Below are 144179 nucleotides of genomic sequence, written 5' to 3' on the forward strand. Positions count from 1 at the left end.
CAAACACTTCAGGAATTAACTTTTTCAAAATGAAAAATGACTACTTTCGGACCTTTGATGGAAATAATTATTCACACATGTTGATAATTTAATTCATACACGATAAAACATCACAATAAATGTACTGAAAAATTATTTCATAGATAATAAAGCAAATGAAAGTAAAATTATGAGTTTGCATATCAAAAAAGTAAGTAGACCGGATGTAATAAAATGTTATCGATAGTAGACATTGATGGACAAATTTTATCTAATTTTTTTAACCATGCATTATTTCTTATAATTAGAATGACAATTTAAAATATGCATGATTAAAACTGAAACTTTAGAAACGAACAGAAAAAACGACCAAAGCAGCATTTAAAATCAATATGAGGTGAAAAGTTTTTTCTTAGCATACTTGAATATTTTAAAATTTAAGTCCTTAGAAAATTAAAGAATCTAACAAAAACAAAGAAAATGTAAAGAAACTGCCAAAACTATGTTTGACTACATTACAAGCAATCGTCGATTTTTTGTAACAAATTTAATTTGTTATAATAACATTTTTTTTTACAAAGAATTCTAAAATTTGTTTTAACGAATAAACTAGTTTTTTAATGGAACTCGAAAACTAGGACTTATAAAATATTCATGATTTGTATATGAAGAATTCTCGATTCCGTCGAAACGAATTTTATTCTTTATAACAAAACTAAGAATTATTCATAATGATTTATTCGTGAAAACATTTTTTTGAATTTGTTACATCGAATCAAATAGATATAAAAACATATTCAAAAATATTTTTGAAAGGTCTTAAACGGCCTTCTGTAGTTTTTCAGCGTATTTCATGGTCTAGGAAATTGCTGACAGTTAAATAAGGACATGAAAGCTGAACACGACTCCTAAATGGACTGTTGCGAGGATCGCTGACTTTTTACAACTGACGGCTTACTTTTACACGAGAACAATGTACGGAAGCTCTTTTACAACATAAATATTTAGCTCAACGTTTTATTCAACGAGAATAAGGGTTATTTTAAGCACTAATAAGTTGTCCTTGAATAGAACGACAACCACCCACCATCAACTCCCGGCCTTCACATGTAAGTTCCTCTAACACCATACCTATGATCACTAAAAAGGTTTTCTATATATATTATCAATCCTGCACCTCCGTACATGATAAAGGTTTAAATGCAAAAATAAACCGTCAACTGTAAAAGTCGTATGCCATTTTCGATATATCTAAGATATCAGCACAAAGGTATACTCTTCACATTCGTTTAGATCGCCCGCATGGCGCAGTGGTTAGAGCTTCTGTTGTAGAGTCACAAAGTAAGGAGTCAATCCTTACATCGCGGGTTCGAATCCCACTGTGGGACGTGGAGACCGGTCCTTCGGATGAGACCGTATAAACCGAGGTCCCGTGTCGCAGTAGGTGCTGGCACGAAAAAGATCCCTACCTGCTCAATGGCCCTAAGTGCCGAGTATAGGACAAAATTTGTAGCTCTCCACCGGCAAGTGTGGCGTCTCCATATGAGAGAAAAATTCTAGAGAGAGACGTTAAACAATATATAATCAATCAATCACATTTGTTTAACTACATTCGTTTGCATTCGCATTCGTTACACCTGACCAATACTGGAAAGTGGAAAAATTCACCCAACAGTGTGCAAAAAAATCTTGCACGTAAATAGCGCATTTTTTGCACTAGTGGTTGAAGACTAATAAATGTATATAAAACCATAACGCTTCAGTTCTGCTGCTATTCGTCTGTCTGTCTAGCTCTCTGTCCATAATCTTGTCCATAACGTTTGACTGGTTCGAGCTATGGTTGTCATTTTTTCACATATATATTTTTTGTGACATAATCTTTCTTTTGGTACCACCAAATTTGACTTCTTGACCTTGGAGTTTGACCCATTTTGGCAAAACTTACCAAACTTTTACTTTGGCCTTATGTTTGGAGCATTCGGGCCTAGAGTTTTCAAACTTCAAATTTGTGTTTATTGTGACACGACACTTTCTTGGTTTAAATATTTTAACAATAAGACCTTAACCTTAGAATTTGACCCACACTCAAAACTTTAATCTTTGCATAAATCTTAAATAAATAGAACTACAGCTTTTAGATTTTTCAGGTGTATACCCTCTGACAAGATCTTTCTTTGGATATCAACAATCTTTACCTTTTGACCTTGACCTTGGATTTCTTTACTTTTGAAAAACTTTATTATTGGCAAAACTTTTGAACAGTGCTAGAACTCATATACATGTATCTGATATGTGTTTTTTGTGACAAGAACTTCTTCTCCTCCTGTGTACCATTAATTCTGACGTGGAGTTGGTATCAGTGTTTCATAAACTCTTCTCGTTTTTGAAATGAAAACCTCCAGGAAAAAAGAAATTTGAAAGATTAAAATTATTTATCACGGTGTATTTATTTTAAACAAAATATTTTGATCATTTTATTTTATTGTGTAATAACATTTTATATAAATTAAAAGGACCTGCTCTATCTTTAATCCATCCAGGACTTTATTCAACGATAATAACACCTCAAAAGGGATGTTAGAATTGAGACAAAGCGAATCCACGGTCGATTATAACTTTGACCAAAATGCTCGTACTTTCGTCATAGATTATGTGTTGTCAGTAATATTACTTTCACCGAAAACAGTGTTACTTTCTTAAATAATAAAAGTGATAATTAGATTAAATGATTTTAATCAATTATCCTACAGATAAAATTTGTTACCAAATTAAGAAATATTGAAACAAAATTAAATTCAGTTTAACAAAAAGGTGGACAAGGTTTAAGCATGACTATTATTTCATGCCTTCAAAAGTTTTTTAAAATCCTTACATCTAAGTTGAAATTATAAAATAGAATAAGATGTTTCTTCGATTTTTTAAAGAAAATATCGAAAGTTCATGACGTCATAATTGGAAAATAGGAAGAAAATTTTTTTAAACTGCATGAACATTGGGCATTTCAGAAAAGCATCAGATCTAGTTTATTAAAATAAGGTCATTTAAAAAAGCCAAAATTTGTACTGAAACCAAACTACTATTATTTTACAATTCGTTAAATCGTTTTAAACGTTTTTTTTTTTAAATTCTAACTGGGCTCCCATAGTGATTTATCAATTTAATCAATTTTCATTTGGAATGATATATGAACAAACTACTTAGATTAATGACATAAACCCTTTTGAATTCGTTGTTTATCAGGCAATCCATCAATGTGTCTCAATTCTCGAAGATTTGTTATCAAACGTCGTTCAATATTCTTCGTTCTAAAACTAATTTGATGTATTATTTTTCTACAATGAACCAGATAAGAACCCTTTAAACATATTACATTTAGGCATACTTCAGAAATTTTGTCGCGTAACTCTTTAACTGATGTATGGCATTAATTGTTACGAGACCAAACTTTTCGATTTTTAACGCTTTTCCCTTGTGCAAGCGTTTACCATAATGAGACAGCGATATCGCTTGCGTTCGACCGAATTCCCCGATTGTGCATGCACGACCCTCGGGATTTGCTGACACTAAAGTGACTAAATTAAAAATGTTTTATATTCATATTGTCACTTTTCTTATTTATGACTACAGTACCACGATTTTAAGGCAAGAAAAATGATGCATACCAAAGGTTTGATGACAGTCTTTATTTAATCTGATCCTTTTCGGAAGCCCAAATAACATTTTATGAGAGAAACGTTATTTTAAAAAAGTAAACACAAGTTAACATTAATAAATGATTGAGGTATACTGTATAATTTTTTCCTTAAAATAGTATGCCAACCAAAAATATATTTCTCTTCAGTAAGTACGAAATTAATACATCTAATTTCGCTTTTTGAGCTTTTGCAATGCAACTTTATAAAACAATTCCCTGGGGCCTAGAGAAGATTTTTTTTTATTATTTTGAGGTCAAAAGTTCAAGGTCATAAGTTCATACAATGTGTGTTTGTGTGGAAAACTTTCATTTACGGGCGATATCTCAAGAAGCTTTTGAGTTTTTGCAATTAAATTTAATACCAAAGCTCCTTTTGCGCCCCCCCCCCTTTAGATCCGGGAATGCTCTACTATTTTCCCTATGCGGGAAAAAAAGATTCTCTGAATTAGCTTGTTTCAATATCATTTTTTTTATTGGGTTTTAAATACAAATTATAAAGCACAGAAGATAGTTTTCAGCAAATCCATAGTTTCAGAAATCTAGTAACGTCAGAAAGCTTTTTTGTAGTTTTCATTCCAATATCTGGAGCATAAATGCCCGCATTAGAAGAGTGAGAACTACCTTGGTTATATATCGACTCGAACTTCGATTGAAATATTGTTGTGAAAACTTACATACTGTCTATCTGCACGAGATAAGTGCATCTATCATATTTACTTTAAACATATTTATCAAATCAATAAAGTAAAGCTTGTACTTTTAAATCCTTAAACCCTGTCTACGAGGTGTGTGCATGATATGCACATCTACCTCTTTGCACGAGACAAAAAGTACTCTTCTGTAAATAAAAGTACAGTTATTGAAACAATATATTCTGATCGAAAAGTTGTAAATGTCATTTCAGGGTTCCATCAAGATGAATTCTTCAAAGACAAATCATGGATTTCTATAGACAATGCTGATTTTAATGCCAAAGCGATAGGTTCTACAAAATTAATTGCACATTAGGAAACACCTTTTCGATCTTGTTCAAACACGATTTAATAATTTTACAATATATTAGTCTACAATTCATGGGAAAAACATTAATTTGACAAAAGTATATATTACCAATTATTACCAATTATTATGGCATACTTTTAATTTCTGCTTTCAAATTGATTTGTCTTGATATATTAATATCAGCAACGTGCGTCAATCAGGAAGCATGCTAGGATTTAAAATCTACTACTTTATCATTACTAGCTTTATTCCAGGAACATTAAACTCCGTTTATATGAAAATATAATCTATTTTCCTAGGTGAATATCAAAGTTCCTAAGTATGTGGGCATTTCGGTGGTGTTTATTTAAATAAATACAATTCACTGAGCTAAAGTAAGATGCCAAGAACATTAAGTATCAACAACGTTTCTTCTTTTACTTGAAAATCTTTCTTAAAAAATATTGTAACAACCAAATTTGTGGGTCTTCCTCATTTTTTCGGGAAATTTATACTGTTTCGTAAAACTTGACCTATATTTATTCGCAGAACTTTTTTTCCTTTTTTAATTTATTAAATTAAAAGACCATGTATACGCAAAGAAAAGTGATTATCACAATTCAGATTGTAATTACGACTCTTTTATTTTAATTACGAATTTAGGTTAATGAAATTTTAAATATATATTTCAAAATAAAAATATTTTTGAAATGTAATTATCTTTTTTAAAACCTCAAACATAAGATTCGGCCAATATTAAAGCAATTATAAAAAGTAAGCTTTGTTGACGCATTAAAATTTGTTCTTTTTATAAATTATTGTTTTTACTATAAATTTCTTACATAAGATTAAAGTACAAGAAGAAATGCTTTTTAAAGTATGATTTAGCAAAGAAAAGAACTCAGCGACATTAGATTAACGACATTATATGCAAATATGTGTCTATGCCAAAATAAGTTTATAATTTCTGGAAATGAAATTATATTGGAATGATAGGTAAAACAAGACAAAAGATAAGTTATATAAAATTAGGTTAAATTCCAAGCTGCAAAATTATTCATTTAAGAAAAATTTCTTTAAGGCAATTGAACAATTTATGTTAAAGACATATCTTCATGAAATAAGGCCGATAAATTTTACAGGTTAAATGACTTGTCAATAAAACAGGGAGATTACACGATGCAAATTATACGACATGAAAGCATGACTAACAGAGAATTAATATATAACTGGAGAAAAAAGAGACATGGTCATTTCAAAAGTTTAGTGTTTAACGCCGTTTTAGTGTTACTTGCCATATATGACTGGACCCTTCAGCTTCATTTCCTAAAAGATTTAATAACAAGTTAATCTATAATGTAATAATTTTTAATATTTATAATTTTTGTCTTTAAAAATAATAATTCTCACTCGATTTTACTTTGAATATCATCAATCAATTTTCATTCCATAGTACTTTAAGACAACATTTTTCCCCAAGTAGAATTATCAAGCAGAGGAAATATACAGACTAGTATTTAGACAAAAAAGCTGTTCAATGATAAAGAAAATAGAGAAATAATCTTAACGACTTCTTGATCCCACATTTTGATTAAAGTAATAGTTTAATTACAATGTAGTAATAAATGCCAATTAATACCAATAAAATAGCACAATTAATATTGCATGTAAAAAAAAGAAAGAAAAGGAATCCTGTCTCAAACTTTATTCTCAATTTAGAAATACCAATATTTATTGATGCCAGTTCGAAACTTTCTAAAGATTTTTAAAAAAGAATATTTTCTTTCTTTTAATAGATTTAGGTGAAGAACAGACACATCCCGATGATCTTTTGCAAGTATTAAAGCACATTGTATCCAATGCTACCTCTAAACCATTTATATCAAATACAACAACAAAGGTTGAGATATTTTTCAAGAGCCACTGAGTCAGACAAAAATGCGTCGAAATACAAAGAAATTAAATGCACTAGTACGAAACAACATACATTTTGCTGAAAATGCTTAGCGAAGATCTCCAGTTCTAAATGCTAAAAAAAGATTTTTTATAAAATCTATGAAACAAGAGACCAATGGGCTACATCGCTCACCTGAGCATGTGGCTAGGAAAAAAAGCGAAAATCCAGCATTGAAAAATTTAAATGCATACGTTGTCCGACCTTCTCCTAAAAGGAGGGTATGATTTGAATTAATATGAATCTACACTAAGAATGCTTACATATTTCTTCGACATCCGGTGGCTTTTTTCCCAATAACTTTGAGCTTTCATTTTGGCCCACCCTATCCCCGGGGGTCATAGGTTTTGAGAAGATTTAAAAGATTTATCATATATAAAGCTTTGTTAAAATTTCATCAATCACTGTGGCCCCACCTTACCCTCGGGGGTCATGGCTTGAACAAATTTGAATCTGCAATGCCTGAAGTTATTTCCATACAAATATTGCCAATAATAGCTGTGTTGTTCTCGAGAAGAAGATTTTTAAAGGATTTTTCCTATATATATATTCCTATGTAAAACGTTGATCACCAATTGTGGCCCCACCCTACCCTGGAGATCATGATTTTAACAAATTTGAATTTACACTACCTAGGGATGCTTTCTTATAAATAAGACCAATCATGCATCTGTTCTTGAGAAGAAGATTTTTAAAGATTTTCCCCCAAATATTCCTGTTTAAAACTTTAATCGTCTATTGTTGCCCCACCCTACTTTAAGGAGAAAAAGAATTTTTAAAACATCCCACCAAAGCTCTTTTCACTTTTTGAAAATTTATCTCCTCTTGAAAGTAAGTGAGACCTGCAGTTGAACAAACTTGAATCCCCTTTAAGCACAGATACACTGTAGCAAGTTTGATTAAAATTGGTCCAGTGGTTCTGATATAGAAGTCGAAAATGTTAAAAGTTTACAGACGGATGGACAGACGGACTACAGACAAATTGTGATCAGAAAAGCTCACTTGAGGTATCCATAACTATTGTACTGAAAGCTTCAGTTGATCATCACACAGCAGATTTCGAAATATGAAATTTTTTTTTAAAGATTACCGCATACTAGTTTATGACTTGTCTCCTTATATTTTCGAGACAAATCCCGATTTCCTCATATGTTATGTAAAATTGTGAACTCCATTTGATATGTACCTTTTTTTTCTAAAGAGGGACAATGATGTGAAGAAATTGGAATTAAAATTGCACAAAAAAAAAATTGGCAAAAATTAATTCGAAATATAATAGCTTTTTATTCCATGGGGAGATTTCTTTCATTAGAACATAATATCTGGAACCAGGTAGTAGACATATATAGATACATAATAAAAAAAAAACATACAAGGCTAAACATTAAATTTAGATATTTTCTCATGATAATAATTTGATGAAACATTTAACATAATATTGCAAATGCTAATTTATTTCGATATTCAGTGAACAAATACACAAAGTTATTCAGCAAATTTCAGATGTCATTGGGTTATGGCAAAAATATTACATTTAAAATTTGGAATAGGACAGAATATGACAGAAAATATCATTTCATTTTTATTTCATTATTTGTGAAGGGTAATATCTGTTTCTTTTTTTTCGCAAGAAATTTTCAGGGTAGATAACTGCAGAGAGCTAATTTAACTGCGTACCAAACACGTCTGAATTCTTTTGCTGAAATGTGACGAAGGTAAGGTAAGACAATCAAGTGTGCAGTCTGTATTTTGCTTTTCTTTTGTTTAAATGCTATAAATAATATTGTTCAATAATTCACACGCAAACACGAAGAAAAGGTGGTACATACCCTCTAACGTGATGGCACATTATTGTCTTTTAATGTATCTATATTTAGAAAACAGAGCAGTCCCAACGAGGTAATCCCCAGGTTTGACGTCACAAATTTCTATTATGAGAGGAACTCTGACGTCATATGTAATTAAATATAGATGGCAATCGATGCCTTTGGAAGTAAACGATGATCATTTTTTTATACTACAAGAAAAGTATGTCGTTTGCAAAATCGATTCCTCCGACGTAAATCTGCATTGATTTTTCTCTTTGCTGTTGGCTACACGAACGTAACCTTCTGCGTCAATGCACAGAATGCGTTAGCAATCTAAGATACTATGAAATCAAACTTCAACATGTATATATAAGGAGATTTTCTTAGCGGCCGCGAACAATTAAATATTAATGGAAGATTTTGATGCAAAATGTTTCTTTAAATTTTTATTATCAACATTTAAAATTGGATTGTATTCGCTGGGGAATATCATAAACAGGTTTGTATACATATATATTTCACTTTTTATGTCTCTTCTATTCATACAGCAACTCTTTTATTAATAAATATTTATATATGATATTTATCGTAACTTATTATTATAATCTCAATTAGAAGTTTTAATTACCCCATTGTTCATTAGAAACAAATTCAAACGTTGAAGCTTGTAATTTGTTGCAATAAAGTTATTTAGATTCATAATAATTTTTAAGTTCGAAAGTTTTTGACTATATAGAAAATAATTAAAATATATAATTGAACAAATATCTACAAATACTTTTCGAGTGTGATGGCGGGAAATTCAAAATCTTTTTTACTGTAAATTGTAAAGAATCCTTTAACTTTCACATGAATGGATAAAGCTACATGAGAAGTCATATATACACATGTGTGTCACCGATATGATTATGGGAAGCTTGAAGCTGATATAAACACACCATAATAAACATACAAAGGAATGATACAGCTGAGAAATGACAACATATTAAAACAGCCATTACCCGACTTTAGAAGAAGAAAAACCCCATTGTATTTGTATATGTTTCATGAAAATGAACGTTTTAAATAACGCGTGTACTGATATAAGCGTTGAGTTTACATATACTATAAACGTTGATGTAAAGTATCTGATGACGTCATGACTTAGGGTTTGCTTTCCCTTCTCTTTACAGGTAAGCCAACTTCTAAAACAAAGCCGAGATGAAAGAGTCTTTTTGGATTTCCTACATCGGGACGTTCTATCTCTTCTTATAAATGTCACAGAACACCCTCGTCCAATATAGTAATTAGGGATTTGTTAGCATTTGGATGCAACCTTTTGCTGACATTAAACAAAATGTCAAAATTACAAGTTAAGCATACCAGACTCCGATCATTGCACAATATATAACGGGTACTGTTGCAGAGGATTCTATTCTTTTATGTTTGAAATTGAATGCACAATGTGTGATATGTGATATATATTCAGATGAATATATTTTAACGCCAATAAAAATATGGATCCCTATTGTTCTGTTATTTTTGGTCATAAAAAGGAATATATTTTGAAAACTATTTGTGGGTGCACTTCGATGAGTATTCCTACAGGAGTTTGATTATTCTTTGTGCACCTTTTAGTGGAATGTTTTAACTTGTGTACAACAGAATTCTAATATATAATGTGGAGTAAGATTATGTGTTTTGATGATTCTTCAGTTTAAGAATAACAAAACTGGGATTTATGTCTACCGGTAGAAAATGGCTTTATGCATGGAAAATATCTGCATTTCAAGGGTTATCAAACAGAAAAAAACAAGGATCATTTTTTGGTGAAGAAAAGTGCTTATTGAATGCATTTTTCAAGGCAGATGAATTAAAACAAAGTTCATTTGATTTGGACCGCCAAAAAGGCTTAATTTTTAATTTGAGGGCACCATGTTGGTTCCCAGGCATGACCAGAACGTCTATTTAGCGTTAAATCTGGATACAAAGATGCAGTTCTACAATTCAGAATGCAAATTATTCTTTTCATTATGTTTTACTAGATATAGTTCATTCCTTATTAAAATTACAGCTATAAAAGTTTGATTTAATTTACTATTATTTCGGGCACCAAGACAAAAACTGAGAACAGACTTGGGTAAAAATTTCAAATCAGTATAACTCGAAAAATAATTTGATTATAAAAATTATGTCTATCACGTGTATGAATTCATACATTTAAAAACATTGCAACGCGTTAAACATGTTTACTAAACATACAAAAAAAGATTGAGTACCTAAATTTTGACTTAACTTTGCTCTCAGTTTTTGGTCATAAGACTTGGCCCAAGGATCATGAAACAGACTTAGACCCAAGTCAATATTTCAACTTCCTGTAAAATATATATTAATTATCGGATCATGAATCAGACTTAGACCTCTGTCGATTTTTCAATTGCCTGTGAAATATATATTAATTATCGAAATTTTCTCTAAATTTGCAGGCAACAAAACTGTTATAAAGCAATGCTAAAAAGGACACACGCTAATAACCTTACCTACTGATAATTTTTCAAGATATTCTAAATTTAAATTTATAGTACCATTACATGTTCTTAGACAAAAATGCAGCATGCGTTACCTGGGGTTTTGAGCAGATATCAAATTATGAAAATTATCGCATTAATCAAAGAAAAATATACAAAAATTACGAAACATAAATTCCAGATTTTCTCTATCAAAATTTGTATTAGAGGAGGTGTACAAACACATATATAGACATTACAAGTATTGCACACAGGTCCTACGTTTACTGGGACGCTTCAACTCCAGGGAAGAGCCCAACAGAGTTCAAAATACGTTGCGTATGACCTTAAGCTTAAAATGTTTCATGACCCCGGGGCCAGAATATCAAGAATTAATCTATGTAGCTTAATTTCAAATAGAAAAAAAAATCTTCCATCCAAAAAAACCTTTGGTTGGCTTTTGATATACTTAAATAGCTAATATTGTAAATCGTTGTCTATTTAAAATAACTGTATGTTCGCTAATTATGCAAGACGGCCCACTTGTGTGCCCACGTATATTTTATTATTATAGATGACATACAAGAATACCCATTATTCGTGATATTTTTGTCTCGCATATAAATATCAAAAATACATATATCAATATATCACTAAAATTAAGCATCTTAAACTTGATAATTTTGTGATCTATAATTTTCTTCTCCCTAGTGATTTATCATATTCAAAGAATGGCTGTCTGTGGCAAAAATAAAATCTTGAAAAATATCTCTTATTGCAACAGATATGCATAATATATATGTATTTGCATGGGGAAATTCGCGGTATCTAGTCGAGAAACATTTAAAAAATCATTAAAAAAAATTTAAAGGCTCTACTCTAAACTTTCACTTCTCTGAACTACAATTGCAAAGCAAAGATGTTTAAATATAGAACCTCTGGGCAATTTAGGCAACAAGAGAAATTATAAGGGACAAGTAATTCTCCTAAGATATTTTTTTTAGGTTTGTGGTGTACATTCTATGTCGGAAAATGTCACTTTTGTCACGAAACCAATTCTCTTCTTTCATTCTTTGGAAGTTTGATCCAATGTTTTAGTAATATTACTGGCATGTATAAGTCGAGCGTTTTAATTGAAATAAAATAATGAAATAAACAACAAAATAGACTGTTTTGAAAGATTACATCTCAACTTGTCCTTTTCTAACATATATGGCATTAAGGACAGGTGAAACATGTATAAACAAACTTTTATTTAAAAAATCATTAAAACATCAAATAAAGTATGTTTTCATAAGTAAAATAAATGAGTTTTACGACGTAGATTTTTAAGTTTCAATGACTAAAATTGACAAAAATTTGAATGGTTTAATAAGGATGACTTCAGAGAGGTAAACTTTCATAATAAAAAGATCTCAGTTTCTTTGTATTTTAGAAATTTTCAACCAAAATCTACACACCAATCAATGCATCCATATTTTTGTTAGTATAACCTGTCATAAGAGCACATGTATACATATTTCAAATATAAGACTTCTGTTTTATTCCAAGGTCTATGATGTAACATTTATACACATATAAATATAGTTTAAAAGAGTATATTATATACTATAGTAGTTATAATATCTTACTTCAATATATAGTTATAATATCTGACTTCAATGATAACGTACCTCTATGATTCTTCAATTTTTTTTCCGATGGACTGGCATTGCACTCAACTTGATTTCACATGATGTGTTTAATTAACTATTTAGATTTAAACAATGTAACTCATGAGCGTAAATAACCAATAATGTCATAATTTATCCAATCAGATACAATTGTTAGGATAAGGGCAGAAAAGTTTGATTCAAAAATAATATTTCCAATGTGAAAGACAAATGTTCTTTTGTTAAACAAAAGACAAAGTTGTAAAGTAGCATGACAGGCATTAAACATTCACATAAATACACTATTGTTTAATATTGAAAACAAGGTCAACGCTATCCACTAACAAAAAGTTCTTGAGTAACAATAACGATATGCAATGAAATTATATTTAGCATTTTGAAAAGAAACATATTTCACCTTAAGTCCTTGAAACAAGGAAACAAAATGGATACTACTGTAGGCGTTTGTACTTGTTACTCTTGGAGTTGTGGGCCCTATTGTCTTTTAGATATTAAGGATTCAATTTGTCATCCAAAGGTGATCTTCGTAAACGTACTTATATCATTCTTCAATATGGTGAGTGTCAATTTTATATAATATTATATACCTTGAATTGAATCACGTACATAGGAAAAGAGTTTTTCTTTCTTAACGTTTTTTTATAACTAAGGTTTTACTTCAGTCGTACTTCAAAAATACATAAGACCAACTAGTATTGTATTCAACAATACAATATTTCTATAATCAAGTTTCAATTTCTGCATGTAAAATATATATATATATATATATATATATATATATATATATATATATATATATATATATATATATTTGCATATGCATGAGATCTACGTCAATTTTAAATTAAAATTATATAAAAATTAACATACAATTATGCTTTTGTATTCTGGAAATCTATGATTTTTCATGTTTTTCATTCATTCAGAATTTGGAAAGTACTTTTTTGGAAGGGTGGAGGGATAAATGATTGAAATGTTAAAATCTATGAATTTTTATATTTAAGGTCGGGGTATCGGATGAAAATATTTCTAACTGTAATGCAATACGTTTTGCAATATTTTCCATGACAGTTAGGGTCATCTTGCCTTATTTTTAAAATCTCTTTTTATTAGCAAAATGTATATAATTGAGATAAATTTATTGTTTTTACCTGTAATTTATTGGTCAGGTATGTGCATGTACAAGGCAATATTTATTAACAGAATGGGACAGTGGAACAATTCTTATTGGTCTCATGTTCTAAAGAAAGAAAAATTTTCTCATCTTCATTTTAAAAGAAAAAGTACAATGTACAACCTAAGTTCATCTTTAAAATTTTGTTTTGTTGCTTTCTTTTGACTGACTAGATAAAATGGCCTGCCTCAAACTTTTTGCCTGCAGGAAACAATTATTATTTTAGGCATTCCGCAAAATAAATTTTGAAATATCAACATTGATTTGATAAATTTTCTGTGAATTTTTTTCCCACCTAACCAACGGCCCAAACTTCACTGTGTTTGTACAAAAACTTTACTTTTATTCAAGATAAACTATCCAACTTCATATTTCAGTTGGTAATGCTAGATTTATCTATATATGTTGTTATCAACTGTTGCCTCTTTTCAATATTAAATGTAGTACTATAAATATTCAAAAATTTATATAAGGTTTCCATAGTTACATGTAGATACTAATATAAAAAGTTATTTGCCAATTTATTTTTAAGTCCATTTTTTTCAAGAGAGCTGGGAATATTCCATCTATAGGCACGTAGCAGCGGGGTGTGGGGGGGGGGGGGTTACGCCACATTTTTTCAGGCATGTTTTTCGATAGGAAAGTGAAAATGCATCTTTCGCAATAAACTTTGCACATCTCCACGTGATGAATGTTGCCTGGTCTCCTGGAGCAATCACATCAGCTGTCATGCTATTTGTAAAATAAACTTACTACTGAATCTATCATAATGTCCATGTAAGAGATTTCATGGTTTCTTACAAATCACTTCTTCAAAATTCCTTTTCGTAGTTTGCAAGTAAATATCACATTTCGTATTTCATATCAAACGTTACTGGTCCATTGAGAACCATGAATTTTTCTGCTTAAGATGCAATTTATATTTGCACATATATATTGAGTTATATATTTCAAAATAGAAATTAAAAAGTCACTTGATTTTTTAATTTTGAAAATATTTTTAAATAAAATCTATAAATTCATTTGGTTTTAAATTGTAGGTTACTTATCACATGCACATTAAGTTGTATATACAGGTATGCACTTAGAAAAGAATAGGCTGAAAAAGTACTGAAACGTTGGCAAAAATCAACAGAACTTCAAATCTATATTTGTTGTAAAATAATGCAAACAGGCATTATTAGATGGAATACTTTAATGAACTAAAAAGAGCGACGGAATGAATTCGCATCACGTTTGATCTCCTTTGATACCACAGTCCCTAACGAGTACATTACATGGTCTGTATATATCTCCTGACAGATCATAAGTTTATAGTTGGATAGCTTATTTATAAATAATTTGGTGCCATGGGCAATTCTTAGTTTTACCTGAATTCAGGCGAGTCTGCTTTGAATTTTTGTATTGCCGCAGTCTGCATCTTGTAAATAGCTTCTAATGTACGCAAATAAAAATGTAAATAAACTGTTCATTTCCGATTGGATCTTTTATCAACGATATCAGAATGACGAAACAATTATGGAAGACAGCAAACACGTTTACACTTCGTTTATTTACCTGCAGAGAAAAGCCCTAGTCGATCAATTTTCATGAATGAGTAGCAAAGCTCTATAATCGGTGGGCGTTTTACGTAAAGGTAGCAGATAAATTCTGCATATTTTATTTAAATCTCCATTGAATATTTTTATAGCGATCTGGGGTCTGTTTTCAGTCTTACATAATTTCCTGGTGTTATACAAATTTACTCAATTAATTTGACAAATTATTAAGCGTCTTCAGTTCCTCTTCCTTGAAGTTTAAGAAAATCAGTAATTGTTTTCAAATGTTGCGAAATTCTCAAACAATTCTTCTATTCATTTCATTAATTTTTCTTCTTCAGAAATATTAGTAATTAGACCCAGGAATTTAATTTTTTAAAATTTGTCTACAAAATTGTACTTATTAGTAAAAATATAATACATAACATTGATTATTTAAAAATAAAAAGGTTCGTCATTTTCATGAAGAACTACAAATTCTAGCAATTAGTGGTAAATGACAAAGCAAATTTGAAAAAAAAAATTCAATTGTTTAATTTGTATGTGTCTATAAGTAAGACCATTGTTTCTCTATATGTGCCAAAAATGATTACATGGATCAGTTTATATTTTTTACCTTTTTCATTATAAATGTTATAGAATAATAATTTCTAAAATATTACAAAATTCTAAACTTTCTATGATGCTCAAAATTGTACCCTTCTGATTATTAATAATTTTTGATAAAAAAAATTGTTTGTATTAATTGTCCTTAAATCTTAGAATATTTCCTTATTTTCGATGTTTATAAATACATGTATCCTTGAAAAGTGTTTTATTTCCAGGTGAGATAATTTTCAATATTGAAATTTTTGTGCTTCGTTCCATTGAATTCTCTGACATTTCCTTGCTATTTGTTAATAGGAAGATGAAGTACTTACTTGAACAAGTGGATTTTTCATATATATTCTTTTTGTTTGCGATACAGGAAATCCACTTTATACTTACGGCGTTTATCCATGTTCAGTTTCTTCGTAGTGACATACTGTAAGAGAATTTCATCTTCGTTATCATTTCACGAAATTTACAATTACTGCTGACCCCCTCCAGTTATTATGGCTATTCTGCACCTACCTTAATGAACATGTTATCTTTTCGTATCAGAATCTTTTCTTATCAGAAATCGTCACGGTAGTTAGGGCTCTCGCTCCGTGATCGGAAGGTCGTTTGTTCGAATCACGGCCGCGACTGACCAAAGTCGATTTTAAAAAAATATGTAGTAATTTTTCCTTCGCCAAGCGCCAGGGTCTTTTAAATGAAAGACTCGGGTCATTCGAAATTTGGATGAAACTTTAAAAACTGTAAAAACCGAGGTCCTGGTTCATGGTTGGCGTTGGCATGATAAAGATCTCTCACTGCTCAATGTCCCTGAGTGCCGAGTAGAGGTCTTTATTTGAAGCCCTTCACTGGAATAGATAGATGTCTCTATATCAGTAAAAAATTGGACGTAAAACCACATGCAATCAGTCAATCCTTTTGAGAAAATGCAACCAGAGTTGTAGTTGCATTTTTCTTTAAAGTAGCATGATAAGGATTATTTTATCTTTTTGTTTTGTGTACTGTGACTGTTAAAAAAAATTGTTTTCATTGCAAAATTGGTTATGTTTATAGCTAAATTAAAATCTTTTCATGGAAACGTAGCACAACAAAACACAATGTTTAAATGAAGATGTGATGCAAGCTTCCCTTGAAGTGCGTCTTTTAGCTTATATTATGCATATTTCAAGTAGGTTTATAAAATGCTTGGTATTAGATTAAAAGTTGCAAGTCTGTTGTTAAAATTAAATTACTCATTTTGCTGTCTTATATTCTTTTGTTCTTCAAGTAATAAATAGGAAAACCCTATAAACAAATACCAAAATCTCTTTAAAATCACATATCAATAAAAAATGAAGTGGTTTTGCAGGCATTCATTAAATATGTCCTCAGTACTAAAATTGAAGCATTGGTTAAAACTGTTTTTCGTTGTTCTGGTGAAAACGTATAATTATATAATTTCTAGATATTGAATACAAATGCAATATTTTCTATATTTACTTCTATTCTGAAAAGAAAAATATTAATAAAAATGAACAATATGCTATCATAAATATCAATATAGATCAGAAAAAGTTCATTGTAAGTAATGTATTCATCAATTTACATGTCATTAATTATTCTTTTCTCAAGGTTAGGCAAAAAGACAGCATTTTGTCCAATCAAATAAATTGTAACAAAAAGTATTCGTTGATTTTGTTTTTCGAAAGGTTGACAATTAATTAAGTGCATTTGAAGACACACACTTTCCCTTGATTTATCATTAAATTAAGCGAAAATCAGGGAAATTACCTTTTAACTCAAATAAGGCAATTTTTCCCAAATATCTCTTTATTCAATCATTTTGAGCTAAACTTTCCCTGTAAAAATATTTGATTAAATACAATTAAAAACAATGTAGTGCAACGCATTAACATAAAAAGTGAAGTAAATTACTTCCAATCCTGAACGGATGCATGTAAACAAAAAAAAGAGTCTAACAATATGTATCTTTTCTTAAATCAGAACTTATTCCCTCTTCATCAGATATTGAGCAACGCTTAGGTTAACTCATCAGATTTCAAAAACTATTGGACCAGACAGAGGTTAGATAGGAAACAAAGTCATTATGCAAAAATTAGAAATGTTCCACGGGTTTAAAATGTTATGCTAATTTGAATCTAGATATCTTAATCGAATTCACTTAAAGCAATAACTTTGTGCATCCCGGCTAAATAGAATCGGTTTATCAATCTTGACATCTTATTTTCTTCTAAGGGTCTTTTTCTTTGCATATATTACATTTGACTTGAATATTTTGGGATATAAATTTAGTTTTATTTAATTCTCTTCTCTCTGTATCACATGATTTTTAAATCAGTATGTAAACATTCCTTACTTTTCTCTTATTTCATGACGCGAATATTAAATTGCAAACAAGAATATTTAATGTGTTGCGTAAAAGATGCATTTTAAAAAATCCGGATCCTGAACGAACAGGAATTATTAAATGAATAGGATCTTACTATCCGTATCTTTTATTATCAATATATTGATTTGCCTCTTTTATTCCAGTGACGCACTGTATATATACCCTAATATTGATTTTTTTCCCCCACTTACGCAATTGAATAGGTACTTTTATTCATACAAAAATGTTTAGATTTTTCTAAAAGTTAAAGTTCATCATAGTAAAAATGAAAAGAAAAATAAACAACTTTTATTCAAGCCATAAGATTTTTTTTTAAATTGCACAACGAAGCTTATTAGATTCGCCATTATATTTTAAATCTTCAAGCGTGTCAAGCTATATTGAGATTCGTGTTTTATGGATCATTCATTTTCTTAAAAAATATTCGTTTTACTCGAGATTTCTTTGTCTTCAAAATTTTAAAAGGTATCCTTTTTACTTTATATAATCATATAGTGTAGTGAAAGAATAATGAAATTCTCACAAATCAAGAGCCTACCATTAAACATTCTTGTTTCTCTATACAACAGTTTGGTTGTATTGTCATGCTTAGAACTATACGGAAATAAATGCATCTCAAATCTGGATTGTGTTTAAGTATAAACAAAACATCTGCTGATAATAAGAATGGATAAGAATAAATATACAGAAAACACATTTCGATGGCTAACGTGAGAGCATTCCAAGACTGTTTAGAAAACAATGTTCCAACTTGAGCTCTAATTTCTTTTTATTTTTTCAATGTTCCGTCTCACCCCTATATTAATTATTCAATTAGAGCGATATTGTGGATAGCATTTCCCGGTGGAGTACCATTCTACGAATTGTCCTAAACTGCTGTGCTATTATCTGGAAATTTAATGCCACAACTGTCGAGTCATTTTCTGTCATTTTCCTATTAATGTAATGAGTTACATCCTCTACTGATCCGAAATTTGCTTATGTGCGTGAATTCACGAAATTTGTGATATGTGTCGTACACCTACAAAATAAATTTTAATAGTTTTTATCCAGGTAGGTCTTGGTGATGTAAAACCACTGACCCACATTCAAAGCAATGCTGAGATAACGTATGTACAATCGGCCCTCGTATTTACCACAATCTGGCCATATATGGTGTATTTATGTCACGAAGAGAGAAAAATCAATGCCATAATACTGTAGAAAAAAAAACATTCAGTCTAAAATTATCTTAAATCTATTATTAGTTTCCTAATCCAAAATTTGATGCCGTGTTTGCCATAACTAGCGTAATGCAGTTTATTGATTTTTTTGCCCTTGTAGAAACCCCCAACATGGTCAGATCGAGGTTTCGTCGATGTTTTATATATGTTTTGATCTATTTTTACTCTGCTTTGAGAATATCTGCGTCAGCCGCAATATTGACGTTTAGATTTAGTAGTGCAGCTTAGATTGACGACACGACCATGAATTCAGCCATGCGGGTTTCACTTAATCCACCAATGAAAAAGGCTGTTACAGCTAGAACAATTACTAGGAATGTACATTCAAATAGGGTGACGTAAGCCGTGATGCTGTGTGACGTCACACGTATTCTCATAGACATATTACGATGATAGTGAAATATATACACGTGATGGCAGACTATTACTCGATGTTGAAGTCTAATCGAGATGGTGTAACATGCATGGAATATAGCAGCCAATTTGTATTTGAGCTTGGATATTTTAATGCAATCTGGCGTTTAATTTTGATTTTCATGATTCTACAAAACTACCATCTTTGCAGCATCAGGATTTGGAATTAAACAAATTAGAAGGTAAGAACATTTCTTTAAATTTATATTTCCCTATTAGCACATAGCATAGTATATATTATTTGCAACTGCCTCATGTTGGTGCAATTATACAAAATATATAGATGCAGAAAATTAATCTGAATGTTTTACTTCATTTCAGTGATTGTATCATAATATAAATCAAATTGTTAGTCTTTTCTAATATTTCTTATAATAGAAAAGCTTTCAACATCCACAAAAAATAACTTTGATATCCATTTTTTGCACTTCTTAGCTATCCGCTGCAATATGCTTAAATGCAAAAAATGAAAGTTTACTGTGTTTTTCTTAATATATTTAAAAGACATAAAATTAAACCTGATTACTTAAAGTGCCATTAAATAAATCTACAAACAAATCTTGATATTCTTTGCAATAAATGTATGCGCACTTACCTTTCTCATAATCAAATATTAATCATATTTCCATTTAAAATATTTGCAATGTACCTTTTGTTAAACAGGTACATGTGTTAAGAAAAATGCGCAACAAAATTAAAATAGGGGAAAATTTAAAGTTATTTTGGGGGTGTACTTTATCTTTTGCATTGAATTTAATGCTGTCCTTACATCCTTGTTGAAAGCTTATGTTTTAAACAAGACGTCTGATAGTAAGAGAGTGGTCTGGATTTTAGATGCAGTTACAATATTCCATTATTTTTTTAAAATCCCAAGCAAATACAAAATCTCATAATTCTGAAAGATCCACCGTTACTTGTAGAAAGTATTTCAAGAAAGATTAAGTAAGCCACGAATTTTGTTTCCAATAATATAAGTTTGTGTCTTAGTATTCCATGGCTCATATTGTATCTAAAAGATTTAACCACAGTTTAATACGGTCGAAATTTTGTCCTCTTTTATCAATTGTAATTTGTGACAGCTAAAATAATTTTACATATATTCATGCATATTTTTAAAAATCCAGAACATGCGAGAATGTTATTATGCGATTTTCTTGCACCTTTTACGAAAACGGTTCTCTTTGAGTAATTATTTACTATAGTTCTAATGAAAGGGAAATAACGCCTACTTTGTTTTACGTGGAGGTACTTCATTTTCATATTGCTATAAAACTTCAGACTCGAAATGAAAAATGGCATTGCCTTCGAGTTAAGGTCGTGGTGAGGTTATGTAAGTATAACACATATCTTATACTTTGTTAACATGCCCCAACACCGGATCTTGTCATTTAGATTTGAGAACAAGGAATGCGGTTAAGCAATTGATTTGGCTTGTCATGGTCTGATATTTTCTTGACTGATGATGGAAAATTAAAATAAAATGAAAGCAAGTGCACAAAATTTTCTATAAGAACTTGCACAAGACTTAGAAAAACTTGCTTAATTATTATTTAAATTATATTTTCAAAAATTTTATTGCAAGTTGTTTGGGTTTTTTTTTTTAAATCAATTTATTTTTCTTTAAATAAATAATTCTATTATCAGAAATTGATTTTGATTTAAATTTAACTTTAATTTTTTTTAAATAAGAGAAATATACATTAATATTTTAAGGATGACCAAATAAAATTTTAATGATTAATAATGAAAGAATGGCTTCCTAAGTAATTCCAGCATTGGGGTTTTGAAAATACGCGTGCTCGATAATTCCCTATCAGCTGTGTTTGCAAATGGATGCTGTATCATGTCATCTTTATCAAAATTGGAGAAATTTTGGCCACTGTTTCTTGACGTCATTCTGATTATTACAAGAAATATCCTGTGTGTTCTTTATCAATTCATGACAAAATAGCAGTTCCTTCATTATTGTGTATTTTGTATCTAAAATGCGTGAAAGAAAAAAATCACTAGCGAAATAAATTATTCAATAATCATTTGTAACTTTTGCAAAAGCGTTTGTCAAAATTTATATTTTTTGTCCATGCACTTTCTTTTAAGATTTTTTTTCTTAATTTATGCCATAGAATTAGCTTAGGTTTGAAAAGTGACTGATGTTTCATTTCTGAAGCATATAAATAACAGCTCCAATTTGACCCAGACACAGAGATATTTCACCCTTCCCACATATAACATTGAATTGCCATGTGATTTAACAAATTGAATAAGATTAGTTGTTGACAGACATAAAATGGAAACAAAACTGTACCTAATGATATCGTTATTGTATACTTGTTTATGGATCGATTAGAACCTTAACTATTTCAGGGGGTACGATCTCATTTGGATGAAATGAAATATTACTGAATCAGGACTAATTTAATTGGATTTTGTGAAACACTTAAAATATTCAAACTATCTTAAGAAGGTAATGGTGTTTGAAGATTTTAGGAAAAAAATGGCCAACGAGGTTAATTGTTTAAGTTTAACCACTTTATAAAAATTATGTTACTACTTTAGACGTTAGAAACCAATAAAATATATAAATTAGCGAGAACGAACGCGACAATTGGAAAACAGAACATGGATTTCAATAATTAAGATAGACGTTTTCATTGAAACGTATATAAATTGTGTGTCACGTTGTATAGTTTTTGCATTTCGATTTGTCATGAACACATGCGGACTGAAAACAGGTATATATAAATGCCACAAGCGAACTTGACTACAAACAGTATGAATGGTTCTAGACACCTACAACAACATTTTCTTTTTTAGCTTCTGCTATTCCATCGACCACTGTTGATCTTAGTCTCTCCTCGCAGAAACCTGAAGGTCAAAACACATCCCCAATGCTGCTTTTGCAATCACAGGTATTTAAAAAAAAGACAAAATTTTTAAAAAGTTGACAACAACGTGTCTATCATTAACAAAGATTATTCTAAATACCTTTCAATTTTTTCTATAGTCCTCTTACAACGCCGGAACAGGATTTCAGACGGATCCTAGTTGTATTTATCCTTCCTGTGGAACTCAGGCACCGGGTATGTTTCATTCCCCTAATGTCGGTGGCAACATTCCAGACTTTGGTGACAACTTTTTCCAAAACGACGATGTAACTCCTATTACAATGCCAAGTCAGTTTAACATTGGCTCTTGTGAATTCCAACAAAGTTCTCATGGGATGTTTGAAGGACCATATTCTTATGACAGTTCTGTCATGGATAAACAACCGATGAAACCTCCTGTCTCTTTTGGTGATAATACAAGAAGTGGTAATATCCCACATCAAAAAGTTGATGAACCGGTGTTTGCCTATGAAGGCACTTTCCAGAGTTTTCCTGCAATGGATACTCATTATCAACAACAATTACTGAATCAAAACACAAAGCCATTTGTACGTTCCGGTTTGTTTTCACCACATCAGAATGTATTTCCAGAAAGCCATACGGATTATACAAATTTAGACAAAAAAATGGCCACTTATTCTCCTATTCAGGCCTATAGTGGCAATTCAAATACATGTTCCCGAGGAGAAACCACATTCCAAAATTACGACCACCCCTTCCCAGGGAACACCTTACCTCAGTCAGACGTATGTTATCCCTGCCGTGACGTTCCTTTCCGTAACTCATACGGAATTGATCACAGTTCTCTACAAATCCAGAGGCAAATGTCTCATCATGGGCAACTAAATCTCACACTTCCACCACCAAGACCTAACGACGGGTAAGTACAAACCTACTAAAAAATATTTGAAATTTTGGAATGTTCTTCATAAAATATATTATGTAAAGGTATTTGCTTCAAATTTCAACATTTTTACTCTGCAGCCTGAAATATCATATGGGGTCACCCACTACATCTCCCACATCTCTCTCATCAAGATCTTCACCCAGCAGTGGACATGAAGGGCCACAACGAGAAGGCATGCTGTGTGCTGTTTGTGGTGACAATGCTGCTTGTCAACACTACGGGGTCAGAACCTGCGAGGGATGTAAAGGATTCTTCAAGGTAAAACATGGAATACAACAGACATATGCAATTTATTGTCTCAAAGTCAAAAGAAATGTGTTTACAAGAAATTTACTTACCTCATTGTATTCTGTTTTACAGAGAACTGTTCAGAAAAATGCAAAGTACGTCTGTTTGGCTGATAAAAATTGTCCCGTTGACAAACGAAGACGAAACCGGTGTCAATTCTGTCGATTTCAGAAGTGTTTATCAGTAGGAATGGTAAAAGAAGGTATACAATAAAATTCTATGCTTTTTCAAACAATATTTTAATAACATTACTTCCATATACATGCATACTATTTAGCACTGTATACTAGTATATCACACGTTTTACAATTTGTTTTGTTACTTTGTAGTTGTTCGAACCGACAGTCTTAAAGGGCGTAGAGGACGACTTCCCTCCAAGCCAAAGAGCCCTCAGGAGTCGTCCCCCTCCCCTCCAGTCAGTCTCATCACCCTGCTTGTGCGGGCACACCTCGACTCTAGCCCTGATAAGTCAAGCCACTGTTATTCAAAGGTAGGTGCATGCTGCATATTCTTATCAGCATCAATTAAGGTTATCGTGTAGATTTTGTATTCATCTCCTTCTAATAAAATTTATTCAAAATGAGACAACATGTGATAAGTTGATCATTCCTAACAGACAACACCCGAAAGATTTTGTTAGCGCATTCATTCTTCAAAATTCTAATCAGATTTAATGTAAAACTATGTCCCTACCTTAGACGAAATACTTCTACTCGATTTATGATTTTTTCTCACTTCCTTTTTTTCATAATTTTTTTCTTTTAAAGTATGAAGTGCCTTGCACGAAATCAGAGGGGTGCACTGAGAAGACAGCAAATATGTTCTACGACCTCATTACTTCTTCAGTGAACATCATTAAAGCATGGTCGACCAAAGTTCCCGGTTTTTCTGACATATGTCAAGAGGATCAAAACATGCTTTTCAAATCGGCATCTCTTGAGCTCTTCGTTTTACGGCTTTCCTACAGGTATTGAAAGAATTTTGCATTAGTTGAATATCTCAATATATGAATTTTAAGAAAGAGAGTTTGGAACATATAAAATAAGTTTAAAACATACAAATAAAAAAAGAATATCAATTACATAAACTTTTAATGAAATACAAGGTGCATGACCGTTAATTGTGACATTTATATTAAATAATTAACAGGATATGACATATATATTTTATAATTAACAGGATGCAAGGAAATACAGACAATGTTATCTTTGAAAATGGCACAGTGCTTCATCGAAAACAATGCGAAGAAATCTTTGGAGACTGGATAAATTCCATTGCTGACTTTAGCACATCTTTATACAGAATGTCTCTAGACATTTCAGCACTGGCATGCATGGAAGCCCTGACTCTTATAACATGTAAGTTACCTTAAAATCAAACAGCCTCAGGTGCAACTTTCATTGCATTGTTTTTCTCCTTAATTTCTTCCCAATATCATGCAGGAGAACACATTTTAACCAATATATCCCCAATTCAAATTTCAGTGAGACATGGATTAAAAAACCAAGCTAAAATGGAAGAAGTCCAAATGAAAATCATCGACAGTCTGAGAGACCACTGTGTATACAATAGCGAGGCCCAGAAAAAGCCTAACTACTTCTCCTCTATCTTAGGGAAAGTAGCGGAACTGAGAACTCTAAGTCGCCAGGGCATTCAACGAATGGAGCTTCTGAAAATGGACACAAGCGAAGTTTCTCCGGCTCCAACTATGATTGAAGACATTTTCTTGTCCAGTGAATTACCATTTTAGCTAATCAGTACGGCAGTTATTGTCATGTTTTTTGATATTTTGTGTGTCAGTGGTAGATTTTTTTTTTTATTTCACGTATAATTCTTTGAACGAGATGCTTTATCATATGTCATATCTATCTTTATATTTATTGATGTTGATCAGAAAGGTGTTTAGAATTATATGTCGTGCTATTTTTTAGTTCTTTCTTTAAAGATTGAAATTGTCTTTTTACGTTCTTGGTCATCAATATAAGCTTTTCGTGGTACTTTTTGTAGAAGTGCATACTTGTCTCAATACATTTCATTATTCAATAATTTATATGTGACCAAAAATCAACATTATTTTTCATTGAGTAGTTATAGTACACGTGATGCTTCAAGTGTGGTGTATGTCGTTTAACGTCCGATTAGTTTAACTTTTATCAATTTTACTATTTAAATATTGTATTATTTAATTTTCTTCATTTTGAAGATGTCAATAGCCTTGTGCATTATCATATTTGATGTATCTGGTTCATTTCTACAAAGTTTTTGTTTCTGTATTTACCCACTCTTCTGCATAATACCAAATACAAAGTAGTTATAGCTCACCTTTGATCTGCCAGTAATTTTGAGTAGTACTTGTTGTAATCAGTATTTTTATTGGTTTTACCATGTTATTTGTCGATATGCTCTAGTCAAGTGCTACTGTTAGGTAACCATTTTATTTTAAATCATTTTTTTTTCTTCCGAGGATGTGGGAGGAAGGGGGCTTCAAGAAAAAAAAATTATTATCTTGAATAAAAAGAAACAATATTTAAAAAAACTAAAACTATGTAATTATCATTGCTCATACAAAGATATTTTACATAAAAGATAAAATACTGAAAAATATTTTTCTGTACAACTCATTTTTCATCATTTTCGAAATTTATTATTTATCAAATATTTTTACTTACAAAAAAATAATTCAAAATATTGATATTGTCTTGATGGCATTGTTTATTATTTGCAAATTTTACAATGTAAAATTATTTCTAATAAATTTCTGTTTAGCAAATATTACACTGCATTCTTCAACTGTATACCTGCAATTTTGGGTAGGTTTGTTTTATCTAATAATCTTTGAGAAGGGATCATTCATGAAAAAAAAAATTAAATTAAAATATCGGGTGAATTTTGTATCCACTGCCATCCAGTGAATTCAAATTTACCTGACAGATTTAACGCGTCAAGTTTGTTAAAATAGATCTAACAGTTACGTTTGTTATAATGGTTCTAACCGTACTTTTAGTTTGTTATAATGGATCCAACAGTACTTTAAGCTTGTTACAATAGATCTAAGAGTACTTTTAAGTTTGTTACATTTTATGTGTTGTAATGAAGTGCCATAAGTAAGTACATTGTACGCCGCTTACATGAAGGTTCCCATTCCGAAATACATTCAAAGTGCAGATGTAATACCAAACATCTATATGAAATATGTGTGTTAAGGATTCGTATTGTTACTTTTAATTGAATAAATCTATGAAAAAAAAACAATGTCTTTTCCTTTTGTTAGATGTTAGAACTGTGATTTGAGGTCTCAGGTTTAGCGATCTTCACAATTTCAAGACCTAAATTGAATCTATAAAGTGTTAAAAAAACAATGAATTAGATATTATAATTCCTATATTCTTATTCTTAAATATTTACGTTCAAGTAGTTTTCTTTCTTAAACTCAAAAAGGTTGATGATAGAGAACGGAAAATTATTTGAAGAAAGGTCCAAGATTTGGAGAGAGACAATAATATCAACAAATTCAGAGAAACAGTAAAGGCTTTTGAAAATTCTTTAATGACCTTATAACATACAGATAGAATTTCAAAAATCTGCAAATCGGAGTGGATGAAATCTGTGAATGAAATGACCTATTTGTTAAAACAGTATTGATCCATCAGTCAGATTGATTGATTGATTGTAGAGAATCACCATTAAAATGACTTAGGTGTCAGTTTTTGTTTTTTTTTTTTTTTTTTTTTTTATTGGATCAAACTCCAAGGTTTATGTATGCAATGAAAAATCTGGTTCTGGGGCTTTCATATTCATTATTTTACAAAATCTATTCAATCTAAACTGATGAATTCCTTCTGACAAACCGTTCAAAAGTAATGGCCTAGGTTTTTTTTTCAAAAGTAGGTCAAACTTCAAGAACAAGGTCAAAATGTCAAAATTGCAATAAATAAATCTTGTCACTAGCAATATACATTTGAAATACTGAAATATGAATGCCCTGACAGTTATGTCTACAAGGTTAAATTTTGGTAGAATTAAGCAATTATTGGTAAAAACACCTAGGTCAAGATCAAGAGGTCAAGTATGTTGGTTTCGTCTGAAATTCACATTTGAAATGTGAAAGTCATATCTCCAATCAATCAAAAATTACGGGCAAGGTCAAATATTTTGCAGACAAAGAGACAATTGCATACAGAAAGACTGATATTTAGAGTAAAAACTATATATGCCCCAAATCCTTGATTACAGAGTATAAAAAGGTTAAATAAAAATTTCTTAGCTTTAGGCTCATGCAGTCCTCAATGCCTTCAAGTGCCTGAATCGGCATGGCTTCCTCATCCTGACGTCTGCTAATAATAATAATTTTGTGTCTGCCGATCCCAATGCTAAAAAAAAATCGAACTTCTGTAAAAAAAAAAAAAAAAAAAAATTCATTTGTACCTGAACCAGTAAAAATAAATACACACCTGTGCAAATTATTCGAATAGAGATACTACAAATTACGAATTATTGTTTGAATTTTTTTTTCATTCTGAATTACTTCGTTTTTGTTTCATCAACATCTTCGTGGGTCAAAATGAAAATGGTATATGTACTGTATATTTTTTCCCTATTATGTTTGCTCACCTTGTGCTTCCAGCATTAAAATTTCTTCTGTCATTCCTCGCAACAATTTCTCAGTGAAGTATATATGGACAAGCCAATGTTTATGACCGTGAAGATATACTTAATTTATCTACTTTTTATTTAAAATAAGAAAAAAAAAAAGAAAATGTTCAATGAAAATTAACCATTTTTACTGGCAGATGTAGAGGGGGCGGGCACCCTTTTAATAAATTTAATAAATAAATTAATAAATAAATCTTAATAAATTAAGCCCCCTACCCCAAACTCCCTCCCCCTCTTCTAGATTCCTGGATCCGCCACTGATTTTGTTACTCAGCTGAGGGGACTGCATGAAGTCATTTTTTCGGGGGGAGGGTTAAAAGTGGAGGGAAAATAGAGATGGTAGAGATGAGAGTTGAGATAAAATAGCAAATAGAATCAAAAAGGTTACCTTTGAAGAAAAATTATTACCGGGCGATAAATAATGCAGATTTTATGTTATTTGATAGCGATAAAACTATATATACTGGTATTTTATTAAGAAATTATTAATATATTTTAATGAAATACTTTTTGCGGACTAGACTTTAAAAAATATAATTAGCACAAAGCATTAAATATATATTGTCTAAATATTATCAGATTTTTGCAATTTGTGCCTGTATTTATGTACACAAAATCAAAATTGTAATAAATAAAACGGGCTTGAAGAAGTTATGCTTAATTTGGTTTGTGCTTTAGCGTATACATCATTTTAAAAGATGCCAAAACGTCACATTGCAGGCCCATCAGGTTTTTTTTTCTTCTTTTATTGAACCGCGACTGAAGGTTTTACTTTTCGGTAGCTAAATCAGATAATTTAGTTGAAAAAAAGTTTCATTATACATGTATGATTCTATGATTATAGGGTTCAAATGACCTTTTCGCGGAATTGCAAATTCGGATATTTTAGAGGACTCCTTCTATAGGTAAATTCAGCACTTTGAATAAAATTAGTTCACTTACTTCACAACTGCAAAAGACGGTGAAGATCATATCGTGGAACCTCGTGGAACTGTTCCATTAACTTCAATGTCGGAAAGCCCGGCTGATTCTGCTTCGTTCCTCGAGAAGAAGACGAAGAAATCCTGAACCTGTAATTTTGAGAGAATTTTCCCTATAAATGTGAGAAGATTTATTTTTTATTAAAATATTTAACTCAAGGAATCTTGGCGTTGGATACCTAGCTATAAATTGTTTTCAAATAGTAATCATATTTTTTTTAATTTAATAAACTTTTAATTTACAACTGAAAACAAATCTCTCTCTCTCTCTCTCTCTCTCTCTCTATCTCTCTCAGTTCCATGTCATTTTCATTGCCTACATTACCCAGTGTAAATTAAATGACAAACTCTAATAACCCTTTGTAAGTAATATAAATCTCTGAGGTCAACGTAAATCTTTTAAATTGTTCTTTAAAGGAAAATTTTTGTGTTGTATTTGTGGTCAAGCCTGACTTAATAGAATTTTATCTCCTTAGAATGGTTCCATTGAAATTTATGCTCCGTGTCTTTTAAATCATTATAAGGCAATTTACCAATATTTTTTGACAAAGATGGACAAACTTAGAAAACAAAGGTAAGGGTACCTCGTTTTTGACTGTAAAATTGATATAAATAGGTCAAATATTATTTACTAGACAGTCTTTTTTAATACATTAATTTTATATTGCGTCAATCAAAGTGATGCCATATGTAGGTATGTATGTATAAATACACATATAAACCGTGTCTCAAGCTTGAAAGCGAGTGAAACCGCATGTTTCCCTTTGGTAGATCTGTGTTTTTGAGTCATGATGTATATGTGATAATTATATGTAATTAACAGAGAGAGTTTAAGCAAATGCTTAAGCAGATAATTTCTACATGATAAATATAGAATACTGTTCCATATCTAAGCACTGCGTTGAGTCACATGACGTATTGTGTACAGTTTTCTTCTTCTTTGTACATGAATTTTTGCATGCAACCATTTTTTGTTGTTTAATGTAAAAGAGGACCCACACCTAACTTTGTTCATACATTCAAAAGATAGAAAATGTACTCACATACCATGCTTCTTATATTTTTTTTCTCTTTATACTTGATGGCCTAGAATTTAAAGCATTATTCCAAACAAAGTTTGTATAAAGTTACGCGCAAACAAAGAGATGAAAAACCAAACCTTTTCAAGCAATATCTTCAATACAATCTTGCCCATTCCACTCCTAAAAAACAGCATTGTCGTTTGATCCCCCCCCCTTTATTAAACAAAGCAATTCCAAAATAGATATGAAATATAACTTTGATTTGTAAAGTCTCTGTAAGGAAGAATTTGATAGTAAGTTTAAACTGAATTTTAATTATCAATAAAATCTTCAAGCAATAATAGGATTTTTCTATTCAATTTAAAAACATCTGTTATCATCACAGTTCAATAAGAAAAGGTGACATCAAGAAAACGTAATTGTTACAACGGCTACGAAAATTGTATAATTATATTTTATATACTTGAACAAAGGTGTTATTAAGATTGAATTTAACCCCCTTCCCCGCAGTCACGCATTTTAACGCATATAATATTTCCTATTTCTGACGCAAAATCACGCATTTACCGTTTCCCCGCAATCACGCATTTTCACGCACTTTAAAAAGTTCATTAAATCTTCAATTTAATGCCAAATTCCAACTATTTCATACTTGCTTAATCTCATAAAATAAGAAAAATTATTTTCTAATTAAAATATTACGTCATGATATTATTTACGCTAAACTTTAGAGAAACTTGTACCCCGCTAGAAAGTGCTTGCGGGGAAATGGTAACGTAATATTTCTATGACGTGAGGATTCAGTTTATTTTGCATAACAATTTTGTAAGTTGTAAAGTGTTAAACAACATAATTATGTTTGATTCTTGCCAATTGTTAAGTTGTTACGAATTGAAAGAAAACACAATCGCAAATTATTCACTTATAAAATTGGAAAATCACATGCTGAAATGAAATATCGATATTGACGAACTTCTTAAACATTTAAAATATCTGTCATGGGTGTCTTCTAGCTATTCCCACTTTTAAAAAATCTTATTTCCACCTATTCCCACTTGCAAATAACAATAGATGTTTTGATTAGTTAATTGGTTTTAACAGTAATTAGACTAATTACATCCCATCTTAGATTTACCTGTATTTTACCAGTATTTTGTACATTTTAAGACAGAAAATAAATATATTTAATATTATAAAAAAAATATATAAAATATACTTGAATTCACTGAAATATTTACTTTTGCATGTGTAAAATTATCATGAAAATTTTATAATTAAAAAAAAAAAATAGGTATTTAAAATCCAGATTTCGATGTAAAGATCAATAAAAGCCTTATGTAAAATTCATTGGTGATTGAAAATTTGCTCAATAATAAGATTAGGAATGATGAAAAAGTCTAACTTCTCATTGATATTAGGTAAAAAGTCAGATTAAAAAAAAATAATAATAATTTGTCTGCTATTTTTATTTGAAAAAGTCTAATTTCTCATTGAAAAAAAAAGTAAAAGGTCAGATTTTAAAAAAATAAATAATTTATATGCTATTTTTATTTGAAAAAGTCTAATTTCTCATTGAAATAGAAGTAAAAAGCCAGATTTTTAAATTTTAAATAGCAAATTAACTTGTCCTCTACTCCCAGTGGTTTAATAATTACTGTTTTCACAGTAATGACATGTTTATTCAGCTAATTATTTGTTTACACAAAAATTCCACCTACTCCCACGTGGAATTTCACCTTTTTCTACCTGATTTTCAAAAAGTGGGAATAGCTTGCATAAACCCTGTCATGTTGTAAATTTTGAATTTACCGGGTGGCAGTAAATACATAATTTACTCATGTTGTAAATTTTGTATTTACTGCCACCCGGTAAATTCAAAATTTACAACATGACATATCTTTCACAAGATGTCTGTCCAAATGGTTCAGAAATGGTAAAATAGAGTCAAGTTCAAAAAGAAAATATATACATGTAGTACACTGTACTAATATTTGATAATATTAAACACTTTTCAATAAACTGAGGGATTTCAGAGGTGCTACATTTAAAAAAATATATTTAAGAGGTTTGACAAGTGTAGGGAAATTTAAGATAAATAAATTCGTCCACATAGTATTAATTTTTAATTTAATATTTGACCTTCCAGAAAGTTAACGATATTCTTAAAGAAAAATGTTAAGTAGAATATAATCATAAAATGCTGTTTAGCGGTATAGAAACAAAACAAATTCACTACTTTGAAATTTTTAATCAGTCTATTTCAAAATTAGAAAGGATGAGCTTCAAAACTTAAAAAATGGGCTACTTATCGGGAAAAAAAACAGGAAAAAGTTTGTTTGTTTTTTAAGATTGCCACTTTCTCGTTCATTGCATATACAAAGATGCCACATACACATGTTTTTTTTTTCTCTACAGAGAAGACCTATATTAAAGGTGTCTAAAAGATGAAGAAATAAATTTGCATTTCAAATTCAATGGAGGTTGCTCATACACAACTGAAATTATTGATTGATCGAAAATTAGTCAGCACACATACACAGAGAGAGAGAGAGAGAGAGAGAGAGAGAGAGAGAGAGAGAGAGAGCCATTTCTATGATTGTATTTATACATTGTTCAGTTTTCTAAAAGAGATTAAATTTCTTTTCAACTAGTTGACAAATCATGATGCAAAATGAATGAGAAGTGATTACTATTAAAGACACTTCCTCAATAAGCAGATTTTATTTGTATGATCTTTTAAATGACATGCATGCACTTAAAAAAGACAAATGCACTGTTATCTCAGATATTTAATAAAACGCTTACAGATTTAGTTCGACAAGCTTAAACATTGAAAGACGTACTATCTATATAGTCAGGTCCACTTTTAATCCTATATAGATCCCTATTAACAACATTTTCTATACACCGAAGTCATCCAAAGATTTGTTCAGATGGTAACAACAGTTACACTAGAAGTCCTTTTGAATAGGAATTTTGTGAGACATCAATGCATTGCATTCCAGAGAGTGTTCAATTTTGATCAAATTTTGTGCATCCATTTTTATATTGTTCTCTAAAGACTGAGTCCCTCCAATGGCTGGATAGTTGAACATCGAGGATGATCGGAAAGTCGGTGCCAGTGTACGACGCCCGCTGCTGGCCAGTGGTAAGTCTTCTAATTTTACTCTCATAACACGTTTGGTTGTAAAATAAACGAACATTAATATTGCTCAACGTTTGTTCAGTCAGTGACACACCATTCTATTTATCTCACATACCACATTTCAATGGAAAGTATACAGACTGTGTTCTACGTTTGTTCGGCAATCCATTGGAAAGAAGGAACTCTTACACATAAACGCACAGTCCCTTGGTTAAGTTTTTCCCAAATTTTAAAACGGGTAAAATGATCTGGCTTATTTTGTTCAACATCTTTGTTGCTTCTATTTAGGGCTTTTCTTAAAAATGATAAAATTTGTTCCAAAGTTGCCAAATCAGATAACCAATCTCATACAGTTTTGTCTTATTATCCAAAAAGAAGACATCTCGCTTAACAATTAACTTGCTTTCATAAATGAGATTGTAAGTCTCAAAGTTATTCAACAATACACTCATTTTCTGATTTTTATTCAGTTAAAATTAATTCTAGAGGTCCTATGAGCACTAAGCTTACAAATTTACCCCCCCCCCCCCACCTCCCTTGTGATTATAATGGCAAAGTCCATATTTTGGCTATAGGAGACCCGAAATAAGTGCCAGATCTAAACGTAAAATAGGAGTTGCACAAAAGCACCATGTTGTATAGAAGGAGTTGCAGATAAGAAATAGATACCCTTCAAAATTATATAAAGAATAGCAGTGTCAATGTTTTGCTATAGGAAACCCAAAATACTAGTATGTGTCCGATCAAAAAGTAAAAATACACATGTAAGAGGTGCACAATGGCACTATGTACCAAAATAAAAATTATGTGAAAGTTTCATTTAATTTCATCTAGTGCTGTAAGAAGAGTTGTGGATAAGAGATGGGTACCCCAAAGCGTGCGGACATACAGACAGACGGACGGACAGACACCCCTATCACTATATACCCCCTGCGTTACAAGACTTCACTTTAGTTTGCTAATACCACAGTCTTGTCATAATTTCTGGTTTGAGACTTTCATCTGATACCCCCGGTATGATAGCTGTTTACTGTTTCTAGACCTGTTCCTTGATTTTTGATATGATACCCTGAGTGTTGTCAGCTTTTTTTTCTGCAATGATCTCTATGCCATATGTAGAGACAGTTGGCTCAAGATATTTTATCAAACAAGTCAGGTCGTCTTCATTCCCTTTAAGGTCATTTATGGCATTGATCAGCGAATCGCAGATTTGTAACGATTCTTCCTAGCTCCGGGGAGACTGTGCCAATGTGACCCTCGAGAGCATCTTCCTAAATCCTTTCAGTGGATATATTTTAAAAAGAGTATAGGAGAAAGCAGGTATCGCTTGCTTAGCGTACTCCTACTGTGCCGAACTAGTCGCCAATACTGTTGTAAAATTCAAAGAATTGCACTTGCGCTCTTGCTGTATAGCTCTTCGATCAAACGACGACCTCCACACAGTTGTCAAGAAGCGGAAATTAAAATAAAACGATCACACATACCACTCAAGAGAGCTTGCTCAGGCAGTTCTGCTAGAGACAGTTGAAAGATGGCGGAGACGATATATTGAACTGGCCAAGATTGAATCTAGCTGAAGCTCAGAGAGCTGTGGAAGACAAAGACAGTTCAGTGGATGACAGTGGTGGACACGTCTTCAAATGTGCCACCACAACATCCACAGAAGTCAAGGATGAGTGAAAAGTGACGGTGAAGGAGAAATTAATAACGCCGTTTATTTGACCAAAACATAGGGCCAACGGTGGATGACCGGTCGACAGGGGATGCTTACTCCCCGTAGGTACTGATCCAACTTGAGGAGTCAGTGTTTTGTGCAATTTCAACAGTTTGTAGGTTTTTCAGGAAATTGACAACAGTTCATTTTCTTCGCCTTTATCATGCAAAACTTGACCACTCGACTAGTGGACAGGCTATAGAATTGTTCTGCTGGTGTAAAATTTAAAGAATATTTCTACCTCTGTCTACAAGAACGCCCCTTTTTTAGTGTGGGTATAACAACAGTGTCTGAAAGCTGTTTTTCTATACATTGTAAATGACAATTATTTCTCTTACTTAAATGTTAACGTAAATTCTGGCATTTTCACAAATATGATCAAATTTAAATATTAAAGATTTGACAAAAGGCCTACGTTTTAATCTTGTATGGAATTGCGCGGAGGTGAGTCTGGAGCAGCTGATAAACGAACAAAGAAAGTGAATGTAGAGCAAACGGAGAGTGAATGTAGAGCAAACGGTAATCGCGCGGTCATCGAACGGTGAGCGAACTGTATTACATGTAAATGTACATGGGAGAACGCTTAAAAGGGAACGTTTCAGGTAAAAAGACACCCCTCACTGCTCAAAGACCCTGGGTGATGAGTAAAGGTCTGAATGTGAAGACCAACACCGGTACATTTCCCTCTATATAAGTGAAAAATTCTCAAAGGGGACGGAAAACAACATACAATCAATCAATCGACGGTTTTCTTAATTTTTTTTTTATCTGATGTGTGTTATTATAGATGAAAAAATTGGGTTGTTAAAATCACTATATTATACTTTCATGTAAATAAGTTGAATCTGATCTGGTCGAGAAACATTTGTTGAAAAACACTATTACCCGCTCAATAGTGAAGCCACGCCCTCCAGCGTAGCAACAGTCATCAGTGCTTGACGACGGGTGATATTCCAAAAAATAGCGACTGCGCAGATTTATGCGCGCACGGTTCACTGTTATATGTATTTGTTGTATAAAACATTCAGTATAATATAATAAATATTGCATGTAGTTGAGTGTAACATTTAAAATTTTCACCCCTCGAAAACCATTGTCAACCTCGGCTGCGTCTCGGTTGACAATGGTTTTCTTGGGGTGAAAATTTTCAATGTTACACTCAACTACATGCAATATTTATATAATAGTGCACGATACAAACGCCAATGTTACTTTTTACATTGCATTATTACATTTGTTTCATATTTGAATATTTCACAAGGAAAAAAACTTAATGGTACAATAAAACTAAATAATAATGTTGACTTTAACTTTTATATGGTCATTTTCTCTTATTTATGTAGAAGGTACGGTTTTGGCTTTATTGTGCCCTAAAAATTTAATGTTCTTAAAAAGATACGAAATTGGCTTTAACAAGAGTTGAGTAGATGAATATGATAAATCATTAAAGAATATGGCATGAAGGAGGACCATTCTGGAAATATGACGTCATTAATTTGGTACATTTCGAAGTTTAATGCAGAAAAGCCTCAGAATGACTCATTTCTTGCTTATTTTCCTCTAGAATATATTGTCTTCAACTGTCGCCCACTTCAATTTTTGGATATGTTATGTAAACTGCTTTGAAAAATCATATATCTCAAAATCTTTGTGGGCGACAGTGGCAGAGTATGTTTTCTGAAAGAAAATTCCACTGAAAATTGATGTCTTCTGCAACTTTTTAAGAAAGTACGGGAAAATGCACAAGTAAATGACGTCACAAATAGCATTTAGGAGGTCATATGAGAAAAACGATTTGTGTATTCTTACTGCATGGAATTCCTATAATTCAGGAAAAATGAATTTTAATTTCTTTATCATGTCACTTCCATATTTTAGAAAAATACATGGCTAAACTTGTGTTGAAACTGTTCCTTGTTCTTTACGAGTATATCGCCTAAAAACTAAGTTTGTGTATCCCCAGTTGCTTCAGATACAAGAGGTTGCGTATGAACTATTATTTTAATCAAACTAAGCTATTGACAAACAAGTTGATGAAACAAGATACCAAAAGTGTGGTTGAAACAATGATTTTGGCAGCAAATACAATCTTTCATTAAGTCGAAAGCTGACTGACGATGTTCATAGAAGTCGTAAGACCATTATTTTTTCCGTTTGCCAATTTTTTTAAGTATACGGCGGATGTGACCGGTCTTCAGGGGATACTTACTTCTTCACGCACTTGATCCCACCTCTGACGTTTTAAAGGTCTGCATTTGAAATTTTTTTTATTGTGTTTCCTTGTACGCGCTTTTGGATTATGGGACTTTTTGAACAATTTCATCCACTACATGTATACCTACCGAACTCCGTCATTGATCATTAAGGTTTTTCTCCAGTGTACAGCAATTTCTCCGGAAATCATTATATGCTGTCTCCACTTTATAGACGGATAGTTATGTTAAACTGTGTGTCCTTTTGTTTTCAAATTTAAAATCAATTTAACCCATTCCAAAAATGTTTTAACTAGAATAAAATGAAGGGTTGTAATGCGTTTACTTCATCCCTTTCTCCATGGGGGTAGCAACAGGGGGGGGGGGGGGGGGGCAAGGGGAGGGCTGCCCCCCCCCCACTTTTTTTCCCAACCTTACTTGTACTATAGGAAATGTTAATTGAAAGCCTGGTTTCCCCCCCCCCCCCCCACTTTTAGACTTTTAGTGATGTACCGAAAATGTAGTATTAGAATTGGTACTAAAAGTAGTTGACACTGAGAAAAAGTTTACCTAACCACCCCCCCCCCACGAAATAGGATTATCGACTTTGGGCAACTTTTTCCTTTTTGGGGGGGGGGGGGGGGCTTGTCAACTTTTACAGGTAAGCAAAACAAAAATTTTCTCTGGCTGCCCCCCCCCCCCCTTTCAAAAACGATGCTACGCCACTGTTCTCCACAATGTCCGTTGAAGTGAAGCTTTTTGCAAAGATCATAATGGCTTGTACAAGGGGTTCTCAACGTTTCAAAACTTCTCAAAGGTTTCCTTTTGCGCGCGTTTCTTGAGTATATAATTTCATTGCGTGAACGTCCAGTTTTGCTGAAGTTTCTCGCGTATGCCTATTCAAAGAATGATAACTCTAACATGCACATGCGCTTCAAATGACGTAAATCGAAAATGCAGGAGAGTAGTTTAGTGAAAGAGAAGCTCGTGGTTCTGTGGATGGTCTTTGTATTTAGGTAAACGCGTAAAGTTTATATAACTCGATCAGGCAAGGAAGCAATTTCAGTTATTTGTGATGGAGTGGGTGGGGTGCGGGTGGAGTAGTGTGCATAACCAGAGGGGGGGGGGGGGCACGACCGAAAAAAAGCTTTACTCTTTAGACGTATCAAAAAGGCCCTAGTATCAAAATGAAAACTGAAGCATGCAAAATGTGATCACAAATGAGAACAAAAAGAACTTAATTGCGTACTAGAAAATGGTGATTTTGTGGCGATTTCCTTCGGATGAGTTTATATAAAACGAAGGTCCCATGTTGCAGAAGGTGACCCTGAACAGACGCGGATCCAGGATTTTTTTTCCAGGTAAAAAGGGGGGGGGGTTTCCACCAAACCCAAAAAAATCCTGCCTAGAATTTTTTAAAAAGGTGAAGCAAATAAAAATTGCAATAAAAAACGACAACCGTAAACAATCCCAAATGTGAAATACCTATTCCGTATGTCTGTGTGAGTTCTTAAGAATGAAATATATGGAGATGAAGAACAGTATTCACGCTCAAAAGTCCTTAAAACAGTACAATATAGGAGCAGAGCAAACACATACCTCTGAAACTTCAGAGGTGGGATCAGGTGCCAAGGAGGAGTGAGCATCCCCTTCCAACCGGTCACACCCTCTGTGTGCTCCTTGTCATGATCAGGAAATAACAGAAAATCTTTCATCAATCAGTTTGTAAATAACGGACTAACAATTAGTGTGAAAAACGTCAGTCAGCATTTGACTCAATGATAAATTGTATTTGCTGACAAGGTCATCATCATACCAATGACTTTTCATACCAAGTACCAACTTATCACAGATCCACGTTTTCCAGAGGGGGGAAATCCAAGGTCACTTTTAGTTGAATTAATATATACATTTAATAATTCTGCAAATTCCAGGGGAGGGGGGGGGGGGCTGGACCCCCTGAAATCCCCCCCTTTAGATCTGTGCATGCTGGGCAAAGAGTATAGGTCAAAATTTGCAACTCGATCTACACAGCTGGCAAGTGGTTGCATCTTCAATTCTCAAGAGGGATCAAAATGAGTAGTAAAAAGATGTGAGATATGACAACCCTGTTCTACATGTACATGTAACACTAACTTAGCTAGTGTTAGGGTTTTCATATTTCACCTCTTTATTCCTAGATAAGAGACCCTTCTTTAATTATAGATGTAGATGTTTTCTTTTTATATATGCATATGATCTTCATTTAGGCCTCTTAAAGAGGTTATTTTCAATTAAAAGAGAGACAATTTAAGGGGACCACAAGATCCTGATACAAATTACGCCACTTCCGGTTTATACAGCTCTTTCTCACTCACACACAAATGATTGTGTTACTACATGCATTTTTATCAAACTTTGCTGTAAAGGAATAAATAAACATGCATGTACTTATAATATTATTATACATTAATTTTTTGTACCAGTAATATTCATTGTACTTGTACTTAAGTCCTGGATAAAAATGGTAAATACAAGCAATGGCAGTTTTAAAGTTAAAGCACTAGCTAGGGTCTGATCATCAAATTTTTCGTTACTTATAATCAGTCAGGGGCACAACTCAAACAAGTTATTAAAAAAATAACTTAAATAAGTTATTTTACACACGCGATTTTATTTTTAAAAATAACTTAAATAAGTTATTTTTATATCCTACTTGGACATTGATTTCTTGGAAATTTTGTGTTTCCTGCCAATATGCATTGCATTTTGGGATTCCATTATATAATACTAAATGGAGTTCACCGACTCCAATGGAGAATTGGTGAGGAGGTGGAGATAAACAGCATTTACACCTTATTTTGTGGTTTTATCCACATGGTGTATATGTCCAATTTTTATCATTAAATAAAAAAAATTCCCCACTTTTCCCAAGACTTTGGACACTTTTCCTGCATTGAGCAAGGTTTAAATTTAGTCAAACATTTGTTTTTGTCTTGGTGCACGAGCAAAATCCTTTGGTGCACGGGGTGTGAATTTAGGGAGGAATGACACAAAATAACTTAAACAAGTTATTATTTTATTGAGGCTATTTTGGAAAAATAACGTGTTTGAGTTACTAAGGTTAGGAGAAAGTAGGTCATAGCAAAGAGAAGTAACTCACTGAGACAAAAAAATAACTCATTTGAGTTATTTTTGAAAATAACTTATTTAAGTTATGCCCCTGACTGATAATGATGGGTTGTAAATAAAGAAGGATAACTCTTCATGCCTAACTAGCACTTTAGTACTTGGGTTACATATGAGTTATGCTGATTAATGATATTGATGGTACTAGCTTTCAGCAATTTCCTTGGGTTTCTTGTTCGTCCCACCATGAAAATGACAGAGGCCTAGCATACAGTATTTGTTATATGTGTATTCTCCCTCTGTCCTTCCATCTGTCTGTCACACTTTGCAATATATTCCAGTTTGAAAGAAAGTATTCAACATTTTTTTTATCAAACTTTAAATGCTGATACATATATTGATGAGAGCTATTCAACTACACCAACATTTTTTTTAAACCTTGACCTTTCTTTTGACCTTGACCTCACATATCTGAAATTTCATTTTTATTAATCTATTTTTCTTCATAAAAAGAAACATTCTTTAGCAAAATAAAGGTTTTAATTGGAATTGAAAGATTTCAACCTGAATAATTTATTTCAGGACTCTTGATTTTTATGCACCCCTTCGAAGAAGGGAGGGCATATTGCTTTGCTGCTGTCTGTCTGTTGGTCGGTCCACCATTAATTTCCGTTCATTTTCTTCGCAGAGGTTGCGCATATTGAAATTTATGGAATTTGGTATACTGATTTATCATAAGAATATCTTATTAACGATCAGGCCAGATTTTATGCCCCTTGGACTTAGAAAATTCCAATAATATGCAGCTTCCGTTCATTTTCTTTGCAGAGGTTGCACGTCTAGAAATGAAAATTGGTTTACAAATTTATCATAAGAATATCTAGGCCAAGTTTTATTTTGGATACAATCAATGCATTTTGGACAGAGTTATGCCCCTTTGACTTAGAAAAATCTAAATATTTTGGGGAGGGGGTGTCAAATATTTGGATATGGGTGTCAAAAACCAAGGTGCACATGGCCTCTATAAATTAACATAGAAAAAACTTTGAATGGCCTTAGGGGGAATAATGTCCCCCCAAAAAATGCTAAGGTTTTACAGTTACTGAATTAGTTCAACTTTTTTGTCCCTTCTTTCAGGTTCTTTTGGTTATCCAGTGCATATACATGTATATATCTCTTAATAGAAAAACATGTTTAATGCTAAATGCACAAGAAAATAAAACATATAATATGAAAGCATTTCTAGTGTCAGACTAGATATTTTCCATAGATTATAACCTTTGGTTTTTTAAAAGTGGTAAATGAAGTAAAGATCATATAAAAAGTCACAAAGACATAAAAACAGGCTGGAGTTTTATTGAAGACAAATAGAGGTGAGAACTTACACTGCAAACTGATTTTGTGTACCTGAATCCCCCTTTCCCCATCCCCAGCACCAAACAGGGATATATATTATCCATGTCAAAAAGTTTAAAAGATAAAAGAGGTCCATTTCTCAAGGCAATGTAAAGCCTGTGCTAACCAATCTTGCATGACTGGTTTAACGTCCCTCTCTAGAATTTTTCACTCACCACTTGCTGGTGGAGAGCTGCAAATTTTGTTTTATACTCGGCACTAACGGCAGTGAGGGATCTTTTTCATGCCAGCACCTACTGTGACATGGGACCTCGGTTTATACAGTCTCATCCGAAGTACCGGTCTCTACCTCCCACAGTGGGATTTGAACCCGCAACGTAAGGATCAACTCCTTACTTTGTGACTCTAGAACAGATGCTCTAACCACTGTGCCACGGGCGTGACCCAAACTTGCATAATTATGTCTTAATTATGATCTAAGGATACAATGATTCTTCCAGAATTGCCTTGATTGCTGCATCTTTAACTAAATTGAGATTTAAAGATTTTAAAGAACAGGTCCAGGTCCAAATTCACTATATGGTTATAAAGTCCTTTTTAATGAAACTTGCATGACTTATATTAGTCATAGTTATGGAGTGTGCAGTACATAATTTTTTTTTTTACCATTTATATTAATGACCTGGTGAAAATATTAGAAGGTGCAGACTTCCATTTCTAAACTTCTTAGAGGTTTAGGTTCAGAAGAGTTAATTGAACTTCTGTTTCATTTTGTCATTTCCTTGCTTTTAAGAATACATTCAAGTACCAGTACATTGTATATTTTGTTACTTTGACCAATATTGGATATGCCATGACCCTGATCAAAGGTCATTTTATCAAGGTTACAGTATGATACAGGATCAGAGAAACATTAAATTTTGAAGATATCAGAAAAGTGTGAGTTTTTAAACAATGCTAAAAGACAAAACTTTTTGTTGAAGGAAATGTATCAGAAAAACAAACTTGACGCAGAGGTGATTGTGATGAAGTTCATCCTGATTCCTAATTCTGATTCCCGATTCCATTGTCAGTATTGTTAGTCTAATATGCTCCCTACAGAGATGTAAAATGCTTTTTAGGCACCATGACATTTTGAACCTTTGACTTTGGATGGTTATTTTTCAATCTCATCTCAAACATAGCTCTTGACCAGAGGGTAACAACAATAACAACCTTCAAACAACTATTTCATTTCCCTGGGAAATTTGCAGTGTATAATTTTGAGCAAGGTTGCAGAGTTCTGTATTTAATAAGCAATATGAAATTTGGCATTTTTGAGTTGTCTTGTAGGACAAGTAGTCTTACTAGTACATTTCTAGCTTAATTCTTTTATATTGATAGCGAAATACGTCAGATGGTGATTTTGAGGTAAAATTAAGGTATAAATAACCTTTTGACAAACATTCAAGTTTTTTGTAAAATTTTCACTTCAGGGTTATTTAAATTTTTGTGATGATTTGAGGTCATCAAATTAAATATAAACCTATAGTGTGTATTAGGTTTTTACATTAAATTGAGATCTTTTGAATAAATTGAAGTAGATGAATGTTTGGGGAAATGACCTGCCAAGCTTACTTTTGATTGAAAAAATTTCAATGATGAATAAATACCTGAAAATTTTGTATGCAATATATATCATGTATTGTTATTCGATCCTAATATACTATAATGTGAAAGAGACTGAAATATGCTCTAGTTAAATATTAAAGTGGAATGCCATTGTAAGTATTTGAGAGTGACGTGACATGTAGGTTTTTTTTTCATTATTCTATAAAATGAGGGGATTTAAATTGCAATGTAAGCTCAAGAAATTAAGAGGGGAAAAAAATCTGACTGCCCTAGCTGTTAGAAGGGTTTAATTTGATACAAGGTAAGAAATACTTGGTTAGGTTACGTTCATTTAAATAAAATTAAATGAAATGTCACCTCAGATTTTTAAAACAGTGATAATTTGACAGCTGCAATATATTGACACATACTGTCAGTTAATATTTTTTTCTTTTAAAAAATGAAGGGGAATTCAAGTATTGCATGATCAATTTCACCAATATGGCCCTACAGTGGTGACAATGCTAGGGCCCTACCATTCATCTCTTGCTCTTTGCCGCCTTTAGCGGAGGTATAAACACCGCCAACCTTTGCGAGCTGGACTGACACAAAGGAAACATTCCGAGGATTTAAAGGTTGAAAGGTCACCTCTGGGCTTATCAGCACACAGGTAGTTGAATTGTTTGGGATTAATATTTGATCGAACTTAAAAGGAGTGATAAAATATCGTAATTGGGATTACAATAGTGCCCAGACAGTGTATTGAATAAGGTTTTTTTTTTGTTTGGTGGTCTCTATCTACTCTATGTGTACATGTTGTGGTGATTAATACAGAGGACATATATTGGTGTAAGTATTATGTATGTGTGTGTTTTGACTACATTTTGTCACAGGATTACGGTTGTTTGTCAGTATGTGTAAACTTGTGTCAGATGGGCTTTGACAGAGGTAAGAACAAAGATTACACCTGTCCCATGTATATAAGTTACTAAAGAATCACTTGGTGGTCAAGGTGTAATTTATTCGTTTGTACTCATTAATCCAGTTAATCTGGTCCCATTTGTCTTAACGAACACAGCTTGACCCTGTTGGTGATTTCTCACGATGTCATGTCATTTTATTTTTTTTTCCCGAAACTGTAGGAAATTTGGAGGTCATGCAGTCTTGATCGAAGTACAGTGTACCACTATTTTGGATCAAATTGATTTTGTACTTTTTTGTCTATTTAGATGAAATTGAGAATCGTCTTTATCTGTCTTTCCACTATAATTCTTTCTTCTAAAACAGTACATGTGTGATATCAAACAGAATTTGATACCTATAGCATCTGTCACTAAGGGCATAGAATTATACTTTTTAAAAATTTGGTCATTTATATGCCATGCATGTGTTCCATTTATTTCTAATGTCGGGAAAAGAAATAAGTTCCAGGGGCTTTACCACGTCGTTGTAAGTTTTATAAATTTTATTTGAAATCTCATTATACCAATGTATATAATCTGGACTTAAATTTATCAGTCTTAAACAGATTAGAAGTAAAGAAAGCAAGTAAACACAATGAACAAAGAGGGGTTTATCCTTCATCATTGATTTTCTTTGATTATTTACTTACACAAGCTCTGTATAAAGACCATAGCTGCAGTTTTATTGACTCTCAAAACCACAACTCTCTGAGGTGTATTGAATTTTATTTGTAGAGAGTTGCAAAACAAAATACTTCAAAAACATGTTAAATTTCTTGATTTTGGGAGAAAAGAGAAGTGGGGTGGGATGGGGAGTAGGGAAAATCAGAGGGGACAAAATACCAAGCGCATATGCGCTTAGGAACAATTGGCAGAATGCGGTATGTGTAGCAAAATTTTGTAGCATTTATAATTGCTATTATACCGGAATGTAAATTTCCTTCTAAAGGTGTTCTAAATTGTTTGGAAAATTGATAATTGCCAATAACCTGTTTTTGTTTCCATCCTTACTTCCATTATATGGATAAAATCAGCTACAAAAAAAAGGAAATTGATTAATTTGAGTGAGGACGTAATTTTTAATTACCTCAAAGATTTAGAAATATGGTTTTGGACCATGGGAAGAAACATTCTTGCATAGTTCATGATAGTCAGATATAATTGTCCTATAGTCAAATGTTACTAGCCAACGTGCTGCAGTCCTTCCAATATCCTTTCAATGTGACTTGGTGTACAAAAGTTTTCATCTTGAAAACTAGATATTGTATGGACAAAGACCTTTTGAAAAATGTGTCGGGCATGCTGAAAAGTTAATAAGCTGTGGCTGGTGACAGATTATTGGAAATCTGTCCAGTGTCATGACTTTGATTTTAACAATATCTCATAGTCCCTCCATTGGCTTTTGATCCTCCGTACAAACACTGATATCAGAGCCTACAATGTCTAGGCTAGGGAAGTTCTTGTCTGTATACACTTATTTCACCTTGGACTGATGCCCATGCCTCTCAGTGTTTAATACACAAATTCGTAAGATCCTGTCTATGACTTGCCTATGTCAGAAAATGGCAACCATTCAAGTCTTATTTTAAGGACTGTTGTCATGTTTTAATTAATGAAGGCTATTTAAGCCACTGGATTGCATATAAATACTACACACTCCAGTGCGAAAAACTTGCTCTTGAAATTCTAGAATTGTCAATTATGTTTAAGTCTTGCAGAAAATCATTTCAGAGGGGACGTAGACCCTCCCCCAACACACACACTTTATATAAGCATTCAAAACTTTTTAGTATTGTGTACTGTGATTACATATTAGTACTTCCAGAGGTTACTTGACAAATATGAATGTATTAATTCTTTTGCCATTTTGTGTGCAGATTGTCTCGAGATTTAAGTAACCATCATGCAGAAAAGGAATGGTATGTGACCCCGGGTTTAGAGGGTTAAATTAATGTCTTGCCCAACCCCTTTTCCCCAGGCCTAATATGTACATTAAAGATACCTCCAAAACCTGCATGTACCAGTACATATGTACTGTATATGCAAAGCAAGCAAATTTAAAGTCTCTTTCTATGGTTTTATTACTTATATCTCACCCTTTGCTGTTATAAGTGCCCAATTGCAAAACAAGTCAGGTCGCACCACTATAAAGGGGTCATAAAAATTCACAATATGGTGATAAGTAAATAGAAGGCAAAGAACACAATATTCTTATCTTGTTTGATGTGATGGACTTGTTTTTTTGAGAGGGTGTTAATTATAAAGGTCTTAGAAAACCTTGTTTAAATAAATGGAAAGAAACTAACCCATTACATTGACGATGCTGTCTAATAGAATCTTGGGTACACAACTTGGAACACTGGGAGAAAGAGACACTTGTTGGGAATAGCCTCATTAACTTCAAAAAGCCATTTACTTCCCTCGCACTCTGATCTCTGTAAATGGATTTAGCTTGGGACGTTTTCCAATAAAATTGCATTCTTTTATGGAGTTGTGAATGTTAAATTGTCTCCTGTGGTGATGAGAGAGGGCCCCAGTTCTTGTTCAGCGGATGACAAAGGTAATATTGGAATGTGGTTAACCTATCCGAAGGGAACTGTTGGGAATGGGGTAAAGTTCAATTATTGACATAAGTTATAATAAATGATATTCTGCTATGTTGAATACGTGTGCATGTTTGTTTGTGGTTGCATTATTATCTGCTATTTAGTTAAGCTAGATGTCTAACAAATGACTCTTAAATCCAGTTTTACAATCCTTATCATTAGAAAGGGAAATATTATTATCAGAATTAATTTGTATTTGTAAATGAAATCATTTAACAAATTGATCAAGAAATGTTTTAAAAAAGGGAGATTTTTCTTTATCCTCCAGAGTTTTTTTTTTCAGTTGGAACCCTGTCAAATTTACTTTGAAAGATTGGCTAATATTGATCTGCGTAATAATTATATGGTCTGTTTTCTTCCTGCATACTGTACTTGGGTATATATAGCTATTTTGAGTACCAGCTGGTAATGTTTATTAGTTTTATACTTTGAACTGCATGAATTTTAGATTTAAAGTGATTTGAATTGCTGTTGGTGTCTATACTTATTGGAATGTGCATCCGTGATGAAATGGTTATGATGAGCATGTTAGATCACTAGTTTTATCAAAGACAAACATGTGCACCTTAAAATCTCTAAGATAGGTATATCATTTACTTCAAAGACAACAAAACAAGGTTAAAAACCTTCGCTTTTAATTTCAGTGGTGGGTCGTGAATGGAATCGTATTTCTTACCATATCATGACATGGTACGTGTAATACGCTGTATTGAGAAAATGATGCTTAATTGCGGTGTCTTTGAAAGCAGGTTACTCATCCAGACCAACAATGGTCCCTGTAAAGTCTTGTATTTCAGTTAAATATCGATGGTATCCAGTGACTTCATTGAGTCACCATCTCTTTTCTTACATTTAGGCCTCGTTGCGGGTAGTATATGGGTGAATGATTTTTGTTTATGTTTTGCAACGGTACATATATATTGGTGATCTATTGAGTCTTGATGGCTTTATATCTCGATTAAGACATAAACATCATTTTAGTGCACTAAAGTTTGAAGAGAACATGTTACGCACACATTTTTATGCTTTACGGTAATTATATATAATTCACATGGATTAGAAGGTTTACAATGATTTACAAAGAAGAAAATTTTACAAGATGAATCTGATTCAGTTTTTTCTAGTAATTATTTATATTATAAATTGAATGAGTAAATTTTATTTTGGGTCCATTTGTGTGTATGTCTGTTGGTCTCTGCCCCAACTGGTAATGAGTGCTTGAAAAATCTTTGTTTTTTTATGACTGTAAGCAAGGTTAAATGATGAGGTCAAAGGCTATGTTCATAACAGTTTGCCACTGCAGGTGGGGGGGGGGGGTAATAATTGTTTGTTTTTCAGTTTAAAATAGGCACATAATAATGATAATACTTTGTAAAGTTTTTAAAAAATAAATACCTCACAGTTTTTGATGATTAAGGATGTTTAGGTTACTAAAATCCTTTTTTAAGGAAATGGCATTTAGGAGAAAGACAATGCAGAAAGGTTATTGACTTCACTTATCTTAATGTGTTTTGATTTTAAAAGTTGACTTGCAAATTTAAAAAATGATTGCACTTTACGTCTCTCTCCCATATCTGTGAAAAGATAATGCTGTCAGCATGTATGACATTACTGGTGTGCTGCATAAGATTACTAAGTATTCAGATGATAAAAAGGGATTTTGTAGAAGGTAAATTATGCTTAGAGTGATGTACTTCCAATTCTTGTCAACACTTGTGACCTTTTTAGCAGGCCATTTTATTTATTGCCTCAATCTTCTATCTATAGACAAGTTTATTCAATATCTGCATGAGTTATCACTGGTTTGTAAAAATAAAATTATTGAAATTATAAATACAGGAATAATGCTGCATCAATGTTGTAGATTTCTTAGTAAGAATTTTTCAAGTTTATTTACTTGAAGGGCCATTAAGCTTCTTTCAAGGGGAGGTAATACAAATAAGAGAATATTTAATGACATCTTTCAAAAAAAAAACAAAAAACTCAAAAACCACAGAGCCAATTCCAATTAAAACTTGCCACAAAGCTTTCTTCACAAAGGGGGTGGCGTTTAAGTTTATTCAAATGAAGGTCATACATTTGCCCTCTTTCAAGGGGAGATGATGAAGAATTGGCAAAAATTAAATAGCAATACACTGCATCAGTACCAAAGATCTTTTGTAAAAGAACCAGGGGGTCAAAAAATATAAAATGTTTGAAAGCTACATTGGCTTCGTTGGCTAGGCCGGGGTCAAAAATGGGAAATCAAAGTTTTACCAGGGAATATGTAGGGGGAAAAATCTTTGAAAATCTTAATTCTTTTCAAAAACAGCATGGGTATGAATTGAAGCATCCGTAAGTAGTGTTAATTTAGTTTTGTTCAAATCATGACCTCTGAGGGTAGGCTGAGGCCATAATAAGTTTTTCATTGGAACCTTTTTAAGCACACTCAATGTAATATGAGTTTTTCATTTTTTGGAAGCATTTGTTACAGTTGACAGTTTGGTAAGAATGTCAGCCATTTACAATTTGATTTTTTTTCTTCATATTTTAAAAGTGAAAGCACTTTGTCTTGTAATAAAATTATTGCATAATTTAAACTTAATATGCAGCATAAATTTCATCTAGAGTTGTCATTTAGATGACAACAGTTACCATTTCCTTATACAACAACTATTTTCTTGCAAGTGACTCATTGCAAAATGATTTAATATTTATGTCTCCCCTTCCGAAGGGGAGACATATTGTTTTTGTCGATTTTCTTATTCTTCTTATTCTTATTCTTCTTATTCTTATTCTTCTTATTAATATTCTTCTTCATCCAAATTTTGTCCAGGCCGTAACTCGAATACCCTTTGACCTGAAGTCTTCATACTTGGAACATAAATAGATGACCTCAAGACGGAGTGCACGCCTCCAAAATTTTTGACCTTGAACTATTTATAAGGTCAAGGTCAAACTTTTACATTAAAATAGAGTTTTGGAAATAGCTTGAGTACCCTTTGATATTAGGACTTCAAACTTGTAACATAAAAAGAAAACTTAAATGTAATGCACCAGAACTTTGATCTTGACCCCTTTCTTTCTTCAAGGTCAAATAGAAAAAAAAACACAATTTGCACATAACTATAGATACCTTTGATATTTAGACTTCAAACTTGGAATATGCATGGGACACATGAGGGAAGGTGTAAGTGATCAAAATAGTTGACCTTGATCCAAAATTATTGGGTCAAGGTCAAACTTTCACATCAAAATAGAGTTTAGACCATAGCTTGAATACCCTATGATATTAGGACTTTAAACTTGTAACATAGAAAGAAGACATTAAATATAAGATCTAGTGCACCAGGACTTTGACCTTGACCCCTTTCTTTCCTCAAGGTCAAATAGAGAATAAACATGTTTTGACCATATCTTGAGAACCCATTGACATTTAGACTTCAAACTTGGAACATGCAGAGGGCACATAGATGGAGAGTCTATGTGATCAATTTTTTTTACCATGATCTAATTATTATTGGGTCAAAGTCAAACGTTCATATGAAATATATCCTAAGTCATAACTTGAGACCTTTCTTGACATTAGGGTTTTAAACTTGGAACAAGTAAAGCCACATTAAGCCTAAATACACTACATCAAATTATTTGACCTTGACCACTTTCTTCTTTCAAGGTTAAATTAAGGAAAAATCAAGACCAGACCATATAACTTTAGACCACTTTTAAGACTTGAAAGATGCACTGCATTATTATTTTTGACCTTGATAGAAAAAACTGCTTTTGAAAATGTTGGTAAAGAAGGGGAGACATGTGTTTTTTGTTAAAAAAACAATACCCACTAGTTTAAAAATTAATATACAAATTTTAAATTTGTACCACAGCATTCACCTAATCGTCTAATGTTTATTGTATGAAAACTAATCAGTCAGATGAAGGAAAAGGGTCTGTTGTAATTTGGGAAACTCTTGTAAATGGTGCTCTACTGAATGGACTTTGGCATATATATACCATATATCATAATCTTAATAATCATGTACGTAGTAACTCGAAACATGTTAACCATTAATGTTCACAATAAGGTTATATGAGTGACTAATATTTATATTCAGTACATAAGTATGATTAATATATCTTCAGTACATCAAAGCAATTGCCCCAGATTAAGCTTGTATTCAGGGTTTAAACTTAACTGAAATTTCCACGAGCCATGTGGGCTCCTGACATTTCAAATTTAGGAGCCCACTGTTAAATTTGTTAGCCCACAGTCTCTGTGATTTTTTGTAAAAAGCATAGATACTGGGACAAAAAGTAGATACAAATGAAATACATATAGAAATTCATCTGTTTAAAATTGGAGTTCTTACTTTATAAAAAATCAGATGTCATATAAATATTTAATCAAAGGAAATAAAATTGCATCCAATAAATAATTTTACTATCTTTTTTTTTTTACTTGGTAATACATGTATATAAATACGTAGCCCTGGTACATGTCTTCAACTGATAAATTGACAATGACACAATAAGATTTTCTAGGTTAAATATTTTAACTACAACATATTTGAAATAGGTGAAAACACTTAGTATTCATATGACTGAGTAGTTGGGAGTTATTAAAATTGTATATCTCTCACGTATCAACCATTTACAGAGGGTTGGAGGAAATTCGGATTAGGAAAAAAAAGACGATCGTTTTAGGGAATTTCACAAATCGTTTAGTACTTTAAATGGAAAAGATGAAGAATATTTACGAACAATAGGACCATACTGCTGTGATTTATTTCATTTTTCTGTAGTTTTAAATCAAAAACCTGCATAAAATGTCTGTTTTTCAGTAAGGGGACTGGGAATGAATTCGGTCCCCTGCAGAATTTTTATTCGCCACGTGGGCGAACAACTTACAAATTTTATGAGCCCACACCAATTTTTACTCGCAATTTGCGAGTGGGCGAGCGTTAAGTTTAAACCCTGTGTATTGCTGTACAGATCCCAATATTAAAATTTTTCTCTCCTGACAGTCCTAGGTCTGATCAGCCTCCCAATCATGACAAGGAGCACACGGCAGGTGTGACCGGTGGGCATGGGATGCTCACTGCTCCATGGCACCTGATCCCACCTCTGATGTTTTGGAGGTCTGTGCTTCCTCAGCTCATGTTTTGAATTGTTTAATGGACCTTTTGAGCTTGAATACTGTTCATTATCTCAATATATTTCATTTTGCTTTTGAATTTTTCAAAATTTTCAATAATGTTTTTATCATTATTTGATAAATGAAATATAAGTAGAAGTACATGCATATACATGTACTTTGTACACATAAATAAATTACCATTAAAAAAAAAGAATCTTTGATGAGGGTTACTGATGGCTGTGTTGAAACTCAGATTCTACTTGATCTGAGTTGATCGATCATGTCAAAATTAAGATTTAAAAATTGCATGTTCATGCAGTTAAGAAAAGAGGCAACTGCATGAAGAATTAACTTTGCACAGAAAAAAACATGCAGCCATCTCTTGCTAATTGACCAACTTTGAACCCTGACCATTCAGAGACAATTTAATGGTCACCATCCATCCTGCTCACTTTCAGTATGTGAAATACTGTGTTTATAGGTGATCATTGATTTTAACAGGATTATGTACAGACTGCATGTTTATGGCAGCTCTACTTGCTGCATGCATTCACACCTGTTACCCTTCGGTGAGTTAAAACGTACAGTTATGTACCTAAAAAAATGCCCAAAACACAGTTGTTTGGGAGGGAGGGGACTATAAGATCTTATGTGTGACATATCTTTTAGTTGAAATTTGAAATTGAAATGATAAAAACAAAGTGTAATATGTTTTCCTCCAATGTGTATACAGATTTGAAGACAAATTGCAACAACTTGCTCAACTGTTATGCAGTATTTGTGCAATCTGGTCAACAAGATGTAAAATATTTGCCTAAATTTGGTGAATTTATAAATCTTTTCCTCATATTTCTTCTTTTATAAAAGGGGAGGGAGGAGGCAACACTGAATAGTTTGAATACCTGTTTTTGAAAAATATCTATACATGGGTTAGTGTAAATACACATTTTTATCTTTTCAAGTGCATGAATTTATAGATAAGAACAATTGCATTCATGTTCATAATACATGAACTTCAATAAACACTATATTGGCTGAAAAAAAAATCAGGAATTTGCAATCTGCATTTATCTGCTTCAAACTACATGTACATGAAGTGCTTGAATTTTTTGGTGGTCACCACTGATTTGTGGGATATTAAGAATTATAGAAACATTAGGTTTTTGATAGTGATGTAAAATAAGATGGTCCATATTAATGCAGAGAATCTATTTTAGTATCACTAGAATTAATAATAATCATATATGAACGTTTTATATGAAATTGTTCAGAATTTTGCCCGAGATCATGCATGACTCTCAAAAATCTGTTAATTGGCAAGTCTGCACAGTGTTCTTACTAAGTGTGTAAATCTGTATGGAAAGAAATTCATTGAAAACTTTGAGCACTGGGTTTGAATATGAATGTGATGAGAATATGAACAATAGACCCATTAACCCATGCATTCAGATATTTTTGTATGATTGAGGAGTTACATGATAATAAAATACTATAATGCCTGAAGTCTGTAAACTTAAGAAAAGAATGAAGTTCACAAAAATGATTGTATCTACAGATCTCTTTATCTGTTGTACATAATTACAAAAAAAATATAGATTTTAAATATCTAATCATTTGGAGAGTTCATGCAGGGAATAGCAAACAATGAAGGGTGTAACATTTATACTGGGTACAAAATAATGCGTAGAGTGCATTGTGTTTGAATCTCAGGCACAAATACCGTGATTCATAACGTTCTGTACGATTCATGATCAACTTTAAAATTTCAATTCGACAGTCTTTTTATAGGAGTATGGTGACAGATTTTGAAGGTACGGATAAAAATAAGGTATTGAAAACCAAAATTGGGTGCATTTTATTTATTGTTTAGATTTCGTGTTTTCACGCAAATTAAATCTGACTCTGTTATCTATGTATTAACTGTCTAAGGGGGCTGACTTTTCTGATAGCTGATCTAAGGTCCGGGTGACTTGTTTTGTGGTGCGGCGAATTACGATATTGTTATACAGAACTTGTTTGTGGGTGGTACGGTCTGATACAATAATTGATGCGAAAAAAAAATCGGAGTTTGTCTTAAGCATCTTAAACATGTTAACCAGAAGATCTGTTGAAGAAAGATACCGAAATTTGATGAAATTATCACAGAAATCGGCAAACCTGGGTTCATGCTTTCAGTCATTTGCAAGTCATTCATGTATGATTCATTGAAATTTACTTGCGTTTGAAAAAGTTTTCAATATTAAATTGTCGGTATGATTTTTTTATATGTAATTTAAAAACCATCTGTCTTCTCTTTTTAAAAGAGACGACACAAAATATTTAAACCGCAGAATTATAAATACATGATTAGTTTGTTTAGATAGAACATGATGGATTATTAACCCATACACAATTTGGCTATTCGTCAAACCCAATCATAAAAGGCTTTGAATTTGTGCTATTTCAGGGATTCATATGCTTATTGTGGGTAAATCACTCTTAATAATTTTAAAACAAGATTATAGTATTAAGCCATTCTCAACCAAAATTCTGTCCAGTATATTGAATAAAGTTTGTTTTGTGGTGTTTTTCATTGGGATAGACGTGGCAAAAAACTTGATGATTTAATAATTGGCACGCACGCTTTTCTTGTTTGTTTTTTCAAGAGAGATATTCCGAATACCATGCGTTGTCGTATGCCAGGTGTGAAGTAAGCATGTTTAAATTGTCACTGCAGACCATTTTCATAAAGATTGGATTAAAATTTTGTACTTTCTGAGAAGTTCAGTACATGAACTAGTATTTAGCAATCATGCATTTCTTGCTATATAAGAACCTTTTTATACCCCACGTACTGCTTGAAAAGCGAGAGTATATATAATAATCTGGATGTCCGTCTGTCTATGTTTGTACGTCTGATAAGTCTGTCTATCTGACCAGCCATCCGTCTGTTACGCATTACTCACAGTACCTCTAGTTTTTTAACATTATAATTTTAAAAAAATGAATTATTTTTACTTTTTTTCATTTCAAGTGTAGGAATTTAGATATTTTTTATTTTAAAGATTACATTTCAATCTATAATTAATGTGTACGTGAGTTAGGCATAATTAAATTATCACAACAGACTATTTTTGTATAGATATAATGCCAATCATATTTCTTAAAAGTTACATGTACTGACTATATTTACCATCTATATATTCATTGCTGATAATTGCTAAATATTTATTGCTGATAATGAAAAACCATTTAGATTAACTTCATTAAGAGTGTAGTCTAGCTGTTAATAGAAAAGTATTTGAAACAAATTAAGGAAGGTCTGGTTACATTATAGATTATTTGTCCTATGGTACTGAGGTTTTTTTTTCCAAAGGTAACTCTAAAATTGAAGCAATCGATGTTAAGGCAGATGAAAATATAGTTTTATAAAAACTGCATTTACCACAGATCAATTTAATCTTGAACATCTGATAGTGCATTCCTTGAAGGGATACAACCAAAGTCCATAAGCAGGACTGGGACCCCAAAAAATGGATAAAGAAGTGTGTTTAAAGACCTCCAAAAATTTTCACTCATAGAGAGATGCCACCTCTTGCTCATGGAGAGCTGCAAATTTTGACCTATAGCACCTTAGTGCTCAGCACTCAGGGCTATTGAGCAACGAGGGATCTTTTTCGTGCCAGCATCTACTGCGAAATGAGACCTCTGTTTTATATGGTCCCATCAAAAGTACCTTACAGACAGTTAAGGGCCATCCACTGGAATCTGATTTTTAACATTATTTGGTCACAGACTATATCTGTTACCATATGACTAAATAATTAATCTTTCATTGTTTGTGTAATAAAGTTTGGATGTTGGATATCGGTTTGGATAGCTCAGAAGATGTAGCCACACATTGAGCCACTGACCAGTAATGTAGGGGTTCCAAGTTTCATTCCTGGTCCAGCCATACATTTCCTTCTGTCCTGTTCCATCGCCGAGTGTGATTTACACCCCCTCCCCCTTTGGAGTTACAGGTGAAAGCCTGGCCAGGACATTAGTTGAGTCTTTGAGGGCAAAGACAATTCAAGGAGGGAGGATACAGTTTGGGCTAAGGATAATATTAGCCCTGAGTATCTCGCTTTAGCACCTGACTTGTGATGTAGGGGTTTAGGCATTCAATATTTCTTCTTTAAATTCCTCTACATTATCAACAGCTTTTGTTCATTCAACATCCTCCTCCTAAATAAGAACACAGCAAGGTCCTTTTTTCTGGAATTAAAGTTTGTTTATTCATGATTATGATATTGTTTTACCTTTTTAGAAATCTTTATCCCGACTAGAGGTTAATTTCAAAGACAGTTCTTCCAAATTAAATGTAAATTTTGTTGTATTTCTTGTCTAGCAACTATCTTGCTGTTTAACGTATTCACAACTGACAGCTTTGCAGAAGCCAGAATGGGAGACTATATTTGCATTTGCACCAAAAAGCATTGTATTTACATACATTGAGGCACAATATTAATATGCTTTGTGTTAATGCTATATCCTAAAGCGTGATCTTTGCAGCTCTGGACAAGGGAACCCATGAATTGTTAATGATGATCAACTAAATGCTAATACACTTTAAAAAGTAATTTGATGTCACAATAGGGTCTTCATATTTCTGCTGGAATTGACACAATGCGTGCCTACTGATTTTTCATACATTTACCAAATTACATTGTTTACATGTGTTGTGCATTTGTTGTTGCAGAAACGTTAAACATAAAAGATTTGTTGATTTTTGTTTGAATGTGAAACAAAATGTGTCTATGACACTTAATTATGGATTGTAATGAAAACCCGTGAAAGTGTTTGAGGGGATGATGCTCGATTTGATTGAATTGTCACCAAGAGAAGAAGAATGAAGAGTTTGCCCTGTGGAAATGGCCGTACACGACTCAATTGTTTTTATTGATCACTATCAATGTACATTAACACGTCTCTCTCTCTCTCTCTCTGTGAATGACTTGTTCATCAGAGCTGGACATTGTCTCCAAAAATTAATTAGGACTGACATAAGGCCATGGGAAAGTCGGGCTAACTTCCTAGGACAGTGTGTTCTTGACATTATGAGGAATCAAGGACTTAACAGCTAGTATATATGTAGATGATCTTTCCGCAAGGATTTTGCATAATTGATTTGTGTGTTGGAAAGAGGACACTAAAATATATGATTAATGGAAGACCTTACAAATCCATAATGTGATTAAAGGAAAACATTTTACTCAACAACAAAATGGATCGATCATTATTCAAGATGGATGCATGTACTTTCTTTTCATATATTTAATTTAAACTTAAAAACTGTTTCATGTGATAATACAAGAAGTGTGAACTATTTGAGACAGAATTTTCAATTGTTCCCATCGGAACTTGTAGGGTCGAGATATCGCAAGATTCCCACCTTTTATGCCATGTATTGTACCCTTTACTCTGTCAAAAATGGATTACCCAAGACTTACATAGTTGTAACAAATTGTATAGACAAACATTGGCATTTGTTTGTCTAAGGCATTGTGACAAACTGTGTGTACTCTATCTCTGTATATAACCAGCTAATGGTCTGGTTTGCATACACCGCCAATCCGACACAACGGACTGGCCTGGAAGAGGTAATATATTGTTGTTGTCAATTTCCTTACACCCTCAGAGTCATTTTAAAGTCGGTAATGGGTAGACCAACATCGTATTGAAATGTTGTTTACATACTGTGCTGGGGTTAAGTGTATGTTAATAGAATTACCTGGGTACGTTAGTTTTGGAACACTATGGTTTAATGGTTTAAATTTGAAAAAAGAAATTATGATGATCAGATTGATTTGATTTGATTTGCAATTAAGTTTCCAGGATTTATTTCACTGTAATTTAAAGTTTTAAATGTCAAGAAATCAACTTACCCACACACCCCTATAAAGCACAATTTACAATTTGGTCTCTAGGTATTGAAAATCCTAATAATTTAAATTTAAATTCTGAATTTTTTTAAACATAAGTGAAAAGGTGATTTAGAAATTTAATACATGCAGTCTGCATAATTGTTCTTCAACTTGTACAAGTCTGTTACCTTTTTACATAGTTTTGCCTAGCAGGCAAATGATAAAAATCTTGGATACAGTGTGTAAAATTCCATTTGCAACTCAGAAAATAATCAAGCAAAAAATGTATTGCACTTTTTTTGAACTTCAAATTTACATAATCAGCAATGTGGAACAAGTACCATAAATATGCCTTTGTTTATGTTTCATAACTTTAATCCCTGCCCCCCCCCCCCCCCCCCCCCCCCCAAAAAAAAATTAAAATGTCCAAAAAGATTGTTGAAATATTTGAAGGTATACACTTGCAGATGATCAGTTAAGTCATCTTCACATACACATGTACTATATTCCATACAAGATATGTGTATGTTAATTTAAAAATCTTAATTAATACACTGTACTGAACAATAAATTTTAGATCTTTGCAATCTGTCAAAAGTTTATATTTTTAATTAAATGTTGTCCTAGCTGGAGGTTTCAATATAAGTGGTTCTTTTTCACATTTATATATGTATGTTTAAATGTTTCTAATTTTAAAGATCACAGACTCAGCTTTTAATTAACAGTATATAATCAATTCACAATGTATAAATATTAATGACATACAGGAAAAATAATACCAGTAGCTATTTAATACAGATATAAAACACGCATGCATTCATATGCATTTCACTACGCCATTTGAGAATCGAAAGATACATTATACATGTTCTAGTACTGTACCAAAACTAAACACTGTGTGCATGCATGCAATTACATTAAAAGCTTATATTAGTTGGTAGTTGCCTTAAATTAAATTAGGTGGAGACATGCAGATACATTAATTTTAGTTCAGTGGAGGAAGTTAATTAACAAGTTCATTAAACTGTATGTTCCCTAGCTGGCTCCATCATTAGATCTATTAAGTCATGCAATCATTGGTTACCATTGAATAGGTAATAATCCATTGTCCAATGTGTTAATGCATTGATTTATAGGTATAATAATCAATATATCTTCAAATGGAGCCTTATTGATTCAACACCCCAATAAAAAGAGGGATAAATCAATTACTTTAAACTTTAAATTCTCAGCTTGCCTGCAGAGCAAGTCTCTTTGAAAGGGACTTAACTCCTCCAAGACAAGATGGCAATTTCATAGTGTTTCAACGCTTATTAAATTTCCTTGCCTCTAGCACATTGACCATCATGGACTTGGCTAAAATAGAGTTAATTATTCACTCCAGATTCCTATTATAAAATTGTCATGAAGCAGAGTATAGGGTTACAATGGGTGCCTGGGTAATTAATTTAATTTTTTCATGTTCTCATCATAAAATTGCCATGATACGGACTTAATGACCCCACTGTGTTTACAATTGGTCCCAGAGGGTCAGTGACAGTTACTGTATTCTAGTCCCTGTACCTAGAGGCATTATCCATGTATTATGCATGTACACAAACACTTGCCGATAACACCTGTTGATAGCAGTAGCCAAGACATTGTCTCGTAATCCTTCAGTATCTATGTATCTATATAGTGCGTAATTGTCTCACTGTGTCCTGGGAATTTATCTCAAAATTTGGGATTTTTTGGACAAATTTAAAGTTTGTATATATTTTTTTCTTTTTTGTAGAAAGAAATATAATTTGTGTTTTTAAGGAAGGCCATTTTTTTCATCATCGAGCTGTTTAAGTTTTTCAGATTTTATTTCTATTTTGATTTAATATTACCAGGTATTTAAGGTCCCCCAGCCAGATGTCAAAGTTAAAGATTATACTAATCAAGTTTTGGGATTTCCAAACCATTTTCAATATATGTCTTGAATTTAAAAGTAATGATTCACCAAAAATTATAATTCATGTAATAATTAACAATTCAAGGGATTCATGCAGTATATTATTATATATTAAGAAACATCATCCTGTGATGTCTTGCACAAATAAATACATGCATGCTTATTAAGGTACCTCAAGTTGACAAATTCTTTGGAAATTATGTCAAGGAACATGTCATATCTGATATTAAAATGCATACTGGTTGAAAATACATTTCTATATTTGATTAGAAAATGGATTGTTAACTTGATTCATTTGATATGGATATCTTTATAAGAAACTTTGGTACCCAGTATATTGCTTTATCCTGCAGATAAATTCAGATGTATATAAGAATTGATCTCCTATTTTAGGGTTTAAGATTAAATGCTTGTGCAACTAATCTTATATTAGATAGTATGGTTGGGATCCTTTTGAAGTTGATAAGTATTAGTGTATACAATGTACTGAAGTATACATGTAAGGAATCGGCCACATAAACTTATCTCTTAGAAATTCTCATCTGTACAGATTTCAGGTAATCTCTAAACAAAGGTTACACTGTAGGTTAAAAAAAAAACAATATATTTTATTTGCTTACTAATATGGTAATTTAACTGATTTTTAAGAAAGTCTGTATAGGTCTATACTTTAATTATTTAACTTCATCAGATTCTGTTAATTGTTACTTGTTTATGCCTGCTGTGTTGTGTAAATTATAATGATCGAGGCAACAGGTCCTAAGTGTTGTACTTACTATACATGTATGTACCAGTAATATTACTTACATCATAGGAATGAAAATCAAATGTTATATAAAAGAGTGCAAAAGTATTAAACCACACATTTGATCAAAATGTTAATCTCAATTAGCAGTCAATACATATGTTCACAGTTTATTTTCATACTAATAATTTAATTGTACATGTAGAAGTACACATGAACTTTTGGACATTTATCATTGTGTAGGTTTTAAAATTTTGGGGGGTGGTTTAAATAATGACTTATAAAGAGCTGGGAGACAACTTTTCATCAAGATCCCCCAAATAAGAATGTCAATCTATATTATATAAATCCGTGCTCTCTCCAGGAACTGGCTACACCAGCCAAATTGATCTCTTAATTCAACTGGAAAAAATGCTACTTTGACCCTACCTCCCCCCCCCCCCCAAAAAAAAAAATCAAAATTTTAATGGTGGTGAGGTCCACAGAGATTTAATTGTCATAAACTTCAGCCCAAAGGTAAAAGTTATCCCCTGGCAATTGAGTTCGAGGGGATTTAGTATTATGCAATTATATATGCTGTGGGTGAAGTCACTTTTTAATCTGCATAGGGATTCAGATGTAGAATGCTTTCTTTGATTTATAGATAATTTCTCTTTGTGAGAGGATGCTTTGCTTTGCAGTGCCCTTAATATGATATAATTTGTAACTCCTGAATAATAAAATCATTAAAGTGTCATACTAGATCAAAATTTCCTCTAATAAAATGGTTCACAAAAATAGGGATATAATCATTTTTAAAACTTAATTTTATGATCTTTCCCTCACACAGTTGGCTGTATGTACTCTTGCAAAAATAAAATGTCAATTTTTAGCTCTACGGGTCAGAGACCAGAAGAGCTTATGCGATAGTAATGCGTCCGTCGTCCATCCGTCTGTCTAGCTGTCTGTCTGTCCGTCTGTCTGTCTGTAAACAATTTTTCAAAATGCTACTCCTCCTACAGTTTTGGTCTGATTTCAATATAACTTGGCACACAAGTAGACTACACTAAGATACATAATTCTGTGTATCGGTTTTTGATTTCGATGAACGGTGTTGCCGTGGTTACTAAAAATAGAAATTTCTGTGAAATTCTTTCAAAATTCTACTCCTTTTACAGTTTTAGTCTGATTTCAATATAACTTGGCACACAAGTAGACTACACTTAGATACATAATTCTGTGTATCGTTTTTTGATTTCGATGAACGGTGTTGCCGTGGTTACTAAAAATAGAAATTTCTGTGAAATTCTTTCAAAATGCTACTCCTTCTACAGTTTTAGTCTGATTTCAATATAACTTGGCACACTAGTAGACTACAATAAGATACATAATTCTGTATATCAGTTTTTGATTTCGATGAAAGGTGTTGCAGTGGTTACTAAAAATAGAAATTTCTGTGAAATTCTTTCAAAATGCTACTCCTCCTACAGTTTTAGTCTGATTTCAATATAACTTGGCACACAAGTAGACTACACTAAGATACATAATTCTGTGTATCGTTTTTTGATTTCGATGAACGGTGTTGCCGTGGTTACTAAAAATAGAAATTTCTGTGAAATTCTTTCAAAATGCTACTCCTTCTACAGTTTTAGTCTGATTTCAATATAACTTGGCACACAAGTAGACTACACTAAGATACACAGTTCTTTGCATCAGTTTTAGATTTCGATGAACGGTGTTGCCGTGGTTACTAAAAATAGAAATTTCTGTGAAATTCTTTCAAAATGCTACTCCTTCTACAATTTTAGTCTGATTTCAGTATAACTTGGCACACAAGTAGACTACAATAAGATACATAATTCTGTGTATCGGTTTTTGCTTTTGATGAACGGTGTTGCCGTGGTTACTAAAAATAGAAATTTCTGTGAAATTCTTTCAAAATTCTACTCCAAATACAATTTTAGTCTGATTATAATATAAATGTGGCATGCAAGTAGACTGCACTAAGAACATAAAGAGACTTAATCAAGGATCATTATTCTATTTATTGCTGTTGAAAAGTTTCAATTTCCAACTGCTTAAGTACTTTTCTCTTCCTTTCCTATAAGTACAAACCAGTAGAGCTTCAGTCTCAACAGAGACTTCTGGTTAAATACTTATTTCAAATATATTCCTTAATTATCAAAAAACCATGCAGACAAACTTTACAAGCATTAATTTCTATAAGCCTATAATCACAGATGTATCCTTTTTTAAAATTTGATTTGTTCTAAAATATAGGTAAATTTTTGAATGAATATTGACATACATATATACATGTACTTGCTCATGGAATTTTTTTTAAAATGAAGATGGATCATACTTATAGCTAAGTTAAGCAGGTTACCAAATATTCTGCATGAAGGTGAACACCCCCTCCACCCCCACCCCACACTACCACCACCTGCTTTGACATTCATACTTTTTCTCCTTGCCATAGACTGCATATGTAATGTGTGCAAGTCTTATGGAAAAAAAATATGATGACTGCATGTATTTATGCTAAAACAAATGAAATATAAATGTACTTCAACAATTCTTGTGTGAGAATTAAAGGTAAAGGGGAGAGAATTAAGGCAAACTTATTACATGTAATGAATATTAGGTACCTGTACTGTAAATAAGAGGTCTGGTACTTTGGATACCTTGACATTTTGACAAGGACTTTGTTATAAAAAATATATTGGTTATGCTAGGCCTCATAAAAGCAGTAGCTTAAGTCATTACTCTTCTAGTATTTTAATATTTAACATTTAAATGCTCTTTAAATTGGATGAGAAAGTGGATAAGTGTAGGGAAACTTTGATTTAAAAGTCATACCCCTGCGAAATGATCAAGAATAATTCTTGAACTTTGAAGAAAAGTTCATGAATTATATTCTTGAATCAGCTCATGAATTGTCTATTTCGTCAAATTTCCTCATTGTCAAATTTTCAAGGTTGAAAATATTTTTTTTTCAAGTAGAAGTATTTCATAATATAAGTTTAACAATGATATGTTCGATTGTAAAAAAAAAATGTTTTTATTTAAATATATGTGGATTTTATTGTTGCAATTTTTACTTACAATAGCTTGAGGACCATATTTAGATGAATTGTTTAAACAGAAGTATACAGTGTATATAAATTGTATAACTCTATTTCAGAGGCAGTGCGGGAGTGTATCTGTGACATCAAAAGATACCGTAAAGAACATCAAATCCACCATCTTGGCAACTAACATAAAGCACAAAAAGTCCGGCAAACATGCATTAGCCCTCGGGACCAGTTTTGGACATGGTAAAAACACAGCTAATTTTAGATAGATTTACAAGTATACATTGAGTAAGGCCAGATGAGGCAAGTAATATTGAAGGTCATCTTTTAAGTCATTGCAAACATTCTTATTATAACCCCCCTCCCCCTTGCACAAACAAAGGCTGGGGTTAATTTAGAAATCATCTTGTCTGTCTGTCTGTCTGTGCAATATTGTCAGGGTTATAACTTTATTATGGAGGATCTTTGAAAGTGTACTCTTAACATGGTACAAATATTGTATATGACCTCAAGATGTGTTCTGACCTTGACTCAAGGTCATTCTAGCAAGTGCAAGGTCACTGGCAGAAAAATATATTATGTCTATGATTTTTGTCCTGTCTTTAACTTCCTAATGGTAAAACATTAACAAATGAAAGTTTTCAAAATATAATGGTTATACATATACATGTACAAATTTATCATCAAGTTCAAAGTCACTGAGAGAATTTTTATTCTTCAAAAGATTGTGTCCACTTCATCTTTCTTTATATAGTAATATAGATCGGAATTTTAATTTAAGATAGGTCGTAACCTTGACCAAAGATCATTGTAGCAAGTTTTAAAGTCAGTTCAAGAAAGTGAAAAATTTATGTGACCATAGGATGTATCATTTTTAGCTCTACTGGTCAGAGACCAGAAGAGCTTATGTGATAGTAATGCGTCCGTCGTCCGTCCATCTGTCTGTCTGTCTGTAAACAATTTTTCAAAATGCTACTCCTCCTACAGTTTTGGTCCGATTTCAATAGAACTTGGCAGACAAGTAGACTACACTAAGATACATAATTCTGTGCATCGGTTTTTGATTTCGATGAACGGTGTTACCGTGGTTACTAAAAATAGAAATTTCTGGGAAATTCTTTCAAAATGATACTCCTCCCACAGTTTTGGTCTGATTTCAATATAATTTGGCACACAAGTAGACTACACAAAGATACATAATTCTGTGCATCGGTTTTTGATTTCAGTCTAGTCAAATTATCAAATTTTCCATCAAAATGTGAACTAATTGCAACAGTTTCAAAACTTAGTTTTAATCAATCTATGATATGATCTGAATATATAACAAAAAGTTTAGAAAAATTTATACATGGGAAAATTGAAAAATTGAGGTCATTATTGGGACGTATTGTGTTCACTCTGATTAAGTGTTAAACGAACAATGTAAAGTAGAAACTTCTATACTGGTTTAAAAAAAAAACATGTAAGTAGGGAAATAAACTTAACTGAATAAACTGAATTGGAAATATATTAAATTTTGGTTACTATATGTGTTGGTTGCCATGGAAACAGTACAAATTGAGAATATCAATTTGAACAATGAACCTTTACAAACACGAATACAGTCACTACGTTAGTTTACACACATACTCAAAATGCACTCTTTTGCCATAAATGCTTCAAAGAAATTATTTGGAAGATTTATGTAAAGAGGTGGTAACCATGGATACATTATATATGAATTTTACATGAAAAATTTCGGTATTCAGCAATGCTAAGTATAGCACGAATATACTCAATCACCAAAAGTTAAGAAACAATAAAAATGTTTTAATTCATATGAAAGGTAATATCCGAAAATAATTAGGAGCAGATTTAGAGGGGTCAGGGGACATCCCCCAATAAGAATTTTTTTATGAAAAAGTAGCAGAAAATGCCCCCCCCCCCCAAGAAAAAAAAACCTGAATCCCTCCTGTAACTGAAAGGTTTTCCCCGTATATGAAGAAAATTGTGGGAAGATCTCATAGAACCCCATTCCTCCCCGAAATAGATTTATGTTTTTATTCTGGATTAGGTAGGTTGTTAATTTTTTTTTGTCAAAAAATATTCTAAAATCTGAATTTTTTTTTACGCACAGCAAAGCTGTTCCCCATAGATTACATTGTAGTTGTGTTGTCCACCATTCAGAAAATTTTCTTTCAACTTTTGACACCAGTTTTGAGTCCCTGCAATATGATTGCTTGGTAACTTGTATAAAATAATAAAAAAAATACTCTGTTTACATCAGTATCATAAAATGCTTGTACACTATAATGAGTATGATGGTTCTTGCTTGATCAGAACTTGAACCCATCCCACATCCGGGTACCCTACAGGGTATTTCTTGTCACGAGTTTAATAAAAATGCTATCTTACTCATATCAAGTGGATCAATGTATTTCTTTCTTCCCTCCATAAAATGAAACCACGCTCTCCGGTGTGATAAGAACATAGCAACATTTAATGTTGCTTCATGGATGGTGATATTCCAAAAAATATTTCAAGATTTTTTTCAGTGTAACCCTCAACTACATTCAATAATATGAAGATAAGACACGTTTTTGGATAAAATCTGAAATTGTTATCCCTTGAAAATGATCATTGTTGACCAACATGTAACCGAATCAACAGTACTTAAATTGCACTGAGTACAAAATATCGTGAAATGTGCACGCAAAGGTCCTGCGCAGCTAATAATTATTATATTGTTACCCTTCTTAAATCTTAATGTATTTCAAACCGTTGCTATGTAATTTTACTTGAAGAGGGTGGGGGCAATTGAAAGCACACAGTAGATTATTTTATTCTTATTGATAAAAAAAATCTAAGGTTAAATTAAAGCACTTACATAAATGAAATGAAGTAAAAGAGAGCAAGCCAAGTATTTGTTTCAAGGAAGAATTAAATGTTAAACTCTTGGTAGATACTGCTAGTCAATTTTTACTTGTTCAAATTCATATGTAAAAGTATTATTAATGTTTGTTATATTTTCCCAAATATTTTTATCCTAACAGTAATAGAAATTATTAGACTTCGGCTTTAATCTAGGAATTCACCCGCATGGTGCAGTGGTTAGAGCATCTGCTCTAGAGTTGCGAAGTAAGGTGTCGATCCTTACGTCGCGGGTTCGAATCCCACTGTGGGATGTAGAGACCGGTCGGATAAGACCGTATAAACCGAGGTCCCGTGTCGCAGTAGGCACTGGCGCGAAAAAGATCCCTCACTGCTTAATGGCCCTAAGTGCTGAGTATAGAACAAAATGTGCAGCTCTCCACCGGCAAGTGGTGGCGTCTCCATATGCATGAAAAATTCTCGAGAGGGACGTTAAACAATATACAATAATAGTAGAAAGATTCACGTCCATCTACTTTTCTTTTTTCATGGTTGCTCTTATTAAGAAGTGACTTTGAAAGTGTTCCAGATTGTTCACATTCTAAAGCATGCTCATGGAAACGCCGTTATCACCAGTCCCCATAAAATGGAGCTTCAATAAGTGCCGCATCAGGCATTTTACTGTTGCAAAAATGATCATATGATCTACAAGGAGAAGTTAAAGTTTTTAAAAATGGGTTTAAAATATTTTGTTAAAAAGTTACATTAAGAATTTTAGAAATGAGCATTTAAGCATTTAATTCTGTCTAAACGATTCCATTTGATTTATTTCCATTACTATAAACATAATGCAGCTTTTGTACATGTATAGATGCATGGTGCAGTCTTTATAGAGAAATCAAAAGGTCAATATCAATTGGCTTTTTATATAAGGTTCGCTACTCTTTACAAAAGCAATAAGCAGTAAATCTGGAGAGCAAAAAAATTGTTTGAATCACACAGTTCAAATTTAAGTTCCGGAGATGCCTGAATAGAATTAAATATTTGATTTTTTTAAACTTAGAGACCTTCAAATCAAATCTTCATGTGATTCCATAAATTCTGTACTCTTTATTTCTAAATGATAATTTTCTATAAATTTTCTAGATATTTAATCAAAATATATTCTGTGATGATGCATATTACAGCTCTGATATACATTGTACTTGTCTGATAAGCTTCCTTGCTGAATTCTTTAGAAAAGGCTGTGTTGACTTATTTTGTATACAAACTGTGTTCCATACATTTTTTGATTCTTGTCTATAAATTGCAAAACTACTGAGGTATAAATGTCCATCAGGTGTTTAAAAATAAAATGAAAGTAAACACATTCACAATTAGGAATTTCACATACATGTATATTGTGAATACAAACAGCGTTCCATACATTTTGTTTACATGAATGGTAATTGCAACCATGTGTAGATGATATTTGGCCGGTGTGGAAGTCAAAACTTCACTTCTTTGAAAATCAAAATGTATAATTTTTTTTATTCAGTTTTGACTGCATATCAAACTACAGGTTAAAACAACAACTTTTAATGCTAAATGGCTATTGTTTACAGGCTGTCTGTCATAGAAAGCTCATATAGAAAAAGTACGGTGTGCAAATGGGTAATTCTAAATTCATATTGATCCCTAATTTTAATCTTTCGATTTCCCAACTTTCCCCTGAGTGAATTTTTCTAAACTTTTTATATGTGAGTTACTAATAGCTTATCTACAAATCTGCATTAAAATATGAACTGTTGCAATTAGTTCTCGTTTTTCAGTAGAATGACTAGACTACAAGTATACATTGAGTAAGGCCAGATGAGGCAAGTAATATTGAAGGTCATCTTTTAAGTCATTGCAAACATTCTTATTATAACCCCCCTCCCCCTTGCACAAACAAAGGCTGGGGTTAATTTAGAAATCGTCTGTCTGTCGTGCAATATTGTCAGGGTTATAACTTTATTATGGAGGATCTTTAAAAGTGTACTCTTAACATGGTACAAATATTCTGACCTTGACTCAAGGTCATTCTAGCAAGTCCAAGGTCACTGGCAGAAAAATATATTATGTCTATGATTTTTGTCCTGTCTTTAACTTCCTAATGGTAAAACATTAACAAATGAAAGTTTTCAAAATATAATGGTTATACATATACATGTACAAATTTATCATCAAGTTCAAAGTCACTGAGAGAATTTTTATTCTTCAAAAGATTGTGTCCACTTCATCTTTCTTTATATAGTAATATAGATCGGAATTGGAAGTTGAAACTTTTAATTTAAGATTAGGTCGTAACCTTGACCAAAGGTCATTGTAGCAAGTTTTAAAGTCAGTTCAAGAAAGTGAAAAATTTATGTGACCATAGGATGTATCATTTTTAGCTCTACTGGTCAGAGACCAGAAGAGCTTATGTGATAGTAATGCGTCCGTCGTCCGTCCATCTGTCTGTCTGTCTGTAAACAATTTTTCAAAATGCTACTCCTCCTACAGTTTTGGTCCGATTTCAATAGAACTTGGCAGACAAGTAGACTACACTAAGATACATAATTCTGTGCATCGGTTTTTGATTTCGATGAACGGTGTTACCGTGGTTACTAAAAATAGAAATTTCTGTGAAATTCTTTCAAAATGCTACTCCTCCCACAGTTTTGGTCTGATTTCAATATAATTTGGCACACAAGTAGACTACACAAAGATACATAATTCTGTGCATCGGTTTTTGATTTCAATGAAAGATGTTGCCGTGGTTACTAAAAATAGAAATTTCTGTGAAATTCTTTCAAAATGCTACTCCTCCTACAGATTTGGTCTGATTTTAATATAACTTGGCACACAAGTAGACTACACTAAGATGCATAATTCTTTGCATTGGTTTTTGATTTCGATGCACAGTGTTGCCATGTTTACTAAAAATAGAAATTTCTGTGAAATTCTTTCAAAATGCTACTCCTCCTACAGATTTGGTCTGATTTTAATATAACTTGGCACACAAGTAGACTACACTAAGATGCATAATTCTTTGCATTGGTTTTTGATTTCGATGCACAGTGTTGCCATGGTTACTAAAAATAGAAATTTCTGTGAAATTCTTTCAAAATGCTACTCCTCCTACAGTTTTGGTCCGATTTCAATATAACTTGGCACACAAGTAGACTATACTAAGATACATAATTCTGTGCATCAGTTTTTATTTAATGAGTGGCAAGGATCATTTTTCTATGTATTACTGATTTAAAGTCTCAAGTCCCAACTGCTACTTTTCTCTTCCTTTGTTTTAAGTATAAACCAGTAGAGCTACAGTCTCGACAGAGACTTCTGGTTATTTTTTATTTTTTTGGATAAAGTCATTTTTTCAAGGTCATGCAGGGTCGCATTTGGAACATTGTACATTGTATCTTGGAACTTTAAAAAATGCAAGTTGGGGGTATAATTTTGATGAGCTTTACAATATATGATAGAAACTTAAAATAAGTTTTAAACACAGAAAACATAATTTGGTCCAAGTTGTCAGTTGATATAACATTTATAGTTAGCAAATATCCTTGACTATATCAAACCATAGATTCACTCCTGTTTTGTTTAAATCAACATGAATGTATAATGTTAAAGACCATACATACAATCTTGGCAAAAAATTTAAGTAATACATGTAGTACCACTTCATAAGTATAACCAAGGTATGAGTGACTGGGTAAGAAAAATAGCAACAGTCCTACTTTCTAAATAAAACCGGGGTTTGTCAATATATGTCAACTCTTCAGTACACAAACAAAGTCAAGTTTGCATTGCTGTTCAGAAAATAGAACCTAATCCCCAGAATTAGCTTCCACTTGGATATAATGAAATATTATAACAGCAAACAAGAGGGCATAAGGACAAGATATTTCCATTAATCACTCAAGTCCACGTGTCATCTTTTAATAAGAAATAAGTCTTTGTTTGACATTTGATTCAGATATCTCATCCTCTATTAATTTGACTGCACTCGCCATTGTCCAAAGGAAACAGTAGATGGTTATGAAGATTCTGGAAACAAAGACCATCGAGCCCCTTGCCATCAGATATCGTAATATCTGATACCCAGATCTTGTGATCGAATATCTTGACACATACTTTGTGTAACGTCACACCATTACGGACCACATCTGTATACTGTATTGTTTTTTCGGTATGGAGGAGTATAATACCCACACATGTGGAAACAGCAGACCTGTTTGACCCATTCAATGACATTGTAGATTTCAAATTCCTAAATCCCTTTTTATCAGTGTAAGGGTACTTTAGGACTTTTGTGGGGTTGGGAAAATTGGAAGGATTATAAACAGACCAGTATGTTATATATCATTCCTTGTTGCACTTTTTTTGGGTGAGAGAGAGTCGGTTAGAGTAATAAAAACTTAATGACCAATATTCCCCCCATTTTTTTAGGTGGATGGGGGGTGGTGGTGGTGATTTGGGGGGGAGCGGATTTAGGATTTAGGGGATTAAAGTCTGACCAACAAGTGCGACTTCCTTAGCTTGTACTTTCATCAGGTTGAGATATTACCAATATGACCCCCCCCCCTCCCCCAATTATTTTTTGAGGGTGTTAGATTGTTATGTAGGATTATATAGCTAAATAATATGACTAGACCCTTTGTTCTTTTGTGAAAATTTGAGGGATCTGGGAGATGACTTCTGTATGGGTTGGACAGAATCAGAGGATTAAACCTTGATATTTTGACCCTCCCCTTTTGTTGTAAGGGTGGGAGAAAGTCAGGGGATTAACAACTGGCCAGTATGATTCTCTTTGTAGTAACAGAGTCTAGACTTAGACTAAGAAAATGTTCGGGGAATTATCCAGCCAATTAATATATAAATGAAGGTAACAAGTTTAACTCTTCTTAATCCCTATAAAAAAGCTGGGTTAAATTTTGTTCCAGACAAAGATCTTGTCTGTAGATCATTAAATCACTTGTCATCCCATGTCTTGTTTCAACTCTTAAAAAGTTTTTAAAAATTTTCCTTTGTTTATGAAAATTCCCTCTCTGAGATTCATATTAGTAAACAGGCTTTGTGAAATTGAATTTAAGGAAAACTTGTGTATTTGCATGAGTACAGTACATGTACATTCAACAAACAATTTCAAAATTTGCCTTTAATAATAGAGAATGAAACACTAATATTTAGTATGAGATCTAATTTTTAGTTTGGAAATCAAAGGATAAGAGAAGTATTGATAGGGGAAGGGGGTGGTTAGCCAAAAATTGTCAATTAATTTCTTTGTATGTCCTTCGGGATTCTGCAGTTTTACCTTCTAAAATCCTTCATGGAGAGAGACACCAACAACATATGGATCTTGCGTGTATCTTTTGACTTTGCTATCAATTGAATTTATTAAGAATGATTAAAAATGAAGAAATCTGAATATGTTGCATGAAACTTGTGAAAGGACTTGCAATGTTGCATAAGGCTTTGTGGGGTGCTTTTATTCCATTTGGTGTTCCTCGGTTACTTTACTTTGACATCCAATATTACCCAAAGAGCAATCCAATACCTGCATTAGGTGCATGTATATATACTTGCCATACAATCTTCCAATGCTGTCAAACTTGAAGGGTGGACAAGATTTATCATTTGTTCTCCTAGACAATGCATTGTTTGCATATTATCGAAAGTGACACTTTAAATTAGGCTGTTATAACACAAATTTCTTTTTGCTAAATTAAAACAAACTCTCTATTTGTTTTAGACCTGTCAAATCAAATAGAGGCTTTGGTCGTCGAGCAGTGGGGCTGTTTGAACTGAAATTGTAGGATACTTCGTGTGGATGCTTTATCAAAGAATTACTTCTAAAGTGTGTCTGTGAATTGTTTTTAACAAACAGAACACACTGGGAGGGAGGAAAAAAGAGAGCATTAGCTCTTTTATAAATGTCACCCCCTCCCCAAAAAGGGATCTCGACATACTTATATACATAGGTTCCAGATAGTTTAATTGTAGGCCAAGGATTTTGTATTTTTCATTTCTGCGCAAAATATATATGTATTTGAATTTATTTTTTTCATCATTCATTTTCATAAAGGAAACCAATCGGAATAATTCACGTTGGCTATTGTCTTTGGATACATATAAAGCCCAGTGGCTTAAGATCTTTTTAATATCTGATGGAAACACAAAAGAGTTCTTTGATTGATTTAGGAGATAACAAACGCCAGTGCTAAACCGGTGCTGCAAAATGGGGATACATAATTTAATTTTATTGTAAAAAATGTTCCGAAGCATTCCTGGTTACCTAGGCTGGGAAAGAAAATCCAAATTTGTTTGAACAGTTCTTGAACAGAAAAGTCTATATACACTTGTTTTAGTGGTGTGGTTTGTTCCATCATTGTAAAAAGTCTGAAAGGGGCTCTCAAGAACGGTGTGTTTAAATATTCCGCGATTTAAAACAATTTCATGCTTTAAAGAAATAACAAACTTGGCTAATGAGGCACTTGAGGAGATTTGGTATATAAATAACATGAAATTCTGCCCATCGGATCAGCTTTGGAGGTGATTGTAACAGAACATAGGAATATTCTTTTCAAGAGCTTGCAAGTGGGGAAAAAAGTTATTGTATTAATGAAAGCATGGAATTGCAGTGCTGGAAAACATTGCTAAATCTCAAACTAAATGTTTTGAGCATTCAAGAAGAACTTAGTAAGTAAATATATACATTTGAATTTGTAATTAAATGGGTGTATAAATCATTTAAAGGTTCTAAAAAATATATAAAATGGGAGTTCTTGACTTTAAAGAATAAATTTAAATTTTATTTAAGAGGGTAAATCAATTAAAGTATGTCTTAAAGAAGGTCATGTATAAAATACTTGATTTTTTAAAATCCTTTTCCACTTCAATTTGGAGTTTTGGAAAGATGTTACCAGACAGTTTAAAATAAAGTGCAAACGGTGAAATTTTTCTTTTAATTTTGATTCTTTATTTTTTGTTTTGATTGTTGAATTTTTAGAATACTTTTCCTATTTAAAAAGTACAGTAAAACAAGGTTTTAGCAAACTAATATGCTTATGATAAATTGTTGCTACAGTGAAGCAATTTTCATTTCCCTCACTTAGAAATTATATTGTGAGCTTAACAATTATAATGACATATGATGTTTATAATGAAGCAAAATTGTTCATCCCTAACAATGTTTTACTGAAAAAAGGATTTTAGTATGTTAGTATAATCTTGAACTTTATGGATTAAAATAAAGTAAGTGTTGATCAATTAAGTCATGCAAGAATTTTGATGGGTTTCTCTATTAGTTAATGGTAACCCTTTTAAATGACAATATTAAACTTATTTTATCTAGTACATACTTGCACTTAGTGTTGCTACTGAAATTGACTACATCAACGAGGGAGAAGGTACTTGTTTAAAATGCTCCAATACCAAATCAATATAGTATTGTGGGACATATTTTCATCTTTGCAAATTATAAGACTTCTAGACTACCGTATACAGTCTAAAGTCCCAATTTAGAAGTTGGGCAATATGGTTGTAACTATAATTGTTAGTCATTTTTAGATTTGTGAATTTTCACATTGTTGTCTTCTAAAGAACCATAGAACCAAATTTAATGAAACTTGCAAAAAAGTATCCTTGTATGAAGGGGATTTAAATTGGTTTGAATGAAGGGACATCACACCCTCTTTCAAGAGAAGATAAGTACCGGTACATGTAATAAGAATCAGTAAAAATTACAAGGCATTTTTAAAAAAAATCTTTATAAGAGCTAATAGGCCAGCAAAGTTGAATCTTTTTTTTTTGAAAGCTTCAATCATCACATAATAAAGCATTCTGAGACTCTGAGACTCAATGTCATACCGTATAAGTATAGAATTTTTAGCGAGGATTTAATTTTGGCATTATTAGCGAGGGTGTTGACATCGCTAAAATTAAATATCGCTAAAAATTAATTGTGTTTTATTTGTAATAGCTTCTTTAGTTAGCATTTTAAAGTCGCTAAAATTACTTCTCGCTAAACGTAAAATACCAGATTTTAGGTAGAAATTGCTAATTTGTGTCTTGCTAAAATTTCCACTTATACGGCATTTTAATGTCCTCATATAGGGCCAAAATTACTCAGGTAAGTATTGTAGCCCATGGACCCCTTGATGATCTCAAATACATGTACTATGCAGCATACTAGATACAATTTACATGTAGCAGGACAGATATTTTACAGTTGTAGAACATTTCTAATTTATTATGAAACACACATTTTCAAACTGAAATCCACAGTTTGCTACCTGTAAGATGTTTATACATGAAAGTTATACATAAGTATAAATATTTAAGGATGGAAAGTAAATTTAAACAGTTATATAGGTCTGTGTTCTTTCTTCAGATTTAAAGTTTCTCTTAAAGAAGAACCATGGCTAATTAGTGACCACAGGTCACTGTTAATTTCTTTTGTAATATTTGATAAGCGAGGAGTGTTTTTATATATTTGTTTGGGAAAATAAAATTCTTTTTGATTATGACATGGTAGAATACTGTTATATGTATCATAACTCAACTTCACTTAGTTGCAAGGAGTGTTTTTTGAAATATTTGTTTTGGAAAGTAAAATTCTTTTTGATTATGGCATGGTAGAGTACTGTTATATTTATCATAACTCATTTTGAAGGAGTTGAATTATAATTTTCATAACTTCTTCATAATCAAATTTGCCTGTTTGCGTCAATACATTTGTAACAGTACTTGGCAATCCTGTAAAGTTTTTTGTCAAATCGGCGAAACCTCTGTAAGAAATGGCAATAAATGATTTAACAGAATTATGACACAATTAAAAATACTAAAACACATTACAGGTATGTTACCTTTAATCATTTACGTCCAAGCGGTCAGGGTACTCCTGACCAGTAGGACGATTAGGCTAATCTCGTAAAATCTGATTTTGTCATTTAAAACAGCAAGTCACTAAAGGTTGAATATCAGATTGTCAGGTTAGATGTACCTGTAACAAGTACTGGGTTAACCATAAGTTCCTAAATAGTATTTCTTGAAGTCCTAATATTTGGTATAGATTAAATTTGTACTTTTAAAAGTGGACGGAAAAAATGGTGCTCAGAAATTTGGAGTTTACTCAAACTGCCCTTGAATTGAAATTGAATTTTTTAAGGATTCAGGAACATCGTAAGTTGAAAAATTTTATTTTTTCTCTCCCATTTTTGCTTTTTTTGTACATTTGCATATGTAAAAAAAAATATTTACAAGCTCTTTTTTTTTTTTTTTGATTTGCAATTATTTTACAAAGGTCGTACTATAAAATTATTTTCTGAGATGAATTTATATAAATTTATGTTAAATAAACTATTCAATCCATGGAATTTGCAATTAAGTGCAGTATGTTGCAAGGGATCACAACTTCTTAGATTCTCATAAGCAGAGATTTTAAAATTTCAAAAGTTTTACCAGATATAAGTACATTTGTATTTCTTAAATGTAAATGTTTGAATACTTTTTCATTCTATTTGATAAATTGTTTGAAAATATCTAATTTTTTCTTGTCCTGGCTGATACTTTATTGAAAGAAGATTCTGTAGCAAAGGTTATTCAGAACTTTTTTTTTAGAAAATAGTATTCATGTTATTACGTATTTACAAGTGGTATAGAAGCGCTGGAAGCTCATACCCCTGGTAGTGACTGAAAAATGCATTCAACCTAAGGTTGTCCTTGACCCAAGATCTTTTGGGCAAATGCTGATAAACCAAATATGATGCCTAAAATGAATGTTATACTTAAACTTGTGCAGTTAGACTTATCCAGGAAATTTATAAGGTCACGTATCAAAAAGGATGGGCTCTTCTTTTAAATTTATAAGGTCACGTATCAAAAAGGATGGAAATTTATAAGGTCACGTATCAAAAAGGATGGGCTCTTCTTTTGCTAGCTGGCTTACAGTACCTCTTCGGTTATATGTAAATGTATTTTGTAGAAGAATTCTGGAATCATGTTTTAGTTGATAAATTCTAAATATGATGCCTTTTTTTACAAAACAATTTCTTTTTTTACAGTGCATTCCTTTCTGAAGGATGACCTTCACCTTCTTCAGAAGTTGGAGGATGGTCAGGATCAGTGTTTGATGCTGACAAAGAAACCCAAGTCCTCCGTAAAACAGGTATGTAAAGAAACCCAAGTCCTCCGTAAGACAGGTACGTAAAGAAACCCAAGCCCTCTGTAAAACAGGTACATAAAGAAACCCAAGTCCTCCGTAAAACAGGTACGTAAAGAAAACCCAAGTCCTCCGTAAAACAGGTACGTAAAGAAACCCAAGTCCTCCAGGTACGTAAAACAGGTAAAACAGGTACGTAATGAAACCCAAGTCCTCCATAAAACAGGTACGTAAAGAAACCCAAGTCCTCCGTAAAACAGGTACGTAAAGAAACCCAAGTCCTCCGTAAAACAGGTACGTAAAGAAACCCAAGTCCTCCGTAAAACAGGTACGTAAAGAAACCCAAGTCCTCTGTAAAACAGGTACATAAAGAAAACCCAAGTCCTCCGTAAAACAGGTACGTAAAAAAAAACCAAGTCCTCCGTAAAACAGGTACGTAAAGAAACCCAAATCCTCCATCAAACAGGTACGTAAAGAAAACCCAAGTCCTCCATAAAACAGGTACGTAAAGAAAACCCAAGTCCTCCGTAAAACGGATACGGAAAGCAAACCCAAGTCCTCCATAAAACAGGTACGTAAAGAAACCCAAGTCCTCCATAAAACAGGTACGTAAAGAAACCCAAGTCCTCTGTGAAGCAGGTATGTTAAAGAAAACAATGTCCTTTGTGAAGATTGCACAAAAGTGGTGACCGAGGGGTCAGTCAGGATTTTACTTCATTTGTTTATATGATGTCAAGGTCAAATGACTAAAAAATTAAATGTTCTTTGATATAGGCTGTAACATTTCAATGCTTGAACTGCTGATGATTATTTTATAAGCTCATCAGTCGTTATTATTCAGGGGGTACTATTATTATTCTTTATTGCTTAATACATACGTATTATCACAATATTATTACAAATATAATTAAGAGAAAAAACAGATTGGCATGGTATGGTATGGTATCAATACATGAAAAAGCAGCGCCTAGTTTATTTAATGAAGTCACTTGGTATGGCGCCTCTATACATTAAATATAACAAATTTGACTCACATAATAAATGTAAATAAATATACTGATATAACGATTGGACAAACGAAGAATGGATCACATCTTTTCATTTCTTAACTTAAAAGCTAAATGCAAAAATTTACCTAACTTACACAGCTCAGAAAAATTTTGTACACTCAATAATTGGACTAGTTTGAATGCGGATGGTTTTTTCCAGTAATAACTTTTGATATATTTACTTCTCACGTCCTTGTAAAGGGGACAAATTAAAACAAAATGAAATTCGTCTTCTATGATATTTTTACAAAATTCACAAAATCTAAATTCCTTTACAATATTTCTATGCCTGCCAGTTTCAATTGCAAGGTTATGGGAAGACAATCTTATTCTACTTATTTGTTTTTTATAAAGATTAGGTATTGACTTTCTTAAATAATATTGCAAGGTTAAATAATCTACAATGTGTCTGTAAAAAATACATTTTGTTGAACAATTAATTTCTGCCATGAGATTTTGTATGAAATTATCTTTTATTCTTTGTTTGATTACAGGAAATTGTTTACAAATCATTTCTTTGTCTTGTTCAAGCCAGATAAATCCGAGTCCATTCTCATAAAGTTTTTGTTTGATATTTACAACCCAATTATCAGAGTGTCTGCCGGAATATTCACATTCATTGAACAAATATTCATAACACATTTTCAAAATACAATTGTCAGTTTTTAACAGCTTGAACCAAAAGTTAAAAATGCGAAAAATGCGAACAATTTTCATAGGCAGTCTACCAGTTTCAACATAAATCATGGCAGTATTTGTGCTCCTTCTAACACCTAAAACATATTTAATAAAGTCCAAGTGTACTTTTTCAATATCACTAGCATTGTGTCCCCCCCATATTTCACAACCGTAATTCAATATGCTTGCAACATAAGTATCAAAAAGTGAAAACATTGTCTCAGTATTTAGACACATTTGGTTGATTTTTGATTTCATCGAAAACATTGCTTTTCTACCCTGGATTGCCAGCTGTTTTTGTGTATTATTAAATTTTCCATTATAATTCCATTATAATTCAAAAGTACACCGAGGTATATAAATTGGTCAACAATTTCAATTGGTTCACCATTTAGATGCCATTTTTCTTCCTTACGTATTTTACCTCCGTTTCTAAAAATAACAATTTTTGTTTTCGATATATTAACAGACAGGTTCCATTTCGTAGAACAATCATATAATGTATTTAGCATTCTTTGAAGCTCATCTATCGATTCTGGAAAAATAACCATATCATCTGCATACATTAAAACAAATAAATTCAATTCTTGTAAATCAACCGGAACATTTCCTTGTTTTAAAAACTCTAACTAGAAAGTAGCTATGCTTTGTATACTACAATATGACCATCATTGAAGCTTAGTAGAAGTAGAATGATCACTCCATGATAGTAAAGATAGTGGGTTCAAACACCGTTTTGACTGACTTTGATTAAAAATAAGAAAATGTAAAGGAAATAAATGACAATTTCAGTAACATTTTAGTTATATTTGGATTTTTTTTTTACAGATGCTAAAGTCCCAGAGCTGGACAAACCTTACATCTCCCTCAAACTCTAGTGTCTTTCACAAAACTGATGAAGAGGACTTCCGCAAAAAGTTCAAATCTAAGGTAAATAACTTTTTAAATGAATTTTGAAAATATGTTCTTTAGTTAAGGAAAGACCATACTGAACAAATTTTGTCTTTGCAGATGAAGAAGAAGCCATCATCTGAGTATCGCTTAGCTCCTGTCAGAGATTTGTCACCTCAGAACAACTCATCTGACGATGGAGGGTTCCTAAGTCATCCTCGTACCACGGTCAATCGCTGGAGGAGAATGGATGACACAGTGTCCGACCTCTCTGTGTCCAGTGGCTATAAATCCTTAGACAGGAAGGATCACAATAGCTTTCTGAGGCGATCCTCTCAACCAAGAGAGGCACAGAACAACTATCAACAGCTTCGCAAGGATGGAAGGCAATACCAAAGCCACAATGACATCTACTTCCAGTCTCCCAAGAAAGTTGTCAACATACTGTCTGAGGATGACAGCTGTACCATAAAGAGTGATGAATTTTATTCAGACACCAATACCCAAGCTAATACAACTCTGACTTCAGAGCTTGATGAATCAAAAGATCAAGAAACAGTGGCCAGATCTCACAGCTTGGGAGATCTTTCTACTGGTTTGACTTTGTCATTAGTGGGGCAGAGAAAAGCTGAGAGTATTCAGAGTCTACCCTTAGCCTCCCAGAAAAATCCCCCCAGGAAGACAAGTTATGCCAAACGGAAAGCAGAGGTGAGGAGTCAAGCTAAACACCCTAAAGGCAATAAAAATAGACAGAGTATAGAAAGTCAGATACAGAGCATAATTCAGGCTGGGGAAGAGAGCGATGTTACGTCAACCACACCTGAGATGAACGGGACTCCCACCCAGCCCATTATCTGCAAATCAAACAGTAATTCACAACTGATGAAAGAAAGTTCCCAAACATCACTGAATAATGTACATCGAGCATTAAAAGCAGACTTGCTTCCCGACAAGCATGGGATAAGCATGACAAAAGCCGAGAAAGAAGAGGACAATTCTTCTGATAAAAGCAACCAATCAGCTAGGAGTACTGTCAAAACACCCAACAGACCTCGACGAACTCTTCCAGTGGTGCCAAAAGGTTCGGAGGAGGTTGGAGAGAAGAAGAAGAAGTACAGCGAGATGATGAAGATGAGGGTGTTTCTTCACAGCAGTAACAGCTGTACTTCTTTATCAAGACAATCTCTCCTGTCTCCAGGGTCTGAAGGCACATCACAAAATGACTCCCAGACAGACACACCATCAGACAGGGAAGTGTCAGAGCTTTTTAATGGGCATTCAACGAAGCCCCTAAGACAGAACCAGTTTACGGATTCCAACATTCATGATGGTCAGATAGTCAATAGCAATGGGTTAGCTTTCAATGGGAATGTGCATTCCTCCTTACCTTCTGGGGTGAGGTCATGTGATTCTGGACAGACTACTATGAGGTCATGTGATTCAGGTCAAGCCACACTGATGTCACTCAGCAGTACAGTGGATTCAGGATATCTCACCACAGATGCTGAGAGTGATATTTCTTCCTATACCAGAAGCTTACAGATATCTGCTCACAACTTCTATTCCTCCAACAAATTAAATGGCTATGGACTTGGAGGTGGCCCAAAACAGGAAAGTGATAGAAGTTTTGTTAGTGCACAGCAGCTGCATCAAAAGTCACCAAAGCAACATATGGCCCCCATGAATAACATGTACCCAAATAATAATCCTGCAAGACATCCATTAAATCCAATGGTGCAGAATCACAATTCTCAATCTCAGATGAATACTTCATTTACTTCCCAAGTAAAATCCCCAAACTCTGAAAGACAAGTGTTCATCCCAAACAATGTTCATCAAGATAAATCTCTTGAAGTTATTCGAAGGAATTCAACTTCAAATTCTCAGAGTGAAAAAGCAAGGAATTCTTATTCACAACCAAATGATTTTAACCCTCAAGGCTTGAGACAAAGTGTTTCAAAAGACCTAAATTCAAATGAGACAGGACAGAAAGTGAGGCCATTATCTGCCCAAACCTCTGGCCTTCGAATACAAGACAGCACCGTTTCTTCTACTCAACAACTGATGGAAAATTCTCAACATTCTCAAAACTCTGCCATGCCATCTTCTGCAGGACACTCTGCTGTCCCAAAGAAAACAGATCATCAGTATTTGATGAAGTCAATCTCAGCTGAGAAATCGGTCAGAAAAGATCTGATGGACAATTTCTCTCCCGAAAATTGTATCTCCCATTCCACCCCTACCTCAAAAGGGCTTTCTTACAGTAATACTCTTCCAAGATCTGCTAACCCTTACAATCAAAAGGCACTGGGCAGTTCTTCGTCTGTCAAACAATTCTCCAGCCCTCAGCCCGTTAACTTCACAGGGAGTGGTGCTCTTAACTGTGATATGAACCATGTGAAATCAAAATATACTTTGTCTTGCCACACCGATTCATCAGAGAATCAAACTCCCGTCAATTCCAATGTGAAATATTCCACGGAAAGCTCAGGATTGAATAATAATAATACTTACATGTCTACCTCAGCACCAGGGCTTACTTCGAGTTACGGTGTTCCAAATAAATTATCGGCTAAAGTGTTTAACCATGACTACGTGAATGTGCAAGGAAGGGAAATCAGGCTAGGTGTGAACTATGATTCGGTGGATCCAAATTCTTCAGACGGTTCCAATATTTATGAGGAATTTAACCACAACGGTTGTCAAGAATGCATTAAGCAAGAATTTCAAAGTCAGGGACCCCTTTTTCCTAGAAACAATGTACCTGAGACTGTTTTTGTTCCCCAGAATGTAGGAATGAAAGTTCCAAGTCTGTTCCAATTACTTCAAAGTTATGACCTTCACCCCTTGTACATAAAACTCTGTGATAACCTCCCTGCCTCAGACTTCATTACATTCTCTGATTGCTCCATTGCACTGCAGAGCATGAAGCACGACAAAAGAGATGCCATAGCAATATCTACCCCCCACGGTAAATGTGCTACAATAGGGGGTCCTGGAAGTGCCTTCACTCCTGTCAAGAACGCTGTTGTTAGTACGTCCTCGACCTTCTCCATGGTAACGGTTGCCAACGTTACCACCCCAGCAGGATGTGACTTTGCAGGGATTCAGAAAGGGGACATTGTTATTGAGGTTTGTAGGAAGTTCAAATAAAAAAAATTGGATTTGTTGTTTTGTCAAGAACTTCTTCCATATTTTTAATTTAAAAAAAAAAAGAAATTGAGTTAAAATTCTCTTTTCTTTAAGTAATGTACAACATACCTGCAGTACTTCAGTGATAATTTAACTTCAACTTGTGTAAGCCTGTTAGGGCATGATTCTAATTAAAAATGTTTAATGAGATTAATTTTTCTTCCAGGTAAATGGTGCTACTACAATGTCCATCCCTGCCGTGTCACTGAAGGCTGCTATCCAGTCACAGCCAGGGGACATCAGACTGCTGATTGCCAGGCCAAAGGAGGAGAAAGAAAAAGAAGTACGGATAGAGTTTGATTTTTTATAGATTTTTAATCTGACATTTTAAATGCTCTTATTCTTGTAATATTTAGTGATGAAATGCAAGATGGTATTATTTACATGTGTAGGTTTTGGTATAAAATTTTCGATAATTTATTGCAATAATACTCTTTTATAATACCTTGAAAAGAAAAGAAAAAAAATATTTGAACATCTTTAACAATTTAACAAAGAAAATGTTAAATATTCTGAATAGGAATGTTCGTTCAACCACAGATTTAGATCTTATATTTACTTGAGTGTGATCAAGGGAGGCAACTTTTATTTGAAATATTGTTTTTGTTGTATTGTAGATTGAAACACTGGAGAAGAAAAATGAAGAAATAGACAACCTGAAAAAGCAATTAGCCACCATGTATATGGACCTACAAAAGAAAAATAGTGCTTTACAGGAGCTAAATTCTCAGAGAAATGTGACAATTAAAACCCGAAAACCAGAAATTAATGGAAACGTCATGAGCCATGAAGCCATTTTGAATGCTTTAAGTGAAGATGAATACATTGTTTGATTAATATTTGTTTGGAGAATATTTTAAATGTTCATTTTGTCATGAATATTTTTCATCATTGAATCATTTTTCTAACAGAGGAAATTCAGAAGAAATCAATTAACTTAACTTATATAGTCACTCGCTCATCAGTAACAATAGGTATCCATGTAAACATTTAATTATTTGTTTTTTCTTAGTGCAATGAGAAGAGATGTGAGAATGTTCAGTTTAATAAGTGAATTATTTGTTATCATTGCTGAGTTATAAATAGATCTGATGCAACTTACAGATATCACTGTTAGGTTCCCTTTTGCAATACTGGAATCATATTATTCTTGTCAGATGTTTTTGAGTTCAGAATAATAAATTAAGGAGGAAAAGATTTTGAGAATTTCTTTATTTCTTCATTGGACTGAAAATCTTATAGTTGTCGGTCATTTGAACAGTTAAATTATAAAAATTTCAGTCTGATATTGGAAAGTTAAATTCAGTAAAATATTTTAACATATGACAAAGTTTACAGTCAAGAGCCATTAACATTACATTCAACAAATATATATTGATATTTGGAATTGAGTTAACTAGAAAGAATTTTCCACTTTTGAAAAGACACAAATTAGCTGTCACATGACAAAAATAGTAATACTTGTATGTAAGTATCTGTCTCTAAAATTATTCATCTTTGTGAATAAGTATTTTAAAAAAGTAATGGTTATTTCTAGGGATGTCAAATCGGTCAATTTTCAATACTCGGTTACTCGGACGTTTTTCCGATCGAGTACCCGGGTACTCGGTAAAAGTGTAAGTAAATTGAAGACTGTAAAACATTGTAAACTCTTGTAGAAATAAAACCAGATGCACTTATAGGAGGTTAGCTTATCTGTTGTAATAATGATGAGCACTTCGTGCCCGATGAAATTTAATATAGCAATTTTTAAATTCAATTTATTTATCAGATAAAGATAAGAAATAAAATCATAAGTTGTTCACTGTGTTTTTGTTTAAAAAAATAATCTGCTGCGTAATTGTATAATGTAACTCTTCGTCGTGTTTGACAACCAGGTATCACTATCAGTCGTCAGAGCTACGTACAGTATCAACTTGAACTTGATCAAGTTCTCCTAATAGAGCGGATTTACGATTTTAGTACACTTGTTCGATCCGAGATTTATATAGTATTACGGGACGGTATTTTGTAGTTTGATGCAACGATGGACATCAGTTTTTTTTAAGCCTTTGCCTTCAACCAGTTGTTTTGGCATGTAATCAAACACAACCATATCAACAATCACACGTGGTAATATCATCCGCTCTTTTCCCGAGAATTTACGGCTTCTCGGAGAATTGACAAAATTATCTAATTTATTTAAACATAATGGATCTTAAACGATGTTCAGTGAAAACAAATAATTAAAGCCAAACAAAAAATAAGGGAAGAAGGCAGCCGCAGGTGAGAAAAGCCAGGTACCCCAGGTACTTGGTCACGATAATTACTGTATAAACACTGCCACAGGCGATAACGGTCATTTAGAGTCGTAGTAAACCCTAATTACTGTATGTACAAGTGCAATGAGCATTTTACGCTTTAAAACGGATTGTTTAATGCATTAATAAATAATATAAGAAATATTCAAAAATAAACGTCCGAGTAACCGAGTACCGATTTTAGTATTCGATACTCGGACGTTCGATCGAGTACCCGGTTAACCGGGTACTCGTTGACATCCCTAGTTATTTCTTAAATTTACACAAATTATGTACCAAAATGAACATAAAATGCTCAGGTGAGCATGTTGCCCATGGGCCTCTTATTATTATACAGTCTGAACCTATGGAGTCATCCTCGCAAGCAACGTGATTCCTATATTGTTGATTTAGGACCCCTTCAGATCATCACATATGTTCAAAGAGATGAATTGGATACTTGTAAGAGAAGCTAAGTTTTTGCAGAATAAACTTAAAGTGTTTCGATTTCTTATTGGCTTACAGGATCAAGACGAAATTTCTTAAACCCAGTTGCCCATCGCCGTATAAGCAGAATTTTTAGCTATGATTTAATTTTGGCATTATTAGCGAGGGTGCTGAGATCGATAAAATTGAATGTTATATCTCTAAAAATAATTGCTTTTTATTTGTACTAGATTCTTTAGAGAGCATTTTAAAATCACTAAGATTACATCTAGTTAAAAATGAAATACCATTTTTTTTATCGCTAAATTTCGGTTTCGCTAAAATTTCCACTTTAATACAGGGGTGCTCAAAAACACAAAATTGGCTACTCAAAATATTTCGGGAAAATCTGGAATCCAGGATTGTTTTGTGGAAGGGTAAGGTTAAATTCTTCTGCCCCTCCCCCTTTCACCTTCTTCCTTATTTAGTCCATAGATTGAAAAAAAAAATCCCTAAATTTGTGTCACATCTACAGGATATTAAGAAACATTCTCCAAAATATGATCTGGCTGTAGTGTAAAATGTTAAAAGCGTTCTGGGAACTAGTTTTTTTGTAATAAAAATCAATTTAATTTTTCGCCCTCACTATTCATAATATAGTAAAATTTTACTGCACATATACAGCTCACTCATTCATATTAGAAATGACTTCAGTGGCGGATCCCACAGGTACTTGTGGACAGGACCCCCCCCCCCCCCCCCAATTTTTTTTTTTTTTTTTGAATTTTTTTTTCACAAATTATATTTATTATATTTATTCATCATGTGTACCATATGAAAAAATCATGAAACCCCAAAATAATCGTTCCACCACAAAAACACCCCACTAAAGAATCTTGAAGGATTGAAGGAGGGCGTTTTGTGATCGGAGGAGGGGCCCACAGCAACACACAAAAAATGATTTATTAAAACTAATGTATATTTTGGACACACTTTTTGGGCGAGCACCGTGGACCCCCCCCCCCCTTCTACTTGGCTACTTCTAAAATGTAAGAGAGTTGAAAAGGATGGTTTTGTATAAGAGGCATGTTTCTATCGCAAATAGCATTTTCCCAGTCTCCAAGTTTGCAGATCGACAGAAAACATACATGTACCAGCTAGCATTGTCCTGATTACAATATACCCGATTTCTTTTAAAACGCGGGATGATTAACTCTACCAGAGGCAACTGATTGTTAAAATTAGAGTTATCGCTCTGTGGCCTTTACTTTCTTGGAGGTCGGTGAAAAAATGTTGAGAAGCTCTTCTGTAAGGTATTTTGTATACTAAGTATTTTGTATTTACAATGTGTTTCTGATATAGCATCTCCGAAACAAACTTCAATATTAAGAAAACTCGACCCCTGAATTTTCTGCATTCATTCAAAGGAAAACAATGTTCTTTTAACGAAAATAAATTCTTTATTATATACCTTTATATACCTTTAAAAATTCTATAATAAAAAAAATGCCGTATATTTCCAATGTTTCACGGTGCGGGTACAAAAAAATTAATGTTTGACCGCTGAGTGAGATGTTAGACCTGTCGATGAGATGTTGATCGACCGCTTGTAACGTGTCAGAGTGGGTGGAGTCAGCTGTATAGTGCGGGTAAACGAAATTTACATATCAAAATAAACAAATAAAAGGTATAAGTATAACGTAATATTTTTGTGTTCTCGGGCAAAATGCGTTTTGTCGACCCTCGAACCAAACTGCCTGAGGTCGTTACAATTTGGTTCTTGGGTCCGACAAAACAAATGTTGCCCTTGAACCCAGTCAATAAATGTTTATCATTGAATGTTTTCAAAAAAAAAATCTGAATTTTCATTTCAGTGAGTGTTAGTGGATGTTTTAATGATCTGATCAGGTGCTTCATTCCAAGGTATCAATTTAACATTCCCCTTCAATCATAAGAGTTTTTCACTCAACTCCACGTATGAACTTTTTTTTAAAGACAGTTAATCAGTGAATGAAGATTCTCTGGTAAAAGGTGTTACAGTATGTATTTATGGTTCTACCGATGAAGTGATTGCGGACATATCATTAGGGGCCCATCTGGTGAATCTCACACGAGAGAGGGGGAGATACATTCCGAAAACCGACAGATTGCTACTTTGTATATAAATGCACGACCTTGAAAAACTGCCAAAATTGGATTGTAGCGTAGTTCTTTAAACTGTTGAAATCTCATTTTCATCTTTGACTGGAGATTTTCTTCTTGAAATATACAACCCCTATTTTTCCATGGTACGGGTGCTCAAATATCAAAACAGCAATAAACACGAATTCATCAAAATATTCCCGGTGGAGTTCAAACATTTCCAGCTGAAACCAGCTGCAGTGCCGTTTTTAAAGGGTCTTTGTCCATAAACAATTCCATTAGAATGGTTTATTAGTTATTAGTTCAGTAATGTGTAGAAAGAATCAATGTACCCGGCTTTTCATATTAACATAACTTGCATTTCAATGTTTATGGATGAATTGTCCCCCCCCCCCCCCCCCCCCCCCCCCCCGAAAAAAAAAACTATCGAGGATTGAACCATTTTATATTCCTGCCAATTTTCCCCCGAATTTGCTGTCCGATTTTATTAAAATTTTAAAAGATTAATGGAGTTTAAAGTAATGCAGGAAGTTCAACACCGGAATTAATCTAGAGCATTATCCTTCGTGTGTCGGATGCCTATTTTAATGAATAAAGAGAAAACCCCCATTTTAATTACAGAAATATAAATTATGATACCTATTTTAAAAAATAAACAGAAAAAATTATCATACATTGATGAAAACAACTTGTAAAATTCACAAATCTTTAAGCAAATGAAGATAAGGGTTTGAAATATTCTTTATCTTTAAATAGTTTTACCGAAGTCAAGAGTATTATATAACGATGATTCAAAGTTTTCACAGCTTATCTCGAAAATTATGTTCTACTTCAATTTTTGAAGAAGAAAAATAACCACTGACGGAGCAGGTTTTCCCTGGAAAAAAATCCCCTGTGAGCACAGACTGAATGGAATCTTATTTTATACAGAAGGTTTATCTTTGTTTATCCGTCAGCTTGTTACACTTTCTCTCAAAAAAAAAAAACACGTCAAAAACTCCTAGCCATTAAAGAAAAGAGAATTTCTGATATAGGGGAAAACGAACGCGAAAGTGAAGGTAAACATAAAATATTCTAGATATTGGAGATGCTGGGATGTTTAACAACACTGACTGTTGAATTTATATCATTGGAATGGTAAGATTTTTTTTTATCAATTTGCCTTTCTTTCGTTTACTTTAATATTGAGTTTCATGTTTGTTAGTGTTGTTGTTGTCTAGGGGGTGGGGTGGGGGTGTCAATTAAGAAGGAGGCGCTGAGAGCTCTCTTTGTGATATTGTCGACCCATGATATAAATTGGAAAACTTTTAATTCACATCAAAGGCCTTGAGATCACTTTCCCCCCAAATAATTGAGGTGTTAAAAAATATCATTTTTTATACACCCCATTTATTAAAGTCGGATATTTAAGCGATCCAAAGGCCTGTGATTCACAGAACAACACAATCTTATTTTCTTATTCTCTATGTATAATAAGTACCATACCAAATTACATGTAACTGTTTTCATTACTCACATTAATATATTGTCAATTAAATGATAAATCTGCAATCGCCATGCTGCATAAATAAAATATGTTTGGAATAATAAATACATGTAACGAATAGTTTTTATCATTACGATACGTATTGATCTTGACCTTTGAGATTTGACATTGAGTCATTGTCATGGTACACATGCATTTATATGTCATCAAAAACCTGCTGCATACAAATCATTCCAATCAAGATTATGACACACTCCTGTGAATTATCAGAAACATCAAATACACATTCAAGTGTGATTTTATTCGAATCAAAAGGATCTAGAGATATAGCCTGGGAGCCTTTATTTTTTCTTTCTCTTTGCTAAGAGCCTTGGAGTGACATTGACCTTTAAATTGTAACCTTGAACAAAGATCATAACAAACAACGTCAACAACCTATAAAAGTCACTTGTGTACTTTTTGCTACATTAAGCATGCAGTTATTTTCCCACCAAATTGTTCTAATTCTGTCAGTGAGATACTCTTTTCGTTTTGAAAATTTTGTGTTTTAATTCTTTGTTAGATATCCCAAAGTTAAATGTTATCCAACGAACCCCGAGCTCTGATACTATGTCCATCCAGTACTTTGATTATTATCCCCTCTCGTCGGAGTTGGAAGGGATATAGTAACGCAACTGTGTGTGTGTTTGCCGATTAGTTTGTCCTTGTGCGAAACGGAAATGACGTAATTTGCATTGGAATCGATGTCGAATGCTCTCTTGTTTTATAGATTAAATGTTTGCTCTTTGCAATGCGATGATCCGCTCTGCAGTACCCATGCTTCTATTGGTCTATCTGTAAAATAATCAAATGCAAGATTTACAGAAGCTGTATTTTTATCCTAGATATGATAATGTGAAAGGATACATGCATGATATCATAGGATAAACCATGATAAACGATAACCACCCCCCTTTTTTTGTTGTAAGCCTGCTCGATTTGCTTAATGTTCTTTGTGGTGACACAATATTACATAGTACTACAGCACTACATAACCTGTCAACGCCTAGATACATGCCTAGATGCATGATGCGTAAAGCCGAGAGTAATTGTTATTTTGAGCATAAACTTTTTGATAATGAAAATCTGTTTGTTAATTATAGGAGATGCAAATGTTTTAAACTCTCTGTACTTAATTTAGGACACCTGAGTCATTTGATTTAAGCAAATTTTCATCGTGTGTAAAATACCTCTTTTAGTCCGATATATCTGACGTTTTCCAGGCTTTTGAACGATTTTGATACTAATATTCTACATGCCAGGAAAACGTCAGAACCGGTGCCATTACGAGTGCCTATGACGAAGACTGGGAATTCGCCGCAGAGACATAGTTCGCTGCTTCCAAATGGAAGCGGCATTTTCCGGTTGATTTTGGATAGTTGCGGACGGGATAAAATATCCTACTGACACAAATTATCAATAGTACAATTGATAATTTTAGTACTCACCAACATCATTTTTATGGAGTGCTTTTAAAATACCAGTTTACAGTCCGGTGAAGAAAATTTATCAGAGGTGTCGAGGTTTGTTTTCATTTCGTGTATTTTAAAATCTAGCAAGAGTAGTATCAAAATGTGGAGATTTCATCAATACTGATAGGAGCATTAGAAGCATTTTTCTATTGATAATTTTTGAGTTTGGTATTTAATTATTTCGATTCGCAAATATCGAAAATCAACTCTAAAGATGACAGAATTCCAAGTTTTAATAATGGAGCTGGTTCTGACATTTTCCTGGCACATAAAATATCAAAAACTTTATATTTTTTTCTTGACCTTGGGAATAGGAGTCAAAACTCTAATCATTCTTGGAAAAAATTATTCCTTGATAGATATATGAAATGAGATTACGTTTTCACCTCCTTTTTACCTCACATTAGTGCAAAAGTTTAAAACGTGAGGTATAATGTAGTTAGGCATAAAAATGTCATTATTTTAAAAACGATCTTCACATTATAGTGGTAGTATCTGGTGAATACAAGAATGGTGGGAAGAAGAAGGTTCCTTCACTCTTAAAAAGGTTTTACTTAGTAGTCATTTTTTACTTGAAATAACAAAGATCCCTTAGATAATTACTAAGCAATTACTTAAAATTTAAAATTTTGAAATATATGTCAATTACTAGATTCAAATGTTTTACTTGATTTTTGTATTTTAAAGAATTGTTTTACTTACACACTAAAAAGTTTTATTTAGTAATTTATAATTACTTAAATTTGTGTATATAAAAAACATTACTTGGTCTGTACTTACATTTTACCACTATTTACTATATAATTATTATTTTAGAACTGTTGACAAAGAATTTTGTCGTGTCTGTCTAGCTTCTCTCTGTTTGTCTGGTTATCCGCAGAAACTTTAAACTTGCCCATAACTTTTGATTTAGAAAAAAGCTTTGACTTTCATATTTTGTATTTTTGACAAACCTTTCTTTGTATCACCAAATTTGACCAGATTGACTCACTTATACACAAATATGTATTTTCCAAATCTTTTGAACAGTAAATACCAGACATCTGAAGAAAGTGTTTCCATATTTCACATTTTATGGCAAGACTTTTTTTACCAATTAAGACCTTAAAAGATAAGAAATCCCAATAATTTAAATTTGCATATAAGAAAAATTTAACCCTTGCTATGTTGCATACAGGGGCATAGGTGTTTCACAAACATATCTTGTTTGAATTGTATTTAATTGATTTACCTAAAACAAAAATTTAATTACTAAATCAAGGAGAATTCAGATCAGTAATTGCTTAAATATGGTAGTCTTATCACTAATTGTCTGTGAGGAGGAGTTATCTTTCTTCTAAATATTCCTTCATGGGAAAAAAAAAGTCACACTAATTAAAATGAAGTAAACATAAGTACTTGAAATGTTTAACCATTTTTACACACAAGTACAACTTATTCAAATTTTAAGGCTTTGAAGTTGGAATCAAATGTTTTATTGTTATATATAATAAAACAATTACAAAGAAATTGGCAAAAGAAATAGAAAATATAACTGTTTCCATCATAAGTAGTTGTCTTCTATTAAACTATTCAGAGGGCCCAATAAGGGAACTCTTATAATGAAATCTGTGGTAGTACTCACATGTGTGTCCTTTTTGCAGTGTTTCTAGTAAATAAGATTTTAAAAAAGAAAATGATAAATATTTCATTTTCTTAGTATTCTTTTGAGTAATAATAAGATTTAAATTAATTTTAGAATTACATTTACAGTAATAATTCATAAAATTTATAAATGAAAGCATATTATCTATAAATTTTATAATAATTTAACAAACAGTAGTACATTTACTAACTTAAAGTAATACAATTCCCAATGATTTAGTTATTCTAGTGAACTTAGTAAATCATTTTATAAGTAAATGAATTCATCCTTATTACTAATTATGTTTCAATTTTAATAGTTTAACTTGCTATTCTGACTAAATGGATTACTAATAATTACTAGTTTTTCTTAATCTAATATCTTATTTTAAAAACAACAAGTAAAACTTTTTTTAGAGTGTTGGGATTGGAAGATTTATCTCCATCCCTTAGCTAAGACATTTGTTTTTTTGTGTACCACAGCAGTATTTTCTGGTTTTGCAAAGGTTGCAGAAGTCAAACACTTGAGACACTTTTTTAATGCACATTAAAACAGTATAGACTGTCAGAAATTTTGACAAGGAATATTTCTTGTAGAACTGTTGACAAAGAATTACCCATTCTCCCGATAAATGTAGAGGTTTTATATGTAAGTACATGTACATGTATTTAGAAAAAAGGATTTTTTTTCTTTTTTAAATCCATTATGTGTTCAAGAAATTCGATTCTCAAAGTGGTGTTAATCAAATATGTATTTTCCGGAAAAAAAGGGGGGGGGAGAGAGAGAAGAAAAAAAGAAAAGAAAAGAAATGCAAATTTTATGGCACTTTTTTCCCAAAAGCTATAGTAAAATTAAAACATACTTTTCTACTCTTTATTCGACCATATCTCACGATGAATTAAAAACTAGGCTTTTTGTATCAGAAGATGATTCTCCAATTTGAATGGACCTCGCAATTTTCATCTCTTTTGATCATCTTCGCTAGCCAAGGGTTTTCGGTTCACTCCGCTCCCCATAAAATTGATGGGGAGCGGAGTGGACCGAAAACTCTTGGCTAGTGAAGATGCTTTTGATTGATCTGAAGTAAAATTACTTTGTTAAATTCCACACACAAGTCCTTTGAAGTTTGAATTTAAAGGATGTTGGAGTTCCTCACTGACGGCATCTACGTAGTCTTTGGAGGCCAGATCTTCCAGGAATATAGGTGGGCACTAATTGTGCTCCTTTTTAACCGATCTTTCTTTAAACAGAATGTATTAAAAAAGAAAACTTATACGTGATAAGACTTGCTGTGGACTTCAACACGTCATGTAAATATTTATACCTGTACACGTATCTACGACGTTTTATCAATTGACAACAGTTGCCTCCATTCTTGTCGACTAGATATATCCTAGTGAACTTGAAAAGACACCTCCGAATCTGTCACATCTGTTTCATATTTGAATGTTTAACTTACTATTGACGATAACGGCAAACTCACAACTAAATTTTGTGTAAAAATTAAGCAGCTTAGATTAATTTTTCCTTTTTTTAATTGCAAAAATTCTTTATTATAACTTTCTCGATACTCAGGAGCATGGTCTGAGTACGAAAAGTTGTCAAAACGAAGCAGGCTACTGATAGAAAAGTTGATATCACAGAGATTTCAATACCTTGTTTGAAATTTCTTTAAATCCACATAGGCGTCAGGCCATGTTATTGTTTTTCCCAAAAATATACTTAGTATAGACATTGAACATTGCTTCGTAGGTTTAGCCCCCCCCCCCCACTTTCCGCAGACACGTCGCAGTATAGGTTAAAAATAGGTAAAGTGGTGGTGTTTGGAAAAAAAATTTGTACTGAAGTTTAAAAAGGATTTTGTTTTTGGGAAATGGGTATTTCCCTTTTTTTTTTTTTTTTTTTTGCTTGTCAGGTTTCACAAAAAGATGTAACAAATTTTTTTTTACATAGCCCCCCCCCCCCCCACACTTTCAATTTGCTTCCGACGCCAATGATCCATGGTCATTAAAATGACCATGTAAGCCTATACAACCTATCCTTGGGTCGTATCTTTTTAAAAACATTTTTTACTATACTTTTTCACAATATTTTTTATATTTCATACTAATAGTCCGGACCTTTGTTTTTTATGCTTGATTTGACTTCGGAAAGCGCCGTCTACCTGATGCATACATAGGACTCACGGCAGGTGTAACCGGTCAACAAGGGAAGCTCAATCCTCCTAGGCCACTGATCCCACTCTGGAATGTCTAGGGGTCCCTGCTTTATAGAATAGAATATTTATTCAACCAATTCGGGCCCATAGTGGAGCATAAAGAAGAACAATGTCCGAAATCATCATAGTTATAAATAACAATAAACAGAACAAAAAAAACACGATTGTATTGTAATGAATAGAGAGTTAACTATCTACTTATATTATACTTTCATGTAAATTACTTGAATCTGATTCGTCGAGAAACATTTGATAAAAACACTACTACCCGCTGAATAATGAAGCCACGCCCTCCTGCGTAGCAACAGTCAACATTGCTTGACGACGGGTGGTATTCCAAAAAATAGCGACTGCGTGGAATTTATGCGCGCACGGTTCACTGTAATATGTATTCACATAAAACATTCAGTATAATATAATAAATATTGCATGTAGTTGAGTGTAACATTGAAAAACAGTATATAATGTCAACCGAATCAGGTTGACAATGGTTTTTTTGAAAATTTTAGTTACACTTTACATGCAATATTTATATAGTACTTTCAGGATGCATAAAATGTACATTACAAATAGCATATTTATACAATTTTTACATTGATTGAATGTTTTTAAAGGGGCCTGGACACATTGTAACTTTTATTCAGGTAAATCTAATGATCAACTAAAACTTAAGGGTATGTCCTCGAGTTATAAGTGAATTGCAGTGCTCAGAATTCTTTGTAGTGTCTTTCTGACATATTTTCTATTTATCGATAAAAATATGATTACTTGTAACTGTAAACAAGATCTCCAGAAATGACGTGTGACTCTCTATTCGGGGACGTTGCTTTTTTGACCAAAATTATACGTGTCATCAAAGAGATGACTGTTTGTTTCTTAAACTGCTGACTTCAGGGCATTTAAACAAGATCATACTGGAATTTTTGAAAGTAAGCCAAAGGTGTTGTAAAAAGAAAAACATGCGTATGCGTTGTTTTTTTTGCATGATATACTACACGTGTACTCGGGTGGCTGTCGGTGCACATACATAGATTTTTCTTGTTACTTTGGTCATTTATTTACATATGTTATCACTTTATCTTTTCATTATCATGGTTATAAATTTAACACATGCAAACTGCAGAACAGCTGAAATAGCACAACATTTGCAGGTCTATACATTTATCTTAAATACGTAATATTTATTGACATTTGTGAAAACGATGTTTCGGTATATAAACCAACATTTGCTGGGGGAGGGGGATAAATATAGCTACTGTATGTTTGACCAGGAAGTCCATTACAATTTCATGGTGAGAATTTCTATCTAATCAGTACAAAGATATATAGAAATGTAGATAACTGTGACGGGTATTTTTGTGTTTTGTTTGAGTGAAAGGAAAGTTGTCAAATTCTTAATTAAAAACGACTTTGTTGGCAGCACCCAAAAGTCCGATCATGTATAAAAATATTTTCAAGATCCGATTCTTTAGTCAACCTGGTAAGATATTTATTTTTCGTTGATACTAGTTGATGTAAGTTAAAATTACCTTGGTTTATTTGTAAAATGAAACAAACAAGTCTACTTTGTCGATAGGCAAGTTCCGAGACAAATCCTTACACATATGTATCCAGTATGTAGCAAATGTAGCACTACTAAACTAGCACATTTAGGGTCTATAGGATTACATTGAGCATCGACTTCAATTTAGGTCTATGCGTTGAATACATATTCATATACAGATGTGTGCCAAAACTAAAGATTATTTTATTTTATCTCTATAAATTTTATTGAAAACCAAATGTAGTTAAATCGCTGGCAAATGGTCATTTTTTTTGTCCAATTTCATTTTTTTTTCGGTACTTGAACCAGAAAATATGTAGTTATCTTGCTCTAAAAGATCATTACATATCTAGTTTTTAGGTAAAGATAGTTCATCACTTACAAAAGTTCTAAAATTCAAGATCAATGTTCACTATATAATTCATGTCGCACTTAAATTACAATATTTTTTTGAATATTGATGCTGATCAGATAAAAACTATTCTTTTTATCAAACAAAACAATTTCTTTTATTATCGAAAAAAGGACAAGGTAAGTTAATCTGAATCTGGGCCCTTATTTGGTGTAAAAATCAGAACACAGTAAAAACTGTGATAGTTTGTAGTTAAGAACTTCTATCGACGCTTGTTTTCAACCAGCGCTAATTTTCATTCAAAGCATGCAAATAGGCCACAACAGGGTGCAAAAATAGGATGTTTTCTCGAATTTTCTCAATTCTGGAGAATTTTGTCAAATTTGAAATACTTTTCACTTCGGAAAACATAGAGCACAAGCTTGCGAATCTGAAATTTTTACACACAAGACGCATCTAATACTAGTTTATGAAATATATATAAATTTGTTAGGTAGCAAAGCTTGTGCTCTATGTTTTCTAAAAGAAAATGTGCTGTAACATTGATTGAAATCCCCCCCCCAAGAGAAAATTTAGAAATTGGCCCATTTTCTGACCGTCCTGTGACCACTGTGTATCCCATAACTTAAAACCAATAATCCTTTTTGGCAGCGGTGATAAGTAGTTTTTAGTTTTTAAACTGTTGCATCATTCTAAAAGACACCCCAAACCAGGGGCCAAAAGGGGTCTTACCTTATCTTGTCCTTTATGGTAAAATTTGTCAGGAAATAGTGTCATTCCAGTGACTTTATAAAATGTTGTTTAAAATGAAATATATATAGATAAAAAATAAATTATCTTCACTTTTAGCATGCATCTGTATACATGTACTCGTATCATATCCATTTTCGAAGATAAGATATACTGATATCAATAATTTTGGGTGAGTAAAGAAAATGCAAATAAGAAGAAGCAGCAGCATGATCGCATTAAATTTTTACCATTATATAATAATACCCCCCCCCCCTAAAAAAAAATTATCACAAAAACTTATTTTTGTTTCTTGGTCTTTTAAAGCGTATCTGATCGAAACACTACTCTCCCTATAGTTTTTTTTTTAATCCCACATCATAACTCTTTCTTACCCCCCTCCCTCCCCAGTAACCACCCAGCACCTACCAGTAAGAACCGCAATTTTGTCAGATATTTCTTGTTTTAAAAGTATTTAAAGAAGTAACAATATCTTTTGACTGTACAGGTACCGATGGACATTAATTATGGTTAAATTGGTTTTCCTTCATTACATTGTTAATTATATTGATCGAAATAACATGGACTGAGCATGTTTGGATAAGAAACAATGATCCTGAGAACTATTAAAAAACTGGGTAAAACTCGGTTCAAACTGCTTTCGTTTTAGGCCAAGCTTAAAAATTCTTTGTTTGCAGTTGCCGTCCTATTATTTTTGAGCGTAGGTCGATAGGTAGGAGTGAATTTTTAAGGTAGGTACAGATTTTAGTAATCAAGTTTTTGTTGGATTACCAAAAGATTTTCATTGGGTTACTTAATGTAAATAACCTCCACTTATTTTATGCCACTTATTGACAGCAACAAAAATTAAAAAAATTGAACAAGTTTCAATATCCTAAAAATTTGACATTTCCAAAAAGAATTCTTTTCAAATAATGGCTGAAAAAAAGTTTTTGAGTCGGGTGCATTTTAGTGGGTCAGTAGGCGACTGCAAACAAACTTTTTTTTTTATTTATGCCTTGCAAAGCAAAAATGTTCGGGCTATGCAACAAATATTATCAAGTATCGAAATTTCAAATTTTGACAATTAGACAGAGGTGAAAAATGTGTATAAAAAATCGAATCAAAATAGTTTATGTAAGCATACGACAATTATGTAAGCATACGACAATTTCTAAAAGGGGAAAAAATTGAGTTGTTGCTACTCTAAAAAAAATAGAAATTATATTATACATCAGTATAATAAAACGCTTATAGCTCTTTTATCAAACCCTTGACAGAAAGTATAAATTTTTCGAAAATTTTAAGTGTATAATAAATTTTTCGAAAATTTTTGGAACTCTCAATTTGGGTAGGGAGTGGATCTAACACAGTCAAAAGATATTGTTACTTCTTTAAAATACCAAAATTAAAATTTGTATTAAAAAAAAAATTCTAAGAGGCAGATTTCATTTTCTATAGTTCAGTTCCATTTTATGGAGTAATATTTTTTGAAAGTGAAAATGAAACTCCGAAATCAGGATATTTGACATTCAAATTGTAGAGTAGATTTTTTTTTTCCTTTTGATGAAATAGTTTAAAATTTTGTTTAATATATAACTCAAGTTTTCAACAGAGCTGTAAATTTAATCTTATTTTTCAATCTTCCATCCATAATAACCATGGATGTTTTATTGCTATATTTCTTCGTCCCAGATAACGCAAACATTCATCGATTTATCCTGCTTTGACCTCTTGCTTTGACAATCATTATGTATATACCACAAGAACTTTAAAGTATGTGTGTGGTGTGTATGCGTGCTGTGTGTGTATGTGTTTGTTTTTTTTTGGAGGGGGGATAAGGGGTACACTCTCTGTAGTAAATTCTTGAAGACTTTTTTATACAGTTTCAAAAATCCGCACAAAAGAATTGAATATCTTTAAAATTAGAATTTTTTGACAACCGATAAAAAATTCATATTTTTTTCGTTACATTTATCAGTAGTTTAATTTTAAAATAAATGTCGGGTCGAGATCGACATTGAATGACTTTGCCTCCTTTGAAAAAAGTACTAATTTGACTTAGCGGTATTTCTTAGACTTATAGTCAAGATAGTTAGGCCTAATAAAGTCCAATGCAATAGAATTTTTCACTTCTAACTAATTTTTTATTCAAAGAAAGGTAACTCCTAACATTAAAATGTGCAAATTTATGGGGAATATTTTATTTTAAATCTTTGTCTTTGTAAACAGACATCAAGCGGCCAAAGGCAAGCGAAGATGATCGATAGACAATGATTTTTTTTTATAAAAGACATCTTTCTTGATCCTCGATTAACATATTCAAAATAATGGGAAAAGTCCGTAAAAATATGTTATTTACGCAAACGGAAACTGGGTGCAATATATCTAATCTCACGTTATCTTATGCACAATTTTTATGATGTAGCCAGTACAGATAGATTGATCAAATACAGTAACTTCTTTGTCTATCTCTTTTCAATTAAGGAAATATCTCCTACACTTTATTTCTAGAAATAAAAGTTCACTGCTCCCAGTGCCGCGATGTATCCTCATATCAATAAAAAACAAAGGTCAAACGCAAAAACAATTTAATACTTGGCCCATATTAGAGTGCACAATTTTACACAAATGTATTTTGTTTTTCTTCCTCTCTCTTTCACACGCTCATCGATTGAAAAGATTGTAAACACTGTGTGTGACAAGAGAATTCCAGTCGAATCCGGATTCGATTAACATTTGGGATAAAAACCAGTTTCAGCTGGAATCAACGCGTTATTCTGTATTATAACTTACCAAAGTTAGGAAGTCGTTGCACACACACAAAAATTCACCAGTAATATTGGCGATAATGTCCCCCCAATGGCAGACTTAAAGCTGGACCAGCGTCGCCATTCTTGGTGTAGGACTCTCATTTAACAGTGACTTAGCCGTAAGTTAATTTTAAATGCTAATATTCTTTAATTAATTATTTTATTGAAATTATAAAGAGTAAAAATATTTCCTCACTAGGCATAGTACTAAGCAATGGTTTGTTGACATATACACATACTGCTTCATTTTATTTTGCACGTAAATGTGTGCATGAATTTTGATCAAAGAGTTTTTTAAATCAAAAATTAGTATTTACCTCATGATATTTACAAAAAATATCCGAATTGAAAGAAAACCTCCGATTTTAGTCTTTTAGGGACAATATTTATTTAAAACCATTATAGAAACAGTCTGAGACGGCCTCCTTTATCATTATTATCGAAAATCAACATGGTTAAATACTTCGCTATACTGCACGAGAGTCTAGACGGCAAAAAAGGGGAGACTTTTTACAGGTCTTTGCAGAAACGGATCTCGTTAAAATTTTATCTGTTCTTGTATTTGATTAGTAAATTCGTTTATTTAAAAAAAATCAACATTTTGTACGTGACCATGTAGATATCTACATAGTAAATTTTGTTCAAAAGTTGTCAAAATATGACTAAATTAAACTTGTCCGAAATCGGTGTCACCTTTTTGCCTTCAGCTGTTTTGGTCACGAACGAGCGAGCTAGGGCATTTACATTTAGCATGCGCATTGCGTGTAACTGTGTTTTTAAAACTACGCAATTTGCAACTGTAGCAAAATGATCCAAGATCTCATCAAGTACATAAAGTACGACATGTACAATGAGAAGAGTCAGCATAATAATAAGGCCCCATACTACCCATAGTCCTCTGCGTCTCCATTTGGTACAAACCACAGGCCTTTAATGTTTCGCTTAGAAAAAAAAAATTGAGATGTTGAAAAAAAAAAAATAAAGGTATGCAAACTCTTTTTGTGGGCGTACCTACTTTCGCCAATAAAATTCTTTTAAATCCAATGCTTTACAATTTTACTTTCTATCAACATCTATTTAAATATAAACAATCTTCATTACTACCAAAGTTCATTCCGTAATTCTTTATACTTCTCGAGATATGTGTGAAATCAATTCCTAAAAAATTGACAATAATTTTTTTACTCGACATCAGCTTGGGCCTTCACTAATTGTAAAGCGGGAACAACTTGAAAAGGACAAATTTTCCCGGAATTTATATATAAACTCAAAGAATATTTGCTCATTTGCATTCAAGCTTTACAAGGTTTTTCTTTAATTTGATCATATGGTGTTACTAAGTCATAAACAACATTTTAGCGGTCTAATTGTTTGAAAATCGAAAGGTATATAATGCATTCCTGGGAAAAATTCGTTTCCAACGGAAAACCATGGCTTCATTTACATTCATAATCAACATGGCGGTAGTTGTTGATGTAGACGTTTTCAAATTAATTTTTCGCGAAAGGAATATTATTACGGACTTAACGTTACAATCTGGAGTAAGAAATCAAATTTAAATTGTTGAAAGATTTTGCAAATACTATGCAACTCTTCGCCGCACTTCAAACACCGTCTGTTTACATGTGAATGGCCAGGGGCCCAAGCTAAAATTGTCGAGTAAAAAAGAAAGTAGGTCATTTTTGAAATTGATTTCAGAATATCTTTCAAAAGAAATATATGGAATTTCGGAATGAGCTTTGGTAGAATTGAAGACTGTTTATCTATGAATAGAATTAAATAGAAAGTAGAATTTTAGAGCATTCGAATGAAAAATATTTTATCAGCGAAATTAGGTACCCAGTGTAAGAGTTCAGTACCTTTATTTTTTTTTTACACACACAATTTTTTTTAAGCGATCCAAAGGCCTGTGGTACAAACGAACTCTGGCGGAAGTTTGAATAAGGCCCCTAATATCATAACATGACGTTCATATGCAAAAATACAAATATGATGATAGGTTGTAATTAAGAAAAGATTGATTCGGACAAATACTTTAAAAAATGCACAAGTTTTTATCTTTCTTTTTTCAATGTTTACCTGATGAACTTTGAAAACAAAGGAAGTCAGAAAACAGCTGATCGGTCTATGACGTTTCAAGGTCACGCAAACAAGCGGGAACCGGAATTTACCGCGCGTGTGCAAACATTCCATATGATATTGTGGCGCGTAACTGGAATTCTTCCAGTAAGGAAGTAAGGTCTATCGTTTTAAAAATTAAGCTTGCGTAGCATATAGATAAGACCCTTTTTAATTAAAACAGCGTTAAACGGATAGTATGAATATTACCGCTCTTCGTCCACATCAATCTTAAACAAGGTTTGTAAACAACTTTAAGACAAAGTGCGATCACATTATTCAGTATCCATAGAAACATTCTTAGGCTGATTTATGTGTGAAAACGAAAAAAATATCCCTAAAAATATTAACGTAAGTACTGTATAACGGGTTTTCCTCTTTATTTTCCGATCATTTAATTTGTCGCCAAGCATCCACAATCTTGCAAAAAAAATCGATCGAAACCAATCTTTCTTGAAAAGGATGACATATTGTCAAAACTCGATCCACTGGGGAAGGGGGGGGGGGTTAGTGAAAAAATATATAAAAAATTAAAATTATTCCGTTTTGCCTGTAAATATTTTGTTAAAACATATCCAAAAATTGAAGTTTGGGGGCGCAAATGAGGGGGAAAAAAGGGCCACCCCTAAAATTAGGGATCTGAGGCCCAAAAGTGATATCTCGAAAAGTGGAATTTGTAATACTTCAAAGAAGGAAAGTTGTTCAAAATGACAAGCTTAATCTATTTATGGATTCTAGAGGTTTTGTAGGGTAAACATGAGGTCTACCGAAGACATTTTAAACATTTTCTCGACAAAACTAGGCCTATGTGTTATGCTAACTTTGACAATTTTAAGGGGGGGGGGGCAAATATTGCTTATTTTTGCATTAATTAACATAGCTTTAGAGGATTCCGCCATTTTTGGCCTGCGATTTACATTGAAAATGAAAGGTCTTCCTTTTCCAACGGAAGACCTACTGATTCTGATGATTAAGATTATTCTTTTTTTTCCTTTTCCTAGACGCCAACTTTGAGGCCTCATATTTCACTCATTTCTCAATGGATTTTGCTCAAATTTTCAGAGTTTATAGACGTTACTAAACTCTATCAGAATTTTGTCTAGCTTTTCAAAACTTCACTTCCGGTTTTGAGTTATTTCCCTTTAAACGAAAATTTATAGGCATTCATTTCCATACAAAGGCTCGGAAATGGCAAAAACTGGAGCAGAAATTTAACTGATTTTACACAACAGAAGGATTGAAGTTGTGCATAGCGGTTTTTGTTTTTTGATTCCTCTATTCAAAACGGTGCTATATAGGGGTCAAAAATTAGAACGCCTAAAAGAGCGAAAGTTTACACATATTTAGCTTTTTATCTTCTAAACTAAAAATATTTTGTGAAAACATATAGAATAAAATTTGTGCAGAATTACAAGATCTTTCAAATGATATCTCGAAAAAAGGGCTGACTCCTAAATTAAGGGATCTAGAGGGGCCAAAATTGTTTTCCAGATATCTCAAAAAGAATTGAGAATTTGTAATACGTCCAAGAACAAAGTTGTTTAAAATGTCAAGCTTAATCTATTGAAGTCGTCAAAATGCGTCCGGTGACGTCACTTCCGGTCAAACCGGAAGTCGTCAGAAAATGCATATTTTTGCCGTTCTTGACAAGTTTTTGGGTAACATATGTCACTGGAAGCATAAAACTGAATTTTCCGTCCGTCGACATCACTTCTGGTTAAGCCGGAAATAGCCAAAAATAGCTTATTTTTTAAGGTTTTGATGCAAAATTGAAATTATAAAGTGACTGGAGACGACTTAGCTCATTGTTTTCTTTTGTTGACGTCACTTCCGGTCAAAACAGGACGTAAGACCTACTCGTTGCTTTGCAACGAGCTTTGCTCTAGTTCTCTGTATTTTTACACCTCATGAGTAAGCTCATAGTCAATATGGAGCGCCAGATTTGCGAGGTCAATGTTCTCTTGTCATAGCCCTGTAAACAAAAGCAGAATGCCCCGTTTTCATTATCTGTTCCCTGATTTAGCCTTGATCTCGAACTTTTTTTACGATAAGGAGGTAAATATTTACCATTTGTCAAAGCATGTTACCTTAAAAACACCACCCTTCCGCGTGATATCTTGTCAAATGCACAATCGAAATGAGTAATTAACTTTTTTTTTTAAATTCCTTTTTTTTTTTTTTTGATGAATAAAATTGATCTATTTTTATCTACACAATTTTTATTTTAAAAAAAAAATCTATTGCAAGTACATGAACTTTTTTCAAAGATTATTTTCAAGTCATTTTTCGGATCTTGATTTGGAGTATTTGAGATATTCATAAAAAACGAAAAAAAAAAAAAAAAAGATTTGTATTTCAAATTTGTCGATCTTGTTTCGCCTAATATGATTTCATTGAATACCGTTAGGCGATCTTCAACTCTGTAGGCCTATATATTTAACTTTTTTAACGAAAAGAGGGTCAGGCTGATATTGTAAATATAAAAGCGAGATGAAAAATGCTGCTTTATCTACGTTAATTTCTTCATTTTTTTAAAAATATCTGGAATAGTTAAAAATAGCTACATATGTAGTAATTTTCACAGTTAATTTGTTATATTGACGAGAATAAAAATCATTGTTTTGAATTTTTTTTGTGTTTAAACGTGTGTTTACATGTTCAAGCGAATTATAAAGCGTCACACACAGAAGCAAAATGATGAAGTATATGAACATATTGTTTATGTATTAAAATTTTACAAATGGGATATAGGACAAAAGTTCCAAAACTCAATTCTCCCGCTCCCTACCAAAATGTGCATCAACCAAAACGACCCGACTCATGTTTTTATAATTAAAAAAAGAAGATATTCTAAACATTACTTTAACTATAATTGAAAAAGAAGATATTCTAAACATTACTTGATCTACTCTAGTATCTCCTCGGGTTAATTTTTTATGACAAAACACATTATTCATTTTTGCGGAAAAATTTAAAATATTATGACGTCATTCAAACGCTGCTAGAAAATGGTAAATAGAGACGTAGAGAGAAAATGAAGTGAGATCATGACATGTCAATGGATCTTAAGGAAAGTACCGAATAATGTAAATCATGTTTTGAAACTTCCTCTTGATAATTCTTTCGATTTGTAAAGATTATATTTTAGAATCGAATGATACGATCTGATATTTGTTGATTCGCAGTATTGAATTTGAGAGGAATGATGCGTTCACTGTTACATACCTAGTTTTAGATTCAATTCAAATTCTGAAGAATATATAATTATGTAGTTTAAAATTTGGTTATACCGTGTTAACTACTTTAAATTCTAAAGCAATTTTTTAAAAATATATCGTCTTTCCACAAATTTTATCTAAAAATAAACTTTGTTGTTACACTACTTTACATTTTGTGCAAATCGAATTGTGGTTGAGGAATGAAATCGATTCTGGAAGAGTTTGATTTAGTGACAACTAAGGAGCCATCGTTGTTTAAAATCTGTAATACTAATTATATTGGTACATCTGTGATATGAATGATAAATCATTTGTATTATACTTTATTGTTTGTAAACGTTATATCCGTATTTATCAATATAAACATACAAAGCCATTTTATTTTTTTTTTTTTATATGTACAAGTTATTTATTTAAAAAAAAGGGCGAAGGGGTACATAAAATTTCAAATCTATTAAAATCATTGTTTGTAAACGTTATATCCGTATTAACCAATATAAACATACAAAGCCATTTAATTTTTTTATATGTACATTATTTATTTGATAAAATTTCGTATTTAAATCTTGGTCCGCTACGTATCGTCTAATACATAATTGTTTTCTGTAAGTGATATTCACGGATTTAAAACAGAAGTTATTTTAAAAAATATTTTCATAAATATTTTAATTTTAAAAAATCAATGTCCATATTACTATTTACATCATGTAAAAATTTACTAAATATAATATGCACTAACATTTTTTTTTTTTTTTTTTGCACCTGTTTGCAACCAAAACAATATTTACATGTTTAATATCTGAGAAAATCCAAAATGAAAAAAAAAATATTTCAATGAAATTTGGCTTGTCTCTCAATGGTAAAATAATTTTTCGATAGCGGTGTACTCTATCCATGAAAAAAATTACTTAGAGCGCCAGTGCAGCCACATGTGATTTACTGTGTAGGTGGAAAATTATTTGTATATTTTACTTTTTTACGTGAATATAAAAATATTGCATAAATATTTTATTTCAAAGTCTTTCACAGATCTGTCCGCTGTCTATCTTCTCCTATATACAGATTTAGGACAATTAAAAAGATGGAACGAATAATCTCCAAAGACAAAGTGAAGGTAAATATAGAAAAAAAATATTGAACATTTTAAGGCAACATTTTTCAAAACGTTCAATGAATATATTTGAATTTGCATGCAGATTTATTTTTCAAAAAAATAATTTTACAAGTACAAAAAATCAATATTTTATTTTTTTTCCAGAAAAGCATTAGAGCTGCTTTAAGAAGGAAGTTACCGGCTGACCAGTACACAACCACTGTCGGATCCTATTGCGAGTGGAACAGGGACGTCGATTTGGACCCCCCAGACTTCGTAGAGGAGGCCCCAGAAAATGACAAGTACATTGAAAACTATTACGATGCCCTGCAGTATTCTCTGTATGAAACAAACTTCCCGGAAACCGTGGACAGAACGGAAGATCCCAGGACTACTCCACCTGCCTCGGGGATTTCCATCGTTGTAATGTCGTCCCCCGTGGAATGCATGGCCATTTTACTGGAAGGGGGTCGGCAGTGCCCCGGGGATATGCTTCTGGTCATGTCAAAGTCGTGGATCACAGTCGTTCCTAGTGACTTTGACCCCTCTATGAACAGCCTGTTCGTCCACAAAGCGATATCCTTTGACACGGGAGGTAGGACGTTTATTGACGTCTTCGATCCGCCCAGACATGTGACGTACTTCATGAATTTTTTCACGAGGGCCATTACAGAGGGCCAGACTGGAGATGGGGAGGAGCTGGAGGTCAATCTTGACTGCCCCATGTCCAGCTCGCTAAAACTGGTCAAAAGAACAGACGACAAGTTGTTTACTAGGATTCTGATGGCTGAAGCTGGTGTAGCTTACCCGGAAACTCTTGCTTTTGGTTACAAAATCCCCTACCCCTACAATGTACCTAACGATGCCAACATTAGGATTCTTAAGATCTCGACCAAAGAAGGGGTAGACAACCTCATACAGGAAGAAGTTATGTCTTTCTTAAACAAACTAGATGACGGCGTGGACAAGGTAATGAAACCCCCTTTTTTATCTATAATCACTCTTCAAAATAAAACTCATTACTCTACACTGATTCAATGAATTTTGAAAATACCTTAGGTACATGTAACAATGCCATCATAGTGAAGTCCCTTTTCTGATTCCTTTTATTGTCGTGTTCAGTTTTCATGACTGAAAGTGAAAATGTTTTATTCTACTTCAGATTGTAGTGAAACCGTCTGGAATAAAATGGCATGGAAGTATGGGAGTATCCTTTTACAACAGGATGGATTCCAAGGCTATTTGTGATGCGGCAGCTCTGCTGCTTCAGGCTTTGGATCCCGGAGACGGTGTTTTGGTAGAAGTGTTCTGTGGCCCATGCGAAGGTATATACTAGTATACGATTTGGGAGGATGTATAAAGCTAGAATTCTCGCTAAATTTAGCCGTTTTTGTCTTGAAAAAAATGATCATTGGATTATTATTTCTATTTGATAGATGATAACGCAATGAAGGACTTTTCGTTTCGTCTTCGTGCCAACGTCTGCCGAGGGCCAGGAGACGTACCAACCACCACCACTCTTATATGTGGTGTCGGCAAGAAAAACGAACCAATCAACGGCGACAATACTGTGCCGCAATCATTGCAGACGACTATGCGCCAGTGGGGTCTGGAGGCGGAGACGGAACGCATAGTGGAGACGATCAAAATAGGATCAGAGAAACTCCTTCAACGTGTGATCAACCATGAGAATTCACTTACCTTGGCCGAAAAGGGGTGTGTAGGAGCGCAGACAGATGTTATAGGTAAGACATAGTCTCCATCCATTCGGCATACCTCGGGCGATTTGTAACTTCATCTTTGATGAAGGCGACGGAATCATCCAAGGTTTTCTGAATGAGATTCGGAATCTTTTTTTTTTTAATAAAACACCATTAACAAATTATTTTTATTGTTGATTGTTGAAACCTACAATTTTTATTTGAATAGGAATTGACTATTTCCTGAGTAAGAGGGGTGGAAATTACATCCCATACGGAATTGAGGTCAACAGCCATGACTGCACCATCAACTGTCAGCTGTACGAGTTCATCAACCCCTCCCAGACCGGAAAATCCGTGGCCCCCCTGGTGGAAACAATGATAGAACGATCTCAGAAATTCATGGTCCAGGGTAAAAGGGTACTGGTCCTGAACTTGGGAGTCAAAAGCAAAAAGTTTATACTGGATGCTGCAATTAGGGACAATATCAGGGTAATTATGTTACATGTAGTTTGTTTTTTACGTACGTTATGTCATTATTATTAGAATATAAAGTATTTTTAAATCAAAGAATCTGGAAAAGTCTGTTTATTGTAAAACTGCTAAGAAAGTTTAGAACTGATAAAAGTAAAGTAACTAAAGACAGAGACTGGGGGAGGTGTCAGCAATTATATCGCCAGAAAGTGTAAATGATGTATTGAATTTTAACAAATCTTGCTGAAGGTGCTCATTATTTTTCTTCAGGTTATTCTATGTGATACTTTTCCGGCAGAGATGGCTCCTAAAGTCCACAGATACATCCAGTACGATTTCTTAGACCACACACAAGACGAAGAGCATGCGCAAAACATCATTGAAATCCTTCAAAAGCAGGAAATCATCATCGACGGCTGCTGCACTTTCTGGGAAGATTGTGGACCTCTAGCTGCCATCATTAATGAAAAAATGGGTCTGATGGGTGCCGGGGTATCGGGAGCAAGGAGCGCAAAGCAGAAGTCTAAGACGCACCAAACGCTATACAGTCGCACTGGGGACATTCCTCATTTTCCTAGAACACACTTGTACACAGAAAAATGTATTCATGTGGAAAAAGCCGAGGACCTACCATCCGCCGTGGCAGAAATAGGCCTCCCTTGCGTGTTGAAACTGGAGTTTGGTTCCAGTGCAGTTGGCGTGAAGCTGTGTCACGACTTGGACGAATGTACTATGTACTTCAATTCTCTTCAGAACCAACTTACCTGTGAAGCTGATTTCCCCGGAATTGGTCTCGGCCATGGAAACAGCATGATGGTCATGAAATGGCTCAGAGGGACAGAGCATGATGTTGATCTCGTGATCTACAAACGTAAGCTTATAGCAGCCTTTGTATCGGACAACGGCCCCACACGACCGGGTTCCTTCACCGAGACCGCAGCCTGTATGCCCTCCTGTCTACCTCCAGATAAGATCGGCCAGATCGTCACGGCAGCCTACCAATGCTGCACGGAGGTGGGGCTAATCAACGGCGTCTTTAACGTAGAAATGAAGATGTCACCAACGGGACCGAAACTGATAGAAATCAACGCCAGAATGGGCGGCTTCTACAACCGACACTGGATCTTGAAGTGCTATAATGTTGATATGGTCAGGTGCGCCTTCTTGATAGCCTGTGGATTAAAGCCCGTTCCTCCCAAGGAGAAGCCATCTTGTCATATCATGGGCGTGATGTGTATACCGTCACAGCACGCTGAGGTCTTCAAAAGCCAGATCTGGTCGGAGACATTCCAAAATGCCCCGGACATTCTCTATACTCTGATTGAAGATGATTTCAGCCATGCCACTCCCGAGACCGAGGAACCAATGTGTAATATAGCCGTGTGCACACCTAGTAGGGCCGCATCCAAGGAAAAGCTTTTGATGATCTGCGACGCTTTCAAAGTTACAAACAATGAATACGATGTCCCGCACTATGTCTCAGAGTTTAATTGATGATCAAAATTGCTGTATTTTGTAAGTTTGAACATTTTTTTCATGTTGTAAACAATTTAATTGATGCACAAATTGAAAAAATTGCTGGCTTTTTTTGTTTGTTTGTTTGTTTGGTCATTTTTATTATTTTGTATATATACAATTTGACGGAAGGACAAAAATCCTGGGCTTTTTTGGTTTGCTGAACATTTCATGTTGTATATCATTTAACTGAAAGACAACATTTCTTCTTTTTTTATGTCGTATACAATTTTACTGAAACACGTTCAGGTTGTATTCGAAAATTGATCGTTGCACCTTTAGAAAATTTGCTATCAACAAACAGATTCAAGATTGGTACATGTACATGTATATATTTTTAGACATTTCGTAGAATATTGTGTTGCCATTTTTGATTTTCTTTTCTATATTTTTTTAGTTTTTCATTGTTAGAGTTTATAGTTAAATGAACTTCATTTGGCTATCGCAACTATAATTTTTTACTCGTGTCAAGATATTTGGTTATAGCCATTACATGTATAGTTTTACTCATTTCGAGAATTGTTTGTGGTCATATGAATACTACATGTATTAAAAAAAAACATTGATCCATGTATTTGTATTTTGAGACGCGGAGATTGCATAAAAGTATTTCAAAGGAGACATATTCTATTATTATATTTCCTCCCGACTGGTACGAGATTGAGACAAATGCAATGAATTTTAAAGGTGGTATACTTAAACAATAAAATGTTTTCTTTGTTTGTTATTACTGGAATTAACGGAAGCAGCTGTTGCAGAAAAAATACATACGTAAAATACATATGTAATTTTTTTTTCTGCAATAGCTGCGACCGTTAATTCCAGTAATAACAAACAAAGAAAGACATTTTATTGTTTATATTTATATCTGTTTAAATAATCATATAAAGAAGGATTAAAAAGTTTAAATATTGTTTTAATGATGCGAATGTCTTTTTACGTTTCGTTGATGGAACAGCCACTGATCAAGAAATCTGTACAGGCGACATGCCTAATGTAGTTCATGCAGTGATTAACGCAATGGGTTTTCTTAAGAAATAAAGGAGAAAATATGGATGTAAATATACTATTGTTTTCGTCACGATCTAGTTGACAGCTGCACTCAAGGTAAAAATAGCTTTACGACTGGGAGAAAATATTCGTATCAGATAATTTGTTGACCAATGTGAAATATATTGACGAAACGTGAAACTTTACATGCAAACAATAGTATTGGCAAAACCATTATTCTTTATATTTAAAAGGAGTTTACTTTGGATATCGTGATTTTTTGGTCCCATTGAGTTCGGGACAACGAAATTTGATTTTGTATAATATCTAATCAGCTGAAGAAGATAAGGACAACAATACATGTAATACTGGTACTTAGTAATTAGAAAGATTCCTCGTGTAGATATAGCTAAAATGAACCAGAAATGGTGGTCAAAATAATACATCTTTTTAAATGGAAAATAGCATGGCTACAATATTTAGTAATAATTTAATTATGGTTGTAACGATGTATTTGATTGGATAAAAAATTATTTTATATATAAAAACGTCACAATGACTTGCGTCAAAAACGTATCAATCCGCCTGACGTTACATTCAAATTTTGCACAAATTGAAGTCATTTTGTTGGAACAATAACCTTTTTTTCTTACATCAAATGAATGAAAATTAAATTATTTTTTACCCATTTTATACGGGGGGGGGCTTTTTTATAAACCGCTTCGCGGTTTATAAAGCGTAAACTGGGTAGCTATTAAAAAATCCATAAATATTCTGCTTTTTCGACAGTGACGTCGGGGGGGGGGGGGGGGGAATAAAAAAAAATCCAATTCTGTTTCCGGGGGGGGGGGGGGGGGGGGGTCAAACTTCTTTCAGGTAACATATTTTTACTCAAATAATACACTAACTTTATATCAACCGCAAAATAAGGTGAGGGGTCTATAAACATTTCCTATAGTAATCCCTGTCTGGAAAGAAGCCCCCCCACCCTCTGCTTCATGCCTGAGCGAACTATGCGTTTGAATGGGCCATAACAGTGGTTTTTACCGAAATTCAGATCTCTCTAATAAATCCTCAAAAAAAAAACAAAACGAAACATTCATATTTTTGGGGCAATCATTCTAATACGTATAAACCAACGACGCTAAGAGCAATAGAATCGGCTAAATATCTTGACCGCGTGGTTCGGTATAATTTTTACATGGAAGTACATGTACATGTAAATTGCTCGAGCGTAGGGGAAAAGTCTGCATATTTTCTTGGAAGAAACACATAGGCGTTGGAAGCAAATCGAAAGTGGGGGGGGGGGGGCTAAACCAACAAAAAAGATAAACCCCAATTTTCAATGTCTATATAATGTATATATTTGGAAAAAAAGGGACAAAGCCCCCCCCCCCCACTAGACCCCCCCTTCCCCGGTTCCGACGCCTTTGGAACAGCAATGATAAAATTATTACATCTGTATTGATACACAAGCATCATCATTTACACTTTTATGTACAGTGAATTAAAGTAAGGAAGGTGATACATGTAAATTAAAATCCAAGAACTGTGTTGATGAATCTGTGCCATTGTGGTTCATGAGACCATATGAATTATTAGAAGAATTACACGCTTAGTTTGGACTTTCAGTAAGGCGTGGCATTCTCGACGTTACCTAATTAGCTTCTGAAATTTACACAGCTTCCCTTCACTGTTGAAATATATATATGATAGAAATTGAATGTCAACTGGTGTAGTAAATAGCCAATTAAAAGACGGCACAGGTGGGGCATAAATGATCAACAACAATTTTAAGTTCCTATGTTATTAATTTCGTAACCATTGAGAATCTACTTGTATTCTCCATTACGTAGCGCCGAGAAAGTAGTCCAAAGATAGGGTAAAATACTCCTAACTTTCTATACTCAATTAAAAGTACACTCGACTCGTGAAAATTCCCTCTTTAATGGTTTATGTGGGGGTTTAGATTGATTGTCTACTTATTTTCGTTTTAAAATCTCTAGGTTGTAATTTTTCATCCCAACCTACATGAACAACCATTTAAACATGACGAGAAGAAAAAAGTCAGTTTCTTCAAACAGTTGCCACAATTTTCCCCTGTAATCCCTATAAGATATTTAGTGTACCGCCTTTTGATTCGCTTTTATCAGATATACAAAAATTGTGGGCGTTAAAAATATAGGAAAAATACCAACTTTCGACAATAATAATATTAAAAGATCAAACAATCTATATTGACTATAAAATGTCTTTGTCTAAAGAATGGACAGGTAACAGATGGGTATAGGAAAACATATACAAAAATCTTATGCTACAAAGTTAATTCAAAGTTTGAAAAAGATTATTAATTCGATACAAATCAAAGTATACACGTTAAAATAATGATGGAATTTTGGTTGAAGTTTGCAAATTGGGCCTAATAAGCAATAATAGCCAAGCCCCAACCTGAAAACACATAGCCCGGGTACGGGAATTAACGTTGCAGCTGTTGCAAAAACAAAATGCATAACCCATGAGATATGCAACTTTTTTCTGCAATGGCTGCAACAATAATTCATATACTAACTAGTACTATCAAAGCACAGGCACCTGGCGTTACTTATTTTTATGCGCCCGGATCGATAGATCGAGGCGTATATTGTTTTGTCCTGTTTGTCTGTCTGTTGTCAACTTTAACCTTCGCCATAACTTTTGAACCGTATATTAAGCTCTTTCAAATGACACCAAGGTCAATCACCTAGTGACCTTGACTGTGACTTATATGCTAAAAATAGCTTTTTTCGAACTTTCGCCATGACATTTGAACCATAGGAGATAGAGACTTTATATTTGGTATGCATACTCCACTTATTAAGCTCTTTCAAATGACACCAAGGTCAATGACCTAGTGACCTTGACTGTGACCTATATGCTCAAAATAGCTTTTTCAAACTTTGTTGCCGCCGGGTTTAGCTTTCATTTATAATTTGGAGAAGAAAAATTTCACACATATTAGTTTCAAAATTTGGTCATTTTTGTATATCCTTATATGGAACTCTTCTTCTAAAGGAGATCAAATTAGTCTGAAAATGGCCACAACCACCCAACCCCTTTAAAAGAAAAATAAGTAACGTCAGGTGCCTGTGTATCATAGCTCTAAAGACTTTTTTATTGGTTATATATATCATATTTGCATAAAAATCATTTAAAGTAGGATTAATTAGCTTAAACAAAATAATAATGTTCGACATTTATTGATGGAACAGCCATAGCTGAAGAAATCTGTAGAGATGCTATATAAGCTTAGCGGCGTTTACTGACTGATAAACGACTATGGTTTTCTTAAGAAATAAGGAGATAATATTCATTGGATGTAAATTTAATTATATGTATGTGAATTAATAACAGAAGCGGTGAGGGGTTGAATGGCACAATCTGTAATTGTGGATTTCGAAGTGACTATTAACCCAACTTCAGCAAAATAAATAAAATGTATTAATTTTATATATTGTATTTCTCACTGGATTTCTTTTTGAACTGAATTCTCAGTGGCATTTAAATTCAATCTGCAAAATGTTGCAACTTTTTTACTGGTAAATTTTGGAGAGAATGATTGCAGCACTGCAGTTAGTGATATATTGATGATAACCTCTGTCAGTTAATATAAGTGCCGGATGAATTATTATATTTGAATTTCGAGCTGAAATATGGAATTTTTCCCCCTGGAAAAATAACATCAGATTTAAATTAAAATCTGGAAATGTTTCATTGTGGATACAGCCACGTACGGTACACATTAACGGAAGCTGTGAGATGTTTAGGGTGAAAACTGTTAGAAGTACTGGATTACCGTTTAAATAATTCATGGATTAAAAAGTGCCGATGTACTTTCTGCAGACTTGTGTTTTAGATTAACAAATTGGTTATTTAGTATGTTTTTAGTTAATTAAATGTCGTCATCTAGATTGGTAAATTCCAATGTGTACCAATTTAAGTACATGTTCTTCCAATACTGTTTGTTATGTATAACGGTTCATTTTGAAGTTTAAAAATTGTCCGTAAAAGTCAGATTTATATATCGTATGAATACTTACAGTTTATTTAATTTAATGGATCGTGTTAGGAGCTAGCTACAAAATACATAAGTTCACATCACAAATCGAAATCATCTCTTCTTGTTCAGGACTCCCTTAACTACACTCGTGTAAAATATTGTTTTCACAACAAATAGGTTTAAAGATTGACCCTATGCTAGTATACGGTAAAAAACCAGAAGTCTCTGTCGAGACTGAAGCTCTACTGGTTTGTACTTATAGCAAAAGAAGAGAAAAGTACTTAGGCAGTTGGGAATTGAAACTTTTCAACAGCAATTAATAGAAAAATGATCCTTGATTTAGTCTCTTTATGTTTTAGTGTAGTCTACTTGCATGCCACATTACATTATAATCAGACTAAAACTGTATTTGGAGTAGCATTTTGAGTGTATTAAACAGAAATTTCTATTTTTTGTAACCGTGGCAACACCGTTCATTGAAGTGAAAAACTATACACAGAATTATGTACCTTAGTGTAGTCTACTTGTGTGCCAAGTTATATTGAAATCAGACCAAAACTGTAGGAGGTGTAGCATTTTGAAATAATTTCACAGAAATTTCTATTTTTAGTAACCAAGGCAACACCGTTCATCGAAATCAAAAACCGATATACAGAATTATGTACCTTAGTGTAGTCTACTTGTGTGCCAAGTTACATTGAAATCAGACCAAAACTGTAGGAGGAGTAGCATTTTGAAAGAATTTCACGGAAATTTCTATTTTTAGAAGCACGTCAACACAGTTCATCGAAATCAAAAACTGATAAATAGATTTATGTACCTTAGTGTGTTCTACTTGTGTGTCAAGTTATATTGAAATCAGACCAAAACTGTAGGAGGAGTAGCATTTTGAAAGAATTTCACAGAAATTTCTATTTTTAGTAACCACGGCAACACCGTTCATCCAAATCAAAAACCGATACACATAATTATGTATCTTAGTGTAGTCTACTTGTGTGCCAAGTTATATTGAAATCAGACCAAAACTGTAGGAGGAGTAGCATTTTGAAAGAATTTCACAGAAATTTCTATTTTTAGTAACCACGGCAACACCGTTCATCGAAATCAAAAACCGATACACAGAATTATGTATCTTAGTGTAGTCTACTTGTGTGCCAAGTTAAATTGAAATCAGACCAAAACTGTAGGAGGAGTAGCATTTTGAAAGAATTTCACAGAAATTTCTATTTTTAGTAACCACGACAACACCGTTCATCCAAATCAAAGACCGATATACAGAATTATGTATCTTAGTGTAGTCTACTTGTGTGCCAAGTTATATTGAAATCAGACCAAAACTGTAGGAGAAGTAGCATTTTGAAAGAATTTCACAGAAATTTCTATTTTTAGTAACCACGACAACACCGTTCATCCAAATCAAAAACCAATACACAGAATTATGTATCTTAGTGTAGTCTACTTGTGTGCCAAGTTATATTGAAATCAAACCAAAACTTAAGGTAGGAGTAGCATTTTGAAAGAATTTCACAGAAATTTCTATTTTTAGTAACCACGGCAACACGGTTCATCCAAATCAAAAACCGATACACAGAATTATGTATCTTAGTGTAGTCTACTTGTGTGCCAAGTTGTATTGAAATCAGACCAAAACTGTAGGAGGAGTAGCATTTTGAAAGAATTTCACAGAAATTTCTATTTTTAGTAACCACGGCAACACCGTTCATCGAAATCAAAAACCGATACACAGAATAATTATTATGTATCTTAGTGTAGTCTACTTGCGTGCCAAGTTATATTGAAATCAGACCAAAACTGTAGGAGGAGTAGCATTTTGAAAAATTGTTTACAGACGGACAGACAGACAGACAGACAGACGGACGGACGACGGACGCATTACTATCGCATAAGCTCTTCTGGTCTCTGACCAGTAGAGCTAAAAAAATATACAAATAAAATCGACCAAATGAAAAGAGCACATGAGACTGTAGCTTTAATTCAGTGGTTTGTTTTTACAGGGACCTACATATATATACTATATACATGTACTACTTAGTATGTACTTGTAACAAAGGAAGAGGAAAGGTAGCAGTTAGACTTGAAACTTTGCAAACGTAACAAATAGAATAATGATCCTTGATTTATTCTTTAGCCTCTTTTTGTGACAAGATTGCAATAAGACTATAACTGCAGAAGTAGCCTTTTAAAATAATTTTTCAGAATTTTCAATTTTGGTTACGACCAGACACATCAATCATTAATAATTAAAAAAAATATATAACAGACAATTATGTATCTAAGTGTAGTCTACTTCCATGCCACAGTATATTAAAATCAGACCGAAACTGCAGGAGGAGGAGTATTTTAAATGTATTTCACAGAAATTTCTATTTTTAGTATCCACGGCAACACTGTCTCTCGGAATTGAAACTGATATACAGAAATATTATGCGCCCGGATCGATAGATCCAGGGCGTATACTAGTATTGTTTTTGTCCTGTCTGTCTGTCTGTTTGTTTGTTTGTTTGTTTGTCTCGAACTTTAACCTTCACCATAACTTTTGAACCATGAAAGACAGAGACTTCTTATTTGGTATGCAGACTCCACTAGTTAAGTTCTATCAAATGAAACCAAGGTCAGTGACCTTAACTGTGGCCTATATGCTAAATATAGCTTTTTTCCTGCAAACTTTAACCTTTGCCATAACTTTTGAACCATGAAAGATAGAGACTTCATATTTGGTATGCATACTCCACTAATCAGGTTCTTCCAAATGACACCAAGGTTAATGACCTTGTGACCTTGACTGTGACCTATGCTAAAAATAGCTTTTTTGAACCTCACTATAACTTTTGAACCATGAGAGATTGAGATTTCATATTTGGTACGCATACTTCACTAATAAAGCTCTTTCAAATGACACCAAGGTCAATGACCTTGTGACCTTAATGCTAGAAATAGCTTTTTCCGAACTTTGTTGCCGCTGGGCGCATAGAGTTTCACAAACACATCTTGTGTGTCTTAGTTAGTGTTGACTACATGTACTTGTGTGTCAAGTTATATTGAAATCTGACTAAAACTGTAGTTTCTTAGTGTAGTCTACTTGTTTCTCAAGTTATTTTGAAATCAGACTACAACTGTTGGATGATTAGCATATTGAAAGTATTTTACAGGAATTTCTGTTTTTAGTAACCATGGCAACACCGGTACCGTCCTTCGAAATCAAAAACCGATGAATAGAACTATTTATCTTAGTGTAGTCTACTCATGTGCCAAGTTATATTGAAATCAGACTAAAACTGTAGGAGGGGTAGCATTTTGAAAAATTGTTTACAGACAGACAGACGGACGGACACCTTCGTGTCGCATATGCTCTTCTGATCTTTGACCAGTAGAGCTAAAGTTTTATCAAACATCGAAGTGTTGGTTTGGTTAGATTAGGAATAAATGTGTATTTGCTGAACATCGTATCTTTAAAAAATTCTCAGGAGGGGGGGGGGGGGGTTTACACCAAACATTCGTCAGGTGCCAGTGTGTACAGTTCTAAAAAGAAGAATATTTAATTGTGTTCTTAAAAAACCCAAATATTATATGGTGGGTTTTTTATTTGTTCATCCAAACCTTAATTTTGTTGTTAAACAACTACATAAATTTAAAATACAGTACTTTAACAAAATTAAATTCCTGTTTGGTGTATACAATTGTATTTTATAACTTTGTTTTGATGCCCCTTCTTCGACGCGTAAAACCTATAGCAAGTTTGTGTGGGATTTTATTACGCAGGAGGATCTCTTGAACTTAAAAGCTTGAGCATCAGAATAGATGGTAGATCTAATTTTCACGTTCTATCGATTTTTAAATCAACAACAAGGACATAAATTTGAATTAATGTAATGATGTATAGATTTACTTCTTAGGTCACCGAAATAAGACCGACTCGGCGTTTATCAATCCAAGTAATATGCATTAAAGGTTTAATTTAAATGTCAAAGCGCTGTAAAATTCAATTCATGTATTATCTTCGGGATACACAGTGTATACGTGTGTTGCAGGAACGTAGTATCCGGGAATGGGGGGGGGGTGAGGGGGGCAGAGGGAGAGACCTTGTCCCCTTTTTTCCCCAAAATAATATTTTACTAGAGTATTTAAAATATTTCCTGAAAGGCTTGTCCCTCACCTTTTGATTAATTATTTTCAAATGAGGATAATGTGGTATTGTATGAATAAAATTTGGTTGTGAAGAAGTTGGATCCCATTTCCGAAATAGCAATTTTGAGTATGAACCCAGAACTTTTTTGATTTGTTTGGCAAATAATTAATTGTAATGTTTTTTCTTTTGGTTATTATTGCCGTACCCCCCCCCCCCTCCTTCACTAAAGTTGCTTCTTACGGACCTGATATCATTGTTTTTACAAGAAATGGATCTGTAATACATCTTACAATGATACCACGTGCTCTTCTCATGTGGTATATAAAACAACTCTGGCTGAAAGAGAAACTTTAATGCTGCATAAGTAAAACAAACATATACTTTTCCCTGAATGCACTTACAATGTCTAAATTATACTTGTTGGCATTGTGCAATTAGAAAATTCATAATTTGTGCATTGTTTTCTGAAAATTTATTTTAGAGTATTGATAATTTGGATGTAAAATATTTTTAAGTATAATGACAAACTTTCAAAACTATAACATGAATCTTTTCAAAATACTTAGCCAATTCAGTAAAATGTATCACGTCAAGTTCAAAATCGAAATCAATTCGAGGACCAATGACACCACCACACGGATTAGATGTATAGGGGTTTATCAGAGAGAGTGTCTAACCCATCCAGAACCCCAGCTGTGGGTAACATATGAGAAAGCAAGTCTAGAAATAAGTATCTGGACACCAGCCCTATAACAGGTAGATCATGAGTTATAGTTCATAATATGAGTTATCGTTCATTACATTTTTTCTTACAACATCTACATTATATAAATATTGCATGTAGTTGAGTGTAACACTGAACATTTTCACCCCAAGAAAACCATTGTCGACCGAGGCGCAGCCGAGGTTGACAATGGTTTTCGAGGGGTGAAAATATTCAATGTTACATTCAACTAAATGCAATATTTATTATATTATACTGAATGTTTTATACAAATACATATAACAGTGAACCGTGCGCGCATAAATTCTGCGCAGTCGCTATTTTTTGTAATACCACCCGTCGTCAAGCAATGTTGACTGTTGCTATGCTGGAGGGCGTGGCTTCATTATTCAGCGGGTAATAGTGTTTTTTACCAAATGTTTCTCGACCAATCAGATTCAGCTAATTTACATGAAAGTATAATATAATAAAATACCTACAATTTACAAAGAAAAATTCTGTAATATTGTGTTTCTCTGTATTTATTTCTTTTGTTACCATTATAACCATAAGAAACATATCAATATCAATAAAATCTTTTATTTTTTTCTTTCTCATTTCTCTCACATACTCTCTTTCCACTTTTCCCTTGCACAAAATGACTCAACTTTCAAAAAAAATGTTAACAAACATAATATACAAAATGCTGCATTCCAAAATGTGAAAAAAAATTATATTTAAAAAATTTAAGTTATGCATGAATTATTTCTATAATGTCAATGTTTTCTGACACAACTCCCTGGAAATGTTTTTATTTGAATAAGTCACAGATTTCATAATTTCTCCGTCTCATGATCTGGTGTATTTTCCCCATATGTGTAACATGAACACAGATGCAATGAATATTAAACTCATCACAAGAACTGGTACTGGTCCTCTGAAAAAAAAGTTTAAAAGAAAAAATTATTTTAGTATCAAGTTGCTTTCAATTTAATGATTTCTCCCAACACTAGTACTTAGTTAAAGAAGAAAAAAAAATAATTTTGTGTAAAAAAAAATCTTTCTCCCACTGGCCATTCACAATTCGTTTTCTTTTATTTTTTTCTTGAAATGTTCTTATGGGTCACACTCTGAATCTGAACAGTCATGACTAATTTTGTTATTTCATATGACAAGAATATGATATAAATTGTTACACTGGTATTTACTAAAACACTTGTGACTGATTCAGAGTTATAGAGGTGTCTCCCATAGGCCATCTCAAAAACTTTATAAATTATTTTGATACCATTTAATACATATCAAGAAATGTGGACAGGATTTTTTAATGAATTTTTACAACTCAATCACCCTCTTTAAAACAATTCTGCATCACACTACTACTTTATAGAAACACATCATCTCTACTGATAAAAAATAAGTTCCAAGATAAACTGGAGAATTTTTTCTCTTTCAAATATCCATCAATAGGGAATAAAAAAGTTGAGGATGCAGAGTCTAGTTTTAGAAAGGAGAACCACATATAAATGACAATAAGTTTAAGGGTGCAGGAGATGTTTAAGGATGTAAGAGCCATATAATGACATTAAATTCTTACACTTTAATTCCTGGAGAATCCTCTGTGTAAAATCTCCACATTCCAGCACCACTCCCGCCACCTGCCACCGCTTTCTTGGCTCCACCAGAAGAAGGTGCTTTCCTAAATCATAAGGTTACACATAAACATCTATAAATCCAAGTATATTATTTCAAAAATCCTTGAAATTAGAAAAATTCATAGGATTAAATACTGCCCATTAGGCATTTTGCATTTAAAACAAGATGTTTACAACATTTCAATATCATGATTTTTTTGTAATTCAATAACTCTTTCAATTACATATTCCATATTTAATTGTTATAGATGCAAAATGAAATAATTGAATAAAAGTAATAAAACTTGAGATAAATATAAATGCTTTGAGTTCTACAACTTGTTATTCTTTCACCATGTTCACTTTTAATTTTTGAGGATACCTCTTACATCATAACATGTAACTTAAAGTTGTTTCATACATTTTCATCATGCAGAGCATTGTACCAATCTAATATTAAAAGTAGAAATTAGACCTGCTTGCATACTCAGTACACTAACATCTAACAACATCCCATAGAGGGTCATGTCAGAAGTCAAATTCTAAAATTCTATCAACCAATCAAATTGTCGCCTGCAAAATCATCCTAAAATTGCTTAAGCGAATACGTCTTGAGATCTTCCGAATTTGACCTCTGACGTGACCCTCTATGGGATGTTTTTAGATGTCAGTATAGCGAGTATGCAAGAGGATCAAACATCTAGTTTTAATTAGTTTGAGCACTGTACATGTATACACCAAAATCTCACCTCTGTCTGACTGTGGAACCTCCCCCTGATCTTGGGCTGACTGACTTTGATGAGGGGCTTCGCCCTGCTCCTACTGAGGTGGAACTTGCTGGTGCTGGCTATAAATGGAGGAAGATTTAATGTACCAAGGATACAATACCTATCACAGTTGTTAAAATATATATCAAATCTATATGATGTCAAATGTATAAGTATGATTATAAAGTTTTCTTTTTCTTATTTGTTCTCTTATTATAAAACTCTGAAATAAAACTCTAATTGAAAATTCCAATTTTTGACTTTTACAATACTTGTAGTTTAGAAACTTGAACATAATGATTTAGTTTCACCATAAAATTGATAAACTTTTCTATCAAATCTCTGCATCTATTTATTGATTTTAGTGATTTATTCTTTTAAATTTCAAATTGGTTTATGGCAATAACATAAATGGTTAAAGATTTTATGATATTAGGTGAAACTGTTGTGAGCCATGTTCCCATGGTGTCTTCCCACTTAGCCAAAATTCTGAAAAAAGTACAGGTGACTGGTTTTGGCTAAGTGGGAATGGTGTACAGGTAAGGGGAGGAAGAGAACAAAAGAAATTAATTACAGGTGACCTATAGTCTGTTTTAGATTAACCCTATCTACCGTAAATTATGTGTTTAAATTGTAATTCATGTAATGAAAAAAATCAAATTAATCTAAAAAAAAAATTGAATTTGATAAAATGGTTGCATGATAAAATAATTGTTAAGGCCAATAGTGTTCATTTTCAAATAAACGTATAACAAATAAATTATGCTCATACTTGTGCAAGATCAGAGTTGTATAAGTTTTTTTCTCTCTTTTTTCTTGAAAAAAAAACTATCATTCAAATTACATGCATTTTGTTCATTTTCATTGTGCATCTGATACTAAGTGAGAAATCAATGGGTTTTCAAAATGAATATGGACATTTTTTCTAAAGCAGTGACTTTACTTCTAAACGAAATTTTTTGGTACATTATGAATTTAATATCAGTTTTGGACACTTTTAATAATCTAGTGTACTAAATAAATCAAATTATATATTGATGATTTAAACAAATTTAATGTTACTACAACTGAGGGTTATATGAGTTGTGTTTATACTGTTTTGATTTTTTTGTCAATAAAATACTTATTTTTAATTGCACATATGCGTATAAGAAATATATTATAAACACACGTGTGCATGAAGGCACTTATCTCAATTTTTATCATGTGCGTACATAAGCTCTAATAATTAGCACTAATATTTATACACAATAAATTAAACTCAATTCCTTTTTCATTTTTTCTATCAATCTCTTTATTGTCCTAGTTATTTACATGTATAAGTAATAATTCCAATATGTCAATTTTTTTCTTTCTTGTCTGGGGTTTAATTTTTTTTTATCTCTATGTTGATAAATGAATTTATCAAGTCATTTTTAAATTAATTTATTTAAATAAATCATACTTAACATTCTCCATTCTCTTTTCATAACTATCTCTATTCATAACATAGCTATAACCTGTGCTTTAAAATATAAATATTTTTTTTTTTTTTTTTTTTTTTTTAAATTAATTGATATTAGGTATGAATTTTAAAATAATTAATAAGTAGGACTTTATTCATTATTCTTATATCTAAAACAACTATTCTTGATATTTATTTATATGATTAATGAACTAGTACATCACAGGTAAATATTACAGGTAAATTAAGCATAAAACAGACTATATACAGGTGACCACCCAGGTGTGAAAATCCCAATTTTGGCTAGATGGGAATAAGAAATTCAGAATTTTGGCTAAGTGGGAATAAACCGTTCCCATTATTGTCCATAGGCATACTGTTTACAACTTCCTTTTTTTAAAAATACATGAACATGTAAGAATTTCTATGAACAGCAAATATCCCCCAAGGCCTCTTTGTACATTATAATTTTCTAATCTTTAAGCTGAAGTAGAAATTTAAATTATTCCTTAAATCATACATTTTAGGAATGAATTTAGAATTAGAAATAAACTTTTTCTTTTCATTTTTATGGTAAGTTACACTAAAATTGAAGTTTTGCATAAAAAAATCTTACTATATCTAGAAATTATTGAAATAGATGGTTTAATAGCTTGCTAACATGTTTAATGAGCCCCATTTCACACCATGCACATTCTAAAAATATTGTATTTATATCTTGAATCTGAATCTAATTGAATTATCTGTTATCCATTAAAACTTCTTTCCACTAGGGATGTCAATTTTACTCGGACAGCTTAGTGGAATAGTCGGATGCTTTAGTCGAACGATAGTCGAATATTCGTTTAATTTTAATTATTTTTTCATATCATTTTCACTGTTTGTTTTTTACAGACTAGTTTACAATATATTTAACCTATGTTATCACCATTATATATATACAACGAATTTCTGAATTGTTAACATGTACTTTGTACATGTACAATAAAAAATGTACATCAATATGTCCCCAGTGTATTTAATTTCAAAATTAATATATTAGCTGCACATTTTATCTAAATGCAGGATATCAAACGATAGTATTTGTCCTTTCTTACATGTTCCCCATAACTGAAGCCAATTTCTACGTATCCGTCAGTGATCTCTGACAGATAAACAATGAAAGAGTGTCTCTTATAAAAACAAAGAGAGAGCGAGAGCTTGGGATAAATTTTAATTATGAAATCTTGTGCAAACAATCAATGATTGTATGAAATTAATATCAGAAAAAGAAAACACGGTTTAATTACTCTCATATTAAACTGACCCCAGTTTACATGTATTTACAATTTTGTAATAGCTGTTTAATTAGAATTCTTTCTGAATAGTTGTATCACGTCAGATCTTAGTTTGAATCTACAAAAGTAAAAAATTGCCCTCTCCATTTAAAACAGTAAGAGGTAGACAATCATTAATAATCATGTTTGTGATTTTTCTTTCCCACTCTGCTTTTTTTGTCAATTTTGCTGAGAACTTACTTTAGGAAAATTTCACATAGAAGACATGTTTGCCGAACATACAACGACGTACAAAAAATTTCCTTTGAACAGTTAAACCATACCCATAATTTTGCATATGAAAATATTGATCTGTAAATAAATGAAATAGGCAAATATAAGTTTATTGCCTTGAATTCAAAATTACTTTGATGAAACAAAGTTTTTAACGAATAACCGACTAAAGAAATTTTAGTCGATAGTCGGTATGATCGAACGATAGTCGAGTACTCGAATATTTGTTGACATCCCTACTTTCCACACAATATTTTTCAAACATATAGGCATAAAATTTAATCAATCTAAAACATTTTGAAGCAGATGAAGGTAGTGAAATGCATGTATAAATTTAAATGAATGACTCAGTGTCTATGCTTAAAAACAAATTTAATTATATTATACATATATCGCACTATCTGTTAATGCTTATGAATTCATGCATACATCAGTTTACATAATATGTACTACATTCTACTTCAACAGCTGTCAATGTTTTTTTGAAAACCATTTTGTTTGTCATGTTTGATTTACCGATACAAGTTAATATCAACTTATTTGTTGAGAGAAAGTGTCTACTAATTCAATAAAAATAACTGGAAAAGACTGATATTTCTAGAAATTATTAAATATTTTTTGTATTTCATTTAAGATTAATTTGACAGTTTGACGGAGTAAAACATGGAACAGTTAAACCGGCTTATCAAAATATTATTAGCATTACGGAAAATTCTGTGAAATCTTACATTAAAAAGATTTCTACATCTAACAGTTCGTGGAGAAAACTTCTAAAATAAATGAAAAATGTTCTAAATCATCGTTTAATTTACGATAAAATGATTAAATGTTCTTACCATGTTGAAATTTCTGTGATGATGTGGAAAAGAGGAAGTAAAGTGACGCCACCTGACGAAAGCTTTCAGACAAGGTAATAATCGAGTCTAATTGAATGGAACTCATAATTCCGGATAAAGCCATCCTTAATCCCAGGTTGAATAAAAGTGATTAAAGGGTTGCAATTTTGAAGTTTACATTTTTCAAGTACTTTGCTAGAATTTTACAACATAATTGTTATTGGAATACACCCATTATAATCTCAGAGAGGATGGAAGTATAGTGTAGAAACATTCAAATTATTATTCAAGAGTTGTAAGAAACACCGAAATGCGAACTAGACAATTTATATTAATAATATTAATGTCACCAGCTTTAAGAATTTACTTTTATGACATAAAATCACAAAGAGATATAACATTTCTGTGTCCAACTGTTCAATTGGAAACTGATATGCATATTAATTAACCCTTTGCTGTAAAATGGTCGCTTTTCTACCCGAAAACTTCTCATATTGACCCAGTTTGGATCTTTTTTATACAATAAATACACAGGCACCTGACGTTACTTATTTTTCTTTTAATAAAAAAAATATACACTTACCTAATAATGTGTATATTTTTTTTTTAATTAAAAGAAAAATAAGTAACGTCAGGCGCCTGTGAATAAATATGATATGAGTTATTTTGATCGAATAGCATCTCATCAGTCCTAGTCCATTTTCCGGGCCTTCCCATACCATGCTTACTGCTGCGACGCAAACGAAGGGCTTTTTGCGCAGCATTATCCAGACTGTTATCTGATTATGGTTAGGTCAAGGAAACAGTGCTACATTTCCTGCGTACTTGTAGCTCCAATTTTAAAACAAGCACACACTCGATTACATAAGCCTATAGGTTAAATAAATTTCTTACAGGTAACCAGTTATCATGGTGCAGGGACTTTCCACTTGACCTGGTCGTTTTATTTTATTCATCTTTGCATTTCATTATTTATCAAAATACTATAAAATACTACATTTTATTCAAGGTGTCCGTTGTGTATAATTAGAACTTGTCCGGTGTTCTACAAATCTGGGGATAAATTGACACAAGCAAACAGACCCCTTCTCTTATTTCAAGCGACTTGGTGAACTTTTATGCACGAACACGTTTAATAGCAAATTGACGATTGTCCATGGTATTAAAGATCCATTAAGTACCCAAAAATTCATTTGTAAACTGAAATACACCGTTAAAAGACCGGCTTGTGGACATGTCTTCCTTACATTGTTTTGTGCTGTTTTTCGGGATTCTTGTTCCAACATTTTCTGCCACGGAATGGAGTTTTTATACATATCTTGGAGAGTCCTTCGATCTTACTTGTGACGATTATGAAACAAACATCACGACGTCAGAGTCGGGACAATGGACTTTACCTTCTGGTAAAATTCTGGTAGCAGACGAAGTTGGCTACGAGATCATCACTGAAAACAACATCCGTGGATATACGCTGAAAATAAATAAAATCACCGAAGAAATGAGTGGAGTTTATATTTGCAAAATTCTGGATGCGAATCGTAATGTGCGCACGCAAGTTCTTCGAGGGTTGAATATCTCAGGTCCAAAATATCGCGTTTGGACGGACAAGTATACCAAAAATTTCGTACGAGCCGTCATTGCAGCTTCTTGTTTCCTAGTTCCAATGTTGACGTTTTGTTTTGTTCAGAAATTTCGTTACAGAACGGAGAAAGAAGCCCTAGAAAACAACGGATCTCCTTTTCCAGCCTATACGAACAAAGCGTTTGATGACAACATTGTAAAACAGGAGAGCATAGACACTAAAATGTGACAATAATTTTGCATTGTACGAGTTTAATGTGTATGATTATCATATTTTTCGTGTATATATATGCAAAAATTATGTTACAGTGACATCATCAATATTATTTTTTGGAGAATTCCCACCCACAACTTAAAAAAGAAATGAATAATACCATTCTATATTATTTTTTTTTTGGAAAATTCCCTCTCAGAACTTAAAAAAGAAATGAATAGTACCATCCTAAAAAATGAAATTTTCTGACTTTTTCTATCATGGCTATGCAATAAAGATAAAGTATGTAACCTTGTTTTATTTCATGTGTAACAGGAAAGGAGGTATTGCTGGACCGGGAAACGAACCCGGGACCCCTGCATCTCCAGTCAGCTGCTCTACCAACTGAGCTATCCAGGCCGATATCCACGGCCCAAATCACAGCACATGAAAGTCCATGGAAATTCCTTTTAATAAATATAAAATTACTGAACATATTTGACAAAGAAAAAGGAAGTTGAATAAAAGTGTAACAAAATATTAATTTTATAAAGCTGAATGTAGTGCACCTATGCATATTTAGCTCCCTTGCTCAGCAAACACTGGAAAAGCATGGCAAGATAAGTTATGTGCATTTCACAGAACAAGTCCCAAGGTTTTCTTTTGATGTGCTTTTAGGGTACAACCTTTCCGGTGTGTTCCCATTTCGCCTTAACTGTGAAATTCAGGTAAGAAAAAGTTAAAAGATACTAAGGCGAAATGGGAATTTTAGTATTTGTAAATATTATTACTGGGTTAATATAAAAATTTAAATGATAAAATTTTTTAGATTGAATTTAATAGTTAATTGGAATTTATGAATACAGTGAATGAAATAATACATGTAATACCATATTTAAAAAAAAATACTTTATGCTAAATATATTAAATCTTCATCACCTTAATTCACCTGAAAGCTTACTAAGGCGACATGGGAATGATGAATTTTAGAGATGGGAACAAACCCATTTTCCAGCTTTTGAAAGAGCTACATTACCTGTTACTTGACCCATGCAATTCTGCACATGTGAAAACCGGATATTTTGTTATTTTAATCTCGTTAGCTCTCCCTATTAAAAGTCTCACAAAAAAATTCTCTAAAAATAAATGCAATTTTTTTTCCTTTTAATATTAAGATAAGACTCTATCTTATGCGAAAAAAAAGGGAAAAAAAATCATTGGCTTGCGCATATCATAGTGATAAACACAAGAAACAGTTCTATTTGCATTTAAGAGTGCTGTGTGGTTGAAGCCATTTTCAGACTATATTAAACTTCTTTAGAAGAAGAGGTCCATAAAAGATATACATTTGCTTGTCAACTTTTACAGGTCAGTAAAATTTTTTTTTCTCTGGTTGGCCCCCGGCCCACTTTCAAAAACGATGCTACGTACCTGCCATGCATGTATTATAAGAGTTGACTTCTTAAGATAGCATATCCAAAAAAATTAAATTATATCTAATGATGAATTTGTTGACATCCAGCATTCTTTAATCTTAATGATCAAATGAAAATTATCGCCGTGGGCAACATCTAGGAAGAAAATGTTCAAGTACTTTTAGTACTTTGATTGTTTCCGTTCTACCTAGTCCCCGGAAGTGGGATTCTTACAGCGCGCACCACGCACATTGTAGTGTTTCTTAGAAATTTTGCAATATCATAGGTCCTGTTGTTTAAGGTGTGTTCCTTACCCGTTTAATAAGTTGTCAAGATGGTTAAAATTTTAGAAGATAAGGTAAGAAAACAATCTTTCATAGTATAAGAAGAGACTATTAACGTTAATTGTTATTTTCTTAATGCCAAGTCTTCTGTTGTCAAGAGGAAACCGGCGCCGGGTACAAGTATTTCGCCCTAGTCAATACCCGACGCCGGTTTCCTCTTGACAACAGAAGAACAACACTAGGCTAGTGTTCAGGTGTTGACCAGTGGGTAGTGCGTGACATTTCGAAATATATTTTATTTTTCGGTAATTGGAATTCAGCACAAACATTTAGATTTACAATAGAATACTTGGCATATGTAACAGAAGTTCCCCAATATTCCTGTAAGTGTAAAGTTGAATAGGTTTTGAAACTTTTTAGATAATACGTATACATAATTCCACAAATATTTCATTATTTGGGAAAAGACTGAAAAGGAAAAAAGATGATTATAAATTGCACAAAATATGCAAAATATTCAAGTGGAAATTTTAATTTAAAAAAATGCTGGAAGGGAGGGGAAGCTTAGAATTAAATGAAGGCTGCAAAAAGGTTTCTCTGCCATTCTCTACAATTTTCTGAAAACAATGGGACGGATCTACTGTGGGTGTCAAGAGTTGGGATAAAGACCACCCATGGGATTAACAGAAAACTTTAAGTTCACATGTGAAAATAACAGTAAATGACATCAGAAACACCCCACCCCACCCCACCCACAGGGAACACAGACCCCAAAAACTAGTCAGGAGTGTCATGGTCATGTATATTAATAAAAATTGACTTCAGTAAATACTTTTTCCTCACAAAATCCCCACCCCTCAGGAAAAAGGTTTCAGATTTGGGAAATAGATTAATATAATCGGTGAATCCTCTGACTCTAAGTCTAACCCCTGCTTTTGTGTTGTGCACATGTCACAAATGACAATATAAAATGCAGGGGTTAGAGTCGGAGGAATCTCATATTAGGATGACTAGAGAGTTATATATTACTTCCATACTTCAAAAAAGGAACCATCAACCTTCTGAATAAATGCAAATGTTTTGTGAAGCGTATTTTGATTGGCTAATGACTGATTTTTTGAGCCAGATAACTGATAATGATTTAAATGTATTCATGATCTGATTTGGAAGGCTTTTGATTGTAATATATCATAATCAATAGTCAGAGCGACTCTAAAACACAACTTTATATTTTGTGCAACAATAGACATAAAGATTTAACAAAATGCATTAGTTACATAATAATGGAAATAACTATCTTCTCAATTGTTATTTGCAACGATTAATGCTGATTTAATGGTCCTAGATTGTTATTTTACCAGCTCAGCTGAGTATTTATTGTGGGCACTATAACTGTGCATGTTTTTGTGTAATGTTAAACTGCTATCTCTGTTTGTTTGTACTACAGCTGAACTTTAGTATCTCAGATACCATGGATATGTCCACGTATTTTGAATTGAAGTTAACCCGGCCCTTATTCTTTATGTGCATTACCATGGATGTCTTCAATCCTTGGATATTTCGGAAGATTTTCTCTGTCCTATTGTGTTTGATATAATGAGGTTTCACTGTATTATTTTTTCTTTCATGCATATCAGTGAGCTGCAGATGTACATTGATTTACTGTATACAGGGTTACAATACGCTTGAAAACAATTTTGTCCCGTTTTATCAAATTCGCCTAGTCATAGTTTTGTTTAAGAAATTATACCATATTCATTGAAACTGTCCTGTTTTATGTTCACCCAAAGGAGGATGGGGGAAAGGGGCCAAAATAAAATAGGGACCAAAATTTCCCTGTATGCAGTATTTAATTTATATAATATTACAGTTTATGATTGAAAAGGATTTTACAATATCTTTATAACATATTTCATGTTATGGCATATGACATATATTACATGTAGTATATGCCATATGTTTTACCCATCCGCAGACTTTCATGAAATATTTCACATTTATACTTCCACAGGCACAGTTTGACGCTGTCATTGCCGAGGGCAAACTCACCGTGGTTGATTTCTATGCCACGTGGTGTGGACCATGCAGAATGATTGCTCCTAAAATAGAGGTAGGTACAAATCAATGTCTACTTCTGAAAGCCTAAGATAGAGGTAGATACAAATCAATGTTTACTTCTGAAAGCCTAAGAGGTAGGTACAAATCAATGTTTAGTTCTGAAAGCCTTAAATAACGGTAGGTACAAATCGATGTTTACTTCGGAAAGCTTAACTCAAGAGAATACTGGTGTTTGTCTAATAAATGAGTCTTTGTTAAATAATAAATCATGCACAAATTTGCTTGAATAAGTAATTAACATAGTATTTGATGGTATTCCAATTGTGTTTCACATTAAATGAGCTACATATCTTTAGGTCACTGATCTGGAAAAAGTAATGGTAAGGTTACGCTGTAAGAGATCTACAATGTCATACATACCAGATTCTGATTTTCAGACCAGTAATTTCTGAGAAATGAAAATATAACTGGTCTGAAAATGTTAAATGCTTGACATTGTTGACTAGAGATCTTGAATTTTTAAAAATTAAATTTAATTCTCAAGGTAACAAAACACAGCTCATGATAAGAGCAAGATATAGCTAGCTTTTAAAACATTACTGATAATTATATCAAAAACCTGTTTCATTGAGAACTAGTAGTAGAGGATGTATGTACATAATGTATTGATTTTCATATTGATTTAAATGTGAGTAACATATGTACTATGCAAAAAATTATACCCATTGTTAAATTTTTTCACATTTTTTCATCATCTTATAAGAGAATACATGAAACATTTCAAAGTTTTGCTGATAAAAATATCAATCTGACTAGAGCCAGACCTCTATTTAGCATAAATAGAGATCTGGCTTGAGTCAAATTGATAAAAATATTTGACTTGCACATAACCATGGATTTCTAATATTTTGGAATTCCCAGGTCATTGAAAGATGAGTCACTGGCTGGTCATTTTTGAGGGGAGAAAATAAATACATGTATTATGATTTTGCTTAGAACTCTGTGTGATGTTTGAGTTGAGTTATTTCAGAAAGTCTTTGTTCTTTTTTAACATGTTTAAATTAATTTTATTTTGTAATGTAGAAAGATTGCATAGGTTGACCCCCTCCCCAAATATATTGTTTGTTGCCTCCAATTTTATCAAAAGAATTCTCTCTTGATAAAATTTCTTCGACCAAAAATTTTATTTTCATTTAATGTAATCAATTCTTGGCCTTCCAAAAAATGTATCTATTCTGAGAGAAATTTAGTTCCAAATACAGGCCTGTTCTATTGGTTTACATGCTTGTCAATAAATCTGTTTTATAAATGATACTATATGTAATAATATTTTTGTGTTGAAGTAAAATGAAGTCCTCCTACTTTGTCTATAAATCTGTGTTGTTGTTTTATTACAGGAAATGGAAGCTGCCAATCCCGACGTGAATTTCGTCAAGGTTGATGTTGATGAAAATTCTGTAAGTCTCTGATATAAATGAAAGATGGAAGATTCACATACCAAATTTGTGTAATTTTTGATGAAATTATCTCTTGATCTAGAAATTTTATAATGAAATTAATAATGATGAGGGTTGTGTTTTTATGGTAGGATACTGCTGAAGCCTGTGGAATCTCAGCCATGCCAACGTTTCACTTCTACAAGAGTGGGCAAAAGGTTAGTAGAGAGCAATTGATACGATAATATAAATAATATACTATAGATTCCTTATTTTTTGTGAGTACTTATCGCGAAATGGCTCTTTAACATCAAGAGAATATGAATTCGCAAAAAGGCGGTTGATCAAGAGAATTAACATGGGTTTCAGCTACTCCAGCATGCTAGAGGTTCACTGCGAGATACTTTTGACTTGGCGCCGTGTAACCTCTAGCATCCATTGTAAAAATTCTCGCCGCTGAAACCCCAAGTGGAAATAAATTATTTAATTAAAGAAGAAGACTTTGTATATTAACAAATGGCTTGAAATAATATAATACTCACTATTTACGACAAAATTTGCACATAAAACACTGTTATAATCTCGCATATTAGCAATAAATCCATTATTTTTAAAATCGAAGCAGAAATTGAAACAAGTCTTCTATTTAAATCGGGAATGGAATGCAGAAAATTTGACAAAACGAAACTAATTTAATGCAATGAAAATTTCGGTTTCTGACTTGCAATCCATAAAATTAATGTGAAGTCAAATCGAAAGTACTTCTGGTGAGAAATTGGAATAATGACAATTTTCATAAATATATAATACTTCTGGTGAGAAATTGGAATAATGACAATTTTCATAAATATATAATAATGCATGCTGAATAAAATGGATTTTATGATTTCTTGTGACTTTCATACCCCATGCAAATATGTAGGTACCTGTAAATTACTTGTTAACATTTTATTTCACGCATAGTATGTTCCGCCCAAAATCTCAGGCGGAACGAGCTCGTTAGAAAATGGCCTTCGGATGTACCGGGTAAGAGTCCAACGTAGATAAGGAGCGTAGGGACGTTAACTGAGGCTCTTACTTGTAGGAGTAGGGTTTCAGCAACATTAAAACAAAAGCAAGTTATCTTATTTCGAGATTGATGCTTCTCGCAAAATTATGCGGTAATAAATTCCTCTAATTAGGAATTTAGAGTATCGTATTCTTAGATATTCATATAAAAAAGTTTCTTTGCCCAGAGAAGAAAAATGCATGATTTGATGCATAATTGTAATTATGGAATGTTTCTTTAAAATAATTTTAAAGCGGTTTCCATTAATGTCTTTATATCAAATTAATTTATTTGTTGTATCTTTTTTTTAGCTGGATGAAGTAGTTGGAGCAGATGAGGGAAAAATTAAGGAATTAGTAGAAAAGCTTAAATAAATTTGAGAAATCATGTTAGTAAAAAATTTCTTTATGATGTATAATTGTTGTAATAGATATTTATCTACCTTTTCTGTAAATTCTGAGTTTGACTGTGATGAATGTACCAGAAGGGCATTTTGTTTCCATTGTTAAGTGTTTATAATTAGGTAGGATACATTTGAATTAATTTTTCGTTTCAATTTGAATAACATTATGCAATTGTTTCATACTATGAAAAATTTTACCAGCTAAGAGTATACATTAAATACAAAGTACTTTGAAGACATCCAAAAAGGATATTTTAGAGAAAAAAAGTAATTTATACATATTGTACATGATAACATTTTTATCAAGGTATTGATAATCATGAATTTCTATTATACAGTATTGCACATTGTGGCCTTTTTTGCATCATTATGCAATAAAATCTTTACAATCAAAATTTTGTCATATGTTTTAATATTTGCTACCTACAGAAATACTTGCAGTGTAGTTACAGGCAAACTCACCAGAGTTAAGGTAGGATTTTTTCTCTGGTTTCTGATTAGATGGAATATTCAAAGTACATTTGTTGATATGTATTACATATTTAGATGTAAGAGATTTAAAAGACCATATTTTTCTTTCTACGACTTTAAATAGAAAAGGAAAACTGCGTGTGAAAACTAACAGAGACTATATTTTTGGCGGAATGTTTGCGTATGAAAATATCTCCTTTTCTGCCTCTCAAAATTATTATAGAACATTGAATTTAGTTATAATTTTTACGCAATCAAAGACTAGACGAAATTTTCAAATGTAAGTTGCAATCAAAGACTAGACGAAATTTTCAAATGTAAGTTAAATTAATAAAAAGGGACTAAAGTTTCAAAATATATCAAATAAATAAGATTCTAATATACTAGAACTATGTTGGCTTTTAAATGCTTCAAATCTAAGTACAGATTTGAGCCAAAAATCCGTAAAAAGTGTTATTTCTCTCTTAGTAAACGATCAAAACTTAGTTTTTGTATCATTTTGTACTTTTATGTGACAACTTTACTATATGTGAAAATTGGAAAAAGTTAAATGGAGGAAGCATATAAAAATAACTAATAAATCCTAAAAATTTAAGAAAAGTAATTTTTTTAATGCAAATAGAAAAATATTCAATCTTTCAAATTACAAGTAGGGATCGCATGATTGGAAACGGTATTTTTTTTTTATTCTTAATGTCCAGGAAAATGGTAATGACCTTGACCTGACCTTGCCTCTAATATTAAACGGTCAAATTTAATATCACTGATTGCATTACTTAGTGATATTGTCCTCTTGATTCTGTGAAAATTTCATTAATTTTTAAATACAAGAAATGTGAGAAGAATCCTACCTTAAAGGTTGAAAGTTTGTCTGTCTGCTGTTAACTCTAACCTCCACATTTTAGCCTCTTTTTAAGTATTTTTTGGGTGAGCAACTTTGGCTCAACAGTACTTGAAAGGTGTTCTAAAGGAAAGGTGAAGGCACATGGTCAAGATCAATTTACTATATATACAATGATTAACAAAAGGTCCAAGGGCCTGGACAGTCACCTGAGTATAATATAACGCTGTAAATGTTTGTATGAATTGTGAATGTTTTCCATTGTTAAAACTTTCGTTATTGTATCCTGTATAAATTTAGTATATTTAAAAAGTATTACATTTCCAATGTTTCAAAAATACAGTTGAATATTCATAGACAGATCTGGCAGAAAAAATCCACCTGTGTGCAAATTTAATTGGTCGGTCGGGTTAGAGGAAACAAACATAATACATGTACCTATTAGTCTTGGGGAAGAAGCAATCTGACTCGGTAAACAAACCATGCACTTAGTTTAACTGTAAAATACCCAGAAGTCGAGGTTTTCAAAGAATCAATTGCTTTCCTTTTACATGTATTATCACCAGGGCTGCATTTCATTTCCGGAATTTTTGGTAATTATCAACTTTTCATTTCCGACATTTTTTATTTTTCATTTCCGACATTTTTTTGTTTTCATTTCCGACATTTTTCAAAAACATATGTAGTACTTTTAGTAAGAGATCTTAAGACTTTACTTATGATAAATTTAAAGAAAAAATCATAAATAAATCATTGAAATACAATATCTGAGTTTTGTAAATCTATCAATGACTTGTACATAAGTGTGGTGCTGTCACTGACATTTAATTTAATGCATATTAGATGTGGTGAAAAAGTTTATGCTCATTGAACTCTTTTATCTAGACTTATTGCTCAAGTATGCTTAAATGTGTTGATGTTTTTTTTTTAAATTTAATTTTTCATCAATATTTTGTAATAAATACTTTTAAAATTCCATTTTTCACTTAAGAAAACATTGAATTACCGCACAGGTAAATTCCGGAAATGAAAACAAAATTATGTCGGAAATGAAAACAAAAAATGTCGGAAATGAAATAAAAAAATGTCGGAAATGCTATGCATATTTCCGGAAATGAAATGCAGCGATCACCAGAAACCTGCCCCAAGGCCAAGGGTAATGAATTTAATAATTCTGGTAGATGATTTGATGCTTATACAATTATTCAACAGTTCGACTGTCTGATATCGAGGAATAAAGAGTGAAATTTTTAAAAAGATTTCTCTTATTTTAAAAAGATTGCTCTTATTTGGTGGGTTCAATCCCACCCCCAGGCTTCATGGAAGGCCGGGGGATGAAAGGATATTTGGGCGAAATACATAAATGTGAAAAACACGGATTTAAAAAATCAAATCTCAATTACTATATTATAGCAATATTTCTTTGATATTTCATCTAACATTAACATATACATGTACTTTTATAAAATCTCTACAATTTACAAAAAATCTCACAACGACTGAAATTATTTGCCTATATATGAAATAACATATACAAACTAAAGATGATAAACGGGATCATTTTGAACAAAATTTTGGAATACGAGTGGGTCTTTACTCCGTTTTAATTGAAAGTTAATCTCCAAAACGTGAACAAAAATATACATGTACATTTTTTGGTTTAGAAAAACTTGGAGCCAAGAACTATACATTAAAAGTACACTTTTATATTCACACCTTTCCGAGAGGTCCATAAGTCAAGCATTCTATCACGAACATGATTTAAATGCCGCAATTCAGCTTAGTAGAAGATTTTAAAAAAAAAGGTAGTCTCAATCTCTTAAACACGGAAGTAGAATTCTTGCACTGCGCACCGACGCATATTGTAGTGTTTCTTAGAATTTTTAGAAATATATCAAGTCCTGTTGTTTAAGGTGTGTTCCAGTTGTCAAGATGGTTAGACTTTTAGCAAATAAGGTAAGAAAACTATCTTTTATAATATAAGAGACGTCTTTCTTTAATTGTTATTTTCTGAATCATTAATGCCAATTCTTGTTCTGCTGTTGCCAAGAATAAGGGCGGGTCATATTACGGGTATTTCGCCCCTGTGTTGACCAGTAGGTAGCGCGTGACATTTCGAAATATATCAATTTTTTTTCGGTAACTGGAATTCAGCTTTCGTATTTATAATAGAAAATTTGGCAAATGTAAACATAATTTTACAACAGTTATTCCTCATGGTTTCAGGTTTTGAAATTTTTTAGATAATTAAAATAATATAAATGTTTCACAAATTTTGGTTGAAAAGGACAAAACAAGAGAAGAAGGAAAAGTTTTTAATTTTTATTATTAATTCATTATTGCATGAAGTATGCAAAAAAAGTGTGGAAACTTTATATTTTTGAAAATATCTGGGAGGGGGGGGGGGGCTTTGAAATTTAAGGCTGCAAAAGTCTGTCTCTAATCTATCATTCTCCACAATTTCCTGAAAACAATGGGATGGATCTGGGGGTGTCAAGAATTGGGATACAGGCTACCCATCGTGCCTCATGGGATTTACAGAAAACTTTGTCAATATCAAATTCAAAAGTGAAATTAACAATAAAATGACCTTGGAAACACCCCCAACCAGGCCCGTAAAACTAGTAGGGAGGGTCCTAGTCATGTATATGAAGAAAAAATGACTTCCGTAAATACCTTTTTTTCGCAAAATCCTCACCCAGTTTTTTTCAGGCTTGAGAAATGGAAGACTATAATCTGAGAATTCTGAGAGCCCCTATTTTTTATATTGTGTCACGTGCACATGTCACAATATAAAAAAGCAGGGGTTAGAGTCAGAGGAATCTCAGATAAGGATGACTAGACAGTTGAATACTTAGTAGTACGGTACTTTAAAAAAGGAACATTCTAATGCAAATGTTTTGTGAAATGGACCAGTTTTTGAGGCAGTTAATTGAGTAAAACATTTTTAAAAGTATTTATGAGATTGAATCATTGAAGGACTGAAGGCTTTTGATTTTACTAGTGTTTGCAGCTAACTGTAAAGTTTCACGTTACGTCACGATCTTTTTCGTCAGATGCATCCAGAGTAAACAATTCACGTGATTGGTCAACCCAAATTATCAACATTGACACGGAAATAGTCTGTTGCACGAGCAACCAATCAGGGATAAGAAGAAAGTTCCAGTAGTAAAGCTTGCTGTTAGGAGGCGTGTACTATTTACCTTGAGTGCAGCTGTCAACTAGATCGTGGCGTAACGTGAAACTTTACAGTTAGCTGCAAACGATAATAACATAAGAGTAACTCTAAAACACAATCCTTATTTTTCATTTTACAAAAATGCAACAAGTGCGTAAACATCTAACAAAATGCATAAATTACATAAGAATGGAAATAACTATTTTCTCAATTGTTATTTGCAGCTATTTAAATGCTGATTTAATGGTCGCAGACTTCTTTTTTACCAGCTCAGCTGAACATGTTGTATGATCTGACACTATAACAGTTTTTACTGTGCATGTTTTTGTATAATTAAGCTGCCATCTCTGTTTGTGGTGTACTACAGTTAAAATTGGTATCTCGAATACCTTATATATGTCAATGTGTTTTGAACTGAAGTCCCAACCCCTTTAATATTCTTAAAGTATTACCATGAATATCTCAAATCCTTGGATAAATCAAAGTTTTTTTCTCAGTTCCATTAAGTTCGGGATAATGAGATTTGACTGTTTTATTCTTTTTCTTCATGCATTATATATATATCAGTGAGCTGCACATCTACAGCTAACAAATTACTACAATGTAGTAATTTATTCAATCTATCTAATATTACAGTTTATGATTTTAAAGTCTTTTACAATATGAACACATTTCATATATGGCATATGATGAACTATATGCCATATGTTTTGCCCATCGGCAGACTTTCATAAAATGTTTCACGTTTACCCTTCTACAGGCACAGTTTGACGCTGTCATTGCCGAGGGCAAACTCACTGTGGTTGATTTCTATGCCACGTGGTGTGGACCATGCAAAATGATTGCTCCTATAATAGAGGTAGGTACAAATCAGCATTAACAGTTTACTGTTACTTCTGAAGACCTATTAAGATAGAAGTAGGTACAAATTGATGTTTACTTTTGAAAGCCTAAGATAGAGGTACTGTAGGTACAAATCAATGTTTACTTCTGAAAGCCTAAGATAGAGGTAGGTACAAATCAATGTTTACTTCTGAAAGCCTAAGATAGAGGTAGGTACAAATCAATGTTTACTTCTGAAAGCCTAAGAGGTAGGTACAACTCAATGTTTACTTCTGAAAGCCTAAGATAGAGGTAGGTACAAATCAATGTCTACTTCTGAAAGCCTAAGATAGAGGTAGGTACAAATCAATGTTTACTTCTGAAAGCCTAAGAGGTAGGTACAACTCAATGTCTACTTCTGAAAGCCTAAGATAGAGGTAGGTACAACTCAATGTTTACTTCTGAAAGCCTAAGATAGAGGTAGGTACAACTCAATGTTTACTTTAGAAAGCCTAAGATAGAGGTAGGTACAAATCAGTGTTTACTTCTGAAAGCCTAAGATAGAGGTAGGTACAAATCAATGTCTACTTCTGAAAGCCTAAGAGGTAAGTACAAATCAATGTTTACTTCTGAAATCCTACGACAGAGGTAGGTACAAATCAATGTCTACTTCTGAAAGCCTAAGAGGTAGGTACAAATCAATGTTTTCTTCTGAAAGCCTAAGATAGAGGTATGTACAAATCAGTGTCTACTTCTGAATGCCTGAGAGGTAGGTACAAATCAATGTTTACTTCTGAAAGCCTAAGATAGAGGTAGGTACAACTCGATGTTTACTTCTGAAAGCCTTGTGGCAACGCACTTTGAAAAAAAATTTCAAAGTGCGTTAAAACTGGGACAAAATCAACGCACTTTGAAAATTTTTCAAAGTGCGTTAAGAGTCTTCATCAATATATTTTACCATGGAGACACTTAACGCACTTTGAAAAAAAAAATCAATCATAAGGAAATATTTTATTTGTTATTTATCTTACAAAAAACTTATGAATTGATTTACTTCCATCGAAAAGAGGAGAAGATGGGTAGAAAAACCCTCAGTCCAAAACTTTATATTTCCAATACATAGGTGTCGGTAACAAACGGGGGGAGGGGAGCAATAAACCCCTAAAGGGTAAGCTGCATTTTCAATGCTTATATGATGTATATATCTTTCCAAAATAAGTGGGGGGCTTAGCCCCCCTCCCCTGGCCCTTCGCCCGGTTTCAATGTCTATGCTATACTCAAAACATTTATACATGTCTTTTCATAACTGGTATGACGTTGAAAACTTTCAATATTATGTGAGTTAATTAAAACAGATGAAAACTAGAAATTTTTAAGTACAGTAAAACGTATGAGAGAAAAAGAATTTTCATAGTTTTGAACAATCAATTTGTCCCCTTTTTATTATGAAAATGCTAAGTTGTTTAAAGCTGTTTACTGTTAGTGCCCCCTTTACATCTACTTATTAAAGACTAGAATTTAAAAAAAAAAAACGAACTAATGATAATAATGATATTAACAATCGTCACTATTTTTTTAAAGACCCTTTTCCCTATTATATTATCAAAACCTCAATTATTTAAAACGTCAATATCTCAGGTCCTGAAGTGATTTCATCATAAACAAGTTATCCAACCAGGGTCTGTTATTTATCATACCAATTATTTGTAAGAATATTGATCAATCTTTAAATTTTTTTTCAAAGTGCGTTAATATGGTCGATATTAACGCATTTGAAAAAAAAAAATTTCAAAGTGCGTTAGCTTGATCCCAAATTTAACGCACTTTGAAATTTTTTTCAAAGTGCGTAATTTTTCAAAGTGCGTTGTAACAAAGCCTAAGATAGAGGTAGGTACAAATCAATGTTTACTTCTGAAAGCCTAAGATAGAGGTACTGTAGGTACAAATCAATGTTTACTTCTGAAAGCCTAATATAGAGGTACTGTAGGTACAAATCAATGTTTACTTTAGAAAGCCTAAGATAGAGGTAGGTACAAATCAATGTTTACTTCTGAAAGCCTTGTGGCAACGCACTTTGAAAAAAAATTTCAAAGTGCGTTAAAACTGGGACAAGAGAATACCGGTGTGTGTTTAATGAAATGAGTACGTGTTTAATTATAAATCAAGCACATATGTGCTTGAATAAGTAATTAACTCATGGTATTGGATGACATTGCAATTGTGTTTCACACTAAAGTAGCTACATATTTTTAGGTCACTGATCTGGAAAAAAATAATGGTAAGGTCACGCTACTAGAAATCTACAATGTCATACATACCAGATTCTAATTTTCAGACCAGTTATGTCTGAGAAATGAAAATTAACTGGTCTGAAAAATTTAAATGCTTGACATTGTTGACTAGAGAGCTTGAATTTTTAAAAATGAAATTTAATTCACGAGGTAAAATAAACAGTTATATAGCTACATGTAGCTATTTTCAAACCATTACTGATAATTATATCAAAAACCTGTTGCATTTAGAATTTAGTACAGAATGTATGTACTACATAATGTATTGATCTTTGTATTGATTTTAATGTGAGTAATACATGTCCTATGCACAAATTATACCTAATTGTTAATTTTTTCGGATTTTTTCATCATTCTATTATGATATTACAAGAGAATACATGAAAAATTTCAAAGTTTTGCTGATAAAAATATTAATCTGAGTTATCTGACTGAAGCCAGACCTCTATTTAGCATAAATGGAGATCTGGCTTTAGTAAGATTGATAAAAATATTTGACTTACACATAACTATAGATTTCTAATATTTTGGAATACCTTAACTAAAGATGAGTCACTGGCTAGTCATTTTTAAGGGGAGAAAATAAATACATGTATTTAAAAACGACTGTCCAGGAAAGCAGTGTGGCCTTAGCTTGCTGCTTTCTTCTCTGCTATATGTTTTTGCTTAGAACTTTGTGTGATGTTTGAGTTATTTCAGAGTCTTTATTTTGTAATGTAGAAAGCTGCATACTCTAGTAGGTTGACCCCCTCCCCAAATATATTGTTTGTTGCCTCCAATTTTATCAGAAGAATTCTCTCCAGATGAAATTTCTTTGACCAAAAATTTTATTTTCATTTAATGTAATCAATTCTTGTCCTTCAAAAAAATCTGTTTATTCTGACAGAATTTTAGTTCTGAGTGCATGCCTGTTCTGTTGGTTTACATACTTACTGTAAACCAACTTTTATTCGCGTCAACTTTTTTTCGCTATTTGTCAGTTTGAAATCGATCCGCGACGATTATTTTTCCGCGACTGGGGATTTATTCCATACAAATACAAAGCAAAATGAATAGTTCGCGGCGATTAATATACGCGAGTCAAAGTTGATCGCAAAACTCGCGAATATTTCTCGCTCGCGAATAAAAGTTGGTTTACAGTATCTTGTCAATAAACCTGTTTATAAATGATACTACATGTATATGTAATAATATTTTTGTGTTGAAGTAAAATGAAGTCCTCCTTTTTGTCTATAAATCTGTGTTTTGTTTTATTACAGGAAATGGAAGCTTTCAATCCCGACGTGAATTTCGTCAAGGTTGATGTTGATGAAAATTCTGTAAGTCTCTGATATAAATAAAAGATGGAAGATTCACATACCAAATTTGTGTCATTTTTAGCTCACCTGAGCCGAAGGCTCAAATGAGTTTTTTTGATCAAAATTTGTCTGTTGTCTGTCGTCGTTGTCGTTGTCATCGTAAACTTTTTACATTTCATCTTCTTCTCAAGAACCACTGAGCCAATTTCAACCAAATTGCTACAAAGTATCCTTGGGTAAAGGGGATTCAAGTTTGTTCAAATGAAGGGCCACGCCAATTTCCAAGGGGAGATAATTATGAATTAGAGAAAAATGAATGGCATTTTTAAAAAAAATCTTCTTCTCAAGAACCACTGGGCCAGGAAAGATAAAACTCATGTGGAATCATCCTAAGGCAGTGTAGATTCAAGTTTGTTCAAATGGCCGATCAAAATTTTACAAAGGAAGTATATAGGCAAAATCTTTAAAAATCTTCTCAAGAACCACTGGGCCAGGAGAGATGAAACTGATGTGGAATCATGTTCAGGTAGTGTAGATTCAAGTTTGTTCAAATCATGACCCTCGGAGGTAGGGTGGGGCCAAAATGGCCCATCGAAGTTTTACATAGGAAGTATGTAGGCCAAATCTT

General features: G+C 32.7%; 5 protein-coding genes across 19 annotated transcripts in view; 4 read left to right on the plus strand and 1 right to left on the minus strand.

The window, feature by feature from the left end:
- Window positions 1-18784: 18784 nt before the first annotated feature.
- Window positions 18785-26598, plus strand: LOC134256172 (nuclear receptor subfamily 4 group A member 2-like). 2 transcript variants are annotated; one of them, XM_062738810.1, is made up of 9 exons: window positions 18785-20092; window positions 22725-22819; window positions 22915-23675; window positions 23780-23960; window positions 24063-24192; window positions 24320-24480; window positions 24758-24957; window positions 25170-25348; window positions 25475-26598. In XM_062738810.1, exons 2-9 carry the CDS (start codon window positions 22799-22801, stop codon window positions 25738-25740), a joined length of 1899 nt encoding a protein of 632 aa, XP_062594794.1. In that variant the 5' UTR covers window positions 18785-20092; window positions 22725-22798; the 3' UTR covers window positions 25741-26598. The 2 variants fall into 2 exon arrangements, with proteins under 2 accessions (XP_062594794.1, XP_062594795.1); XM_062738811.1 differs by lacking the exon at window positions 18785-20092 and adding an exon at window positions 21064-21240.
- A 12090-nt stretch (window positions 26599-38688) lies between these two features.
- Window positions 38689-84071, plus strand: LOC134256167 (uncharacterized). Of its 9 annotated transcripts, none has more exons than XM_062738801.1 (7): window positions 38689-38712; window positions 64161-64293; window positions 76977-77080; window positions 79630-79731; window positions 79813-82824; window positions 83051-83167; window positions 83502-84071. In XM_062738801.1, the coding sequence occupies exons 3-7, from the start codon at window positions 77045-77047 to the stop codon at window positions 83715-83717; spliced, it is 3483 nt and encodes a 1160-aa protein (XP_062594785.1). In that variant the 5' UTR covers window positions 38689-38712; window positions 64161-64293; window positions 76977-77044; the 3' UTR covers window positions 83718-84071. The 9 variants fall into 9 exon arrangements, with proteins under 9 accessions (XP_062594785.1, XP_062594782.1, XP_062594783.1 ...); XM_062738798.1 differs by lacking the exon at window positions 38689-38712 and adding an exon at window positions 44264-44420; XM_062738799.1 differs by lacking the exon at window positions 38689-38712 and adding an exon at window positions 44437-44599.
- Window positions 84072-88828: 4757 nt separating this feature from the next.
- LOC134256171 (carnosine synthase 1-like) lies at window positions 88829-110174 on the plus strand. 4 transcript variants are annotated; one of them, XM_062738808.1, is made up of 7 exons: window positions 88829-88868; window positions 106363-106457; window positions 106602-107405; window positions 107599-107761; window positions 107873-108181; window positions 108366-108628; window positions 108881-110174. In XM_062738808.1, exons 2-7 carry the CDS (start codon window positions 106425-106427, stop codon window positions 110102-110104), a joined length of 2796 nt encoding a protein of 931 aa, XP_062594792.1. In that variant the 5' UTR covers window positions 88829-88868; window positions 106363-106424; the 3' UTR covers window positions 110105-110174. The 4 variants fall into 4 exon arrangements, with proteins under 4 accessions (XP_062594792.1, XP_062594793.1, XP_062594791.1 ...); XM_062738809.1 differs by having other exon boundaries at window positions 88850-88868; window positions 106373-106457; XM_062738807.1 differs by lacking the exon at window positions 88829-88868 and adding an exon at window positions 99906-100126 and having other exon boundaries at window positions 106373-106457.
- Window positions 110175-120527: 10353 nt separating this feature from the next.
- LOC134256186 (protein transport protein Sec61 subunit beta-like) lies at window positions 120528-126347 on the minus strand. Its single transcript, XM_062738836.1, has 4 exons — window positions 126233-126347; window positions 122385-122482; window positions 121599-121700; window positions 120528-120938 (listed from the first exon to the last, which is right to left on the minus strand). Exons 1-4 carry the CDS (start codon window positions 126233-126235, stop codon window positions 120851-120853), a joined length of 291 nt encoding a protein of 96 aa, XP_062594820.1. The 5' UTR covers window positions 126236-126347; the 3' UTR covers window positions 120528-120850.
- A 3272-nt stretch (window positions 126348-129619) lies between these two features.
- LOC134256177 (uncharacterized) overlaps window positions 129620-144179 on the plus strand; it is a 15572-nt gene continuing 1012 nt past the window's right edge. Inside the window, exons 1-5 of one of the 3 annotated variants that reach the window (XM_062738825.1) lie at window positions 129624-129779; window positions 131717-131815; window positions 133161-133220; window positions 133352-133417; window positions 134559-135045. In XM_062738825.1, coding sequence (XP_062594809.1) covers window positions 129756-129779; window positions 131717-131815; window positions 133161-133220; window positions 133352-133417; window positions 134559-134621 — 312 coding nt within the window. In that variant the 5' untranslated portion in view covers window positions 129624-129755 and the 3' untranslated portion in view covers window positions 134622-135045. Of the gene's footprint in view, window positions 129780-131716; window positions 131816-133160; window positions 133221-133351; window positions 133418-134558; window positions 135046-137795; window positions 137919-139900; window positions 140000-143512; window positions 143573-144179 lie in introns of those variants that run through there. The other 2 variants (XM_062738826.1, XM_062738827.1) reach the window with 2 other exon arrangements.

Source organism: Saccostrea cucullata, unplaced genomic scaffold (assembly GCF_032062105.1).
Source record: "Saccostrea cucullata isolate Sc308-1 unplaced genomic scaffold, CSIRO_AGI_Scuc_v1 ctg204, whole genome shotgun sequence".
In the NCBI taxonomy this organism is placed as follows: Eukaryota; Metazoa; Mollusca; class Bivalvia; order Ostreida; family Ostreidae; genus Saccostrea; species Saccostrea cuccullata.

Coding starts and splice junctions, on each gene's coding strand:
- LOC134256186 (XM_062738836.1), bottom strand. Junction 121,701..122,384: donor GGTTCCACAGTCAGACAGAG/GTGAGATTTTGG, acceptor CTTATGATTTAG/GAAAGCACCTTCTTCTGGTG. Junction 120,939..121,598: donor GATTCTCCAGGAATTAAAGT/GTAAGAATTTAA, acceptor CTTTTTTTTCAG/AGGACCAGTACCAGTTCTTG.
- LOC134256171 (XM_062738808.1), top strand. CDS start 106,425: ATGGAACGAATAATCTCCAAAGACAAAGTGAAG. Junction 106,458..106,601: donor TCTCCAAAGACAAAGTGAAG/GTAAATATAGAA, acceptor TTTTTTTTCCAG/AAAAGCATTAGAGCTGCTTT. Junction 107,762..107,872: donor GTTCTGTGGCCCATGCGAAG/GTATATACTAGT, acceptor TCTATTTGATAG/ATGATAACGCAATGAAGGAC.
- LOC134256167 (XM_062738795.1), top strand. CDS start 57,999: ATGGTCTGGTTTGCATACACCGCCAATCCGACACAACGGACTGGCCTG. Junction 58,053..64,160: donor AACGGACTGGCCTGGAAGAG/GTAATATATTGT, acceptor ACTCTATTTCAG/AGGCAGTGCGGGAGTGTATC. Junction 64,294..76,976: donor CGGGACCAGTTTTGGACATG/GTAAAAACACAG, acceptor CTTTTTTTACAG/TGCATTCCTTTCTGAAGGAT.
- LOC134256172 (XM_062738810.1), top strand. CDS start 22,799: ATGCTGCTTTTGCAATCACAG. Junction 24,193..24,319: donor AGTAGGAATGGTAAAAGAAG/GTATACAATAAA, acceptor GTTACTTTGTAG/TTGTTCGAACCGACAGTCTT. Junction 25,349..25,474: donor AGCCCTGACTCTTATAACAT/GTAAGTTACCTT, acceptor TTCAAATTTCAG/TGAGACATGGATTAAAAAAC.